This window comes from Pinus tabuliformis, chromosome 4_1, assembly GCF_031772625.1.
Source record: "Pinus tabuliformis cultivar Carrire ecotype Pingquan chromosome 4_1, CPIR1, whole genome shotgun sequence".
Lineage (NCBI taxonomy): Eukaryota > Viridiplantae > Streptophyta > Pinopsida > Pinales > Pinaceae > Pinus > Pinus tabuliformis.
In genome coordinates this window covers 550,311,260-550,455,438 of record NC_142303.1, presented here as the reverse complement: position 1 = coordinate 550,455,438, position 144,179 = coordinate 550,311,260, and positions in this window count along the sequence as shown.

Below are 144,179 nucleotides of genomic sequence, written 5' to 3'. Positions count from 1 at the left end.
CAATCACCATGTCATCCACCTTGTATGGATGGGAGTATGGCATCCAAATGATTTTCCTTATTTTCCTTTGTTAAATTTTCTAAGGGTCAGATAGGTGGATGCCCATATTTAACCCTATGTAGAATTACAATTGATGAAACCATGATCTACATCTATGTCCCTTTCTAACTTGCAGAGTGTTCAACTCCCAAATGTCCTGGATATTTGAATATCTAGGTGCGCTTCTCTAGTCTAGTTGTCTGAATCTTCTAGTTGTGTGCCAATTGTTTGCAGCCTGGAATTTTCCAAAGGATCACATGTACCTAATAAGTCCATATTCTTGAACAAGTTCAAATGAATTTCAAACCAAAAGTTTCTCGGTTATGACTTAACTTCAAAAGGCCTTTTCTCCTTGATCCTTAAGATATTTTCTAAGTGCCATATACCATTGGAAATATCTCTGAGAGGACTACACAATGAAACACTTAGTTTTATCATTTGAGATGTGGAACTAAAGAACAAATACCTTCAAATATTCAAAACTATAGCCTCCAAGCTTCCCCTAAACTTGACACAATTAAACAATAATGACTCAACTCTGACATCAATGACAACACTTGACAACTTTTGACATCAATAAAAATACTTTTCTCAGTATAGGAAGTAACTTGAACTTATAAAAAGGGTAAAAATGGATCATATGGTTTGAATTTTTTATACGGATCAAAAAACAGTTGATCAGTAGGAAGTATGACAAGTGACGACTTATATGAAGGTGGGGAAGAGAGTCACATCCAATCGATTTGTGAGGGTTTTGTATTCTTGTTTTCCTCACTCCTAGTTGCAATAATGACAGTTCCCTTCCAACTTGTAATAACAACAACATTGATGCATTAGTATTCATACCTAAGACTAACACCCTTGTGAACTAAATGTTGATAATAATTTTTTCTTATTGTGCGATCAAAATATCATTGGTATGTTACTGGTGTTGAACCTACGATGAGAAAGAGTCGTGTTAGAGATTATATTTCTTCAAGCTTTTCTCCACTAGTGAAATTCTACAAAAAATGACTTCTTCCAATCCTTGAACGATGCCAGAATTTTCTTAGTTTAATGTTTTCAACCATTAGCTTCAACAATTGGTAATCATAGTGACACACTTGTTAATTTGCACCATGAATTGATAATTTCTTGGTTTATGGTGTTGCTATATTCTCGCTTTTAGGAGGTTTTTTTCCTTTTTATTTATTTCCATATGATGGCCATGTATGATACAAATAATGTCTTCAGATGAACAATAGAAATTTGATTTGTTTTACTTTGTACAAAATTGACATAATATTTATTTATTTATTATTTTATTTTATTTTTATATCTAAACTCCAATTTTTTTAAATTATTATTATTATATATTGCAGTAGAAAAAGGGAAATATATGGTCATGGACCAAATATGGGTAATTTTTCTTTAATGGACTTCTGCACTTAAATTAACCAAAAATCCTGATGGTGGTCAAAGAACAAAAAAAAAAATAAACTCTAAGAATTTGAGTGAATGTGGCCAAAGGCTAGGAAAAAAAAGGTCTGAGAAGGAACTTGCCAATGGATTGGATCATAATTGGATTAGATATGGATTGTGATAGCCAAAGCTGGGTCACGAGTTAATTAACCAAAATATCTGGAATATAACAATATCTATTAGGATAAATAATTAATATATAAAATGTATGAGTGAATGATATGATTTGGTTACAAATGAGGGCCCCATATAAATATTAGATGTAATGCCCTTTCATGAATAGTCAAGTCATGTACCAACTAACATGCATGTCCTTTAATAGTTATTAATTATACTTATTAATTACTTTTACTTTTATTAATATTATTATATTTATGTTTATGTTTATAACAACACATTATCTATGAAGCACTTGAAATCGAAAAGAATCTAAATAGATTTAATCACAAAGATGGCTATAAACTAAGCTAAACTCTGAAGCCCCTCATACATCATTTGGAACTCCAACTAGGGGCATGCCTAATCTCCCATATTACCTTTGGGTTATCCTTACCTTTTGGGTGTATCACTCTCTCCATGTTTTCTATTTATCCCCCCCTTCCATATATTTTTCATCCTAATCTTTCTACCCTTTTCTCACCATTCATTGGTTATTCTAACACCCCCCTCCCGACCCCCCACACCCCCCCCCCCCCCACACACAACGATGTTTAGTTACCCAAAGTAGAGAAAATTTTAAAGTAATTAATTCATGGATGTTGTTGGTCCCATCCTTAATCTTGCTTTGTAACTTCAGAAAAGGTGTTTATGATAAGTAAATTAAACCTCTCAATCTAATAATTGGATGATCACCTTGAGTTTCACAACCATCCAAAATAAATGCACAACTTAGACCTATCAATGACTATCGGATGGTTTATGGCTTTGATTTGTGGAAGCTATTGTGTATATTCCAACTTTACAAGTCACATTGTAAAGGGATAATGTACTTATCCTTAAAAAGATCACCATTTCTTGAAAGTGACATTCTTGAAGAAATAAAAATATATAGAGGGTTATACTTTGATATTTCTTGGATTCTACGCAAACTTTGGAGACAATCTTCAACAATATTTCCACTCCAGCCATCACTATAGCCCACAAGCCTATCTAAATGTTTCCATACTCGTTTAGAGTAAAAGCAATGAATGAGAAATAAGTTGTTGTATCATCACTTTCTTTATAGAGAAGGCATTTACTAGGCCCATGTTCATTTAAAATCTGTACATTTTCCTAAGTAAGCATCTTATAATTAAATATAACCACATGAAAATCAAAATTTTTAGGGGGAACTTAAATTTTAGGGCCCTTCTTTGCACCACCAGATTGGCTCATCTTCTAGGGTTTCTTCACTCAATATCTTATGCCTAATCATTGGTGTATATGAGCCTCCAAAGAGATTTTTGACCAAAGAAGTTCATCCTCCTCCTCCTTTAGTTTGGCATGATTACCTCTAAGTTTATGTATTTAACCTTGACATGAGATAAAATATTCACCTTTGAGCCCTATCTATTCCATTGTCTTTCATTCTTGTCTCTAGATGGAGTTCAGATGAGGATCAACTACTTAGTTTAGGGTGTATAGGCCATTTTTCTTGAGTTGGTTAACGAGGAAAATTTGTAATATAAAATTTCCAACAGCCAACCCAGGGATCCTTACCTAGTCCTATTGTTTAACCATAACTTAACTTCTAAGCTAGCCATGTCATAACATCACCTAACTTCTAGATTAGCCATCTTCCAATAAGAGTAGAAGATTTGATAGTTTCCTTCCATATAATTAATATATATTTGAGAGACCTTGTCGAATATATTGTCTTATCCTCTACAAAGGCATATTCTATATATTTTCTTTTTACCACTTAATGCCATATATCTATTCCTAATAACAATGTCCATTCATTTTTTATCGAGAGTTAAAAAAAAGTAAAGAATTTTGTTCGGCCCCATCCTCCAATCTCCTTACGGAATTCTATCCTTTGCCATTTGATTAGTGGAATGCCTATTTTTTCCATGCGTCCTAATTGTAAAAACTTAGAATTTATCCTTCTTAACTAATCTAAAACCCCCATGGGTATGAAGGAAAATGACATCTAATACACTAGGATATCTTAGATCTTCCGCTTGAAATCCTTTTGTTATGCTTGATAGAAAGGTTTCTTTTCCCAAGGTATAATACTAAATCAATCACGAATAGTCTATCAATATTTTTATGAAAAATACCTTTTAGATAAACTGATATCAAACTCAAGTATAGTCTTTACATTTGCATTTTAATAATGACATGCTATTTAAAATAAAATATTCGACATAATGTTAGTGATTACTATTGTTTTACTATCAACATTTATTTTGATGAATATGACTTCACATAATACATATAAGCAAGATGTTAGGGTACTTTTTTGGGTGTATCCCATTTGAGGTTGTTATTCATAAGTAGGTTAAGGAGGTTCTAGAATGATATGGGTGGCAATGCATACAAATTTATAATCTAAGCAAAGGTTTTTTCTTTTCCAAATTTGTTGAAAAGGCCCATGTTGTGGAGATTCTTGGGCATGGTCCATGGATATGTCAAAATATATTGATGTTTTTCTTATTATAGTCAGAGGGTTTTTTACTAGCTAAGCTATCTAGCTATCCTACCTAGTGTGGGTGGAATTCCAAAGCCTCCCAATCATTGAATTGTATCCCTTCTTGGAATTGATCTCAACTCTGATATAAGTTTATCTCCATGAGATAGATTGTAGGTTCTTTAACCCAAGGGTCTAATGGGGGTTTGTGTCATGGTTACCATGTCAAAAGACTTTAAGGAGTTTATTTACAATAGGATAGGTGACATAGTGCATCACTAGGTTTGGAAATACACAAACCTCCCTAACCCCTTTTTTGTTACCGGAGCACATATCATAATATATTTGATTGGCCTTAATGCAAAAAGGTAACCCACATTTCTCATTTCCCATGAAACTTCCCCAAGGCCCAATTGGTACTTGTGAAAATTATAATAGAAGGTGGATGGGCTTAGAAAATTATATATTACAGAGCAATGGTATACATAGAATATTGCAGAAACACAAACATAGAAAACACATAAAACAAGAGAGACAAATATGTACATGGTTCACCCATTTTGGGCTACGTCTAGAGAGAAACAACCAGCCCTTCCTTTCATGATGATGATGATGATGATGGTTAACGTCCACTGAGACCAAACATTGGTCTATCGGACCTAAAGAAACAGATTATTTATTTTGATTTAAGATTTTATTCCTATGCTCAAAAATCTTGGAGAGAAGCCTCCCAAGCTCACTATAATTTTGACATTGTAAAATGCTAGGAACGTCAGTATTGTAACAAAGATTGTGAAACTGAGATCTAATGTGGTTGTACGCGGGGCACTCTAAGAGGAAGTGGTTTTCATCCTCGTTGTTCCTATTCTCACATATATGGTAGATCCTTTCCATCCATGGCGTTTTAGGAACTGCCCAATGACCTGTTTCACTATGGAGCTCATGAGAATTCGTTCTAATCTTTGCTATATTAATTTTCTTCTTTGAGCTAGTTAAAATAGAGAGATACTTTTGATCTTCTAGGGTGGGGTTGATGACCTTCTTATAATAACTTAATTTTATTTTAGCCGCTAAATCTTTTTCACGCCACATTTTTTCTTTGAACTTAGAAGTAACAATATCTTTAATGATATTTATGTTTCGAAATGCATCATTCTCGTTGATCTCCCAATAGTTTAACCAGGCCCTTGTATCTTTATGCCACCCCCGATTGAGCCTTAGGTGGTTTTGGCTGGAATTTAAAGCTAGCTTAGGAAGTCTATGATCGTCTATGTTATTGAGTTTGTGCTTGTACAACAGAAACCTAACCATAGCTAGGCTCTCAATAGGGGAAAGACCTGCTTCTATAAGGAGAATAGGATAGGGTGTATTACTTTTAATTTTCAGGTTATAAGTTATAAAATGCTTCTAGATTTGCTCAATCTTTCTCCATGATTCTCTGGAGATGCTGCAACCCCAAACCTCACAACCATATAAGATAACAAGAGTGACTAAAGTTTCAAAGAGGAACTTCTTTTTATCCCACATTACGAGGTTTGTTGTTTTACAATTATTTTCAAGACCGAAATAAGCTTTCCACCCCCCATTAATCCTTTTCTCAATGCTATGGTTCCAGTTGAACTTGTGATGAATATCAATTCTTAGATACTTGTAAGAATACACTTCCTCCAAGTTATTATTGTCATACATAAAATTAGCGTAAGTTTCCTTCTTATATTTGATAATCATAACTTTTGTTTAGTCAGTGTTAACAGTCATACCCATGGTAGAGCAGAAATCCTTAAGAAGCCTAAGTTGCTTATCAAGATCAGATGGGCACCTTGCTAAAAGAATGATATCGTCAGCATAGAGAAGAAGGATGACGACTATCCCAGCTAAGATCGTGCCATCACATCCTGCTTCCTCTAAATAGCCTTCAAGCTTATCGATGTAAATGCCAAATAGGATAGGGGAGAGGGGGCAACCTTGTTTAACTCTGATGTTACACTTAATATCTTTCAACCACCCCTCATTGCTCTTTATCTTGGCAATTACATTCTCGTATAACCTTATAGCAGCAGCTCTCAACTCGAGAGGAACCTTTAGCTCTTCTAATCTATTCCAAAGGTTGTACCTAGGAACCATATCGAAAGCCTTTCTAAAGTCCACAAAGCAACAAAATAAATTGGATTTATCATTACGACATTCCTTCACAATGATTCTAAGCGTAATGAGGTGGTCTATTGTTGAGTGATGCCTTCTGAAACCTACTTGGCCTTTAGCCCGCTTACCTTCATTTTCAAGCCATATGCTTAACTTCTTTTCCAAAATAATACCATATAACTTGGCTAAGAGAGGGTTGATCATAATTGTCTGATAATTAGAGGGGTTATTTGTATCCCCACTTTTAAAAATAGGGATAATGAGGCTCTCAGTCCAAGGTTTAGGGAACCCTTGCTTGACTGCTTGATTGAAAAGCTTGTGAATGTGGGGGATGAGGACAGGACCTCCAATTTTTAAGATTTCCACCTGGTAACCTTCAATGTCCTTAGCTTTCCCATTAGCGAGGCGATTAACCCCAAACTTAATGTCTTCTAAAGAGAAAACTTCTTTCGTTGTGAGCAGGGTTTCCAAATTATCCATGACATTTGGAGATTCATAAAGCTTTTTAAGATAGGAATTCCAATCGTGAAGAGCAATTTTATTATTATCTTTAGTCTTCCTAGTCAGAATCTGCCTCCAAAATTTCTTAGGAGCTACCTTAGAGAGGTGTAAGAGATTATCTTGTCTTTGACGAATGTACTGCCTCTTTTTCCTTTTAGTTAGGACTTTGTATATTTTTATCTTGTCCATTTTAAGAGATTCATCAACAGCTTCCTTAATTGCTCTCCTCGCACTTTTACAATCTTTGTCATACCATGGATTGGTTTTGTTATTTCTTTTATTATTTGAAACTTCAATTGAGAACTTGTTAATAGAATATGAGAGGGTTGTAGTAAAATTATGATAGAGGTCTTCTATGTTGTCTATACTAGATAAAGGAAGCAAATTAGTTTTTAATTCATTTAGAAAGAGATCATTTTTATTTCTATCAAATATTAAGTTCTTTTGGTTGTAAGTATTATTTTTTGTGGTAACTCTATGCATGACAAAATTGAGAGTTATAAGTAAAGGCCTATGATCAGAGTCAAGTTCGTGGTCATTTAAGATGTCAAAATTTATTATTTCGTTGTATAATGGGAGATCGGAAATAACGTAGTCTACCACACTGCTACCAAGTCCATGGATGCAGGTCATCTTGCTAGAATTGGACCACCTCTTTAGACTGCTGCAAATTATGAGATCCTGAGTACTACAGAGCTTGACTAGCTGCGACCCAAAAATTTTCCCCGAGGTCTTCAAAGCTCCTTTTGTACCTACTAGCCAGAGTAGGGTCTTCGTCTAACCAAAGAGGATTAGAGTTGGAATGATTTCTTAGAATAATAGCTTGGTTGTTTGAAGTTCGAGCATTAAAGTCACCTATTAAAAGGATATTACCGTCATTCCTTAGGCTAGTAATATCATTCTCTAAACCATTGAAAGGGCTAGTTTTATCTAGATTCTTCTTCTTATAGAAGTTAGAATTGATGGGGGGAAATAACATATTTCTATAGGACTTTATATTATTAATGTCTCTGATCTCTATCCAACTATATTGGTTGTGAGGGTCATTTTTATAAATCCTAGCATGGGGAGAGATGTTCTTCTTAATGTAAAAAGCTATTCCCCCAATGCCTCTACGGGAGGATCGCTTGTTCCAGGTAGACCATAGCGTAAAGCCATCTATGTTAGGGACCTTAGATTCTTCGTGCTCCCAAGTTTCAACAAGAAAAATAATATCAACATCATTTGAAATCCAACTTAGCTTGGGGCCCTTGTTCCATGAGAAGCCCCGACAGTTCCAAGAAAGGATCCGGAGCATTTTTAATTGCTATTGATTACTATCTTTTTGGTTTCTATCTCGAATAAAGGCTTTTCTATTTCTGATTATTGCCCATTTTCCTTCCTTTCTAACTTCTTTTACCTTTTGAACCTCCTTTCTTAATTCTACTTGATCTTCTAGAATGAGATCTTCCTTTATGAATATTCTCGTTCCTTTTAGACTTGAGGTTTTACTAAGTATGTCGTACTTATGATCAGTGGAGCTCACCTTTATGCGGATTAGTCTTTCTTTATTCTCGGTTAATTTCGCCAACCTTGTTTCTTCTGTGAGACACACTATTTCAATTTGTAATCTATTATGTAATTATGTCTGGGCTAAGGCTAAGTATCCTCATCTACTTCCTCTTTTAAACCAAAGATTATAAGGTTCAAGGCCCTTTTGTTACATTTGTGGTCTAATTCTATTATTTTTTTCATTTCATCTTTAATTGGTTTGATATCTAACTTATCTACCACATTATTTAGGGTGAGGCGGCTATTAACTTTTTCTTCTAGTTCTTTAATCATGTCTTTCATCTTAAGGCTCTCTAAAGTATCAGCATCTCCTTGCTGGGATGGTTGGTTAGTATCTTAGTTTTTTTTTCTATAACCTGCAATCTAGTCTCCATTGCCTCCATTTTATTCTCTAGTAGTTCTATTTTATTTTCTATTTGTTTTTGGATCGTGTCTTCAAGAGATGAAAATTTATTTTCCAGCATGGCTTCTAACTCTTTTTTTAGCTTGGCTTCTCTTTCTTCTCTACGTTTCTCTAAAGACTCTATATACTCATAAAGGCCTTGTAGAGTAACTATGTTAGGTCTGCCCTTGGTAATCTTTGGTAACTGTGGTGAAATATTCATACTTGAAATTATATGAGCAAATATGTATTAGAAAAAGAAAAAGATAAGGAATGTGTGCACCTAATAGCAACAAACCTGACTGCAGATCACCCGTGCCCACTGCAGCCCACAGACCGAAGAATATATGTGAAGAAGATATAGAGTATGTTTTTAACTCTTTCACCGAGCCTCAGAACTCTTTCACCGAAGAATATATGTGAAGAATATATAAAGTACGTGTTTAACTCTTTCACCGAGCCTCAGAACTCTTTCACCAAAGTATATATAGAGTACGTGTTTAACTCTTTCACCAAGCCTCAGAACTCTTTCACCGAAGAAAATATGCAAAGAATATATAGAGTATGTTTTTAACTCTTTCACCGAGCCTCAGAACTCTTTCACCGAAGAATATATAAAGTATGTGTTTAACTCTTTCACCGAGCCTCATATTATCTTGTAAAATGAATAGATACAACCTACAAAAGATCCGTTGTAATTTCATCTTCGCTCTGACACAATCTCCTCTCTCTTTCTCTCTCAGAATACACATATACACAGTAATAATACAATTCCATCATATATAGTGAGGGGTTTCCTTCTAGGGAAAAAACCTAAATTAAACATAACTTCTATTGTCAAATCGTCTGCCTAATGAACGGCTCAGATTGACTACGAAATTACAATATTTTACAAGGCAATTTTACATCTATATTTTAGATTCGGGGGGTGTTGCCCCTGAACCCCTGCCAATGGGGGGCTCATAAAATCATTGTCGCCCCCCCTGGACCCCCCTAACAATGATTAAATGGGCAATGTTGCCACCTCATTACGAATTGGGGTCCAATGCAACTTTGAATAAAGAAGATAATCATGCTCCACACCCAACAATCTCCCACTTGGAGATTGATTATAGTAACTATAGTGCTGCTTCATTTGTTGGACAATGCTTCCACTTTGGACCTGGCTATTTCTCATATTCAACATCATACTAGAAGACCAATTGAAACCAAATAGAATCTCAATTTCTCCCTAGTTACAACTTTTGTTAACCTAGCTATAGGATTCTTGCTAGTGTGTATCTTTTCCAACTTCAACTGTCCATCTTCCAACACTAACCGTATGAAATGGTACTTGAGTTGTATATTTTTAGTCTTGGAATGAAATGTTGAATTATTTGAAAGATGAAAGGCACTCTGGCTGTCACTATATAACCTGCCCATCTCCTTCTTCTTATGCAATTCATACATAAACCTTTGCAACCAAATCATTTCTTTACTAGCCTCTGTAGCAGAAACATACTCTTCTTCAGTCGTTAAGAGTGCAATAACACTTTGCATTTTTGAAACCCAACTGACAATTGTTCCACCTACGGTAAACACATACCCTGTGATGTTCCTCTTGTTATCTCTATCACCTACCATATCTGCATCAACAGATCCCTACAGAGAAATTTTTGAACCACCAAAGCATAATGCTTGATTTGTGGTACCTCTCAAATACCTAAGAATCCACTTCATTTCCATCCAACTTTCTTTTCCTAGATTGTTCATTTACCTACTTACAACTCCCACTGCATGTGCAATATCAGGCCTTGTGCAAATCATTGCATACTATAAACTTCCAATTGTTGATGCATATGGAACTTTAGACATATAATCCATCTCTTCCTGAGTCATGGGACACATCTCCTTACTTAGTTTGAAATGGATAGCCAAAGGTGTACTAACTGGTTTTGCATTCTACATATTAAATCTTTCCAAAACCTTTTGTATGTACTCACTCTGAAACAATGTTAATTTGTGAATTTTCCTATGTGTAGTTATTCTCATACTAGGGATTTTTTTTGCAACACCCAAATCCTTCATTGCAAATGATTTTTCCAATTTTCCTTTGAGCACATTTATTTCCTGCATGTTAGACCCTACAATAAGCATGTCATCTACACACGATAACAATATAATATAGTTTCCATCATTTTTCCTTTTGAGATAAACACAATGATCAAAGTGACATCTAGTATAACCTTGTTCAGACATAAACCTGTCAAATTTTAGGTACCACTGCCTTGGATCCTGTTTTAAGCCATACAAGCTCTTCTTCAACTGCACACTAGTTTCTCCTTCTCTTTGACCTCATATCCTTGTGGTTGTTGCATATATATCTCTTCCTCCAAATCCCCATGGAGAAATTCTATCTTTACATATAACTACTCAAGATGCAAATCTTCTACTGCTACTAGAATTAAAATAGTTCTGATTGAAGTCATTTTAACAACATGAGAAAATACTTCATCAAATTATATACCTTTCTTATGTGCAAACCCCTTCACCACAAGTCTAGCTTTATACCTTTTTCTACCTCCATCTTCTTCCTTCAACCTGTAAACTCATTTATTCTACAATGTTGTTTTACCTGCAAACAACCTGACTAAGTCCTAAGTCTGGTTATGTACCAAGGATTTCATCTCTTCTTTCATGGATAACTCCCACTTCTTCCCGGTTTCTACCTGCATTGCTTCTTCATAACATTTTGGCTCACCAGAATTAGTCAACAATACATAATATAATGAAGGAGAGTATCATTCATGGGGTCTACTTATCCTAGTATATCGTCTAATGCCACTTTCAGGTGTTGGAGGTGCTTGTTTCCGTTGTGGTTGTTGTTGTTGTTATGGTTGTTGATTATTATGATTTTTAGACACCTTTACTTTTTTTCTGATCTCATCAAGCACTCTATATTTTCTTGTTTCCTTCCTTGCATCTGATCCTTATACAAGACCTTTTCATTGAATATGACATCTCTACTCCTAATGATTTTGTGATTTTCATAATCATAAAAGCGATAACAAAAAACATTAACACCATATCCAATAAAGGCACATTTCTTTGATTTTGCCTCAAGCTTTGTTCTATTTTCTTTATTAATGTGGAAAAAGGCTTCACAATTGAAAGTCTTTAAAAATGAATACTTTACCTTTTTACATGTCCATGCCTCCTCTGGAATACCACCATCCAAGGAACTTGAAGGCCCTCTGTTTATTAGATAAACCACAGTATCTACAACATCTGCGCAAAATTGTAAAGGAAATCCTACATGCAATCTCATGCACCTTGCATGCTCCATGATTGTCTTGTTCATCCATTCTGACACACCATTTTCCTCTGGCGTTCCTGGATATGTCTTCTCTTTGCAAATTCCATGCTTTAAACATTACTTATCAAACTCTTTGCTACAATATTCACCTCCATGGTTTGATCTGAGACACTTCAACTTTTTTCCTGTCTCATTCTCAACCAAAGCTTTCCATTTCTTGAAAATATCAGATTCATCAGATTTATTTCGAATAAAATAAATCCAAGTTTTCCTGGTTACATCATCAATAAAAGTAACATAATAGCGAGAGTCATCGAGAGATGATGCCCGAGTAGGTCCCCATACATCTATATACAGAAGCTCTAATTTTGCGCTCTTCTTTTCTTTCCCAACTCTGAGAAATATGATTCTCTTCTATTTTCCATAAACACAGTTCTCACAGAAATCCAAATCAACATGCTTCAAACATGGCAACAAATTTTTTGAGTGGAGAATTTGCATCCCCTTCTCACTCATGTGTCTGAGCCTATGATGCCACAATGATGTATCTACTCCTGTGGAGGTTAAAGCATTAACATAATTATAAATACCATTGCATAAATACAATTTACCAACCTTTTCTCCTTTTTCTATTACCAAGGCTCCTTTAGTGACCTTCCAGGTTTTATATATAAAAGTAGTTACACAACCTTCACCTCCCAAATACCCTGTTGAAGTTAGATTTTTCTTTAGATCTAAAACATGCCTTACCTTCTTTAATAGCCATTGGTTTCCACTATGTTGTTTTATAAAAAATTTACCAATTCCAATAATTTTACAAGGTTTATCATCACCCAAACAAACCTATCCAAAATCTCCTTGAACATAATCATGGAAATATTTCCTATCAGGTGTGGCATAGAATGAGGCCCCTGAATCTACCACCCAAGAATCAATAATTTTTATAAAGAAAGAATCAAATCATCTTGCAACACATCACCAGTCACATTCGGTTCATGATTGTTTTCTTGTTGTGCATCTCCTTCTTTTCCCTTCCAAGTCTTACAGTCCTTTTTCAGGTGTCCTTTCTTCCCTCCCTTCCAGCACACTATCCTCGAGCTAGACCCTTTCCTTGACTAACTGTGATATCCTGGGTTCATTCCTCTTCCATTTTCTTCCCCTAGTCTCTGTAGTCAAACCATTACTTGATGTCTCACCAGAGCTTTTCCATCACATTTCCTCGCTATGGATGACACCGACAACATCATCAAACTTTAAAGTATTAGATACAGAGACAAAGTTTCTAATGGCCATAACTAAACCATTTCAACCTTCTAGAAATGAGGACAGAAATAACAGAGCCCTAAATTCATCATCAAAATTTACCCCTATAGAACTTAACTAACTGATAACCGTATTAAATTCATTTAAATGATCAATAATAGTTCCACCTTCTGACATATTCATATTAAATAAACGCTTCATAAGAAATACCTTGTTTGAGGCCGAGGGTTTTTCATATAGTTTGTCCAATGTCGTCATTAAACCCTTTGTTGTCATTTCCTTTGAAATATTAAAGGCTAACGAAGTCGCCAGGCACAACCGTATTGTTCCAAGTGCCTTTCTATTTTGAATTTCCTATTTTTTCATCTGTCATACTCATTGGCTTATTTGTTTTTCTTCTCAATGGTAGGTACAAATCTTTCTCATACAAATATTCTTCCATCTGCACCTTCCACAACTGGTATTTTTGGCCATTAAATTTCTTGATCCTAAACCTACCATCTTCTGCAATTTCTCCCACTCGAACTAGGAACCCTTCTTTCCAATGAGTTTATCAGCCAAATAGACCTTCGGCTCTGATACCATTTGTTCGAAAATTATATATTATAGAGAAATGGTACACATAAAATATTGCAGAAACACAAACACAAAAACACATAAAACAAGAGGGACATAGATATACGTGGTTCACCCAATTTCGGCTACCCCCACAGAGAAACAACCAATCCTTCCTTTTATATTATCCTACAAAATGAAGAGGTACAACCTACAACAGAGCCATTGTAATTTCCTCTTCGCTCTCACATTCTCTCTTTCTCGCTCAGAATACACATATACACAACCGCAATACAACTCCCTCATATATAGCAAGGGGTTTCCTTCTAGGGAAAAAAAAAAATCCTAAATTAAACATAACTTCTAGCATCAAATTGTCCGCCTAATGAACGACTCAGATTGACAATGAAATTACAATATTTTACAAGGCAATTTTACATCTATTTTTTAGCTTTGGGGGCGCTTCCCCCAAACCCCCGCCAAGGTGGGGAAGCTCATAAAATCGACACCCCCCTGGACCCCCTTGACGGTGATTATACAGGTGACGTTTCAACCTTGTTATGAACTGGGGTCAAACGAGGTGATAACTTTGAATAAAGAAGATAATCATGCTCCACGCCTAACATCTAGGTCATATGGTGTATAAATCAACTCTCCCTATAAACTCTAGTCTTTCTTAACTAGGAGATATTAACATAGCTCACTTCCTCCTCAAGCATTTCATTTCTGTGAGGGTAATACAGTGATAGCTAGATAAAAAAAAAACTTAGGTACTAACTATTTAAGGTTTGTTTCCATTGAAGAAACTTTTTACTAGTGTGACCTCTTTTGATGAACTCCCGGACCTTCGAGAAAATGACGAGGAGATGCATGATATTGGGAGTTCAAAATGAAAGTTATATTTTGGAATGTTTAAGGTTTGAATCACATTAGTAGGAAATACATTTCTCATAAAATATTTTCCTTGATTAGTGGGGTGTGAATTTTATTTTACAAGAAGCTAAAATTTTAGGATTTTTAATTTTTTTTTAGATGCCTCAATGTGTCTCTTATCAATGGAAAAAAGAATAGAGGAAATTGGATTGCTTAGGTTCATTATTCAAGGTTTCCCTTATGGTTCTATCAATCTATGTCACTACCATTTAGGCACTTGTATATGTGCTTAACACCAAAGTCAGTTTGGGGAACATTTAAGAGATTCCTCTCCTCGAGTTGGAGGTTGCTCAGTTAGTCAATGGATAGTTTTTAGAGGATTCTTTTTGAACTATCTGAGAAGACCAACAATCATGGAGCCATATCATGGATTGCTTACATATTTTATGTACTACTTTGTTAAGTATTGAAAGTTTCTTAGTTAGTTAGTGGATACTTTTAGAGGATTCTTTCTCGACTATTTTAGAAGACCAACAATCATGGAGCCATATCATCGATTGTGTACATATTTTGTATACTACTTTCGGGTTAAGTATTCCATCAATGAAGAATCAATGTTACAATTAGAACCAATGACTAATGTTAAAGTGGTTGGATTCCCAAGGTTGAACTTGAATTCAACCAAGTCAACATTTCAAGTTCCTTGGTATTCCCTTTGTGCTCAAAGAGAATAGATAGTTGAAATAAGGTAGATAAGTGGATTACTAAGCCCTTAGCATTAATGACTAAATTCCATATTTGTACAAAAATATTGGTAGCTACACATATATACTAGTACTCTTTCTTATTGAGTCTTGTTAAAGGTGGTGTATATATGGCTCAATAAATCCCTTCATAACTTTATGTGGGCTAAGTTTGATAAGCGCCCAGGTGTTGCAGATAGAGGGAATTTAAGAACAAAGAATAGAAAATATTTTCAGGTAAACATGGTATTCCATATAGGATGAACACCTTCAATAACCACTCACACAACCAAATCAAAGACCGAAACACCAATATTTTTATGTGGTTAAAGCCCTTTGAAAGGGAAACAATCCACGATCCAAACCAACACAACCACTTAAGCCAATTTTATTAATGCAAAATAAAATGTTTTACATAAGATAATTCTTACAATAGATCATTAGCCATGACCCTCCATGCCCTTTAAATAAAGGTCATGGAAAAAATGTGTGTGAAGCCACAAATCAATAGCCTTTAGTATCGAGGAGAATATGAGTCATTAGCTCACTCTATGTCTAAACAATATTGTGACTCTCATATTAAAATGCAACTGGTGCATACTAAAGAAACACACTAAGAAACAAATTTTTACCTAATAGAAACATTAGATCAAGTTGAACTTAACTAACTCCTAAGTGTATAAATATACTAACATCCCCCCTTAAGAACAACTTGCGATAGGATTGAAGGACTTACAAGGGGACACAATAGGAGAATGAAGGAGGCATTAGAGCATATCCCCCCTAATGAAAACTTCTTGAGCTCCCAACATATATCAAATTTCAAAAAACTTCTCTTTTGTAAGACTTTGTGAAAATGAATACAACTTGATCATTTGTAGGGAAAAGGTGCACTTCAATAATTTGATCTTGAATGTGTTTTCTAATGAAGTGCATGTGTATCTCAATGTGTTTGGTGCATTGATGTTGAACTGGATATTTGGTGAGATTGGTGGCACTCTAATTATTGCACTAGAGGGTTGTCAAATGTTGTTGATGGAATCCAAAATCTGAAAGGATCTATTGAAGCCACAAGACTTCATGACTTGCATTAACTATTGCTAAATACTCTCCTTCTTTTGAAGAAAAGGAAATAGCTTGCTACTTTTTACAAGCCCAAGTGACAAGTATGAAACCAAGACTAAAAACATAACTTGCAATAGAATTTTGATCATTTGGGTCACCATCCCAATCTGAAGCAATGACACCAAAAAAAAAAGGGGTCCCTCAGAATTGTCATGTATCCCAAACTAAATTGTACCCCAAATATATCGAAGTATCCTTTTTGCTACTTTCCAATGGCTTTCATGTGGTGTTTTCATATACCAGGCAACAAGGCCAACAAAAAAGGAAATATAAGAATGGGTATGAGTCAAATATAAGAGGCTAGAAACTAACTAGCGGTACAAAGTGGCATCAACTTCAGGTGTAGTGTAGGTGGCAGTAAGTTTGACTCCATATTAAAAGGAGGAATGGGTTGGTTTACAATATTTCAAGGGAAAATGGTGAAGAAAGTCACATGCATACTTATATTGGGAAAGAGATCAAATTCCTTCATTTGTTTGTAATAATTGGAGGCTAAGGAAATAATGCAAATATCCTAAGTCAATCATTTCAAACTTCTTCTTAAAGCTTGACTTAACATGGGTTAAAATTTTAGGGTCACTAGTAGTGAGGATAAGGTAATCAACATAAATAATAATGACTATGAGATGGCTTCCTACTTTCTTAGTGTAGACAATAGGGCTAGAATGACATCGAGAGAAACCAATGTCAAGAATAAAGTTATCCATTTTATCTTACCAAGCTCAAGGATCTTGTTTAAGACCATAGAGAGATTTCCTAGGGTGGAAAATAAGGCTAGATCCACTCTGAACATAGCTAAGAGGTTGTTCCATGTATATTTGTTCTTGTATATCTCCATGCATGAAGGAAAATTTAACATCCATCTAATGTACCTCTCGTCCATTTGAGGAAGCAAGGTCTACAACAAGGAAGATGGAATTCATTTTGGTGAAAAGGGAAAGGGTTTCATTATAGTCAATTCCTTAAGCTTGAGAGAAGCCTTTAACAACTAGCCAAGACTTATCTCTTTCAACACTTACATTTGATGCATACTTATTTTTGTATACTCATTTACATCTAACAAGTTTTATTCCTTTTGGAAGAGGCACAAGTTCCCAAGTATTGTTTTCCATCAAGGAAATATATTCATCATTCGTTGTTGTTTCCCAATCTAGATGGCCCAAAGCTTTCGCAAATGATCTTGGATCATGAGTCTTTAAAACTTGAGCCAAAAGAGAGGAGGCTTGTTGGATTTTTAAATTAGTATGACATTGATCTGTAGGATCACCGAAAAGGTCATCAACGACTTCACATGTTGAACATACCCATTTGGGAAGTTGTGGTGCTAGTGTAGGTTCATGCTCAATGGACTCATATGGAGGAACATGAGTAGGTGGAGGTGGATTTTCAGCCTTAGTATCATCATTTGACGAAGAAACTAGAATACGAAGAGAAGGTGGCACAAACCCCGAATATGGATTACAAGCTAAAGAGGGCACAATCATCAAATTAGGCTTGCAATCCAAGATAATTTCATCAAATTTAACATATTTTCTAATAATTATTTCATTGGAGTGAGGTTGAAGAAGTCTATAATGTTTTACATCTTCAATATATCCAACAAAAATACACTTCTCACTTTTAGGCTCTAAGTCTTTCCTCTTTTCATTAGGAATTTGAGCTCATACTACACTACCAAAGTTGTAGAAGTGACTTGCATCTAACTTAGTTTTAGTCCATGTTTCTTTAAGTTTTATATTTCTTAAATCCATCGTGGGAATGTGATTTACTATGTGATTTTCATAGTTGATTGCTTCCACCCAATAATGAAGACTTAATCCCTTTGATTGAATCATACAATTATTCATTTCTTTTAATGTACAGTTCTTTCTCTAAACAACACCATTTTGTTATGGTGTATATGGAATAGTATGTTGCATTTGACTGCCTTGTGAAGTGTTGTAAGTTGTGAATTTATTTTTGACATATTCACCTCCATTATCTGTTTTTATCATTTTTAGTTGATGTTCATATTGTTTTTCTACAAGGGCCTTGTAGGCCAAGAACAAGTCAAAAACTTCTCTCTGAATTTTAAGAAATAAGCTGAAGTGCATCTCAAGAAGTCATCAATGAAATTTAAGAAGTAATTAAACTTAGACAAGGAAGGAGAATAAAGTGGACCACATAAATGAATTTTACCAAGTTGTAAAGGGGTTGAAGCATGCCAAGAGGCGCATTTGTCAAAATTGCCCTGATTTCAAAACTATAAAGGCTCAGTATCAAGCATGGACATTGCCAACACCACGATTCATAGAGCCCTTATGGCTCCTCATTAGTTATTAAGGCATGTTGGGAGAAGGCATAAAAGTAAGAAATCTAAAGGAGAGGTGGTGCAAGGGCAGAGGCATCAAAGTGAAATAGGAGTAGAGTGAAGTGAGGTCCCAAGTGAAGCAGAGCTGGGGAGGGAAGTTGTCAGTAAGAAGCAGGAAGGAAAGTGATAGTGGATAATCATAGTGTAGGGTGAAGGTCACATAAAACGATATAACAAGGCATCAGGGAGGGGGAGGATACCTTTCAGCTAACAACCAAAGGAAAATCCAAAGCATCAATGAATTTAAACAAGGAAACATAGAGGCTCCTAGAGAGAGTGCTAAGCTATGCAAATCCTTTAGGATTAAAATTCCTTCCTCTAAAATAATCACAAAATATTTGTACATGGTGTTGGGATTAATATAACTAGTCAAGTCCATAGAAGTTATGGGCAAAGAGGTGATTCTTTCACTAAGGAGGTTGGTGACTGAAGCATCCCAGGTTGGAGGAAGCTAAGGCCAAGATTATGAATTGAACAACAAATTGCTACCAGTATTAGCAGGTCATGCAACTGAACTTTGAAAATTTGAACCACCAAGGATCGAGGGGGAGCCAAACTCCAACCAAGCAACTATGCGGGTGATAATTCCACTCAAAAAATGAAAAAGGGAGGAGGAAGGGGTGGCCAGGTCATGAGGACCTAGACCAACCCCCAACATAAAGGCAAAACCAATAGGCTATCAAAGAGGGAGAGAATCACAAAGGAAGATAACATTGTTAAGGGCACCATAAAACTAGAGAAAAGAGCCAAATACCATGTCGAAGTTAGGTTCCAAATGCCAATTAATTTTGGTAGAATGCAACATTAAGTGTTGGATGTATTTAGGGGTTGGACTTGGCAAAAATTAGGTTGGCAACATCATTGAGGAGACGGGTTGGTAGTAGCATCATCCCATCACCTTCACTCGAGCCTGTGGCCACCCATATTGGGATAAATTAGGTATCTTGTTAAGAATGACCTTTTTAGTTAATATTTTGTTGGACTCTAAATTCATTTCTTCACATATCAAAGAGGGGAAGGGATATCATGCTCTCCTAATTATCCTCCCAACTTGTTTGGGTTGTTACTAATTTGAATTGGACCACAATTTTGGAGTTTTATCGCATTTGCTTAATCTAGGAGGATGGATTATGGGAATTGACAATATATATACCTCAATCATTGAAGGAAAAAATAGTTGGATTAATGTTGGGTGATGTATGAAATTCCAAATTCCCCTTGGTTTGTAGTGATTTAAACATGGGGGAAAACAAATAGGATCATAAGGAGGGTGACACTTTGACAAAAATCACATGTGGAGAGAAAGAATCATGTGTATCTCTAAAAACTTGCTTTGGGTTGTATCACCCAAGAAAATATAGGTGGAAGGACTCCTCAAAGCTATTATTCACCTAAATAAAGTTCCATAGGGATCAAGAGAGAATCTTACATTACTTAGATAGAGTCATCCTTTCATGATTATTTTCTAAGAGTAACACATTCTATTTTGATTCTTTGAGAGCAATTATGTGTGAGTAGATGTCATGGCCACCTTTTCTGACCAGTAATAAATTTTTCTTTATTTTATTGGAGTGCATAGAAGATATAAATGTAAAAGAGTACAGTGCGGGAGTCAATTGCCTATAGGTGACTACTAACAAAATTTACATAATTGAGTGCAATAGTCAATTGTCTACAAAAGACTACCAAACATATATAGATAATTTTATTTATTAGATCAATTGGCCGAGTTCATCACAATTCAAAAGTAATTTTCTCAAAATACTTTAAAATCTTTCTCATTGGATATGGCCACCTATTGACTTGTTCCTTTATTTGATATAACATTTTATATTATTGGTTAGGGTTAATTTTCATTTTTATGTAACAAAATAATGACTTCATAACTATTTTTCTTGATATAAGTTTTCATTCAATTGAATTTTTTTGAAAAAAACTAAGAAAATAATAATTCTTTTGGATACCAAGACATAATAATGACTACCTAATCTCAAATCCGTAACGGTAAATATTTTCTTCGAAAGTGAGATGTGGTAATCACCATGTGAGGTGGATTATTAAGAAAAATGATTAACAAAAATACCCCACAAATAAAAAAATATGTTTGACCGTTAAGATTGACACTGTGCAAGTCAAGTGAGGACCTCTATAAGTTCATTTCTAGTTAGTATCTCTTGATTTTAACCACTTATTTAGCTTATTAACACTAGAGTTGAAGATGAATTTTGAAAATTTATATGTATGTTATGGATTTTAAATTTTGAAAAGGGTATGAATTTATGTAATTTTTTTGGGTGATTTTTTTAGTTTGAGAAGTTTTTTTACATTGTTTTATTGTTTTAGTGTTTTAACATGTAGAAGATATTTGATTGTCTATTTAGGTGCTTTCTCTATGGAGTAAATTATTTTATGATTTATTTCTGAAGGTTTATTTAAAAAAATACAATATTAATTAATTTAACTAATTATTATGGAATATTACAGAAATTTTCTAAGGATAAATAATAAAATTATTTAAGTGACTTAGATATATTTTCAATTGTTGATGTCAAGTGAGGCTTAAGATTTAATCCTAGTCATTGATAAATTAGGTTATTAGGGTTAGAAATTTTGGATTAATGGAATTACAATATAAGCCTAAGTGAGAGGTGAAGATACACAATTGTTGAGGAAGCATTTTACTAGAGAGTGAGAGGCTCGATTAGATTGAAGAGAAGTGTGGATAATTTTAGTAGGGAATTTTAAGAGAAATTTTAGGGAAGCCAAAGCTAGGAAAGAGAGAGGCCATATTTGAAGAGGAGGATATCTAGAGGTCGAATTTCTCAAGTGTTCAAGGGTCGTACGAGAGAAAAGAGAGGTCAAATTTTTATTGAGGGAGGCTAAATTTTCCAGAGGTCAAGTTTCTTCAGTGGTGCCAATTTCCTTGAGGCTATTTTTTCCTAGTGGAGAAAAATTCCAAGTTCCTAATAGTTGTATTATTGTGTATTCTCTATGGCTATAAACCCAAATTTTCCTGAGAAATGTAATATTAATGAAGATTGTGTTGGGCATAAATTTGTTGTTGTAGTGTGATTGATTTCTTCATTTGATTTACACCGCATTTTATTTTCTAAGTTAATATACCAATGTGTTTTATTTATCAATAATTAAAATATTTGAGGTACAATTTTCTGGTTTTTTAATAAATTGTTGAAGTAAATAAGATCTAGTATAAAACACTTTAATAATTTTTTTAATCATAACGAAAATATTTATCTTGATTGAAAATTTTGTAATTGAGTTTAGTTGTTGCAACAAGATACATCAAGGAAGTGCAAAATTTAGCTGGTAAGCTTAAGTCTAAAATATCTTCCAAAGTCCCTAAATCCACAAAATGCCAACCTATGTCTATATCAAAACTAGAATACCTAATTTTAAATACATTCTAAGATACCCCCAAAATTCTACATGTTTTAACAAACATACTACCTGTTTAGGGGAGGATAAACATTATTACTATGTGTTGTACATATCTCCAAGTATGGAACTAGTTCATTGAGGTTAGGAACAACAAGGATGATAGAAATGATAATGTTGCTAGAGAATGAAGGGTCAAAGTGACTTTCACCAATGGATATTTTCAATTCTTCCAACTACTCGTGCACACTAAAAAGTTCATCCTATGATTTTTGGATGAGACTTTGGTGATCAATGAGAATCACCATGGTTGTTGTGATGCTAGATACCAAATGATTGTGTTTAAGTTGGAGGAAAAGAAACTCCTATTGTATTTTGTGAACCTACTCCTACAATTGAGGCTAGAAGTATTCAATGTTTCTTTTCATTTGAAATGTTATGGGATCCCCTACTTATCAAATTTCTTTGAACCTGCAAATGCAAATTGATCACTAGAGGTTGCACATAATTTAATTTGTCTCCTTTCCCATTAAGAAATTCTTTTGAAAGGCTGAAAGAGTAAGTACTACCAACAGAGGAACATGAGAAAAACATTCCCATTGAAAACACATAATGTGACCAATAGGAAAATAGAATGGACCATAATCGAACCTAATGCCTTGGATTTGGCAAGAAATAATATTGTTTCATAGAACCTCAAAAATTGAGCCACCAACTTGTGAGGTTGTTGTGTTATGAGGTAGGACTTTGAGGTGGGGCCTGAAGGTTAAGAGAGATGATGGACATTTTGGGTTCAAGTGCCTATCAAGTTGTTTTGTTGTGAGGAAGAACTTCCAAATAATATTTAGGGCATTAGAAAGCACCATAGAAGACAAAAGAGAAAGGGATAATACCTCATGCATAAATATGGACAAGCACATCTCCCATCAAATAATCGAGGGCAACCCCCCATCTCCTTTAAGTCAAGCATAGAATAATTGGTATTTGGTAAATTATGTGGATTATTTCCTCCTTGGATGATGCATTTATGTTCTCTTTTGACATTGACTTGGATGGGATGGTAGATGCATATGTTCTATCTTGTCATCCTGACTTTCCTGGTGATCTTTAGAAAACAAGTTCTATACTCATTAAATCACAAAATTCTAGAATATAGTGATAAAAGAAGAGTGATGGGCGAAGAAATTAGATAATTTTGTCACCTTGCTATCATAGTTTTGACTATTTTTACCTTTTAGATGCCTCCATAATCATCTCGTTTTACATATATGTGTCACCATCCATATGTATATATTCTATTAGAGTCACAATGTTATAAGAAAGAACTTCAAAGGTGTTGTTTACAACATTCTGAAGTTTTATACGTGATATTTGTAGAAAGTAACAAAATCTGTAGCTTTTTTGTGGACCTGTAGCAAATTAATAGGTTGATGCATCTCTAGGGACCAAAATTATGGAACCAATATTTGGGACATGTGGCAAAAGGTAATAGGATGGTGACTCACCTATTAGGCGCATCAGAAAAGCAAACATGTCATTGCTATAACAAAATCAAAGTCCTAGTCAAAGCGGTGAACAATTACTGCACAAAGGCATATCATAAAAGAATTATGACACACCACCATGATAGATCGTTGATGAATCACCATTGCATAATCACAAGATCTAGCACTGAATAATAGCATTTCGATGGTTACGTGTGATCAGCCAGACTCATACACCTTCACGCATGAGCTCAGTTATATGCTCTGGGTCTAGGCAATAGAGATAAAACACTTAGCCATCATATTTGGTTCTGATTTATAACATGTAAACTTTAAATATTGTTACTTTACAAGATTTATAAATTGATACCACTCCATAGAGCGATAGACACAAATAGATTAAGTTTAGTTCCCTATATGAATTATTTCTCTATAATATCATTTGCAGGAAGTCGAGTTATATTTCATTGTGCGTATGCATTTATGTGTTCATTTAAAGTTAGGGAGGGCCCCCTTTGTAGGACGTGCTATGCTCTTTTAGGCGTTTTCATAATGTAGTATTATTTGTTTTTCACTTATGCTCTATGTCTTACAACATTGGAATATTCTATTTTCTTAGCATTTAACCAATGCTCTGTTTCATTATAGTCCTGCCAATCAAGTGCCTGGAAATAGATTTAAAAAAAAAAAAAAAAAATTAAACTATTTTAGTGATCACTTAGGTTTATTTTTATGGTGTGAATTTCAATTTCAAGAAAATGTGGATTTAATTGCTTTTCATGTGTCAATATGATGTAGGTTGATCATACACAACTTTTATTATTTGAATAGGGGTCAAACTATTATAAACTTCAAACTGTTATATTAAAAAATCTTCAAGAAAGTTTGTTGTGAAAAATTAGTTGAATTTCTACATGGAAAAGTGGGTCTATAAATGTTTCAAAACCATAATCATATTGAGTTAGATTAGATTTAATTGCTTTCATAGAATATAATTTCCTTTAAATGTCAATTTACTTTTGATAGAATTAGAAGCTATGTCTTTACATATGTTTTGCTTTACACTTCACAAGTTTACAAATTCAAATTGATAAGATAAAATGTTTCAGAATTCTAGTATAATTGAATTAATCGACAAAGAGAATCAACTCATTAAATTATGTCACTTCAATGAGTTTTTTAGCTTTCATCCTTTGTTCCCTCAAATCAAACTGAACTAATGTCTTTGTGAAGTTATAATTTTATGCCCACTATAGCCTCGATGTGAGAACTTTAATTGGTGGTATTTGAGTTGTTTGGAGACTCTTACTTGGTCATTGCTATGTTATCTCTATTTTGCTTCAATTAAATATTCAAACACAAGATCCATCTATATTGAGTTGTCAAAGCAGGTCAACTCCTTCACTAGGGCTAGTGGTTCACTAGGGACCGAGTTCAACAAAAATTTCCTCATCTCATGGAGGCTCTGCACGTAATGGGGACCATTTCTTCCTAAGGGGGTAGGACTGATCTAGGTTCAGGGGTACCCCTATGGGTGAGGTGAAGATATTCTTGTACCTCTCCAAGATCTTGTCCATCTGCTGCTTCTGTATGGAGGAGCCCTGTCTGAAGGCTGTGGATGTGGCCATAGTCTTCTTCTTGACCTAAGGGCGGATCATAAGGGAGATCATTTTCCCGGCCTCAAAAATGATCTTACTGCATTGCTTCGCAGAGACCAAAGAGATGGCAGTAGGCGGTGCTACCTTCGGTATCCTGTATAACTTATTGCCCAAAGAAATAATAATGCGAGGACTAGACTCATACATAACATGTTTCTTCCACAAGTATGGTTGTCCTAATAATACATCAAAAAATTCAAGAGGAGAAACATCACACAATACCTCATTTATGAAGGGCTTGATGCTACAGGAAAGGTGGCAATGTTGACTGATGCGGAGATCTTGTCCTTGGTGAAGCCACCCAATGGTGTACGACTGTCAATGTGGTGTGGTCAGTAGGCCCAATCGCTTCATGACCTCTGTTGAAATGAGGTTCTTTTGGTTTCTGCCATCGATAATGAACTGCAATGGAGAACCCTTCACCCACATATGTGAGTGGAAGAGCCGCTCCCCCTCCTCTGGATCTTTAAGCTCAATCTTCTATATCTTGGTGGTGGAAATGGCGGCACTCGGCACCACATTAATAATTTGCTTCACTTTGTCATTCCCCTTATTGGGTTTTGACTCAGAGTGAGAACATGCATCTAATTTGGAACCATTCAGCTCGACCACAAGTGATTGCTTGGCTCGACACTCACTTGTGTTGTGACTAGGGCTCTTATAGAACTCACCCCATTTCCTTATGTCCTTCTTTGTCTTCGTGGTGTTATTCTTTGCTTGCGGCTTCAATATGTTGTCCTGGGTTGCCCCGCCTTAGCTTTGTCCCTTGTTATGTGGTTTGGGGGTGCCTTTCCCTTGCTTCAAATTCACAAATCTAAAGTCTCTCTTCTTCTATTTAATTTTTTTCTCGATCTTGACAATGTATTGATAGACATTGCCAAGCTAGGAGATGTCCAGGAACTACATCTCATCTTGGATGTACTTGTGTAGATAATCACGGTACATGAGTACCAAATGCCGCTCAAAATCATTAATACCTAACTTAATGTGAAGGGTATGAAAAATATTTATGAACTCTGACACGTCTTGTTCCCTTCCCTATCGCAATGTGGTCCAATTTGTGTATCTATCTTCATATCTTTCAAAAGGGTAATATTGTTCCTTGATGGTGTATTAGAAAGAATTCCAAGTGGGTGCAACTGAAAACAGTGAGGGTTCCCTCTCGTCCTTCTATTCACAGTAGGTTTCCCACTAGTCCTTGACATGGGGGGCGACTTTGAGGAGTGCAAAATTAATCTTTTCCCAATTGGAAAAGTCATGAACCGATAAATATCCTTCCAACATATTTAACCATATATCTACGACGTTTACATCTATCCGACCTTCAAATATGGAAATGTCAAAGTTGAATTGTACCTTAAAGGGAGTGACGCCTCCAGAGTGGTTGTTGGATGATAATGCGTCGCTTATGGGTCACTGCTGAAGGATTTAGGAAAATTTATCCATCAGTGCGTTCCTCTGTCGCTCGAGGGATTCCTCGAGAAATATTTTGAAAGGATCTTCTATTCCCTCATCTTTCTTTTCTTCCCCCGTGGGAGGTCATCGGGATTTTCAAGGCTTTCCTTACAAAGGTTCAACCAATTCGAGCGCTAACTCCTTATACCCTAACCTCATTGGGGACATACAAAGAAAAATAGAGAAAGAGAAGACCACTCTGATACCACTGATCCGAAATTATGCAAATGCACAAAAGAATACATATATAAACATAAACACAAATATTCATCACAAATAAATCTTCATTTCATTAATATCAAAGAATTGTAAGATGCTTACAAGCATAATGGAAATAAACTAGCTCGAGCGATGGTAGCTTATCTCTGAGAAGAGATGTGGTGGCTACATGCCTCTAAATTGTGCTACCATGAGGTTCAAGGGCCTTTTTATTATTAAACAACAAAGGGAAACCCTAAACAACAAAAACCCTAACCCCATGAGATGGAATGCCAAGAGTTTGTGGGCCTCGTTGGGGTTAGTTGGGAAGCCAACTTCGCGGGGTCGTACCTTGGTAATATGATCTCCATTTGGCACATATGATACTTCATTTGAAAGATATCTCTACGTACTATAGGATTTTGCGGTAGGCCCATAATAGGCCTACTACAAACCTCAAAAAGTCACCATTTAGGGGGTCAAAACAACTCCAGAAGTTCACGACCCAAAAAAAATCTAAACATAGTAAATGCTGCTATAATCAAGGAAACTGACAAAACTGACTGGAGGTCTAGGTGGAATTGGCGGGTGGCCACCAAAATCTACCTAGATCAACTTTACATAAATTTTCCAGTTGTTGATTTACTATTGAATATTGATCTTGTTGATTGAGATGATTATTCTCTTGATTAGGTAAGAATTTTTTAGCTTGCGTGACTAAATGAAAAAAAAAATCACTTTATTCTCTCGAAATTATTTACTTAAAATAACACCAAATTAGTAACAAAGAGGGGTGAAAATGGATTTAAGGTTTAAAATAGACTCAAACTTAATTAATAAATTCCATATAAATGCAGTTGAAAGGACAGGTGAAAATATGATGAAATAACCTTGAATTAGCTCATGTTTAATGGTTAATTCTTGAATTATCCATTGAATCATGGCTTACTTGTTCACTGATTGGTACATACCACACCTATTTCCTTTTCCCATGGACTTAGCCACTTTCAATTCGTGAATTACAACAGAAGGCACCCTATAGATGAGGAGAAGTTAGAAAGAGTTTTGTTGAATGAAGGAAAATATTGTAGCCTAAATAATCACTCAAGGATAAAACGGGGATAACAAAAATTGTGGAAACATTGAAGTTGATTGCATGTGAACATAAAATCAAGTATTATTCCAAATTCATGGATTACAAATTTCAAATTTAATACCATTAGGATTGTTTGTGGAGCCTAGCTATTGTCTATTGACCTATTCTTCCAGTGCAAGGCAAGAAGAAGTGATTCATCCTTTAAGCAAGATAGAAACCTCATATCTTAATAGGAGTTCATGACAAAAGTGATTAAAATGGGCATGATATAAGCATATGGCAAATAGGTAGCCATAACTATGGGATTATGACTAGCTAACTGGTGAGAAGCATTGTAGATGCACATCATGTCGACATCCTTAGCCACAATTAGACAATGGTGGCTACATAGAGCGTATGCAATAGTGAATTCTCATTACAATGCAAATCTTGATTCATTAGAATATCAATGCATTGTGAGTGTCTTCCAAAATGCCTAGAGATAAATTTGTTTTTTTAAATAATTCTTTTTTTTAACAATTTGCCAAAAAAAAAATCATATAATGTCAAATCACATGTTATTTAACTAATAGAAAAATATATCTTTTATCTATATTTCTTTTCCAAATCAATTGAAGTAAAAACAATTGGAAAAAAACTTTAGATATATTTACCAATAAAAATAAATTAATAAGGTTTTGAAATTATAATTTGGGAGAAAGAAATATATAATTTTAATCATTGAATCCATTAAACTTGTAATTTCTGAAAAGGAAACATATTTTTTCTACTATTAAACTCATTCAAATTCAAATAGTACTTTTGGAATTTGATGATTATGGTTTATCAAACCTTAAAATAGGAGATTAATTGAGACTCTTTGAAATTTTATTTCTATGATAAAAAAGAAGGGAAAGAAACATTCCTAGATCACTATAATTTTGGTGATTTAGCAAGTCAAGAAGGTTGTTATTATGGCAAAAGATATGGAAATGACATTGGATGTGAATAAGATCTAGGTAATCCAAGAGAAAGTATCTTTGATCTTCTACGTTCTTAGTATCGCAGAGGTCACAAATTCTTTCATCCCAAGGTGTTTTGGGAATAGGCCAACGTCCGATTTCACTTCAAAGTTGATGAGAATTAGTTCTCCTTTTTTTCTTAGCATTGGTCAATGTAAAAAAGATAATTTTAGTTAACAAGAGTGGGGTTGATCACCTCATTATAATACTTTAGCTTCGTTTTCCCCTCTAGTTCATTATCATCCCACAACTTTTCTTTAAAATTGGAAGTAATAGTATTTTTCATCTTATCCTTGGTCTCTAAGATGATCTCCTCCTTAGTCTCTAATATGATCTCCTCCTTCATCTCCATACACAAGCTAAAATTACCTATGCTTATACTATCCCAACTTGAGATGAGAAATGTGTGTGGATCAATTGATAATACTTTGAAATTGTATTTTTGAAAAGATGTATGGATAACACTTTGGAATAATCTGAATGAGATCTAAAATAAGATATATATATATATATATATATATATAACCATTAACAACCTTAATATACCATTTATTTAACCAGTGATTTGTTAGGTTTCTTGAGAGATATTTTTAATAATATTTTTTCGTAAAGGTTGGGAGGTTTTTTTTTTTTTTTTAACAGACTGATCAGCTTAATTTTAATCACCGGTTGGTAGGCTTTTTTCAACAGACTGACTGGCTTAATTTTAGCACCGGTTGGGAGGCTTTTTGACAAGTTAGGATCAATTTTAATCACTAGAGTGTCTCGGTGGAGTTTTCGATTTACGTAGGCTCAAACTCCGTAGATTTGTCGAGAACGAGCTTAGACAGATTTATGTTAGAAAACAGAATTTACATGGAGAGGTAGAGGGTAGAAGCAGAGTAAAGGAGTTTCACGAAGAGTTCTGATGGGTCAAGGATTTTTGCGCAGCTATACAAGGATTTTGCGCAACTATACAGAGGCTTAATAAAACATAGAATTCACTCACGACAAAACAGAGTAAGCTTGGAGCAACACAATAAAACTTAGGATTAAATTCTAATTCATGAAAATACATTCATATGAGACTGCGGCTCATTCACCTAATAAAAATAAAGGTTTACAGTGATTTACACTTCACCAGGGGTTTCGAAGTAACACACAGTAAAACACATTTCACGCGCCCACCAAAATTTTCTCCACAATTTTCTCCTCCCTATCTCACAGACTCTCACTGCTACAAAATGACTTTTACATTCACATTTATCTCAACATACAATTTGACATTAATACATGACAGAGAAAAATAATTAATACGCAGTTGTTGTTGAGTGTGGACAGTAATCGCGCAGGTGTTTGTGGAGTGTGGGCAATAGTCGTGCAGTAAATTCTTGCCCATATTTACCAAACTACATTAAATGCCTTAAATTTTGTGATGTGTTGCAGAATGGTCCGTGTAGTACTTATATTCTGGCTTCAGTCCTTCCATCTTCAAACAAAGACGCAACCTGCAAAAAAAATACCTTTGACAAGTATCATTGTTGTTGGCGTGTTTAGCGCGATGGTTGGGATTAATATTTCCAACACTCCCCCTTAATCATAATTGCCACCATTAACAATTCCCAAATAGTTTATGAGATAAACAAAACTTTCACATGCCAATGGTTTTGTGAAAATATCAACAAATTGTTCTTGTGACTTGCAGTGCTGCAACAAACTTTCATCATTGTTAATCAACTCTCTGATAAAATAATATTTAGCATCAATATGCTTGGTCCTCTTGTGAAAGACAAAATTCTTTGACAATGCACTTGTTGAGGTGTTTTCGTAGAAAATAGTTTTCGTTCCCTCTTGGTCATGACAAAGATCCCTCAACATCCTTCTCATCTAAACTGATTGACATGTTGTTGTTGTTGTTGTGACATATTCAACTTCTGCTATTGACAGTGACACTATTGTTTGCTTCTTGGAGGCCCATGAAATGGCTCCGGAACCCAAATTAAAAACATATCCTGACATGCCCTTTCTATCATCGATACTTCCTGCCCAATCACTGTTAGTGTAACCAACCAACCTGAAATCATCTATTGCGGTGTACAAAACACCGTATTTTTTTGTCCCATTGACATACCTTAGTATTATTTTTGTTGCTTGGCAATGTGTTTCCTTGGGTTTCTCCATGGACCTTGACACCAAGCTTACTGCATACATTATATCCATCCTAGTGGCAATCAAATACATCAAGCTGCCTATCATGCTTCTATATAATGTCAGATTGACATTGCTGTTGCAATCTTCTTTGCTCAACTTCAACCCCATGACAGTTGGAGTTGGTGCAGACTTGTTGTTCTCCATTTTAAACCTCTTCAAAATGTCTGCCACATACTTTGCTTGAGAGATAAAAATGCCATTTTCTATTTGCTTCACTTCTATGCCCAAAAAATATCTTAATAGTCCCAAGTCAGACATTTCAAATTCACTCTTCATGACTTGTTTGAAATCAGTGATGAGGAAATCATCACTGCCTGTAAAAATCAAATCATCTACATATAAGACAACAATAAGAATCTTACCATCTCTCTCTTTGATGTAGAGAGTAGGCTCACCATCACATTTTTCGAAACCATTGTCCAACAAGTAGGCATCTATCCTACTATACCATGCACGCGATGCTTGCTTAAACCCATAAAGAGCTTTCATCAACCGATACATTTTGTCTTCTTGGCCTTCTACCTCATAACCAGGCAGTTGCGCAACATACACTTCCTCTTTTAGCACTCCATTCAAGAATGTTGATTTTACATCCATTTGATACACTTTCCATTTATGTTGCGCGACAATCACCACAACTGTGCACACTGTCTCCATCCTCGCGACTGGCGCGAACGTCTCCACGTAATCTCTTCCATGCTGCTGCTTGTATCCTTTGACGACTAGCCTTGCTTTGTGCCTTTCAATCTTTCCCTCAATGTTGCTTTTGGTCTTATAGACCCACTTCACTCCAATGACATGTTTTCCTTTCGGAAGGTTCACTAACTCCCATGTGTCATTCCTTTCTATTGCTTCTATTTCTTCCTCCATTGCCGCAACCCATTTTTCTTCTTTGACTACATCCTCAAAATGGATTGGGTCATCTACATGACAAAACAAGGCAAATAAGGAATTCAAACCAGTGCTACTATCAATTTCATCTTGCTCATAAATTTCATTTAAATTTATTAATTTTGGTCTTCTTGTGCTTGCTAAAGATGGGCTTAACATGTCACTTGGTGTTGCGCTTTGTAGCATGCTTGGAGAAGTGCTTGCTTGGCTGCGCGAAACTATCCTATTATTTATTGATGGTGTTTCTTTCTACCTACTTTGTTGCACTTGAATAGGATTAGAGGGAGTCATTGTTGAGGAATTACTTGCTGCAATTAATTCCTCTTTGTCCTCATCTGGTATACATTCTTTGACATTGATTGTCTTTTCTAAACTTCCATCCCACGCTTCCTCTTCTATAAACTGCACATCTCTGCTGATTATGACCTTCTTGGTGTCAAAAATAATACGAGTCAACTTTATTAAACAACTGAGCATCTTACAATTGTGGAACACCACCTGTAAGACTACCACTATAGTACACACTCTGTCCTTCATTCATTACAAGAGGAATATATATAACAAGCACACATTTAGGGAAGTTGAACTGAATCCTATAAAACAGGAACATAATCCTAATCTAGGGTTCGGTTTGAACTGTTTCTACATTAATCTCAACACTCCCCCTTAATGGAGAAATGGATTCACAGATATGCCTAACACTTCCCTAAACAACTCAAATTTGATTCTACCAAGAGGTTTGGTAAAAATATTAGCAACATTGTCACAACTATTACAATACTCAATATGGATTTCTTTTGACTAAACTTTCTCCCTGACAAAATGAAACTGTGTATCGATATGCTTTGTGTTCTTATGAAATACTGGATTATTTGCAAGTTTGATGGAGCTTTGGTTGTCGCATTTGATCACTATTGCAACCTTCTGTTCTTCTCCAACATCAAGGAGAAGTCTCCTCAACCAAAGTGCTTTACATGTCGCTGCACACATAGCTTGATATTCAGCTTCTGCAAAAGACAAGGATATTGTGTTCTGCTTTTTGCTACTCCATGTAATGACCTCGGATCCAATGTTGAATGCATAGCCTGTTATGGATTGTCTGTCATCTACATTTCCAGCCCAATCGAAGTCTGAAAAACCTGTCAATCTAACATCACACGAATCAGTATAAATAATACCAAAATCTAAGGTTCCCTGGAGATACCTTAAAACACCTTTAGCTGCAACCTAATGGCTCTCAAGGGGCTTTGACATAAATTGGCTCAATGCACTGACTGCATAAGCCAAATCAAGCCTAGTTGTAGTCAAGTAGATTAGACTCCCAACAAGTTGTCTATATAACGTCACATCTGCCTCCTTAGATCCATCATTATTCTGAAGTTTTAAATTCTATTGTAAAGGTACTGCTGCAGCTTTGCACTATTCCATTCTGAACTTTTCTAGTAAGCTCCTTACATACTTACTTTGTGGCAGAAATTTTTTCTAGAATCCCTCCAGACTTCCAAACCCAAATAATAGTTTAGCTCTCCAAGGTATTTCATCTCAAAAACTTGTGACATCTGCTCTTTGATTTCTTTAATGAGATCATCAGCATTCCATGTAATGATTAGATCATCTACATATAAAGAAATCAAAGCAATCCTCCCCTCTTTATCAAACACAATATAAAGATTAGGGTCATTTTTCTCCTTTTATGACCATGTTGCAGGGAAAATGAATAAATTTTGTCATACCATGACCTGGGTGCTTGTTTTAGTCCATATAATGCTTTCTTCAACCTGCAAACTAAATTTTCTTCCCCCTGTTTGAAAAACCCCTTGGGTTGCACTAAGTAGACTTCTTCTTTTAAGTCCCCATTTAAAAATGCAGATTTAACATCTAGCAGGTGAATCATCCAATGGTGTTTGGTAGCTAAAGAAATTATCATTCCGATTATGTTAAGTTTAGCTACAGGGGAAAATGTTTCATCATAATCTATGCCTTCTTGCTGCGAAAACCCTTTTGAAACCAGCCTAGCTTTATACTTATCTATGCTCCCATTTGGTTCAAATTTAGGCTTATATAGCCATTTTCATCCTATGGGTTGTTTACCTTTAGGTAGTTTAACTAAATCCCAAGTTTTGTTTCTGAGAATTGATTCATACTCCTCTTCCATAGCAACCCTCCATCCACTATATTTACTGGCCTCTTTATAACTAGATGGTTCAACAACATTCATCATACTAGTTATAAAAGCATTTTCTCTATATCTTGCTGGCAACTGAGCTTTCCTACCTGATTTGCCGAGTGATGGGGTAGCTACAAACCTTGTCTGATCATCATTTTCTGGACTTGGCTTAACAACTACATCATCTTCTTTCCCTTCCTAATACTACTGCTGCTGCTTATTGTTGTCACCTGATTCATCACTTCCTTCTTCCACCAACAAGGGCACATGCCAATCTTCATTAGCACTCTCATGGCTTCCATCATTAACCTGTTCATGAAACACTACATCTTTGCTCACAAAAACTTTATGAGTAGAGGGATTAAACAGTTTGTAAGCCTTAAATTCTGTACAATACCCAACAAAAATACATTTGATGGCCTTTGAGTCAAGTTTCTTTCTATCTTCCTTTGGGATATGGGTAAAGGCTTTACTGCCAAAAACTGTCAAATGCTTAACTGCAGGCTTATAACCAAATAAAGCTTCAAAAGGAGTTTTAAAGCCTAAACTTCTTCTTAGACTCTTATTCTTTAGATATGCTGCAGTATTAATCGCTTCAGCCCAAAAGCTGTTAGAAATATTCTTACCTTTCAACATACTACGAGTGCACTCCACAAAGGTTCTGTTTTTCCTCTCTACAACCCCATTTTGTTAAGGAGTGTGGGGTACTGTAAACTGCTGCTATATCTCATTATCTTTGTAGTATTTTATTATACAAGCTTTCTTGTACTCTCCCACTTGATTCGAGTGGAGAATCCTTATGCTTTTACCTGCCTGCTTTTCAACCATACTTCTGAACTCCTTGAAGTATTCAAAAGTGTTGCTCTTCTTCTCGAGGAAATACAGCCAAGTAAATCTAGTACAGTTATGAATAAATAGTAAAAATTAGTATGCATCACCTAACAATATTGTCTGCATAGGCCCACATAAATCTGTGTGTACCAACTCAAGTATATCTCTCTTCTTTCTATCAGGATTCACAGGAAATTCATCTATGTGCAACTTTCCCAGTGCACATGCATCACAATCAATATGAGTAAATTTTAAAACAGGAAGACCTTCGATCATACCTCTTTTCTATAAAAGCAATAGATCATTGAATTTAATATGGCAGTGTAGAAATTCTCCCTGTAGATTAATCTGATTATGCAATATAACTAAAGAAAAATACTTAATCTACTTCTACAATCAAACTTGCGGAATCTTAATCGATTTGAGCAAGATCAAAAAGAACACATATAACAGAGAAGAAGAATCAATACACATGAAACACAGAAGAATACTTTGGGGAAAGCCTCAGCTAAAAACCCCACTATCCGTATTATCATACAAGTGGAAATATCTCAAGATTACAAACAGCTTTAGCTCTCACAGCTATCCAGCTCTCAGTATAATCCCTCAGTCTGCTCATAGACAGAATAAACAACTCATATGTCTTCTCCTCTGCCCTCCAAGCCTCCTATTTCCTTGCGCAGTTTTCCTTGGGTGCTCCAGCTGTAACCTTGTGTGACATTGATCTCACACACTGCTCCAACACACTGTAAAACTGCGCAAATCTCAAGGAAATGAATTCCTTCTGCATGCAAGAGATTTTCTTATAGGAAAATTCCTGTAACTGATAATACATTGTCCCTGCCTTTAATCTCAACTGGGTCTTTGTCTGAACTAACATGCATGAGTTATTTATGAGAGAATATTCAGTTATCTGGAGTACACTAGTTTCATGCATGCATGCATTAACTGACTTAACTCATAATTAGTTCCTCAAACTATTTGGAACTAATTTAACCGAACTTAACTCAGTTAACTGAGCTAACTAATTACAACTCATCCTTATCTCCTTAATTTAAGGGATAATTGTTGCATGACTTCACAAAGACTTCTAGCTTGAATTTCTCCAACTAATTAACTCAAGATGAATTAATTAATTATTTTTCAAGCAGCTGGTGAGACTAAATTGTAATTTTAATTCAAGGACGTATTAAAATTGGAATATTCTTGTTGCCACATTTAAACACTCCCTCTCAACAAGAAAGGGATTATATGCCACCCCAATCCTGTCTCTATGGAACTCGAATTTACACTTTGACAATGCCTTAGTCAAAATTTCAGCATCTTGCTTCTCGGTCGAAATATATTGCAACAACGTGATCCTCCTCGCCACATAGTCTCTGAGATGATGATATCGAATGTCAATGTTCTGGGAGCTGTCATGAAATACTGGATTCTCAGAGAGTTTGATACAACTTTGATTATCACAATAGATCATAGTTGGATCCATCCTTTGATCAAACAAACCAACTAGAATTTTCCACATCCAAATGGCCTCACATGATGCCTGACTTGTAGCCATGTATTCAGCCTCTGCTGAGCTGAGTGCAACCGACCTCGGTTTCTTGCTGTACCAAGAAATTGCAGCTGACCCAAGGTTGAAAATTCCTCCTGATGTGCTCTTTCGATCTGATGGACTACCTGCCCAATCTGCATCTGTGAAGCCCTGTAGCTTCACTCCCTTTGTCCGTCTGTACCATAATCGATACTAAGATGTTCCTCTGAGGTATCTCAAAACATGCTTAGTTTCCTTCCAAAACATCTTGGTAGGCTGATCCATAGCTTGATTCAGCTGGTTCACCGCATAACACAAATCTGGTCGTGTGTTCACTAAGTACATCAGTGAACCCACAAGCTGCCGATACACAGTAGCTTCTACTACTTCTCTTGAAGTAGCATCCTCCTTCCTCCAGTTACCTGCTAGAGGAGTCTGCATGGGTTTGCACTTCTCCATGTGGAATCTCCTGAGTATCTCATTGGCATACTTGCCTTGAGACACAAACAACTCCCCATCCTTCTGCCACACTTCCATGCCAAGGAAGTAGTGCATGAGACCCATGTCTTTCATCTCGAATTCTCTTGCAAGGTCCTCCTTGCAAGACATGATCAACTGATCATCACCTGTCAATATGAGATCATCAACATAAAGAACAATGATCAACTTATACCTTTTATCATGATGTGGTACATGTTCGCATCCGCTTTACTCTTTGTGAAGCCCAACCCGGTGAAGTAGTTGCTGATCATGGTGTACCAAGCACGAGGTGCTTGCTTCAACCCATACAAAGCTCTCTTGAGTCGACACACATGTGACTCACAATCGAAGGTCTCAAAACCTTCTGGCTGCTCTATGTACACCTCTTCCTCAATCTTGCCATTGAGGAATGCAGTCTTCACATCCATCTGATGGATCTTCCAACCCATCTGTGCTGATAGTGCCAACATCGATCTGATAGATGAGTACCTTGCTACAGGAGCAAAAGTCTCATCATAGTCAATCCCCTCGACCTATGAGAAACCATGGGCAACAAATCTTGCCTTATGTTTCTCCACACTACCATCAGCAGCTTGCTTTACCTTGTAAAGCCAACGGGAACTCACAACTGACTTGTTCTCCGGTCTTGGAACCACATCCCAAACACTGTTCCGAACTATGGAGTCATACTCCTCCACCATAGCATCAACCCAAATCGGCTGTTGCACTGCTTCCTCAAAGGAAGATGGCTCGGTCTCAACACATTCCCCAACAAGGGCCATGTATCCAGTGTACCTATCAGGTGACCTCCTCTGTCTGCGTTGAGAAGATGGTTCTCCCACATTCTCTCTCGCATCCGACAACAATCTATCAACTTCTCTGTTGTGCTTTTGTCCCTCTCTATAAGACTTTGCTTGAGTGGATGTCTCCACTCCTGGAACCTCTGCACGCCACTGCTCCACATTAGTTTGAGGCTCCTCCTCCTTAGGAACCAAAAGTTCCTCCACAGCCTGTAGTTGGAGCTCACTCTCAAGGGAAACTTGCATGGCCTTCTGCTCATCAAACATGAGATCTATGCGAACCACTGTCCTCCGGCTGGTAGGCAAGTACACCCGATAGTTGTGAGTTGTATCAATGTACCCCACAAGTATTCCCAACTCAGTTGTCGGCTAAAGTTTCTTCCGGGCATCCTTGGTCACATGGCAATATACCGATGAGCCAAAGATCCTGAAGTGACCCACATCTGGTCTCTTCCCAGAGAAAGCTTTGTCTAGTGTTTTCATTCCAAGTATGTGTTGTGAGATTCTATTTTGTAAATAGACCACTATGTTGCATGCCTCGGCCCACAAATTAAGTGGTAGGCCTTGGTCATGCAACGTCGCCCGAGCTGCCCCCACAATCGTTCTGTTCTTCCTCTCGGCCACCCCATTTTGCTGTGGGTTATGAGGTTTCGTCAACTCCCCTTTAATTCCTTCTGCTACACAGAAGTCCTTAAACTCTTGAGAGACATACTCTCCACCATTGTCGCTTCTCAAGGCCTTGAATTCTTCCCTGAATCTTTCTCAACCAAAGCTTTGAACTCACAAAACTTTGAGAAGGTTTTGTCCTTCTTCTAAATGAAATAAATCTAGCATTTACGAGAAAAATCATCAACAAAAATCACATAATACCTTTGTTTCGCGGTGGATGTTGTCGAGAATGGTCCACACACATCAGTATGAACTCTCTTTAAGATTGCTTTAGCTCAACTGTCTTGATCATGAAAAGAAGACTTGGCGTACTTTCCCAAGGTACAACCTTTGCATGTGTCCACTTGCTCAAGTTTACCTTTGGGAAGTCCGATAGAGATCTGTTGCATTATCTTTAAGGCCCCATGATGCAAGTGGCCCAACCGCCTATGCCATAACTTGCCAATGTCTTGGCTTTGCACCAATTCTACTTTTGAACTCAATGCAGCACAGTCATCTACCTCTAGCTTATAGAGATTCTTCACTCGAATCCCAATCCTCTTGGTCTGACCCATGGCTATGTGTCTCAGGAACTCCTTTCCTTTACTAAAGACAACATCGTAGCCTTTTTCCTCCAACATCGCAACTGATACCAAGTTATTCTTCAATCCATGCACATACTTTACATCAGTCAGGGTGAGAGGAGCTCCATGCTCTCTCTGAAAAGCAACCATGCCTTCTCTTGAAACATAGTACTTTCCATCATCACCCATCTCTATGCACATATTGAGGTCTTTCTCCTCCAAGGCACTGAATAATATTTTATCGCCAGTCATGTGGAATGAGGCTCCACTATCTAGATACCAAACACAACCCACCATTGATGAAACCATGCATGCGATGAGGGTAAAATCCAATTCAAACTGAGAGGCTAATTCCTCACCTTCTGATCCTTTCGAGGATCCCTTCTTGGATTTCTTCAATGGGCAATTAGTTGCATAATGGCCCACCTCATGATAATTAAAGCATCTCACTTTAGATTTGTCAATCTTCTTCTGTCCATGAGAAGAATTCGATTTGGAATGGGATGTTGAAAATAGCAACAAGAAATGCTAAAAATAGAAATACTATAAATAACATTGCTATAGATAGTATTTCAGGTACCAGTGTTGAAAATAGCAACAAAGAATGCAAAAAATAAAAATGCTAAAAATAGCATTTCTATAGATAGCATTTCAGGATATATTCCAATTTTAATTTTTCCTTGCATTAAAATTGAGAATTAAAATTCAAATTTAGTCTCGCTAGTTGTTTGAAAAATAATTAATTAATTCATCTTGAGTTAATTAGTTGGTGAAATTAGAACATGAAGTCTTTGTGAAGACATGCAATAGTTATCCCTTTGATTGAGGAAGTTATCCCTTAATTATGTAGATAAGGAGGAGTTGTATTTGAGTTGTAATTAATTAGCTCAGTTAACTGAGTTAAGTCCAGTTAAATTAGATCCAAATAGTTGGAGGAACTAATTGTGAGTTCAGTCAGTTAATGCATGCATGCATGCAACTAGTGTTCTCCAGATAACTGAATATTCTCTCATAAATAACTCATGCATGTCAGTTTAGTCAGAGACACAGTTGAGATCAGAGGAAGGGACAATGTACTATCGGTTGGAGGAATTTTCCTATATAGGAAACTCATCCATGTAGAAGGAATTAACTCCTTCAGGATTGCGCAATTATTTCAGAGGTCAGAGCAGTGTGTGAGGGATTATTACACACGGGTGGCAACTTGGGGACCTAGGAGAAACTACGCAAGGAAAGAGGAGGCTTGGAGGACTGAAGGAATGCATATGTGTTGTCTATTCTGCCTATGAGCTGTAGTGAGGGATTGTACTGAGAGCTGGATAACTTGTGAGCTAAAGCTTTGTGTAATCCAGAGATATTTCCACTTGTATGACAATACATAGATCGGGGTTTTTAGTTGAGGCTTTCCCCAAAATATTCTTCTGTGTTCATGTGTGATTGATTTCTCATTCTCTGTTATATGTGTTCTATTTGATCTTGCTCAAAATCAATTAAGCTTCTGCAAGTTTGTTTGTAGAAGTAGATCAAGTATTTTGCTTTAGTATATTGCATTATCAGGTGATCTACAATGGGAATTTCTACATGGTATCAGGGCAAAGGTGATCAAAGCGAAGAACAATATACAAAGAAGGGAGAAGTTCGTAGTTTGAAGTTCCTAATTATAGAAATCGAATTCTTATCACATCTCAAATTTCACCAATGGCGTTCAACAGTTTGAGGCTCGAGTATGCCCTGGATGGCAGCTTGAATTATACAGCTTGGAAGGATCGCATGGAAGCGGTATTAGAGGACAACGGTTTGAAGGACTTCATTGATCAAGAAGTCCCCAAGCCAGTAGTAGCTACTGCCCAAGAATTGGCGGAATGGAAGAAATGTGTGGCTAGAGCAAGGAGGATTCTTCTAGAGTGAGTTCGAGACCATGTTGTCTCGAGTCTCCATGGGAAGGAGACACCATTTTCAATGTGAAAAATATTGAAGGATCTATATCAGAACAACAACAATAAGAGGAAGCTGGCGCTGAAAGACAAGCTTCGGAAAATCAAGTGTGAAAAGGGAAACAACATCTCTACATATCTGAACAAGCTCACCACCTGCAAGGATGAGCTTGGAAGTGTAGGAATCACGACAGCCAATGATGACATGGTGAGTCTTGTTGTCCTCGGTCTTCCTAAGAGCTAGCATAGCTATCAAGACTTGGTAAATGGAAGAGATAATCTGCCAGATTGGGAACGAGTGTGGTCGGATTTGATGCAGGAGGAGATTAGGAGAAGCACCAGAGATGGTTTTTCATCCAAGGAGGATGAAGAAAATAGCACCTTAGCGAGTAAGGCAAATAAAGGGAAGGAGAAGGATTCTCATCCCAAATCAAGTTCTTCCCATGGTGGGAAGAAGATTGACAAATCAAAAGTGCGATGCTTTCATTGTCATGAGGTGGGCCATTATGCAACAAATTGTCCATTGAATAAATCCAAGATGGGATCCAAGGAAGGATCTGAAGGTGAGGCATTGGCCTCTCAGTTCGAATTGGATTTTACCCTCATCGCATGCATAATTCATCAATGATGGGTTGTGGTTTGTTTCTTGACAAAGGAGCCTCATTCCACATGACCGAAGATAAGAGTTTGTTTAGTACCTTGGAGGAGAAAGACCTTCAGATACTCATAGCGATGGGTAATGATGAAAAGTATAGTGTTTCAGGTGTGGGTACAATTTCTTTTCAAAGGGAGCACGGAGCTCGCATTACCTTGACAGATGTGAAGTATGTGCCATGACTAAAGAAGAACTTGGTATCGATCGCGATGCTGGAAGACAAAGGCTATGATGTAGTCTTCAATAAGGGAAAGGTTTTCCTTAAACACATCACCACGAGACAGGTGAAACAGATTGGTTCACGAGTCAAGAACCTGTATGCTCTTGAGGTTCAAGATGCATGAAAAGCCTTGAAGAGTAAGGCAACTATTGGAGACTTGGTGGTTGAGAGGGAGAGTACATTACCTCTCAACATGCAACACCAGAAGAAGTCTCAGACAATTGTATAGGAGCTATAATTGGTGAAGTAGCTTTAGGAGGTTGTGGAGTAGCCACAACTGCAAAAGCCGAGAGGAGATCGAGTGGAGGCATTTACTCATGCAGAGACCTCCAGTAGGGGGAAATTTCGAGCCAAGTGGGCAGAGGGATCACATGCATGCATACCTCTAGGTAGGAGGTGGGGCGATGTGGAGTGATAGTCCCAAGAAGGCTAAAATAGGGGTAGGATCTTTGAGGTACCCAACCTCTTTGATTAGACCTTGCTACGGGAGCTCAGACAAGGAGTAGCAGGACTGGCTGAGTGGGTAGAGATAGATACAGATGGAGCGGAAGAGGGAGCTTCAACATCAGAGGGTGTTTCTAGCCCAACTAGGAGGTCAGTTGGGAGATCAGTTACTTACTTCTTGGTAACTGAGTTGGAGTGCAGCAATGGGCAACACGATGCAACATGATGAGAGGAGGTGGAGTGCGGATGCATGCTGGGAGATAGGACTAGCAACAACACGAATGTAGCAGGAGGAATCAATGTGATTGATGCAGTCAAAGATCAAAGTGACAGAGGCTAAAGCAGTCAGATGCTGAAGAGCATAGTGGTGCAGAGTTTCTCAGTCGACAGAGGCAATAGCAGTCAGAGACTTTGATGACATAGGCATCATTCTTATTCAGGTTGTATATTTTTTTGTTTCTGGAGTTGTTGGAGCAACAACACTTGAGAGAAGTGTTGCATGTAGAACATTCCAAAGGTTTAGGATCAGGTTCGAGTTGAATGCCTTTCTTGTTGAGAGGGAGTGTTGAAAATAGCAACAAGAATTTCTAAAAATAGAAATGCTATAAAGAGCATTGCTATAGATAGTATTTCAGGTACCAATGTTGAAAATAGAAACAAGGAATGCAAAAAATAAAAATGCTAAAAATAGCATTGCTATAGATAGCATTTAAGGATATATTCCAATTTTAATTTGTCCTTGAATTAAAATTGAGAATTAAAATTTGAATTTAGTCTCACTAGCTGTTTGAAAAATAATTAATTAATTCATCTTGAGTTACTTAGTTGGTGAAATTCAAACATGAAGTCTTTGTGAAGACATGTAACAGTTATCCCTTTGATTGAGAAATTTATCCCTTAATTAAGTAGATAAGGACGAGTTGTATTTGAGTTGTAATTAGTTAGCTCAGTTAACTTTGTTAAGTCCAGTTAAATTAGTTCCAAACAGTTGGAGGAACTAATTGTGAGTTTAGTCAGTTAATGCATGCATGCATGCAACTAGTGTTCTCCAGATAACTAAATATTCTCTCATAAATAACTCATGCATGTCAGTTCAGTTAGAGACCCAGTTGAGATTAGAGGAAGGGACAATGTACTACCAGTTGGAAGAATTTTCCTATATAGGAAACTCATCCATGCAGAAGGAATTAATTCTTTCAGGATTGCACAGTTATTTCAGAGGTCAGAGCAGTGTGTGAGGGATTATTACACACAGGTGGTAGCTTGAGGACCTAGGAGAAACTCCGCAAGGAAATAGGAGGCTTGGAGGACTGAAGGAAGGCATATGTGTTGTCTATTCTGTCTATGAGCAGTAGTGAGGGATTGTACTGAGAGCTGGATAGCTTGTGAGCTAAAGCTTTGAGTAATCTGGAGATATTTGCACTTGTATGACAATACAAAGATCGAGGTTTTTAGCTGAGGCTTTCCCCAGAGTATTCTTTTATGTTCATCTGTGATTGATTTCTCATTCTCTGTTATATGTGTTCTATTTGATCTTGCTCAAAATTGATTAAACTTCCACAAGTTTGTTTGTAGAAGTATATCAAGTATTTTGCTTTAGTATAGTGCATTAACAAGTGATTTACAGTGGGAATTTCTACATGGGAAGCCTTTCCTTTCCCTTTCCTTGCCTTACTTGCTAAGGCTAGATTTTCTTCATCATCATTCTTTGATGAAGAACCATCTTGAGTGCTCCTCCTGATCTCCTCCTGCATGAGATCTAACCACAGTCATTCCCAATCCGACAATTTCTCTCTTCCATTCACAGAGTCCTGGTAGCTATTCCAGCTCTTTGGAAGACCAAGGAGGCCAAGGATCACCATATCATCATCGACTATCGTTATTCTCACATTACCAAGCTCATCTCTGCAGGTGGTGAGCTTGTTCAGGTATGCGGAAAGAGTGTCATCCTTCTCCATCTTGATTTTCTGAAGCTTATCCTTGAGCACCAGCTTCCTCTGGTCGCTACTGTTCTGATATAGGTCCTTCAATGTCGTCCACATTGAAAATGGATTCTCCTTCCCATAGAGACTCAAGACAATACGGTCTCGAACTCCCTCCAGAAGAATCCTTCTCGCCTTTGCCACACACTTCTTCCATTCAGCGAATTCTTGTGCATTAGCTGCAGTTGGCTTGGGGATTTCTTGATCAATGAGATCCTTCAAACCATTGTCTTCTAATACCACTTCCATGCGATCCTTCCATGCTATGTAATTCGAGCTGCCATCCAGAGCATACTCGAGTCTCAAGCCATTGAACACCATTGGTGAACTTTGAGTTGTGATAAGAATTCGATTTTGCACTTGCAACCAAAAACTTCAAACTTTGAATTTCCCTTCTTAGTATACTATTCACAGCTCTGATCACCTTTGCTCCAATACGATGTAGAAATTCTCACTGTAGATTAACCTGATTATGAAATATAACTAAAGCAAAATACTTAATCTACTTCTACAATCAAACTTGCGGAAGCTTAATTGATTTGAGCAAGATCAAACAAAACACATATAACAGAGAAGAAGAATCAATACACATGAAACACATAAGAATACTTTGGGGAAAGCCTCAGCTAAAAACCCCGCTATATGTATTATCATACAAGTGGAAATATCTCAGGGTTACACACAGCTTTAGCTCTCACAACTATCCATCTCTCAATACAATCCCTCACTCTGCTCATAGACATAATAAACAACTCATATGCCTTCTCCTCTACCCTCCAAGCCTCCTATTTCCTTGCGCAGTTTTCCCTAGGTGCTCCAGCTGTAACCTTGTGTGACACTGATCTCACACACTACTCCAACACACTGTAAAACTATGCAAATCTCAAGGAAATGAATTCCTTTTGCATGCAAGAGATTTTCTTATAGGAAAATTCTTGCAACTGATAGTACACTGTCACTGCCTTTAATCTCAACTTGGTCTTTGTCTGAACTGACATGCATGAGTTATTTATGAGAGAATATTCAGTTATCTGGAGTACACTAGTTTCATGCATGCATGCATTAACTGACTGAACTCACAATTAGTTCCTCAAACTGTTTGGAACTAATTTAACTGGACTTAACTCAGTTAACTGAGCTAACTAATTACAACTCAATTACAACTCATCCTTATCTCCTTAATTTAAGGGATAATTGTTGCATGAATTCACAAAGACTTCTAGCTTGAATTTCTCCAACTAATTAACTCAAGATGAATTAATTAATTATATTTCAAGCAGTTGGTGAGACTAAATTCGAATTTTAATTCAAGGACAAATTAAAATTGGAATATTCATGTTGCCACATTTCAACAAGCCGAACCTCTGGTGCCATAAGTCCATTGTAGTCATAGCAGATGATGTCAATGCCTGATGTGGTGTGCTTTTGACATTTAGCTTGTGCAATCCTCCCACACGAATACTTGATGCAATAGGCTTCATACAATCCAATAGGTCTTTAATGAGACAATATGATTTATAAAACTCTACCTTGAGATTCTAATCAATTATAGTAGAGATAGAGATCAAATTCTTTTTGATCCCTGGTACATACATCACATTATGGATATGTCTAATATTTCCATCAGGCAAAACAATAAGAATATTACCATAACCTTTGATTTGGTACCCTCTATCATCGCCAAGATAGGTGTTTGCTCCACTGTTGGTTTCTTTGAAGTCTTCAAACCACTGTCTGTTCCCTGTCATGTGGATGGATGCACCTAAGTCAACAAACCAGGTATCTGCTTCATCCTCCTTAGCCGAAAGTGTAGAGTCAAATATGAACAGTCTGATCTTCTAACTCTGTTCCTCACCAGTAAAATTACTTGCATGTTGATTATGCCTCTTCCGACCTTGATCAAACTTCTTTTTCATGCAATATCTGGCTATATGGTCGGTTCTACCACAATAAAAACATTTGGTCACAAAGTCATTTCTATTGAAAGACGTACCTTGGGGTGAGGACATCTTCCTCTATGGGGTTGCGCTACTCTTCTGTGCTGCATTTGGCTTTCCTATGAAAGGCTTCTTCTTCATCATTAAGGCCAGATTTGAAATCTAAGGTTTATGAGTCAGTCGTCTTTCCTCCTCTTGCATGAGGATCCTTATCAATTCTTCAAACACAGGGGCTTTTTCTCTTGCATTCAAGCTAGTGATGAACATCCAAGACTCGCCAGTCATACCATTCATGGTAATCATGACCAGATCTGTATTTGACATAACTTCACCAATATCACCCGACTTGTTCTTGACCTCCTTGATCCACGAAATGAAGGCTACCACTGTCTCATTCTCCTCCATCTTGATGGAGAGAATATTGCTCTTCAAGGACATCAATCAATTGGTGTTCTTGACCTCATAGAGATCCTTGAGTGTCCTCCAGATCTCTGGTACAGTCTTGCAATCACGGATATGGGGAATAATGCAATCTTTGACTGATAATTTCAAGAGCATTCTCGCCTTACTCTCCTTCTTGTCCCAATCTTGGATTTTTGTTGTTGTTCCTCCTACAATGAGGTTTGGCTTCACCTCATCATTGTTCACAATCATCAATGCATTGTGTCCCTCAAGCAGGATTTGCAGCTTGAATTTCCAACCAAAGTAATTGGATCCATCCAGCGTGTTATTTTCATTGAGGTAAGTTTCTGCTAATTGGTTATTCATTTTGAATGAATAAAAAACTTCAACCCCAATAATTAAAAAACAACCTCAATCTTCTTAAAAATAAACTTTGCGTAACGCCTGATTCAAAATACAAACTGAGCCCAAATCCTCCAAAGATATGAAAGAATTACTTAAATTCCTTCCCTTAAAAAAAAAAATAATCGCCCCTCTATTAAATAATTAAAGAGCTCCTCCATATTCAAATAATAAAAAAACCCCTTTTTAATTAAAAGAAACTCAATTACATAAAAAAATGAATCTCCTTGCCTCACATACGGTAGATCAACCTTGTCCCTCAAATAATCACGTGGAGGAGAGGAGCAGCTTGGGCTTCAAACACGGCTACACCGAAGCACCTCGATTTGAATTCAACAATGGCCTCCTGAACCGCATCACTGAGAAAAAAAATGCTTGGCTCTGCCTCAAACTCTTTCTTCGCTGATCGACAACGGCTCAGCCTAACAATGTGAAAATAAAATCACGAGGGAGAAGTGGGATTTTTGATCTGGGAAGCTTTCATAATTGTGGTGCTGTCATGGTTACACAATCGATGGCAAATTATGTAAGGCCATTGTTGCCTCCTCCACGCCAATCCACGACCATGCCAAAACAGATCCACGCTAATGGCCTCCAATGATTTCAACACTCAAATCAAACGATGATGAGAAGAGTGCAGAGGCTCTATCGCAGATAGCAGAAAAGGATCCTCCACGCGACTTCCTCCACAATTGACAGTCCCGGCCTGCGATCCGGCAATGAATCCATGGCGATCCAGTAGCGACCAACAAATAATGTTTGCTATTAATGGAGGCTCACTACCCAACAATCTTCACGCAGGCAACAACTCCTTTGATCCACACCAATCCATGACAGTTTCAACAATGACTATGCTGACAACAGCTATCACGACCCTCGGGCTGTCTGCAACAAATCTCACGCAGATCAGCAGATCGACATGTAGATCTCGGCTGATATCTCGATGCCAACCTCTGGCAGATAGTTGCCTCCTCCACGCGGCCTCTCTCTAGCAAAAAACGCAGGCAACAGCGTCCGATCGTTGCACGCCTCCACGCGGCCTCAGATTGTTGCACACCTCCACGGTAGTCTCGGCCAGGCAGCAACACCTCCTCTGTCACAGGTAATAGCTATGCCTCCTCCTCTCACTCAGACAACAACACACCACAAAAAAACATGTAGCTTTTTCACCTCAAGGTTGGCATGATTTTCCAATGCACACTCGCTCTGTTTTGCCCAATAAAAAATGTGTGAGTTTAGATGTGAAATCAACGCGACTATCACTTTAAAAACCGCGCTGATCACCCTCCAAGCGCACCGGTTAAAATTCTACCTCCACTTAGGGTTACAGGTTTCCTCAGCCCTGTAGCTCTGATACCATGTCAAAAATAATACGAATCAACTTTATTAAACAACTGAGCAACTTGTAGGTGTGGAACACCACCTGTAAGACTGCCACTGCAGTACATGCTCTGTCCTTCATTCAATACAAGAGGAATATATATAACAAGCACACATTTAGGGAAGTTGAACTAAATCCTATAAAACAGGAACAAAATCCTAATCTAGGGTTCGGTTTGAACTGTTTCTACATTAATCTCAACACTTGGTTAATGGACTGTAGAGTTTGTATGCCTTGAATTCATCATTGTATCCAACAAATTTACATTTTTTCCCCTTGTTGTCCAACTTCTTCCTCAACTCATCCGAGACATGTGCATACGTCACACATCCAAAAGCTCTCATGCGAGTGACACTATGCTTTCTTCCACTCTATGCCTCTTCAGGAACTATGTTCTGGACGCTTTTGGTTAGACATCTATTCAAGATATATGTTGTACAAGCGACATCTTCAACCCAAAAATCATTTGGCAAATGCTTTGCCTTCATCATACTTCTTGCCATTTCCATAATGGTCCTATTCTTCCTTTCTGCCACACCATTTTGCTGAGGTGTATACTTGTGAATTCCATGCTCTCTGCAAAATTAAAGGAATTCATTTGAGATGTATTCGCCACCTCTGTTAGTCCTAAGGACTTTGATGTAGTGTCTGCTTTGCTTCTCAACAAGAGCTTTGTATTGGCAAAAGTGCTCAAACACTTCACTTTTTTGTTTAGAAAATAGACCGATGTCTTCCTTGTGTGGTCATTTATGAAGGTCAATAAATAGTGGCTGCCACCAATTGATGGTGTCTACATTGGTCCACATAAATCTGAGTGGAAAATCTCCAAAGGTGCCTTTGCCCTTATTGACTTTCCTGCTGGAAATGTCTCTCTATGTTGCTTGCCCAAGATACATCCTTCACATAGGTTGTTCGGTTTTTCTATGAGCGGTAGTCCCTTCACCATGCCTTTCCTATGCAACAAATTCAAACCTCCAAAGTTGAGATGTCCAAATCTCAAATGCCATAACCAATTTTCATCTTTGATCTCTGCTTGAACGTTTACTTGTATGAAAACTACACCTTTTCTTACATCCTCTTGTGAGTTCATTGATAGTTGTGCTTGTGCACCTCCTCTCCGCAAATATGATCTTATTTTTTGGGGAAACATTCTATTGTTTGTCATCTGAACCTTTGGAATCAACTGTTTGCTTGGAGGTCTATCCAAAATTGTGCACACATCATTTTTGAAAAAGGCACTGTAGCCCTTTTGTATGAGTTGTCCAATACTTATGAGGTTATGCTTCAGACCGTGGACAAAGTAAACATCTGAGATGTACTTATTCTCCCCCTTCTTTGTTAGGATATTAACTCTTCCTTTTCCCATGACAGAGACTTTGCTATCAGTCCCTAATGTCACTTCAAATTTGACGGTTTCATCTAGATTAGATAACATTTCTATGTTTCTTGACATGTGGTTGCTACACCCTGAATCTAGAGACCATATATCACTTTGTTTTTCTTGTGCTACATTACAAGCTAAAAACATGTTATTATGGTTCTCACTTTCTTTTGTGAAATTTACGCTTGGTTTGTTACTAATGTCATATTGCTTCTTTTTACATTCAGTTGCATAATGACCATACTTCCTACAGTAATGACATTGAACTTTAGATTTGTCATACCTCTAACCTTGTGCTTGATTTTGGCTTGGGCCTTGACTTGGACTTTGATTGCTACCTGTTCCATTTGAGCTTGAAGGGCTGCTTCTTCCACCTCTGTGTGGGCTTCTTCCTCTTCCTCTAGCATATGATCTTCCTCTGCCTCGACCTTGACCAAATGATACTTGTGTCTTGAAGGCATGCTCCAATGAGGAGCTTGTTGCTCTATTCAGTCTATGTTCATGAGAAGTCATTGGTGCATTAATCTCATCCACTAAAAACTGCGAGAGATCCTTTGTCTCTTCTATAGCCACAACAATGGAATCAAACCTTGCTGGCAAACTTCTCAAAACTTTCTCAACTTTCTTCTTTCCTCAAGTGTCTCACCATGAGACCTGGTTTGAGTAACCAACCTAATTACATGTGTAAGAAACGAGTCTACATTCTCAAACTCTTTTATACAAAGTGTTCCAAAGTCTCTTCTCAACGTTTGCAGCTTTATTGTTTTGACTTTTGCCATGCCTTGGTAGGTTGTTTGGAGGGTGTCCCATGCTTGCTTGGAATTCATTGCTGCTGCAACCCTTGGGAAAACACTTTCATGAACTGCTTGAAAATTGTAGAAGAAGACTTTTGCATCCTTCTTCATGTTGTCTCTTAACAAATCTCTTTTTGTTTGAGATAGGACATTGTATGCTGCTGCATCTGCTAGTTCTTGAAAACCATTCTCCACCAAATCCCAAATGTCTTGAGAAGAAAACATGGCCTTCATTGTAATAGCCCAATAATCATAATTTTTTTCATTAAACTGAGGTATTTGAGGATTACTCAAGCTTGTGTTTGATGTTGTCATTTCTGAGAGTAAGAAAAAAAACTTTCTACCTGCTGGTAAATATGCTAAAAACATCAAAACAATTTTAGGGTAGACGCAGAGCAAAGGAGTTTCGCCAAGAGTTCAGCTCCGTCAAGGATTGTCGCTTAGCTATACAAGGATTTTGGGCAGCTATACAAAGGCTTAATAAAACACAGAATTCAAGGATTGTCGCGTAGCTATACAAGGATTTTGGGCAACTATACAAAGGCTTAATAAAACACAAAATTCACTCACGGCAATTCGCAAAGAGTTCAACTCTGTCAAGGATTGTCGCGTAGCTATACAAGGATTTTGGGCAAGGATACAAAGGCTTAGTAAAACACAGAATTCACTCACGAAAAAACAGTGTAAGCATGGAGCAACACAGTAAAACTTAGGATTAAATTCTAATTCCTGAAAATACATTCATATGACACTGTCACTCATTCACCAAGTAAAAAACAAAGGTTTACAGTGATTTACATTTCACCAACGATTTCGGAGTAACACACTATAAGCTTGGAGCAACACAATAAAACTTAGGATTAAATTCTAATTCATGAAAATACATTCATATGACACTGCGGCTCATTGACCAAGTAAAAACAAAGGTTTACAGTGATTTACACTTCACCATGGGTTTCGGAGTAACACACATAAAATACATTTCGGGTGCCCACCACAATTTGCTCCACAGTTTTCTCCTCCCTACCTCACAAACTCTCACTGCTACAAAATGACTTTTACTTTCACATTTATCTCAACATACAATTTGACATTAATACATGATACAATGAAATAATTAATACGTAGTTGTTGTTGAGTGTGGACACTAAGGTGTTTGTGGAGCGTGGGCCAAACTTCATTAAATCCCTTAACCTCTGTGATGTGTTGTGGATGGTCCGCACTGTACTTCTATTTTAACTTCAGTCTTTCCATCTTCAAACAAAAACGCAACCTAAAAAAAATACCTCTAACAAATATGGCTATGGTTAGAATGTTTAACAAAATTAATATTTCCAACCATTTAACAAATTAAAACGACATTGAACTATACTGCCCCGAAAATTATTAAATTGATCCTATGCTCAGATGGATTGAACAGATTAAGGTCACACAGGTAGACTCCCATCTAAATGGAAATGCAATTGGGCTCTTTTTAGCCACACTATGTTATTGCCACCGCTTAGTAAAGAGAGTGACTTTTCCTGCCCAATTATGATTAAATGTAAATTTCGAATTCACGGACTCGGTTAGTGTTTTTTCCATCCGTGCGGACTTTGCCCAAAACGGGTTGCAGGTGCTTCTAACTATTTTTGGGTTTTTTTCAACTGAAATAACCTCGGGTAGCTTTCAAATCTATTTAGTTTAGGTTAGGAACTATGAGACTTGTGGACTAAATTTCGTTACCTAATTGTATTTAGTTTTGTCTGGAAACCACCACTCCAGCTAATCATTAGGCCATATTCATTATTACACTTGTGAGACCAAACCTCCTTACCTCATTTGATCGTATCTTTGGACTTCCAACTATTTTTTGTTATGAGGAGAAAAGTGCAACTGTAAAACAAAAATAACAATGAAGTTAAATTTCAAAATTTCTATTTTTAATTACGGTGAGAAAATTGCAACTGTAAAACAAAAATAATAATGAAGTATAAATTTTAAAAGAAGGTTAAATTTAGAAGATAGAACCAGATACATACAAACATATTTTGGGACAAAGAAAGATTAATTGATTGTTACTTTGTATTTATTTTTATTTCGAGATTTTAAGTATGAGTGGGATGATTGCAAATAAATTCCAAACACCAAAATCCTAAATAAAAGTTGGTGATAAGACTACTTTCATATTACTTTTATCTTTCTACACTATTACCTTTCCTACACTATCGGCTTACTAGTAATGCCTCAAAATTTCCTTAACACAGATAAAACTACTGCAACAAATAAATTGCTATTTTTCTTTCTTTTCTTTGACGCTGCATTGTTTCGGTGAGAGAAGACAGACGCACATGAGTTCAATGGAGGGTCGATCAGAAAGATTAGGTAAGCATGCTGAATTTTATCATGGAAGGTGTATGTTAATATTTTTTTTATCTGATTTGAATCCGAGTGTTACTCATTTTATTTGAATCCAAGTCTTCCTCTGTCTATTTGATTTAAATCAGTCTTGCTCCGTCTTTATTTTTTTTAACAGTAAGAAAAATACTAAGAACGGAACAGAATGAAAGAAAAATGCTTTGACTACAAATTTGTGTTTTGTTTTTCATTTCTTTTAATCCGAATCTTGCTCCGGCTAGATTCCTTTTATATATGAGTAAGAAAAATACCTAGAACGAAACAGGACAAAATTAAAAAAGGAAAATACAAGATTGGGATAGAATGAAATAGCCGCAATTAGGGTTTAATGACTTTTATTTCAGGGCATATTTAGGGTTTAATGACTTTTATTTCAGGGCACCTAGTTTGCGGTTTTATTTTTTCCTCTAATTTAAGGTTTAACAGTTGAGTGCAGATAACAGCACTGCTCTGTACAATTAAATTATAGCTATTTTGATCTTTACGCATAACATTTTGGATTTATTCTCTAGAAAATTGCATAGCTTAGCAGAGTTGAGAATAGCTCTGTACACATAGTTTATTTGGTCGTTGCCAACAAACATTTGGGATTGGTAAAGCTATGTTTTTTAAATTGCATTCGGTGGGTTGCATGCTGGCTTTGTTTTGAGATCATAGCTTATTTGTTGTTTTTCATTATTTTGGGATTTCTGTTTGGTAAAATGCAGGGATCAACATAGCAACGAAAAGCTGTTTATGGGTCATTTATTGATAATTATTTTATAACAGTTAAGGTTAAGTTACACTCGCAATGCATCCATTTAATTTTTTAATTGCATTAAGTGGCTTCCTTGTTGGCAGATTTGGATTTAACTTTTCAAAAAATGGCAGGTATAACCCAGTTGAGAAAAGCTCCTTAGATATCATTCATTCCTCAAAACAATTAAGTTAAAACTATATTCTTCTTGGGCACATTTATTTTTCTTTTAATTGCATTTCGTGGGTTGTTGGATCAGTGCTCGATGTAGTATAGAGAGCACAGAGCCTAGCTTATTGCTCTGGCTCGAATTTATTTTTGAAAAGGGAATAGTTTAACTATTTCACAATTTTTTGGAAATTTGCTGATTAAAATATTCATTAGATTGTTTATTTTTATGGTTTAAAATATATTTAAAAAAATAAATAAATTTAATATTCTCAAAAACCTTTGATCTAAATTACAGCATTCAAATTTATTATTTAAAAAAAAACAATTCAAATTTCAAACAAAATCAACTTAAAAATTTTAAAAATATATAAAAAAATTCCTCATAAACCATGCGTTTGGAAAGTTGCAGAGCTCTAGCAGAGAAAATCACTGTACATATAATTTATTATTTAATAAACGTTATGTAAAGCTAGGTTATTTATGTATCCATTGAATTTTTAATTGCATTTGGTGGGTTGCATTCGGGTTTAAGTTTGGTTGTGGGTTCGAAAATAAAATAATTGCAATGAAGTAAAGAACCGTCATACTCTCGTTGCAGCTACGTAGAGTGCATATAAGTTGTCCAAAGGAAAGGTAACCGAATGCTGTCTCTCTCTCATCTCGGAGGTGTTGGTTTCTGTTGTATATTTGTTGATTATTATTTCCATACAGATGTACATACAGTTTATATGTTAGAATTCAGTTGGTTTTTGGCTGATTGTTAAAAGCATATAATTTTTAGTTTTTTAGTCTTAAATTTTTTTTGACTGAGTCTAATTAGGATTATTTGGAAAATTATGAAAAATTTGGTATAATTTTAATAAATTTTGATAAATATTTTTGAAAATCTAATTTACAAATTTACAATTATTAAATTTCAAAATTTTAAATACTCAAATTTTTTTATAATATTAAATCTATTTCCACCGTAAAAACAAAACTCAAATATTCCTATTATCAATAATTATTTTTTTAAATATCAAATTCCAACTAATTTTTTGCAGCGCCATCACCATATTTGACTACTGCTCCTCTCTTTTTTTATACTGAGATGAAACTATGCTGATGCAATATCCTCCTTGTCCCATAGAAAAAGCGTAGTTAAATAGTGTTGAAATAGTCTTGTTCACCTTTTGCTTCAACTTCAAATTTGCAACAATTAATTTGGGTTCCCCTGTTACTGAAACTTGATTTTGAAAATCCCAATTTTGACTTATCTAGATTTTGGGAATAATTAATTCGGGTTTGACTGTCGCTGCAGCTTTATTTCGAAAATGCCAATTTTAACTTATCTAGATTGAGATTTGGCGATTCTAGCAGGAGAGTTCTCAAAAATAAAAAATAACATTCACAGAAGAGTTTTTTTTCTTTTTTAGAAGAAAAAGCTCAATAGTATTATATAAGATATATAATGACCAATAATTACATCATATCTGAGAAATTAGTTCGCCCAATCTGAAAACAATAAACTCCAGATCAGACTGATTCAGGTTATCCTCAATATGCCTATAGTCAGAATACATCATTTATACATTGTATGAAGATATTACCTGATGATAGTATGATGGCGGAGAATATGCCACATCATCAAATTTCAAGAAAATATAGGTTCGATTTTCCACTTGCAAGACAAAATAGTGGCATATACAAAATACAAAAGTATAGATGATAGGAAAGACATACCTGGGCTTTTGAATGAAAAATGTGCTATGTACTAGGGAGAGAGAATTCCTAAATAGGAAATCTCTATGCTTCAAAAATTACCTCCATATTCCAGATGCCTGGTTGTGTGAGAAGACCCTTCTTAGATAGAATATCTGCTTGGACATTTTGAGATCTGTAAATGTGACGAATAGAATGGTCCTCTATCTTCTTCCACATATCCTTCTATTCAACCAACCGTCAAGATGCTGTTTTTTGATCTGGTGCTTCTCAGAGACATGGTCAATAATGACTTTGGAATCTCCATAAATCTGAAGAGATTGAATATTTAGAAAAAAACTTATGGAAAGAAGGCCAGCCAGAGCCATAGCCTCTGCTTTTATATTGGAGCCCCTACCACCATTCCAGCAAATTTGATATTGCATATTATCTTCCAAGATGATGTGTACGCCACATCCGCAGATTTCATTTTGAGCTGCTCCGTCAAAATATGCTCTGGGATAAACCGTATGCATTGGATAAGGATCTGCGGGATTTGACTTGATATTCAGTGGAGGATTTGCATGGATATAGTCCATGGATAATATTATAATATCGAACACTGCCATGAATGGTTCCTTTCTGTCCTAAAAGATGATATGATTCCTCCACTTCCATATGAACCAGATGACAAGAATGATGACAGGCCTCCATGAATCTTTTTGATCGCTCCACCAAAGATAAGCCTCGATAATAGAAGAATGAGAAATATAGGGAAATCCAAAATGAGCAGCAAGACGATGCCAGAGTTGTTGAGATGAATGACATTGAAAAAACATATGAAAATTGTTTTCTATAGCAAATTTACATGCATAACAATATCCAGGACCATGCCAGCTTCTCTTCTGTAAATTATCCCATGTCAGGTTTTTATTATGGAATACCAACCATGAAAATAAGATGGATTTTTGAGGACAACCAGACTTCCAATAGATAACCGGAAAGATGAGATGGGATTGATCACATTTTATACTGATAAGATTTGTATATATCTCCTTAACACTTACAGGCTCCATAGCACATTTGCCTTTCCAAATGAGGACATCATCATCCAAAATACGGCAGAAACCACAGTTCCTCAAACAACCCCTTACCTGCTCCCACTGACGCGCCAATTCACCAGACATGCCCATACAAGTGGAATCCTTCCAAATAGGAATAGGGCCCTGCCATGCTTCAATAAGCTTATTCCAAGTGAAGAAACCCTTTCTATGAAAAAAGTGTATAAGATTCTGAGATATATCGATGTAATCTCCATCTCCCATGATTGGATCTATGCCTATAAAGATCTTGTTCCCAGATTGTAAGCTCCAGATCAGATTTTTTAAGAAAATAGATTCAACTTTACGGAAACTCATCCAGATTGCAGAACCATAACTAGCCCCAATCTTTCCCATTCTGAACCAGAATGAAATATCTTTGTTTGCCATGTATTTTTTCTTTATAGTCATGCTCCATGGCCCATCCCCAAAAATTCCCCTCCAAAGAGACTTGCAAATTAATGCCTTTCCGAAAGTCCTAAGGTCGAGAATACCCCATCCACCTAACTTCTTTGGAAAAGTGATATCAGATAATTTAGTTAAATGATATTTCCTTTCTTTCGATTGCCCTCCCCAAATAAAATTAGCAGTAAGCCTGTTCATCATTTGGATGATGCTCGCAGGGATGTAGAATAAATGAGCCCAGTACATTGCTAATTGAACCAGCACAGATTGAGTTAGCACAACTCTACCCGCCATGGATAGACATTTATATTCCCAACCAAAGATCCTTTTATAGTATCTGTCCAAAATCCAGAGCCAATCCGATTTTGAATATCCTTTGGCTTTTAATTGAAATCCAAGATATTTCATCCCATCTTTGATGGATCTCGCTTCAATCCCGTATAGAGATGTTAAAAATGCAATAAGTTCCATGTTAGCATCATTATGATAAAAGATGATTTAGATTCATTCATATGCAAACCTGTAGCTTTTTGAAACCAAATTAATATGTCATAGAGACATGTCCAAGTAAGTTTGCATAACATGCCAAAAATAAGGATGTCATCCACAAATAAATTGTGGGAAATAAAGTTGTTCTTGCAAATCTTCAGAGGCCAACATCTATCTTCCAAGACAGCTTCGTTGATGCGGAGACTTAGTGCATCCATGGCCAATATGAATAGTAATGGAGATAAGGAACATCCCTGGCGGAGTCCCCTAGCAGCTGAGAAATATGAGGATGGCAAACCATTTATAATGACAACATAATTTACATTATCCACGCATGCCATGATCCAGTTGATCATATTGGAGTTTAGACCAATTTTTGCAAGGAGACATCTCATGAATCCCCAGTCAAGGCAGTCATATGCCTTTCTAAGATCAATATTCAGAATAACAACATCACTTTTATTTCTCTGCATAGAAAATAAACCTTTCTGTGTATTTGCAACAACATCCAAAATATTTCTACCTTTAAGAAAACCATGCTGGTCCCTGGTTAAGAATCTAGATAGGGCGTTCTTAATTCTCCCAGCAATGATTTTTGAAATAATTTTAAAAGAAATCTTCCATAGTGATATAGGTCTGAATTCCTGGAAGGAGGATGCATCCGGATTTTTCAGGATGAGAGCAATAAGAGTAGAAGATATAAGCTGATGAATATTACTAGTTAATCTAGATTCCTCGACCATCCCCAGTAAGTCTGTTTTAATGAGGTCAAAGAAATGAATAAAAAATTCAATCGTCCACCCATCCGGGCCAGGACTCTTGTCTTTTTCAAAAGATTTCATGACCCCTAACAGTTCCTCTTCTGTAACTTGTTGGAATAGGGATTAATTTTGGATTGCATCAAACATTTGAGGGTACAGAGCAATCCCCCAATTAATGTCCTCAATCCTACCATCGTCGGTTCTTCTATATTGATTTTCAAAATATTTGACCGCCTGATCAGAGATATCTTGCTGCGAGTGTAGAAAGCCCCCCTTCCCATCATTTATCTTCCAGATAGTGTTTTTTTCATGCCTAGAATTAGCAAATCTGTGAAAAAATTTAGAGTTCCTATCTCCTTCTTTAAGCCAAATGGCCCGGCTTTTCAGCCTCCATGAGGCTTCTTCCAAATCCAGAATCTTCTGTTTTTTCCTCTCCAGATCTTTAATATAACATCGCAGATGAAATGGAAGCGAATGAGCAGCAAAATCTCCAGATAACCTGTCAAGCTCCTTTTGAATATTCTGAAGTTTTGTCCTGTGTTCCAGACTTTTCCTATATTGCCATTCCTTGACAATATTTCTGATAGAAGATAGTTTATCAAAGAAAGACATAGTGGAAGATGAATATTCAAGAGGAGGAAGAACTTTCTAGGATCTATTAATGAGCTCATTAAAATCAGGATCCTCTAACCAGGTTCTGTTAAATTTGAAGGGATATCCTTTCCTAATACCCTGATCCTTCCATCTAAGAGATATAGGCCTGTGATCCGATATAAAACAATTTTCAATGAAAGACTTTGGCATACCAAGATGGTCAATGATGCCCATATGCAATATAAAACGATCTAGTCTTTTAGCTATGTAAGCCCCCTCTATTCTACCATTATCCCAAGTTGGCTACATCCTGGATGGGAAAATATCAATAAGGTTTCGGCACATCATCTCATTTTTTATATGATCAGCAAGAGTATCTTTTCTCCTTCCATTTCCCCATACTTCTTCAGAATTTAGAGTAATATTCATGTCCCCAACGATCATCAAGGAATCTATGTCAAATAATTCAGATGACAATAATTTCTCCCAAAAGGGAAGCCTGTCTTTGCATGGCCCGTAAATATTCAATATATTAATAGGGTCGGCATATCCCCTAAAAAGAGCTGAGATGAGGATTCCAGCAAAACATGTAAAAGCCCTGGCTTTTATCCAGTCCGGGTCCCATAGAACCGCCAGACCCCCAGACAGACCATTTGCTTCAGAGGCAACAATGTGCCATGAAGGATACATTCTTCTGAAATAAGCTATAGAATCAGTGGAACAGTGCATCGTCTCCTGAATAAGAATAATTTTAGGATGGGCCGAATGAAAAAGGTTTTTAAGGGCCAGGAATTTATGGTCCGCCCCAAGACCCCTGATATTCATGGAAAGAATGCAAGTCATGATGGGTCTTGCTCGGGCATACTTGCTCTAAGAGGCCCTTTTTCAGAAATGTCAATGATAGGAACTTCAGTAAGAGAAAGCTCACGGATCGCATTGCCAGATGAGACCATCCTACCCCTGAAATGCCTGCTTCCTCTATTATTTTTCCTACGTACAGTGATATTCTTTGCAGAGTTTGGACTGATATGAGGAGAATTCGACTTCCCAGGTTTGTGAATCGTAAGCGGACGAAGTTCAAGAGATTTTTTACTTAGAAGGTAATCAAGGTCACTGCCCACTGAATTGATAGGGGAGGAAACAGGGGAGTTAATGGGGGTAGTTGATACGCATAGCTCTTTCCCTTTATCAGATTTATGATTAGGGGAAGGTGAGGAAAATGGAATATATGTAACATGGGGGGCCGAAGGAAGATCATGAAAAGGGTGGGGAGGGGGATTTGGGGGAAGAATTTCTCTATCAGAAAGAGGCTTCGGGGGGTGCATGCATAAATAGTTAAAAACCTTCTGACAAATAGGGGAAGTTGATCTTCTTGAATTCTCAGGAAGTTTGCTAGGGGGCATAGATTCCATATTAGAGGGGATTCCAATATTGTCATCCTTTAATAAGAGAGATGGATTATTGGTCATCTTTTCAGCGTGAGCATTATCGATGGGAAGACTCCCCGAAGCTGCAGGAGAACTACCACATGGGGAGGATAAATGAGACATCCCCGAGAAAGGAGATCTTATCTTTCTATCAAAGAGTGACGGTTTTGCTTTCACCTGATTCCTCCTACCATGAAAATTATGTCGATGACGATGAGGACAATTATTGATTAAATGACCAGTTCGGTGGCATGCCGAACATCTAAAGGGAACCCCCCAAAAATCAAGTCTCTGATTAATGCATAAGTTACCCCATGTTAATTCTATGTGATCAGGAAAACCGCCTCTGTATGCTCTTTCAATAAGAATCCATCCCACTCGTTTATCCTTCTCCCTGAGACATTTTGGGTCCACATAAACACATTTTCCAAAAAGAGTTTCCTTAGACCAAAGTTCAATAGGAAGCCCCGGGAGCTTGACCCATATCGGGTTGTTGGAGGGGGTGTTCTGCAAAAGATTAAAGCCAATATACCAATTGTGTAAAGCAAGGAAACTTTTTCCATGAACTCATGGATATTTGTTGATGATTTCTAGATCTTCCGCACTCATGAAATGAAAGTTGTACCAATCTTTCATGAGTTTTGCAATTTGAAGAACATAACCCAGTATGGGTTTCCATTGGAGACCCAGCCAGATTCGACTCTGACGATCATCCATGTCAGGAAAATGCCATCGACCAATCAAAGCTCTGTCTTGTAAACTAGCTATGCGGTCCGAAAGAAAGACACTGTCAAGGTTAATAGCGGAAGGTGGCGGGATAGTTTTAACAGGACGATGTTTGATTTTACGACTCATGGATGGGCTGCCACGTTTAAAATCCTATTGCACGGGAATCTGATGGCCGAGTTCCCGCTCATACTTCTTATCCAAAATATCGCCGACACCAGTCCCACATTTCGGCAAGTAGGGGTGGGATAAATCCTCAGCAAACGTGGACTGCCAATCAGAAGAATGAATGGCAGACCTGTGTCGAGTCTCGGCTTGAATAGTTGCACGAATCATTTCTAACGTGGCCGATGCATCCGATAAAGGGTCCATAAGACTAAAGAGGAAATTAGAATACGACCCCCCCCTTAAGTTCAGATAGAGTTTTTTTTTTTTTTCGAGGAGGAAGGGAATCCCCGCTGAAGAAACCACATGTTACATATATTACATTTCATGTTACATATATTACAACACACATCTGTACAACAAGCACATTACATCAAATACACTGCTGCGCAACGGGATCGAAACCTGGTGGGGAGCGTGACAACCGACCGCCCCCACCAACGTATCATGCACATCGCGTGCAAGTTCAAGTTCAGATAGAGTTGCGATAGAACCAATGCAGATATCCCGTAGATTTAATCATAAATAGAAACTGACAGATTCTGAACATTCTTTAGAGGAGAATAACTGCCAAGTATGGGAAAAGAAGGGTCGCGTAGGGGGAAGACTGACAGGCGAAGTCTCGAGAATTTAAAAATCACACTTTTTCTCTGGTTTTTCCGGGCCGGAAATCCGCGGCTTCTCGGCTGCCCTCTTTTACCGGGACCGGATTTTTTCAAAAAGTTAAGGTTCCCAGATTATTGGGTCCATCGGGGAATGTTTTTTGGACGGTCCTGTCAGACTCGTTGCCGCCGTTTTTTTGATTTCTCATCCTATTGTCATATCTACCCCCTGCTGGCGTCATTAACTTTGATTCACAGAAGAGTTACAGTAAATAGAAAAATAAAATTCAAGCAATACAGCGATGCTACTTTGTTCTAACGGTGAGTTCAAAAAAAAAAGGGAAAAAAAAGCATTGGGATATAATAAATATCTCTTTGTACATCTCTCTGCCTTGAAAGAGATTAAAACAGCAAAGAAATTTTGAACATGGAGCGATTATAAGAGCTATTTTATTGATATTATTTGCGATGGTATTTAACAAAATGAAACCAAGAGTTCAGACATCACAGCTGCTGGCTAATTGAAGTTATTTCTTTAGAACTGACAACATTTCAGATTTCTCAATTAAAATAAACAAAAGTTTTATATGTTGAGTCTTTGAAAACTGTTTTAAAAAGCTGTAATCTGAATCTTATATGATTGGCATAGATCGATCTTGATTCTAAATTATAAAATGACAATAGTTTTGAATAACAGAGTAATCCTTTTATTAAAATAGGAGGACAAAAACTTTAAAACATCCTGTTACGTTAGGTAACATTGAGTAAGATGTGATAGCAGTGATGACAACTGCATGCTATAAACATATTCCATTCCATATTCATATGTCTGCGAGCAGTCGTTTGAAGGTAGACACATCTATCATCTGAGCCATGCTATTCCCCTCATGTGGGCACATCTATTGGAGTGCTGGTGCCTTTGCCCACCGAAAATATTTTATCTCCACTGCTGTGTTTCCTCATGTTGTGAGCAACATATGTCCATTGCTCTTGTAAAACCCAACATATGTCCATTGCTCTGTAAAACCCATTAGCTTGAAGCTGAACCCAAGATCGAGGCTGAAGAAGAGGAAGCAGCCATCATGGAGTACTGTGAAGAGCCATTAGATCTGGAGATGGAGTACTGTGGAGAGCCATTAGAACTGGAGAAGGAATGTGATGAGAAAAAGGACTTGATGGAGTGGGCAAGGGAAGAGGCAATGGCTGCCTTCACTTGCCCTCTCTTGGGGATATGCTTGGACTCAGAAGGCATACTTATCTTTTGCCGGGAATTCGGTTGGGATGGCATGCTATGAATTCTCTCTCAATAAGTAAATCTACACAAACCGAAAGAAAAGATTGGTGACCAATGCTGGAGAATGCTGTGAATATATAACAAGTCTATATGAGGTTTAAGATTGCTGTGATTACGGCAGTCAATTGTCTACAGCTGACTACTAAACATATTTTACATAATTGAGTGCGGCAGTCAATTGTCTACAGGTGACAGCTAAAGGAATTTACATAATTTTATTTGTTAGGTCGACTGCCCAGGTTCCTCACAATTCAAAACCAATTTGCTCACGATACTTCATACCATTCTTATTTGATATCGCCACATATTGACTTGCTCCTCCATGTGATATTAACATTTTGTATTATTGCTTTGGGTCCAATTTCTCTTTATTTGCAGTCAAACCATTGAATTTTCATTTTTAGGTATCAAGATAATGACTTCTTGACTGATAGAAGTTTTCGTGCGATTGAAAAGTTGTGACCAAGGCATGATAATCACTATGTGATGTGCGATTGAAAAGGAGTAACAGCAACAATTTTCTTGAAGACCAAGGCATGATAATCACTATGTGATCTGGATTTTAAGATTGAGACTGTGAAAGTCAAATAAGATGTCTATAGTTTTTTTTTGGGTAGTTAGTCTCTTAACACTATATTAAATCCGGGAGACGAAGGCATGATAATCACTATATGAGGTGGATTATTACCAAAATGATCGACATAAAGGTCCCACAAATAAAAATTATATTTGACCTTTAAGATTGACACAGTGCAAGTCGAATGAGATGTCTATAGTTTTTTAGTTAGTGTCTATTGATTTTAACCTTTCATTTAATTTATAGTTAGTGTCTATTGATTTTAACCTTTCATTTAATTTATTAACACTATATTAACACTAAAGTGAATTTTAAAAAGTTAAATGTATTTTATGAATTTAAATAAAAACTTTATATATATATATATATATATATATATTTTAATTATATATTTTATCATTATATTAATTTAAATTTTAAGTAGAGTAATTTGAAAGTGGTTTAAGTTTTTTAAATTAGAATTTTAATTTTTTGTTGTATTTTGGATCTTAAACCAAATTAAGGTTTATTTTTTGTTTATATATTATAAATTTCCAACAGATGGGGATCAACCTACTAATGTTAAATCTGGTCGAGTAAGGGGAAGGGTCGATCATATCGAGTAAAGGATCTAAGTAGTTGAATAGAGATGAATGTATAGACTATCTCATTTGGATAAAAAAGAAAAGTATGTGAGAGATGTAAGGACAAGGAGGAGCAACTAGGCCAAGAAAATGCCTAGATAAAATGTGTAATCGGGCCAACAGAGTTAACCCTTAGTTATTGAAATCTTGTACAAAGTTTGGATTAATGAAATTGATGTATTTTATTTCCCTTGTTTTGTAAGTTCAATATCTTTGTGTTAATGTACCAATATATAGTGTTAAAACTATAAGTATATGTTGGAAAGTTCGCAAACACATTGAATCAATAGAATGGATATATGATCCATATTAATGAGGTCAATTGTTGATCCAGGTGGATTTTCAGATACAATGGCATGGAAACTCAGAAATCAAAGTGATCGAAATAAAATCAACTCAAAACCAGAATGTAGATCTCGTCTTCCTGATTCCAACGTCGCAAATAGTACTTCAATCCGACTCCGGATGATAAAGTTATTGCAAAAAGAAGGGCTCTTCAATCCTTAAGAAAAAGAGGAATTTCCTTTAAAAATGAGTCTTAAAGCCTTAAAGGCAAATCACAATCGGAGGTCGCATGAGGGTGGACTTAAGGTTTGGGTCGTGGAACTCCCGATCGCCGATCTCCGATCAAAACGAATCAGCGGCCATCGGCAATTAATCGGATCAGCGAAACCTCCAACAGACACCCGAGGTGATATATGTGCGGGATGCCGACGCAATCGGCCGACATCGGCGATTAGCGATTGGCTGTCGGTCTTTCCTGAGGACCAGGTCAGGGACATAGCGAAACACTGATCCACAACCTCAGCGTGGACCCGATACAGATTATAAGCCCGATTTAATAATATTTGAGGTTCGGGCATATGGTTTTTGGACAGATTTGCAGTGTTTTTCGAGGTTTTGAAGCCTTATCAAAGCAATGATAAACAAGCCATTTTCAGGAATGGTTGTGCCCGTCGATCCTTCCACTCTACCAACCTCTATTATTAACCAGGCATGCCCCATTTTAAAAGGGATCTTGTCCAAAAATCCATTTATAAAAGGGACCAATGGAAGAGCACGGGCAAAGGCATTTTTTATGGTTGCAACATGCTATTTCGTAGAGGCCGAGAGCATCTATTGATATGTTTTGAACAGTTATACACTCCAGCCCTCTTCTACAGCCGCGGGAAGCTTTGGCGCTGCATACCACTCCATCTCAGGCATTCATTTCATAGCCATCAGGCAGATTGGAGGTATAAGCCTCTTTATGGACAGATTGATAAATGTAATTCTGTTTATTCATGCCATTTAATAAGAAAGGCCTTCCCATTGTTGAGCTAGGCCCAGAAATGTAGTCCAAATTGGACGAACTTCGTTATCAAGCCTTGGTGTCTTCTTTTTGTGCCTTTTATGTGTTTTCTTCTTCTTTTTTCATATGTGCACATTTATGTGTTAAGCTGCAATTATATACGCAATTCTTTTCCATACATCTATAAGCGAAAACATCCTGGATCAAGTGGTATCAGAGCAGGGCTTTTTAGATGTGAATTCCATGTTTGTATGCTAACAAGATGTAGGCTTCAAAGAGACGAAGGGAATTTAGAATCTTTCGATCCAGAGGCAGGGCGTGCACTTCAAAGAAGAAACATGGCTGAAGAGGAAGCTCGTATTGAAGAGGAGCGCAATTTCAGAAAGACTTTCTATTCAATGGTAGAGAATATCAGTCAGCTGATTATAAGACTAGAAAAAGCTGAAGAGAGGAATCCAGAAGGACAAGGTTCAGCACATGGGAATGATGGAGAAGAACCCCCTCCTTCTCCTTATGGTGGTGAAGGTTCTTCTTCCCCACACCACCATAATCAGAGAAATCCAAAGGATGCATCGAAGAAACCTTCTTCTTTTTAAAATTAGATGTTAAATTTGATTTTCCTGTGTTTAATGGTGAAAGTAACGCAAAAAAGCTTAACAATTGGATCAGGCAGATTGAGGTTTATTGCAGGATTCAACAAATCGTAGAGGATGAGGTGAAAATCTAGCTGGCCTCTCTACGGTTGGGCAGCACAGCTCTCGTTTGGTGGGAGAGTAAATTGCAGAGCAGTAAAAATGTGGGTAAGCTCTTTTCCTCATGGTCTGCTTTTACTTCTAAACATAAAGCTTTGATGAATTGGAAATATTTAAGGCAAGGCAAAGGGCAAGATGTTTAGAGTTTTACAGAAGAATTTAGGAAGCAAGCACTAAATTTGGGTATTGCACTAGATACACCTAAAGTCGTAACTAAGTATATTGGCTCACTACATAGTTATATTCAGCATTCGTTATTGTTGTTTGAACCAACCACTATTAATGCAGCAAGTGTGAAAGAAATTCATATTGAAAACAGGGGCAAGAATGAAAGAGAGGACCAATCCAGAAAAGCACCATTCAAGCCTCCCAATGGCAAATCCAAAGAGAAATGGAAAGGGAAGGAGAAGAAAACAACAACAACCAAAGAGGGAGAGCGGCCTTATTGCAATCATTGCAAGAAAGAAGGCCACGATGATGATCATTGTTGGAAGAAACACCTAGAAAAACGCCCAAAGAAGTATGGAGGAAAAGGGAAGCAAAAAACAGTGGCAGCAGCACAACAAGACCTTGGATCAGATTTAGGAGATGAAGTGCTGGTCATAGCAGCGGGAACAAAACGTACCTTTACACCTCCTGTAGATTCTAAATCACAGGGAAGCACCAGTTCTATAGATGGGTCCATTTCAAATGATAGAAAAAGGATTGAATTATTTCATATCAGAGTAGTAATAAACCATACCAAAGTAGAAACTTTGTTTGATACGAGGTCCCAAGCAAATTTAATTGCAGAATCTCTGGTAAAGAAGCTAGGCTTAGAAACAAAACCGCACCCAAAGCCTTACCCGTTGGGATGGATACATGATAAAGCTAAATTGAATGTAACCCAGCAGTGCAAGGTAAAATTTGTGATTGCTTCTAAGCTGGTAGATGAAGTAGAGATGGATGTTATACCGCTGGACATTTGTGGCATGGTATTGGGGAGCCCCTACCTGTATGACAGAAAAGCTGTCTTTTTCCGCCATGAAAATAAATACCACATCACTAAGGATGGGATAGAGTACATAGTGCGGGCTCATCAAAACAAAATTAATGCCAGCCTCGTAAGCGCTGGGCAGATGAAATGGCTGGTGAACTCCAGCAAGGCATGCATGCTTATGGTCGTTAGGGAAAAGGAGGCCGAATTCGCAGATGCGTTCCAAGGCTGCGATGGTAAGCATAAACAAGAATTGATGGATTTAATTGCTGATTATAATGCATTGTTTCAGGAGCCGCAGGGACTACCTCCACAGAGGGAGATCCAACACGAGATCCACCTATTGCATGACGCCCCTCTGTCGAATATCGGCATGTACAGAATGTCAGCAATCGAAATGGAGGAGATCAAGCGTCAAGTGCAGGAATTGCTGGACCAAGGCGTGATCAGGCTGAGCTCCTCTCCATGCGGGTCACTGATTGTTCTAGTGCCAAAAAAGGACGGTAGCTAGAGGATGTGCGTGGACTACCGCACGCTCAACAAAATATCAGTAAAAAATCGCTATCCCCTCCCACGCATAGATGATTTATTGGATCAATTAAAAAGTGTTGTATATTTCACAAAATTGGATCTGCGCAGTGGCTATCACCAGGTCCGAATTATGGAGCAGGACGTGTGGAAAACCGCTTTCAAAACCAAGAAGGGGTTGTTCGAATGGATGGTAATGCCATTCGGGCTTTGCAATGCTCCAACCACCTTTATGCGGGTTATGAATCATATATTTCAGCCTTTCATTGATGAGTTTGTTCTTGTATATTTAGATGATATATTAGTTTTCAGCAAGAGTTGGTTTGAACATATGAGTCATGTAAAGAAAGTGCTTGATGTGCTAAAGAAAGAAAAACTCTTTGTAAAATTGTCAAAGTGTGAGTTCGGGAAAACCTCTTTAGGTTACCTAGGTCATATTGTTGGTCATGGTCAGTTAAAAATTGATCTCGCTAAAGTCAAAGCAATTTTAAATTGGCCTAAGCCTACTAGTGTAACTGAGGTCCGTAGATTTCTAGGTGCAGTCCAGTATTGGAGGAGATTTATTGCTAATTTCTCTATTATTGCAGCACCTTTCCACACATTGACAAGTGTGAAACAGGTCTTCCAATGGGGAGGAAGAAAACAGAAGTCCTTCGAAACATTGAAGGAGAAAATTAGCACTGCGCTAGTCTTAGCCTTACCCGATCTCCAACAGCCATTTGAGATCGAAACCGATGCCAGCGGTTATGCCATGGGAGCTATACTAATGCAGTAAAAGAAGCCAATTTGTTACCATTCTGAGAAGTTTTCTCAAGCTGTGATAAACTATCCCACCTATGACAAGGAGCTTTATGCCTTGGTGCAGAGTGTGAAAAAGTGGAAACACTACCTGATCGACAAGGAGACCATCATCCATACAGATCATCAACCCTTGCAATACCTTCAGTCATAAACCAAGTTGCAACAAACTCGTCATTTCAAGTGGATGGGCTTTCTTCAACAGTTTCATTTGGTAATAAAGTATAAGAAGGGCACTAGTAATAAAGTGGTTGATATGCTATCTCGCCCTCCTATTTTTGCTTTTGTTATTTTGCATAATGCTTCATTGTCTTTTGAAAGTTATGCTGAACAATATGCTAACAATGATGACTTTAAGGAGGTTTATGCAAAACTAACCCATGGTTCACAGGTGGACAACTATCACTTGGAGGGGAAATTGTTGTATCACCTTGGTAAATTGTGTATTCACACAGGAGAAAAAGTGCATGTAATCCGAGAGGTCCACTCCTCTCTTGTGTCTGGACACTTTGGTGTCGAGAAGACTTTAAGTCATGTACAAAGATTTTTATTTTGGCCTCATATGAAAAACATTGTGACTCGCTATATAAAGGGTTGTGTGATGTGTTTTGTTTCAAAGCCCTCTAATAGAAAACTTGGGCTCTACACACCACTCCCTATTCCGAGTTGTCCATGGGAAAGTGTGTCAATGGACTTTGTAGGAGGTCTACCTTTGTCTAGGAAGGGTCACGACTATTTGTATGTCGTCATTGACCGGTTTAGCAAAATGTGTATTCTTATGCCTTGTAAAAAGCAGATTACTGCAAAGCAAACTGCTTCTCTTTTCTTTCAGTATGTTTGGGTCCACTTTGGATTACCCACATCAATTGTTTTGGATCGAGACTCTCGCTTCCTTGGGGAGTTTTGGACCAGCTTGTGGAGGATGATGGATACCAAACTGAAAAGAAGCACGACATTTCACCCGCAAACCGATGGGCAGACAGAGGTTGTTAACCGTACCGTGGTACACCTATTACGAGGCTATTGTGGGAAACATCCCAAGTTGTGGGATGAACATCTCCCCTATATACAACATTCCTATAACTGAGTAGTGCATTCATCGACACAACGTTCACCATTCGAGACATGCTTTGGTTACCTACCAAAAGACCCTTTAGACATGGTCTTTGGAAGGGAGGATGGCTCCAGTGGACATAATGATAAAGACAAAGCTCGGCAGTTCGTTCAGCGAATCCAAATGATTCACCAAGCAGTGCAAGAATAGTTGGAAAAGGGTCAAGCCCGTTACAAGGCTCAGCATGATAAACACCGGGTCGAACATCAATTCCAAGTGGGCGACAAGGTGTGGTTCCACATCAGCAAAGACAGGATGAAGGGAGAAGGAAAGAAGTTGCGGCCAATCCGGTATGGACCATTCACCATATTGGAGAAGATTGGGAACAATGCCTTTTGTCTTGACTTGCCGGTATATATGCAGATGTACTCAGTAGTGAATGTGGAGAACCTGAAGCTGTATGAGCCACCTTTAATCATGGACATTGATGAGGTGGGCACAGTTCCTACCATCGATGATTTTGCACCTGAATATCTCGATGAGTTACTCGAAGACATCATCCTCGACAAAAGAACCAGGACTTCATGACGAGGAGATGTAGAATACCTTCAAGTTGGATTCAAGGGAATGCATCCCAGCAAGGCTAGATGGTTGGAGAAAGAGAAAGTGAGGGCATAGTACCGTCACTTGCCAATTGACTAATGAAAAGCTTTTGGCAGTCCAATGTGTGTGTGTGGATATCGGCGAATGGATAATGCGATCGGCGATTAATCGGATCGGTGAAACCTCCAACGGACACCCAGGGCAATATATGTGCGTGATGTCGACGCAATCGGCCGACATCAGTGATCGGCGATCGGTCTTTCCCGAGGACCAAGCCAGAGACACAGCAAAACGCTGATCCGTGACCTCAGCGCGGACCCGATACAGACTATAAGCCCGATTTAATAATATTTGAGGTCTGGGCATATGGTTTTTGGGCAGATTTGCAGTGTTTTTCGAGGTTTTGAAGCCTTATCAAAGCAACGATAAACAAGCCATTTTCAGGAACGGTTGTGCCTGTTGATCCTTCCACTCTATCAACCTCTCTTATTAACCAGGCAAGCCCCGTTTTAAAAGGGATCTTGTCAAAAAATCCATTTATAAAAGGGATCAATGGAAGAGCACGGGCAAAGGCGTTTTTTATGGTTGCAACACACTATTTCGCAGAGGCCGAGAGCATCTATTGATATGTTTTGAACGGTTATACACTCCAGCCCTCTTCTATAGCCACGGGAAGCTTTGGCACTGCATACCACTCCATCTCAGGCATTCATTTTCATAGCCATCAGGCAGATTGGAGGTATAAGCCTCTTTATGGACAGATTGATAAATGTAATTCTGTTTATTCATGCCATTTAATAAGAAAGGCCTTCCCATTGTTGAGTTGGGCCTGGAGATGTAGTCCAAATTGGACGAACTCTGTTATCAAGCCTTGTTGTCTTCTTTTTGTGCCTTTTATATGTTTTCTTCTTATTTTTTCATATGTGCACATTTATGTGTTAAGCTGCAATTCTATACGCAATTCTTTTTCATACATCTAACAGCGAAAACATCCTAGATCAATTGTAAACATTGTTGGTTTAAACAATTTCAAGATTCTTTTTTTCGAATCATAAGGGGAATATTGTGCAAGTATGTGGTAAGGAGAAGCTCTTGTGTAGAGTTTTGTAAATTAAAGAATAATTATGTGCGTGATCTAATGACTTGAGATATTCTGAGTTTTGTGAGAATGAAGAATGAAATATTATAGATAAGCAATTCCTAGTCTTGAGATTGGAGTCCTAGTCAACAATTTAATTCAAGGTTTATAGTCATTTGGATCTACCATATAGTTCCAAGACCAGTGTCGATCTACTTTTAATCACTTCAACTTTTCTAACAAAAGTCTGATTTTCATTTTGCAAAGAAGATCTGTCAATAAATGGAATTGTGTTAAGTATGTCAAATATTGTCATGCATCTGGGTTACGAGATGTTCGAGTTTCGAAAGCAAGTACAAGTTACATTTGGAGCGGATGTTTAATTCCCAGATTAGAACATTAGTGCATTAATATATTTGGACTCAAGAAACATATTTGGTCCGCAGAGGTATTCAAATTAATAAGTGGCAAAGTAATATCACATTTGGTGTGGACTCTACAAAGGATTGAAATACTCTCATATTCGTAAATCGATGAACTTAAGTTGTGTTTTATATTGTTGGATGAAGAAAGAAATGTCTCTAAGGAATTATGATAGTTATAATGGCACATGAAAGTTTGTGAATTGAACCTTGATTGCATCAATTGTGGTATCAAAGTTGGTTAAACATACTCATTTGAATGATAATAGATAATTGTTGGAGCAACCCTATAGCATAGATGGTGGCAACAATGGTGAAGGATTAGCATAGGAAATCAGAAGAGAGAATATGAGGCAAGGGGTTAGAACAAGAATGTTTTTGATTGGGAGAAATTGCTAGAGTTGAAAAAGATACCATTAGATTATCAATGTAAGAGATGATTTGTATTTTTGAAGTTTAATAGGTTGAAGACAGAGTGGTCGAGTCAAGAAAACAAAGGGACTTTTAATAGGAGTAATGCTCTTAGAAATTGTAGAATAAATTGTTGATCGTAGGTTGATTTTGGACAATTATAGATGATGTAGAGATAGGGAGAGATTAAAAGCCTTGAAACCTTGGGTTTTAATGAAGAAGCTAAGCACAAAGGGTCTTTCATGGAAGGGAATCAAGGCATAATGAAGCCTTGTAGATTGAAGAAAATTCCAGCTAAGGAGTAGAGCTAGGTAGAATTGTCAATGATAGTTGAAGCATATTTGAAGAGTCCGGTAGCAGTAAGAACCTTGCAGCAGTGGAAGCAGGAAATTCAATTTTTTTTGGAATCATAGATCTAGTGAGATCTCACAAGTAACATGGTCTTTACATTTTCACTTTAACTTGGACAAAGAAATTGTTGATTCAGGGTAGCAACAAGAGGAAGAAAGAAATGTGGTAAAGAATATTGCAATAGTAGAAGTTGTAACAACTTTCAGCTAAGGTTGGGTAGAAGTTGTAGAGGCAATAACATGAATTGGTGTTGTGGGTAGAATTGTCAAAAGAAAAGAGCAGAGGAAGCTAGAGAGGTTCTAAAAGACAGAATCAAAAGTACCAAAAGGATATGTTTAGGGGAAAAGCTTAGTGAGGTATCTTGTAGCAAGGTGAAACAAACTTGTTACTACAAAGGCTTGTTTGCAGCTCAGGGTTGGGCATGGAGAAGCTCATAAAAATGGAAGTGAAGATGACTATAAATAGTCATGTAAATGTTCTAGAAGAAGGAATCCACAATGTGATGAGAAGAGATTCCAAGAATGTTGACGAAAACAAGAAGAGTGATGAAGAAGTGGATAGAGAGATAGATGAGATGAAGGAACAAATTAGTGTTATGAGAAAGATGCTACAGAATAATATTGTTGAGGATCTGAGGCATGGATGTAAAATGAAGAAGAAAGTCAAATGGCCTATTGCGCATTTATTTGCAAAGAAATTAATGAACCAAATGATTTTTTCATCAAAATAGAGGAAATAATGAAAAATAAGAGGATGAGGCACGAGATGAGTACTTGGTTCAAGGAAGGACTCAAAGCAATTGAGTATGAGGAGGAAGAAGTTCACTATTATGAACCGAAACAAGGATAATTTCTTAGACAGGATGATAATAAAGATGTCGATGAGAGACTTAGTGAGAGTCTCATCGATTGTTTGAAAAAATCACTATAGGAGGCTAGAGAGCCTTATGGTTTTAAAACTGATAATTTGTGTGTGAGTGCAAGATTTACAAGTTTTTCAGATGAAGGACATCACTAAAAAATGTCATAAGGAAAGAGGAAGATAAAAGAATGTTTTCTAGATGTATTAAAGAAGGATAGCATAAGAAATTTTTCATATAAATGGAAGGGATAAAATTGCCTCACAAAGTAAGTCAAAAGGGAACCTATACACAATGAAAGGATGAAAATGTTTTGGGACAATACAAGGAACTTTTGTTATAATAAATAGGGTAAAATTGTCCAGTGAAGAAAATCAAGAGGAAAATAAAGAACAACATTTAGAAATGATGTTGATAATTTTTTATGAATAAGTAAAGTTGTTGGAAGAGTTCCCAAGGAAGCTTGAATATAAAGAAGGAATTACAATAATTTTTGAACAATATTCATGGATACTTAGTGAAGCAGAGGTATTTATAGCATCTACAGAGGAAGAGGAGTATTTCCAACTTAATTATATGTGTCTAGGTGCAAAGGGAGTTGAGACAAGGAAACAATGTCTCATGAGATTGAAATTTTATTTCATTCAAAGCACGAGGATGATGACATAAATAAACCCTTCCAACGTGTGGAATAAGGGGTTAAAAACAAAATGTAAACCTTGACAGGGAATTCAAGATGTTAGAAGAATGGCTCAATCATACAAGGATCAGATAGGACTACATAGAGATTGTAGATAGGAAGCATGAAGATAAAGAGGTGATCAAAGTATCTAATAGATTGAAAAGCTTTGAAATCAATTCTTTATGTGAATATGCAGAGGAGGGAGAAAAGAACATGACATTCATTTGAATCCAATCAAGTAGTATATGAATTCAATGAATGAGATAATGGGATAGTCATATGAGGAAGAACTTGAAAGGAGTCCAAGTAGAGAAAATCTTTGAGCACAAAGTGCATAACAAAGAATTGTCCTGGAAGATAGTAAGGAGGAAAGTATTAAGCGTAACCAACAAGCTGCGAAGATGGATAAAAAATTTAGAGGAAAACCAATACACATAAAGGGACAACAAGCTACACATTTGGAGTAAATAGTAGTGAAATCAAACATGTTGAATTTGTTGATGATAGTTTCTAAGAGTTTAATGTTTTTTGTAATAAGTTTATCTTGTGTGCAGATGCATATAAAAGAAAAAGTTTTGAAAATGAAATTCAATATTTAATGAAGCATCTATGGAGAAGGAATTCAAATGACTTAAATATATTTGAAGAGATATCTGACAATAAAGAATGGAAGTTGAATAGTGAAATGTCAATTGAGGCCATAAATTTTTTAAATTCTAAAGCATAGCTGCAAGTAAGTGATGTAGGGATTTTGTTGCAGCAAAGGGAAAGGTTGGACATTGAATTAGTAGATTTTTGTATTTTGGTGAAGAAGATGCCCAAGTAAAGGTAAAATGAAGTAAAGAAGGGAGTCATCAAATAGGTATGGTTGACTACTAAGGATTACATCAACAGAGCAAATGGAAGGAAACAAAACCAAGTTTGGAATCCTGGAAGATTGAGGACAATATCAAAACAACAATGCATTGATGCCTGTGGATAACAACAACATAAAATTTGGGATCCAAGAGGAAAATGAAACAAATTAAAGGCTCATGATCAGGAGATCATTAAAAATTTTCAAATTTGGGAGTCTGATGCAAAAGCATATTCTACCAAATCAACCTTGTTGATTAGATATTAGAGGGGTCTTGAGATTTCTGAAAGGAAATTATTTTCGTTGTAAATATTGTATTATTCAACAAGTGTCTAGATAATGTGTTGTTAAGTAATGTAATCAAGTCTATATCAATTTGTAAGGTTCAAAGAGATCTCATAGAGATCGTAGGAATAGTGTAAACATTAAAGAGAGATTGTAGGGTTAGTTAAGCAAATATTTTGGATCTGAGACCAACTTCAGGCTTATTCTTTGTTTATATGTTGTAAATTTTGAGTAGATGGGGATATTCCTACTAATGTTAAATCTAGCTGAGTAAGTAGAAGGGTTGATCATTGAAACATTTAATTGATTAAAGGATTTGAGTAGTTGAATAGAGATGAATGTATAGGATGTCTCATTTGGATAAAAAAGAGAAAAGTGTGTGAGACATGTAAGTAGGAGGAGTGGCTAGGGCCAAGAAAATGCCCAGATAAAATATGTAATTAGGCCAACAGAGGGTATGAGGTAATCCTTAGTTACAAAAAACATGTAGAGAGTTTGGATTAATGAAACTAATGTATTATATTTCCTTATTTTGTAAGTTCAATATCTTTGAGTTAATGTTCCAATATATAGCATTAAAATTGTATGCATATGTTGGAAAGTTCATGAACGGGTCGAATCAATAAAATGGATATGTAATCCATATTAGAGACATCCACCATAAATATTGCTAGTGTAAACAATTTCAGGATTTTTTTCTTCGAAACATAAGGGGAATACCATGCAAGTTTGTGGTGAATTAGAGAAGTTTTGAGGTCTAAAATGGGCCTCCTAAGGAATATTATAAAATAATAGTGAAAATAATAAAATAAGATTAGATCACATCATCAAATTTTAGAGGGAGAAAAGAAAAAACTACTTTTTCAACTCGTACTTTCAACTTATCTCCCTATGTTTTTACTCAAAGTCCAAGTGAGAGCACTCATTGGATGCATACTTTAATTCCTCATCCAATGAGTACCCATGTTGCATACTTTCGATGGACCCTACTACACAAAAAATGAGAAATACATGAAAAAATGTGATTCCTTGTACCCATGTTGCATACTTTTGATGGACCCTACTACATGAAAAATGAGAAACACATGAAAAAACGTAATTGCAATCACACTTTTTCATGTATTTCTCTTTTTCCATGTAGCAAAGTCCATTGAAAGTTTGCAAGATGGGTACTCCTTGGATGAGAAATTAAATTTTTCATTCAACGAGTGCTCCCGCTTGAAATTAGAGTAAAACCAAAAGGAGTAAGTTGAAAATATGAGTTGAAAAAGTTTTTTTTTTTTTTTTTTGATGTTTTTACTCAAAAAATGGTGAATCATCCCCCATGATTAACATCATCTTGTTGAATACTATTGGTTCTTATAAAGTTGATTTTGGTTGTACATTTTTGTTTTCAGTCCCATTTTAGACCTCAAAATTTCTTTATTAAGGAGAATATCTTGTGCAGAGTTGCAAAATAAAGAATAATTTTGTGTATGATCTAATGACTCGAGAGAACTTTTAGTTTTGTGAAAATGAATAATCTAATGTTATAGACAAGCACTTCCCGGGTTCAAGATTGTAGTCTGATTCAACAAGTTAATTCAATGTTTACAATCATCCGCATCTATTGTGTAGTTCAAATGTCAAGTTGAATCTGCTCTTTATCACTTCAACTTTTTGAAAAATGCCCACTTTTCAATGCACAAAGAAGATATGTTAATGGACGCAAACATGTTAATTCTGTTAAATATTTTTATTAATGAACGTCACGATATATCTGGGTTTTGAAACCGAGTACAAGTTACATTTGGAGTAGATATTAGATTCCCAGATCCAAACATTAGCATATTAATATATCTAGACTAAAGAAACATATCCGGTCCACGGAGGTATCCAAATCAATAAGCATATTTGAGTTGAGTCGAGGTCTCACTATTAATCTGATGAATCATTGGTTCATCACCATAAGGGAAACAAGATCCGAGACCCCGTCTTTCAATTGATTGAAAAGAATGATGACCAAATAAGTGTTGAAACATATGTTGGAACAAAATTCATATATGGTAAGCCTCCAAGTGTAATTATGTGGTAGTAAAATGTTGCAAGGTATCAAAATTTTGTATCTCAGAAGTTGATGTGTATTGTAATTAAAACATACATTTCGAGATCCAAAACATAATATTCAAAAGCATTGTTACGTGAAGCTAATGCCAAGGTTATAATGTACTTATTACACCAATAGGCATGGTTTATCTTAGAATTGGGGTGCATTAATTTTGATTTTTTTATTAAATGGTTGGAGGAGATTTGATCTTAAAGGAATATTCTTCATCTTATACACCATCTAACAGATGACATGAAAAGTTTTTGAATAGTTTTTCCATTTCAAAAACAAGAATTGTTTCCATAATATTTTATTTTTTACAAGTGACAACAATTTTATTAAACGTGGATTGTGCATTTTTATTTACTAGTCCTTGCGTTTGAGTAATCAACCATTTGAATTCATTTACTAGTCCATCCATTTCAATCCATTACTATTCCCTTTCAATCCATTTACCAAGGTATCTTTTACGTTGTGATAGATATGGTATAATATAATGATTATTACTAGATTTACTGAAGTTCCAAGGATCACAACCAAATCAAGCACAACTGATGCCACATCTACCTTTGCAGGGGCTTCCTTATTAGAGCATGGATATTGGCATCATTGTTTGTATTTTTCATTTTGTACAATTTTTTTGTTAGTTATATTGCTCAAGATATCACTTACTATTTTTATTGATATATATGTGCTATCCATGGAAGATAAACAAGAGAAACCACATTGTTTCCACCAATATGCCATGTCTATAAATGGGAAGTGGGTCATATATCATACGTGGGAGGGAAGTGATTTAACATTCTTAGTCATTGAGATCATTGAAAGACTTGACAATTTTTAGGGCCAACCTTTTGTGGCAATCTCGGTTCCCCATAACAAGGTAATATATCAAGGTAACATTTCTACGATCCAAGAGGGTTTTCATTAAATATTAATGACTTCTCATTGCGCCACTAAATTTTGTTGGAATTATTAACACTTTTCTCTATCTTTTCAAACTTGGACATTGATTCTAGACTTCTTCATCAATGTGTATACCATCAATTCTTGATGAAACCATTTAGATTTGATCCAAGAGTATCTAGACAAATCTTGATTGAATAAATTAGTGTAGGTGTGTAAGAAACCAACGTTCTTCTTGGTGGAATCCTATTCTGATTTTTTTTTGAAGTATTTGTGAAAACATGAACACATATTAGTTGATGAGAACAATAGATTTCTCAAGTTTTCTTTTGAAAATGCATGGAAAGTGGTGTAATTGGCTTTATATGGTTCCAAAGACTGAACTTCTTCAACATTACACATATAGATGATTCATTTTTAAATATTAAATTTAATGTAAAAAATGTTTCTTCGCAATTTAAATACAATGTTGACATGTTTATCTTATCATCAATCAACTATCATTTGAAAGATTTATAATAATTTCATTATAAGGATAACGAACAACTATTGGCATTACAAGAATAATTTCATGTTTCCCTTTTAAAGGAAGTATGTTGTACTATATTTTCATGGTTGCAAACAATAATGAGCTAGTGTTCATATAATTGCTTTCAAGTTTGTTACATTAATGAAACAATGTTCATATGATTTTTTTCATGGTTGTGTTGATGTAGAAGGGTGGTTTCAAGCCATTTTCATGTTTTTAACCAATCAACACAAATTTCATTAGCAAACCTGAGAGAAGAAATTGATTTGAAATTAAAAAGTACAAATCCATTATAAAATCCAAATCAAAAAATAAATAAATAAACCAATATTAAACTAAATATTTAAAGCACTGTAATAGTAAAATTTAAATATTAAATAAACATTAATATGCCCAGTAGAACAGAATACTGTGAATGAAACGAGGAGGAGAAGATAGGATGGTCTCTATGAGCTTTAAGGTTTCTTACAAAGCTATCAGCCCACATATCGACACAAATATGGAGTTTAGACGAAGGCTTGTGGGGGAATCGTGGTTGGGAAACACAAATCTCAATTCTCTCCTAGACATAGACAAAAGGATGCACAAGAAGTTGCTCACATTGGAAGGGTCATAGAGTCACAATATATCACTCTTGATCGTTGTGGTCAAGAGATGACTAAGAAGAGTGAATGCCACATAGACCTAACCTCGTTCAGTGCCCAAGAGCGAGCCATGGAGATTGATGTTGTGCCTTGTGAGTTGTGTAATGGGCCGTTAGAAATGGAAGAGGGGAACAAGCTCATTAGAGCCAAACCTTCTTTTTCTCTTTTCCTCAGTTTGTCTTTCTGGTGCAGGGGAGTCTCAACTACTAAATTATTTTGTCCTTCTTATCATCTCACACCATGGTCTTTAGCTCATATTCAATCCATTGAAAATCAGCTTCCTCCCATCCTCATTAGGGTTGGTGGGGGGCGAAGAGGATCCAATCCAACCCTAAAATGCCTTCGTATGCAGATCCATTTTGGCATGCCCAGATATACATATTCTTCCACCTTTTGGACCCTAGATCCGAGCATATGTAATTGACTAGAAGTTGGGCTTCTGCATAAAAGAGGAGAGGTCTTTCCATATTTTCATAAAATCCCTGAAGGGAAGGTCCATTATGATATGGGTAAATGACAAGGATTTAATGGAGAATGTCAAGCACAAGATGTATACTTAGGAGGGACTCCCAATAATTGAGAAAATGATCATATCAAAAGGGGAACTCCTTCAAAACAAAAAGACCCTCAAATAATACAATATCAATAATGGTTCCACTCCATCCCTGGTTTCGGGACTTTGTGAAGGAACAAGTCTTGGGCCTTTAGTCTCCTACAAAGAAGTTGTTAGAGCTAGTACAAAACACACTAAGGCCACAAATCATAATGGGTAATTGGCCATGCCTTACATAGTGGAAAAGATGGACAAACATCAAAAGATTGAGATCCAAAAATCACAGGTAAATAACATGTTCCCTTATTTCCATGAAGAGGAAGTTATATGTCAATTTAACAATTTTTGGCGTAATCCAGAAGACCTATACCTATGGATCTACACAAACTAGACTACAAAATGTGACATTTATTTATGCTTGGAGGGATTCTTCATTGTCCACCCTTCCTCAAAAACATATTAGCAGAATATTTTAAACGAAGGAATGTGGTTCTGGGGTAGAACTAGGTTATTCAACACCCCCTGGTTTCCATATTTCGACCCATCAACAATGGAATTAACAAAAGTGCCTATTTGGGTCTAGATGCCTAATATTCCACTCCCCTTTTGGCACCATCAAGTTCTTGAACACATTAGTAATGCTCTGGGATCTTTCATCAAAATAGACAGTGAGAGAATAACAAAGGGTCTTTTTTACATATGCTCCTGTTTGTGTAGAGATCGACCTAAGAAATGGGTTTCCAGATCATATATAGTTAATCAGTGGACACTTGCAGTGGAAACAGGGCTTAGATTATGAAAACACAACCTTTATATTTTGTGCATGTAACTAGACCAGACACCTACAAGATAATTGTCCTCTGGCCAAAAAACTAGCAAATAGGATGAAAGGGAAACAATGCAAAAAGAAAAGAATTGGCAATCCCAAAAGCCGCCTCTTTTTGATGATGAAGAATAAGTGGATCAAAGAGACCCCCCAAGAAAGGAAAATGAGGGAACGAATAAAACAACAATGTAGGAGGACCCCCCTCAACAACCAACAAATCTCAGCCATAACTCAGAGATGATAGCCACATCAACCCCTGTAGTAAAAGAAACAACAAAAATGCAAAATGAGGTCATCCCAGGAACCAAAAGATCATATGTATTCGAGAGTTTAGAATCAAATAAGGAGCTCACCCCTGCAACAAACTAAGGGGATTCGTCTCTAGCTATCATCCAACCTCCCATAAGGGCATGGAAGGAAGTAAAAATGAAAAAAGGGAAGAAAGGAAACATGGATGCTTTTTATAATTATTCTAGCCATTAGGCATTTTTGTTTGTTTTTATCTTTTTTGCACAATCATGAGGGCCTTGAGCCATTGGCGTGCCATATCCAAGTGATCCTTTATATCTGAATACATGCTAGACATGTATCTACAAAATATAGTTTTTTTTTCTTTTGATAATAAAATTACACATTTTCTTTGCAAAGAAAATACTAAACCATAATATTAAACCTAATAATAAATAATAATTCAAAATATTAAAATAAAGCATTATAACATTGCAATTCAATTATACAATTTAAAGCAACTTATTATCAAGTGTTTTGTTGATGGTGTTGGAAATCCATCAATCAAGGGGGTCTCCCTAGTATGAAGTCCCAATTAGACCTAAAACCATTTGGAGTAGGATCCTTAACAGGAAAATAAGGCATGTTGCCATTATTCTTAGGAACTTTCCTTGGTTACAATTATTAACATAAGAGATTACACAAACAAACTTTGAATCAAGCAAGTTAACATTGTGAGGCATAAGATCATAGTGTATATAAGGTACTTTGGCTGCAGGAGAAGAGAGAGTGATACTCTAGAAGAAAAGTAATAGTATTATCCTAGAAGAGACACACAAGAGCATGGAAGGAATCATTAGTTAAACTGCAAAGTAGTTCACAAGATAACAACGATCATAAAAGTAAGTAACAATGCATATTCAGCAAGATCCATGCCAAAGCCAACGAAATATTTTATTTCCATTAGTATGTGTTAACATAAACATACATTGCAAACAATGAAAGAATAGTCTCACAATCATTCAAAAAATATGCATGAAATTGCTCCGAGAGCTTCATATATTAAGTGAAAGTCTCAAGAGATATAATTACAATGTTGTCACACTAGCCTCAATAGTGGAACATTAAGCCACCACTTGCTCCTCCAAAAAAATATCTTCTCTCCTATTCTAAACTAGAGAAGGCAAGGTGGAAAGTCCAAAGTCCATTTGCTTGAGCTATGATGGTGTATTTATAACAAATGAGGTGACTCTCCACCTCCCATGTGACTCTTGGCCTCCCTCATGGCTCTTGAGTTCCTACTATGACTTTACAAATTCCTATGTGACCTATGAGATTCTACATGACTTTAGAACTTTTTAGGGACTTTTCACATTCCATGTGGGACCCTTGGGCTTCCACATATGTTACATTTTCTCATTTTTTGGAAATTACATAATTACATTCCATAAATGATGTGGCAAAACACATTGACACATGAACTTGTAATGACACTTTGAGAAGCCATGACTTAGTGACGATGACATAAGACTGTATTTGATCAATTCCAAGATCTTCTCCTTGTTGCTATGAATTTGAATTCTTTATAATGGATCTTTGTTTTCTTTGCATCTACACCCTCCAAAGGGTCTAGACGAGTGTCAGAACCTACCAAGTCAGCATGACATTAGAGAAATTTTGAGGTAAAAAATCAGCCTAAAAACAAAATGTACAAAAAAATCAAATTTATAAGAACCAAAAGTATTCAATATGATGATGTCAACCATGGGGGATGATTCGCTATTTTTGGAGTAGAAAGGTAGAAAAAAAAAAAAAAAAAAAAAAAAAAAAAAAACTACTTTTTCAACTCATATTTTCAACTTATCTCCTTACGATTTTACTCAAATTTTGAGTAGGAGCACTCATTAGATGCAAAATTTAATTTTTCATCCAAGGAGTATCCATGTTGCATACTTTCAATGGACCCTACTACACGAAAAATGTGAAATACAGAAAAAATATGATTGCAATAATGTTTTTCATGTATTTCACTCTTTTCATATAGTAGGGTCCATCGAAAGTATGCAACATGGGTACTCCTTGGATGAAAACTTAAATTCCACATCTAATGAGTGCTACCACTTGAAATTTGAGTAAAATTGTAGGGAGAAAGGTTGAAAATATGAGTTGAAAAAGTAAATTTTTCTTTTTTCCCTCCAAAAATTGATGAGGTAATCTAATCTTATTTTATTATTTCTACTATTATTTTATAGTATTCCTTAGGAGGCCCATTTTAGACCTCAAAATTTCTCTAATGTTTGCCATGTCTTTGCCTTGATCCAAGATTCCTTCATGTCCTTCATGATGGTTCTTTCTTCTACTCCTTTGCAAGTCCTCTCTTGTAGTCTTTCCTTGATGACCTCCCTTTAGGATCACCTTTCCAAGTTGGAATGGTAACACCTGCAGATGAAGTCCAATCATGACAAGCCAACGTCAGCCTGGAAACCGCCTATTATACCTTTTATTACTCGTGCAAGATGTCAATTGTGATGAGGCAACAAGCAAGTGTTTTGAGATCAGGGGGCTGAGAATTGCGCAGTTGAGGGCTATAGGGACCTAAGGATGGCCACATTAGCCTCTGGAGTTGCTCAATGCACAATTAGAGAAAAATTTTCAAGGTACTGTGTAGCGAGGAAGTACATGAGACAAGGTGATGGGCTTGATGACAAAAAATATGTAGTTCACTGTGCTTAGGAAAGAGGAGGCAAATATTGCATAGTTGAACATCATAGGGATTGATGGATAAGCCCACTATCCATTGAAACTACACAATTCACAATAGGAGGCAGGATAAGACAACGTATTGCGCAGTGGGGTTTTCAGTCCGCAAGAGGGACATGAATAACCACTGTAACTACACAATGAGTAGTGATTGAGGGACATGCCCAGTGAATTACGCAGTTGAGGCTTTAAGTGACCTAGAGTTGACCTACTGCTCACTAGAACCATGCAATGTGTAGTAGGAGGCCCACCAGATGAAGGGATTTGTGTAGTTGGGAAAGTTATGGAGACAAGGTTGCACATTGTAACTGCACAATGCTCAGTGGTTGAAGAGAAAGCTTTGAGAACTACATAATTTGGCATGGCAGTGACACAGAGATGACCCCACTTTCCATTTCAACTGCACAATGTGCAATCTAGGGCAAAGGGAATCATGAATTGCACAGTTGAAATGGCTAAGCAGTCAAAGTGATGGTCTAGACTCCAAGTTTGCTCAATGTATTGTTGATGGAGACTGTTCTCTAGGACTACACAATTTTTAGTTCCAAGAGGTAGAGGGTGCTTAATTATGACTTAGGACTATTTTTCCAGGAGGTAGAAAGGTTAGAAACTTGCAAAGATAATGAAAATTACCAAAATGACTAAGTGTGGGATCAATGAGACAAGAGAGAAAAAGACATGCAAACAAGTTCTGAGATAGTGATATCACACTCAGATAACCTCAGCATAAGCCAAAGAATGCATAGTACCCAAAAAAAAAATGCATACCTTGAAGCAACGACAACGAGGCACTTATTTCTAAGTGCAACAGTTGAAATGTAGCTTTGCGACACTTAGAATACAAGTTACTACAAAAGTGTCGACTGCAACCAAAAAGTTCGCTAAGGTGTGGGAAAGTGTCTAGCACATATTCTTGTGATATATATGATCATAGAATGAAGAAGAGTGTGCTAGAGATGCCTCTCGTAGTGTGCCAAAGTGCAACACACGCAGGAGTACAAACAGTTAAAAGTGATACTTACAATAGTAAGAAATGTGAAAATGACACTTGCAAAAGCTAAAGAAAGTTAATGCAACACATGCTAATGCAAAGAGAAAGAAAAATTGACACTTGTGAAAGGAAAATCAAGCAAAAAAGATAGTCGAGAAAGTGAAAATGACATTTGTGAAAGCAAAAGGTGCACAAAAGCAACAACTAAAAAGACTCACAGTAATGATGACACAATTGCCACTAAGAGTGAGAGAGACTATCAAATAATGTTGCGCACTAACTATCAACATGATTGCATAGTGCAACTGATCAGGATGTAAACAGGAACGTAACAAAATACAGAAATACCCATATACATAGAGATGCAGCGGAAATAATACTTCATTTCATTAATGTAAAATACTGAAATATGCTTACAAACAGAAATGGAAATAAACCAACTAGGGCGATGGTAGCTTATCTCTGAGAAGAGATGTGGTGGCTACATGCCTCTGAATTGTGTTACAATGAGACTCGAAGGCCTATTTATTGTTGAGAAACAATGGAAAACCCTAAACATCCAAAAACCTAACCCTAGGAGATGAAACGCCAAACTGTGGGCCCCGTTTCAGGTAAATTGGTACATCAACTTCTTGGGGTCATAACTTTGGCATACGATCTCCGTTTGACGTGCATAATAGCTCGTTAGAAATATCTATCCCAGATTTCCCAAAAAATGTCGTTTAGGGCCTCAAAATAGCTCCGGAAGTTCAGGAACCGAAAAATTGCTAAAAATAGTAAATTGTGCTACAATTAAGGAAACTGAAAAACTAAAAGAGACAGTTGTGGGGGTCCAAGTGGGATAGGTGGGTGGCCACCAACATCCACCTGGATTATTCCTCCCTCCTTAGGAGGTAATGGTCCCCATTGCATTGAGTTCCAACATTTGTTGAACTTGGTCCTTGGTGAGTTGTTTTGCAATCTCTGATGTGTCTAGTAATGGTGGGAAGCATGGTATAGGGCGGTCCACATTGGATACCCAATGCAAGCGAAGGAATGGGGGAATGTTTTGCTCCAAAGAATTGTTTCCCATAGCCTTGGTAATGGTGTAAGGACCATGTCAGAGTGGTCAGAGCTTCTGATGGGTTCTTGTAAGGTGTTCTTTCTGCAGTTGCAACGAAACTTTGTTGCCCACTTGAAACTTGTGTGGTACCCCTGTGGGTGAGGAGAAGTTGTTTCTGTTTGCTTTCATGACCGTATCCATCTGCTACTGCTGCTGTGTGGAGGAACCCTTCACGGGGGTCATGGATGTGGCGATGATCTTCCCCTTACTTTGGGAGCGAACCAGACAGAAAATGAATTTCCTAGTCTGGGAGATGAGCTTGCTGCCTTTCTTAGCAGTGATCAAAGAGGCGACATTAGGTGGGGCTACCTCCGGTATCCTGTATAATGAATTACCCAAAGAAATAATGACAGCGCGAGGCCTTGACTCATACACAGCATGTCGCCTCCACAAGTATGGTTGGCCTAATAATACATCACAAACATCTAGAGGTGCAACATCACACAATACCTCGTCTGTGAAGGGTTTGATGTTGTAGGGAAGGTGGCACTACTGGCGAACTCGGAGATCTCGTCCTTGGTGAAGTCACCCGATATTGTATGGTTGCGGGTGTGGTGTAGTCGGTAGGCCCAGCTGCTTCAGGACCTCTGTTGAAATGAGGTTCTTTTAGCTCCCACTGTCAACAATGAATTGCAGCGGCGAACCCTTCACCCACATCTGTGAGTGGAAAAGACACTCCCCCTCCTCTAGATTTTCGGGCTCATGCTTCTGGATCTTGGCGATGGCAACAATGGCGTTGGGCTTCGCATCAATGATCTGCTTCCCTTTTCCATTCCCCTTGTCGGGTTCTGACTCAGGGTCGGAACATGCATCTGATTCTGAAGCTTTCAACTCGGCCACCAGTGACTGCTTGGTCCGATACTCATTTGTGTTATGAGTAGGGCTCTTATGGAACTCACACCACTTTCATGTGTCCTTATTTGACTTCGTGGGATTGTTCTTTTCCTGCAACTTCGATGGTTTGTCTTGGGTCACCTCGCCTTGGTTTTGCCCTTTGTTCTTTGGATTCGCAGATCCAAAATCTCGCTTCTTTTGTTTAAACTTTTGCTCAATCTTGATAGCATATCGATATGCCATGTCGAGTGAGGATATGTTTAGGAACTCCATCTCGTCTTGGATGTACCTATGCAGGCAACCGCGGTATTTGAGTACCAAATGTAGCTTAGAATCCTTGATACCCAACTGTGTGCAAAAGGTATGAAAGATGTTTGTGAACTTCGGCACATCTTGGTCCCTTCCCTGTCGCAGCGTGGTCCACTTTATGTATTTGTCCTCATAGCTTTTGACAGGGTAGTACTGCTCCTTGATGGCATCCCAGAAGGAATTCCATGTGGGTGCGACTGAAAATAGTGAGCCCGTACTTTCATCCTTTTGCTCATAGCAGGTTTCCCACCAGTCCTTGACATGCGGGGCTGCTTTGAGAAGAGTGAAAATAATCTTTTCCCGACTGGAAAAATCATGAACAGAAAAATACCCATCTAGCAGATTTAACCATTTATCTACGACATCTGTCTATCTGACCCTCGAAGATGGGGATTTCAAAATTAACTTGTACGTTAAAGGGTGTGGCATTTATAGGGTAGTTGTTGGAAGCTTATGCATCGCCTCTAAGTAGCCGCTAAAGGATCTGGGCGAAGTTTTCCATCATCGCATTCCTTTGTCGCTCGAGGGATTCTTTGAGCAAGATTTTGCTAGGATCTCCTGCCCCCTCGTCTTTCTTTTCATCTGCCATAGGAGGCCATAAGTATTTGTGGGGCTAGTCTTGCGAGGGTTCGACTAGTTCAAGCCCTAACTCCTTATATCCCGACCTCATTGGGGACATGCAAAGAAAAACAGAGAAAAAGTAGACCGCTCTGATACCACTGATCCGTATTTAAATAGGAACGCAATAAAATACAAAAATACCCATATACAAAAAGATGCAGGGGAAATAATACTTCATTTCATTAATGTAAAATATTGAAATATGCTTACAAACAAAAATGGAAATAAACCAGCTAGGGAGATGGTAGCTTATCTATGAGAAGAGATGTGGCAGCTACATGCTTCTGAACTGTGTTACAATGAGGCTTGTAGGCCTATTTATTGTTGAGAAACAAAGGAAAAACCTAAACATCCAAAAACCTAACCCTAGGAGATGAAATGCCAAACTGTGGGCCCCGTTTCAGGTAAATTGGTACATCAACTTCCTAGGGTCGTAACTTTGGCATACGATCTCTATTTGACGCGCACAATAGCTCGTTAGAAAGATCTATCCGAGGAATATAACTTTGGGAAGAGAAACATCGGTCCATGGACCCATGTTGCTCCTAGATTTCCCAAAAAACATCGTTTAGGGCCAAAAAACGGCTATGGAAGTTCAAGACCCGAAAAACTGCTAAAAATAGTAAATTGTGCTACAAATAAAGAAACTGAAAAACTGAAAGAGACAGTTGTGGGGGTCCAAGTGGGATAGGTGGGTGGCCACCAACATCCACCTGGATCAATAATTGTCTCAAGCACTATTGGTAGGGGTTGTGAATGGTCTAAGAGTAGCACAATGTCTATTAATAAGGATTGCGCAATCACTATTACTAGTGACTATGCATGCTCTATTTCTAGAGGCTGCACAATGCTTGTTTACAGAGGTAAAAATTGACTATTGAGCTTGCAAGAAATAGGTGCTCTTGTTAATGCATCGAATGCTAAGCATGTGTAATCATGTGACTTCAACACTTAGAAAATCACCAATCGACCATGAAGCGATTAAAAACAATCCAGGAATGAAAGATCATAGGATCACAAAGAGGCTCCAAAATTCAAGTATAAGAAAAGTTTTGGAGGTTGTTATGATTGCAGTGACACACTAGCAGAACTCCAACTTCTTTACTTAGGTCTACCTTTGAGCACAGGGTCTAGTCTTTCAGAAAGTATTGATTCAACGTGATCCAAATCTTTGGAGGAATGAGACCAAGGAAAGTGACAAAATAGTAAGGACAAAAAATTTCCCAACAAGTCGCCCATCCCAGTATTACTCTAGCCCTGAGCATGCTTAACTGCAAAGTTATCATCCAATCTGATACATTAATGTTGGCATGATCCAAGTTGTTTAAGAAATGAAATTTCATGAGTGAAAAAAGAATATGTCATAACGCTTGAGATAAACATTGCATAAAAGCATTATAAAAATAATTGAGAATAGGGCAGAATGCATAAAATAAATATTGAAATTATAAAGATAACTTAGAATATGGCACATTGTAGAGAGGTATTTCATAAAAGTAATAAAAACAAACTCAAGTATTTATTGAATTGATAAAATCCCATGAGACAACATTATGAGAAAATCATGCTTTGTTCCCAGTGAAGTCCCGTATTAATAATTTTTACGGGTGTCTTTCCACCGATAGTTATCCCCTTTTACATTTCAAAATACCATGGTTTACAAAATCCATGGATGAATACCATGGGTGAGTATCATAATTACGATGGTAAAATTGAAATCATCGTGTGAGTATATTCTTACTTTAATATTACGATTTATTTTATTTATATTCATGCATTATCCATGGTTTTAACAAAAATTATAGAAAATAAATATTAATTGCGGTAATTATTTTCCACCTATATCAATCCCGCCCTTAAGAAGAAATGGTCCCCATTACATAAATTTCCCTCCAGGGAAGCCTTTATTGAATAGGGGAGCATAACTATGGGTTTGTGGATGACCCAAAATTAGGTGTTTTTGAAGACAAGGGTTTTTCATGGTTGACCCATAACTATGGGTTTGTGGATGACCCTTAACCATAATGAATGAAGATCTCAAGATAGAGATACCATGTAATGCTTGTGGGCCAACTGTAATGCTGACAGTGTGCGGCCTAGCAAATGGACTTCAATCATAAGGGTTTTGTGTGGTTGACCCATAACTATGATGAATGAAGATCTGAGGATAGAGATACCATGTAATTCGTATGAGACAACGGTGATGTTGACAATGTGCGGCCTAGAAAATGGACTTCCATGGCAAAGGTTTTCTGTGATTGACCCATAACCATGCTAAGATAATTTGCTTGTCCGTGCACCTGGTAGAGATCTGGTGGCTATTTGAGGATAGAGATACCATGTAATTCGTATGAGACAACTGTGATGTTGACAGTGTGAGGCCTTGAAAATGGACTTCGGTGGCAAAGGTTTTCTGTGATTGACCCATAACCATGCTAAGATAATTTTCTTGTCCATGCACCTGGTAGAGATCTGGTGGCTTATCTTTGTAAATTCTCACCATCCAATGAGATGTAAAGGATTCCATCATATCACTCCTTTATCATGTAAGTGTTTCCTTGAGCAATAGTTTGACAGTCAATTTTCTTTTTATTTTCCATGTGACGTTGTTTGGGTCGACTCCTTTATCATGTAAGTGTTTCCTCGAGCAATAGTTTGACAGTCAATTTTCTTTTTTTCTTCCATGTGAGGTTGTTTGGGTCGATGAGTATTGTCTTGCAAAGGTTGCAATAGTTAAAGTTTTAGCTCCTTATAACCTAACCTTGTTGGGGACATGCGTAAAAAAATAGACAAGAGCAACCCCACTGAACAAGGAAAGTGAAAAAATAGTAAGAACTAAAAAATTCCTAGCAAGTCACCCATCCCAGTACTACTCTGGCATGAGCATGCTTAACTGCAAAGTCTTCACATGCAATCTGATAATTAATGTTGGCATGATCCAATTTGTTTAAGAAATGCAACTTCATGAGTGAAAAAGGAATATGTCATAATGTGTGAGATAAATATTGCAAAAAGACATTATAATAATACTTAAGAATAGGGCACAGTGCGTAAAAGAAATATTTGCAAGAGAGGTATTTCACGAAAGTAATAAAAACAAAATCAAATATTTATTGAATTTATAATATCCCATGGGACTACATTATGAGAAAAAGCATCTTTGCTTCAGTGAATTCTCATATTTATAATTTTAACGGGTGTCTTTCCACCTGAGTTATAACCTTTTACATTTCAAAATACCACGATTTACAAAATCCATTGGTGAATACCATAGGAAAATATAATAAATCACGACGACATGAGTAAATATAATAAATTATGATACCATGGCTAAATACCATGGTTTACAAAATCCATGGGTGAATACCATGTGTGAGTATCATAATTGCGATGGTAAAATTGAAATCATCCTACAATTATATTCTCACTTTAATATTATGATTTTTTTTATTATCATGCATTATCCATGGTTTTAACAACCAATTATATAAATTAATTATTGAATGCAGTAATTATTTTCCACCTAGATCATATCGTGTGGATAACTTCAGTTTCACCATTTAATCTGATTATAAATATAGTATCTTCTATCCCCTTTCTCAAGTAGACACATTTACAATGCTTAACATATCACAATTGTTTTGATCTAGGAGAAGGGTAATATATAGTTGCAAGTTTAAAAGATCAGAGTCTTAGTTTCATCTTTGGTGTTTCTACACTACCAATAGGCCTGTTTAGTACCCCAACAGAGTCACTACAAGAAAAAAAGTATTGATTCATTGCCAACAACCTTGTTTTGTACCCTGACAAAGTAACTTGCTTCACCTCCTTGCACAGGAAGCCTTTCTCTTCTTTCACCCTTATTTTATTTTCAATATGCTCATTGGCATTTTATCAATGTTTATATCTCCATGGTGGAAGATGGATCTCATCTTGCTATGAGCAAGATAGGTTGTTCCTTCATAGACCATTGTATATACCTCTAAAATTGATGCACTTGTCTTTATTTTCCCCCTTTCCCTTCTCTACTTGATTGGATCAACAAGCGAAACACCATTCAATTACCATATTGAGTCAAGGAATTAAGATCCTAAAATAGATGCGGGAATCATGATTATTATTAAAGCTTTCTGTTCGAATGGATCATATTTTCCATTTAGACATAATTGACCTCGTAATATTAGACCCAAGCAAAGAAGAGGGACCAAAAGTTAACCTAGTGTTGATGTGTGTCACAAATCCCTTTCAAAGCTTTGCCACATTGCCTTTTGAACCAAACAAGAGTAGTTTTCATGCACAGTATTATTAAACAAAACACGAAAGAAAAGACATGACACAACAAGGAAATGGAAATCAATAGAATAAAACAAATGTAAGACTTCAAAGAAAAGCAACATGCAAGATGGGAAGTAAGAGAACCAAACAAATGCACAAACTAGATGCATGGAAAAATTGAAGGTCAATGCAATGCGAAAGAAAACTAAAATGCAACTAGACCTACTCCTAATCTAATCGGCTAGAAGGTTAGGGTTAAGTGTAGTGAAATTTCCAATGTAGCCACTAAAGCTGCTCCTAACCCGCAAATAGAAAGATACGAGAAATTAAAAAGAATATAAAGCATTGTGAAAAAGTGACAATATGATGGTATCATTTTTCACAAGAGATAGAAGGTCCTTGCTAAAAGTAGAAATATGTGTCATAAGAACTAACTTTAACCACTCTGTCTCCTTACCCTTTCGATCAGAACAACAATAATACAAAGCTCGAAAGCTTCTTATGAATGTACCTTCATTTGTATTCTCATCCTTAGCAAACATCATGAAAGATTGAAACCTATTATTAGTGAAAGAGCTTGCTAAATAAGATGTTTTCAGTAATCATAGATTCAATCATGGAATTCAAAAAAACCTTTTGAGAGATTTTAAATTCTTGGGAGAATGAACTTTGAAGAAGCATGTTCAAATCATGGGGAGAATGTTGCAAAGAAAACATAACCTAGTCTCATTCAAAAACTTTGTCAATACAGTGGGGACCTGACATAACCATCAACAAAGGTTGAAGTGCCTCCGCTGCTTGACAAGTATCTGAATAGTAAAATGATAATCATAAAGATCAATGGGTTCAACAAGATCAATCGATGTAAAATAAATATCATCATATATACTAGTGGGAAATTGATTATTAGAATAACAGTTGTTAGACCCAATGTTATGATCAGATTGGTGGCTTGACATACAAGATTCTTGATTCTCAATCAACTCCCTTTGTATCTAATTCCATAACAGACCAGTAATACAAAAGCTTGGGAAATTAAGAACAATTGTTGGCCTCATAAATCTGGGAAAACAATTAAATAACACGTTGACAAAAGGTTAAAAGGATATGTTAAATCAAGTCTAGTATCCATACCAACATGGGCGTTTTGCTCCACTAAATGATTCAAGAATTGAATGATACATCAAAAGGATTGATTGGGCCAAAACAAAAATTATCAGCTTCATAACATTCACAATAAAGATTAGGAGATGATTGTTCAGAAAAGCACTTAACATATATGAATTCTTTGTCCAATGATGATCTTTATCTTGATAGTTAGAATGATAGGCTTCATAGCTCTGTACATTTGAGAAAGATACGCATTCCAATCTTGGGTTAGATGCAAGGGATTTGCATAAAGAAGAATTAGCTAAACAAGAATTTTTAGCTTTATCTTGAGGATAATAAGATTAACTTAAAATTGTTGGAAATATTTCAGGAATGATCTTAGATCCAATGAAACAGTAATGAGAAAAGGATTATGTGAGATAATTCTAATTTGACCTAGTTCATAGACCTCATTAGTGTTGCAAGATCTTGACATAACCATCAACTGAAGTTGAAGTGACTCGACTTCCTGAAAATTCCCTGAACTTTCAAATGTTGAATTATTGAATTATGAAATTATGCATTAGGGGAATTTCGAGGTCTAAAATGGGCCTCCTAAGAAAGATTTGTAATGTTGAAGGTCCAAGCTCATGCCTTTAAACCAGTACTCTCCATGATCAGGTATCCTTGTGGCAAGAGAAATGGCAGCTACTGAAAATGTAAACTCAACCCCTGCTATGATGGCCCTTTCCCCTTTCAGATGGGTGGCAATCCAATCAGTTAATTGTTCATGGAAACCCACTTCACATACCCTTTTACAAAACCCTAGACAATTGACATCTTCAAAACACTGCTTGATGAATGGTAATGAGTTGATTTCATTGTAGTTGGTAGGCTCATATCTGAGGATTTTGCCTCCTTTATGGTGTTTTCTCCTTTTTGATGGTGAAGAATCTCCCTCCATTATGATAGAAACCCTAGATAACAGGAAAATGGAAAAACAGTGAGGAATGAGTGAAATGATGAAATGAGGGGTTTGGGGAAAGGAAATGATGGTAGGGGAATTTTGGGAGATGAATAGGGGCTGCAAGAAACTTATGAATTTTAAATGGAGTGAAATGAGGGAAATAAATGATTAGGAGAAATTGAAAAACAGTGTTGCTAGGAAATTTGCCCAAACTGATAGGTATGAGCTAGGGTTTATGTAAGGGTGAGGTAATCTGAGGGTTGATAAGTTATTTAGTGAATCAAAGGGTGTTTTAAACATGTACAGAGGTATGAGGTGAAAAATTTACATGTTTTCAATGTCATAACTAACCAAATCCATCAGTTACACTAGTGCTTGCAGCATGAAAATTTCACCTAAACCCTAGATGAAGAAAACTTGCATTAGCATTTATCTTGCCAAAGAAAAAAATGAGCAAAAGGATGATACTTACTTGTGAATAAGCTTAGAATAGCAAGAAGTAGGAATGCAAGCTCAAATTCAAAATTTGGGTGAGTTTGGTTGATTTTTGGGCTACTATGTCACAAGCGCAACATAGTTCATGGAAGCGCAATGTAGTGTCCAGAAGCGCAGCGCCACCTTCAGAAGTGCAACGCGGTATCTAGAAGCACAACGCCAAGAGTTTGTCCAAATTTGCCTAGGAAACCTGTATTTTTTCACTAATGGAGAGGAGAGCTCGATGAACAAAGGAGGATGGGCGGTAAATGAAACAAGTTGGGACTTTTTGAGCTTTTATAGGCAAAATATGATTCTCTTTTGAATAAAAATGGGTCCCACATACGTTTTCAAAACATGATTTTCACTTTTTAAACTTGGCCACTTTGGAGAGTTGAAACCTGAGCTTCCATTTATCTTTTTGAACAGTGAGACTTCCTCTTTTGGAACCTTGAGATTGCAACCATGACGAACTCATGAAAATTCATAAAAACTTATGCAAGGAGCTGCTTATCACAACTCATCTAATGCTAGATTTATGCATGGAATGAGGATGGACCTTGGAACCCTAATGACCTAATGAAGATATCAGACTGAGTGAAATGATGATGATGATCACTGATATGATGAAAACATTATTTTTATTATGATTCCCTCATCTGAGTGAAGTAGGCAATTTTCATGTGAGATCTTTCAAAAGAATGGAGACATTCCTAGACAAACTAGCGAGTGACCAAATTTTACTTTGGAAATCTTGTGACATGATAAACTTTGACCTTGAGACCCCTAATAGACTTGGTAAAAGCATATTTGATCACTGGTGACAGGCAGAAAAGACTGACACTAACAGGAGGCAATGAGGCCATACTGTTGACTAACTCTGCACAATGAAACACTTAACACCCAAAATCAATATCTACCCCTTGAAACGACAATAAAACTACACTTACCTCTAAGTGCGACACTTAGGATACACTTTGCGACACAAGTGACGATGAAAACAGACAGTGCACACAACTTTGGGAATGAGTCTAATACATGTATATATGATAGATAAGACACATTAGTACCAAATTTTGCTCTTAGAAATGCGCTATAACTCTCCTTCACAAAGTGTGACACTTCCCTTACCAAAATACGATACTTGGGTTTTCTTCACAAAGGAACTTGGAAACTTAGAGAACATGCATGGAATGGCTTGTATTACTAGAAATGAAAACTCACATGATTAAAGGAGCTTCCAAAGTTTGAATATAGGCCAAAATTTGGAGGGTGTCATACTAACAACGACACTTGGTGACACATTGGTATAGCTCTAGCTTCTCTGTTCTTGTAGATCTTTATGCACATGGTCTAGTCTTTCAAAAAGAATTGATTCATCATGTGGATTACTTTGGCTCCCTTACTTAACCATTGTATGGATGTAGTCCCCTCTACTCCTTTTCTTGGTTAAACACCTTTACAAATCTTGTCATACCACAATTATATTGATCTAGGAGAAGGGTGATATGTAGCAGCGAATTTGAAATAATCAGAGTTTCAATTTCATCTTCGATGTTGCTCCATTGCTAGTAGGCCCTTTCAGTACCCCGACGAAGTTACTTCCTTAACCTCTCTACGTAGTAATCCTTTCTCCCCTTTCACCCTTTATTTTATTTCAATATGCTCATTGACTTTTTATCAATGTTTTTGTCGCCAAGGAGAAATAGGGATCCCGACTTATTAAGAGCAAGAGTGGTTGTTTGTTTAGAGACTGTTGCGTACCTCTGCAATTGATGCACTCTCTATTAGTTTTCCCCTTTCGTTTATGTACTTTTTTGGATCAACATGACAAACACCATTTAATTATGACACTAATTCAAGAAAGAAGGTTGTAGAAAAGATGCGGGTATCATTGTTTTTCCCAAATATTTCCATCCGAATGGATTGTATTTCCATCAAGACATCATTGAACTTAAGATATTAAACTAAGACAAATAAGAAGGAATAAAAGTTAACCAAGTGTTGTTGTGTGTGACAATTGCCTTTTAAACATTTTCCACACCTGTTCGAACCAAGAAAAACATTTTCACACAAGGTTTTATTCATAGGACAACAAAACAAAAGACGATGAAAAGGACATAACACACACATAACATGACAGGAACAAACAAACAAAAGGACAAGGAAGGAAATATGAAGACAAGGTAGGGACACATCCTTAGGTTGCTATTGAAAATATTGTTTGAGATCTCGACCATTGACAGGAAGAGAGTCCATAACCACATGATACTGACCTCATATATTGTCGTGACTACTCTTCCCAATTGATCCCTCGTAAGACCAAGAAACTCATCATGCCATCATAATTTATAAGAATTCATTCTTCCACAAGAATGATCCCTAACGACCTTGTCAAATAGTGACACAGATACATGCATACATGCATATATAATCATTAGCATAAAACAATCATCATCCTGTCAGACAACGACATACATACACACATACATGTATTGATATATAAACATAAGCATAATCATGATCATAAGATAATTACCAGATAACATAGGGTCAAGGTTAAGAGAACTTCCCTTTTTCGCGCATAACATGCACAACATTGAGAATAATCGTTCCCAACATAGCCAAGGCATTTGACACCTCAGATCCTTTTACTTTACCTTTTCTAGTTATCTTTCGTATGTCCATACTGCCACTGTCCATTTACTACAGTGGACCCAACTTGTCCAATCAACTATCTTAGTCTTAACTTTAGATGTGTTTAGTCATGCACAAAGTTTCATCTAAGTCTTACATTACTTGTTTGGTACCACACAACTCTCCCTGAGCTCCATTAATTTTCCTCTTTCCTAACCTATTCCCACGACTCAAAACACAAAAGGAAAGTCAAGAAACAAACAAGAAGAAGATCATGAAAATAAAAGTAATAAGACACCATAACAAAGTGGTATAATGTAATTCTCCATTTATTATATAAAGAGGTGTGGGACAATGTAATTCTCCAAAATGAAACATCTTTATCTAATAAATGGATGCAAGAGTATATTATGCCATAATAAATATGGGATATAATGTATTACTCTTTTACATAAGATTGTGGACAACTTCCAACATAATACAAAGACATTATGACCTTCCAAGGAATATAATATATTCCAACACTCCCCCTTAATAATCGCTGGGAGAAGGGCCCATCCTAGGACTAAGGAAGGAAGGTGTCATTACTACTCCCCCTTGATGACAAATTCCCTCATCCCAAGCAAAGAATGAAGATGCACATACTTCGCTTATGTCAAGGATTTGGTGAAGTTATTGGCTGCCTGCTACTCAGTAGGACAATACTCCAGAGAAAGAATACCATTAGCGACAAGACCTCGAATATAATGAGCATCAAGGTCGAGATGCTTCATCTTGGAGTGATATACAGGATTATAAGCAAGCTTAATTGCACCCTGATTGTCACATTTCAACATAGTGGACGATTTCAGAACCAAACCAAGATCGGTAAGAACATGTCGTAACCAAACAACTTCTTTAGCTGCTTCTTTGGTTGCTCTATACTCTGCTTCACATGAAGATAAAGAAAGAGTCTTCACCTTCTTGTTGGACCAAGAGATCGAACTTGAACCAAGTTGAAATATGTAACCAGCAGTTGACCGTCAATCATAACTGTCACTTGCCCAATCATATTTTTTATAACCAGAGAGTAAAACTGTAGCACTGCTTGACTAAAATACACCATAATGTAATGTCCCTTGTAAATATCGCAAAATTCTCTTGGTTTCCTTCTAATTACTTTCACGAGGTTACTGCATGAATTGAGAAACCAGACTGATCACAAAAGAGAGATCTGATCTACTGTGAGTTAAATATATAAAACTACTAACGACATGACGAAAAAAGAATAACATCAACCAGTGGAGTGGTACATTCAATAGTTAACTTACACTGGATTGAAATGGTGTAGGAGCGGAATTACAATCACTCATATGGAAACAAGCCAATAAATCTATTGCATACTTAGGGTGAGAGAGAAAAATACCATCGACCATATGTCGGATCTGAAGACCCAAGAAATAGTGCAATGTACCGAGATCTGTCATCTCAAACTGCTTCTAAAGAGCAATTTTCATATCTTGAATTAATACAAGCTGGCTACCAGTGATAATTAGATCATCCACATATAAAACAATAATGAGGGCATTATCACCAAAGTTATTAAGATACATATTTGGATCATATATACAATGCTTAAAACCATTATTCAAGAAATGTGCATCAATTTTATCATACCAAGACCTAGGTGCTTGTTTGAGACCATATAAAGATTTGTGTAATTTGCATACTAAACTTGAACATTCAGCATAAATAAAACTAGGAGGTTGTTGCATATAAATTTCTTTAGTAAGATCACCATTTAAAAAGGCACTTTTAACATCCATTTGATGAATTTCCCACTTATAAGATGCAACAAGTGATAAAATGGTTCTTATTGTGTTCATTTTAGCAACAAGAGCAAAAGTTTCATTATAATCAATACCTTCAAGTTGATTAAAACCTTTTGCAACTAATCTAGCTTTATGTTTTTCGATTTGTCCTTCTGCAGTGAACTTAGTTTTATAAACCCATTTACAGCCAACTAAATTCTTTCCTAAAGGAAGAGGAACAAGAGACCAAGTCTTGTTTCTCAAAAGAGATTCATATTCAACAGACATAGCTTGTTCCCAATGAGGCTTACCCTTAGCTTGAGCATAAGTAGTAGGATCATCTGTGGCCAAAACTTTGGTCATAAGAGAAAATTTAGATCTAGTTTGACGAGTGTCCAAAGAATTTCCGACCTCACTAACTATAGATTCAAGAGTTTTCCGAACACAAATAGGAAGAGTAGAAGGAACATAAGTCACTTCAGGAGCTTCATGAGTTTCAGGTGGAATACTTGAGGGAGAGGAAGAATCAAGATCAATAAGAGGCACAAAACTGGAAGAAGGAGTAACATGAATATGAGTAACAGGTGGTATTGGTAAATTCAGGGTAACATGAGATTCTATACTTAGGTGGGGAAGAGACTTTATGAAATTGAACATAACTTCTGATTATGACACTTTGATTAGAAGGATCAAACAACTTGTAAGCCTTGGAATTCTCATCATAACCAATGAAGATACACTTGTGAGATTTGGGTTCTAATTTTTTCCATTTTTCATCAAGAATATGAGCCCAACATTCACAACCAAACACCTTAAAATTACTAATATCCAGTTTACATCCATTCCATTTTTCCTTAGGGGTAACATGCTTAACAACTTTAGTAGGAACTCTATTTAAAATCAAATTAGTACAACAAATGGCTTCAACCCAAAATTTATTATGCTTTCATTTAGAATAAAGCATACATCTAGCCATTTCAACGACAGTTATGATTTTCCTTTCAACAACACCATTTTGTTGAGGTGTGTAAGGAACCGTCTTTTGATGTTGAATACCATGCTTAGATAAATATGCATCAAATTCTTGCTTAACAAAGACCCCCCATTATCAGATCGCAAGGTTTTAATACTCTTACCAAATGCATTTTCAACCATGGATTTAAATTCTTGAAATTTTACAAATGTTTCACTTTTTTTTTTCAAAAAATAAACCCAAGATTTTCTACTAAAGTCATCAATAAAGGTAAAAAAATAAACTGCATGAAATATTGAAGGAACTTCAAGAGGACCACAAGTATTACTATGAATTAATTGCAAAGGTGCTTTAGCATGACAGGCTTTACCTTTATCAAACATTTCTCAAATCTCTACGATGTTTACCAAGAACATATCCTTCACAAACACTAGTAGTAGAAGAAATATTAGGCAAACCATGAACGATTTTAGTTAGCATTTGCATTTTACCATAATTCAATCGAGCCAATCTGTTATGCCATAATTAACTTAGTTCATCAGCATGAGCAACATAGGAATAAAAGGGTTATCTCTTAGTTGAATTAAAACTAGAAAATTTATATAAACCAGTGGTGTGATCAATAGGACTAGAAGAGACTACTTTGTAATTTCGGTTGATATATTTAAGAACATATTTATCAGGCCAAGTTTCAAATTTAAAACCTTTCTGACATGCACGATAAATAGAACGTAAGTTGATGGGCATGTTTTGAACATGAAAAACATCTTCCAATTGACCATTAGCAACATTAATATTACCAAAACCAATTATGGAAAGTTGTTTACCATCACCAATAGAAACTTTCTGAAATGAGTGCTTATTAGTGTCATAAGATGTAAATGAAGAAACATTACCAGTCATATGTTTAGAAGCACCATAATCCATTATCCACTCCACATTAGAAGAATAATTACTAGACGAAACAATAGATGCATGTAAAGCTACTTGAGATTCATTAGAATTTTTCTTGTTAGCTTTAGCAATTAAGCGTTTCGCTTTAAAGCAATTCTTTCCAGGATGGTTATTTTTACCACAATGCTTACAAGGATCATACACTTTCTTCCTCTTACTAGTTTCATGATGTTCATGAGAAGCATGACCATTATTATTAGTATGATTAGAAGTGTGTGAATAAGAACCTTTAGCATTATTAAAACTTTTCTTAGGATTCTTATTACGTGCCATAAGAGCTTTATTACATGAGACTTGTTTTGAAACAATCAACCTTTCTTGCTCATTTATCAACCCTTTATAAAAATCATCAAAATTAGGTTTCATGTTACTTTGAGACAATTCAAGAGCCCTATTCCTAGTTTCGATGAACACGTCAAAACAAGATGGCAATTTTTGTTCTACAAGAATGATAAGAGTAGTTTCTGTCTTCTTGTAATCTTTACCACAATTATTTAACTTTTCATTTAAGGTTTTCAATTCAATAAGATATAATTCTACTCTATCAAAATTAGTAGGATCTAGCTCATGAATCTTCTTTTCAAGGTAATAAGCAAAAACATCATTAGATTTATCAAATAAAGAAGCAAGAATTATCCATACTTCAACTGGGTTGTCTTCTGCTTCAATTTATTGCATTTGGGTTTATATTTCTTGTCAAAATTTCTATCATTATGAATTCAGAAGTGACTTATGTTTCTGAACTTGTTGGTTCTAACTATCTTGCAGGGAAAAGGAAAATGATTGATGTTATCAGGAGTAAGAATCTATGGAGGTTGGTTAATGGTGAACACAAGAAACCTACAGATGCTCAAGCCTTGATGGGATTCAACCTCCTAGGTAACTTTAAGGAAGTGAAATCAATGAAATTATAACACATAGACATCCAACACTAGTCCCAGGACCCACAAGAACCAAATAAGCATTTTAGATAGCTTTCCCCTAGGTCCTACTGAAGTTTTGACCAACATAGGCCAGAGTAACGCTCTCGAGACACAACCTAGGTGAGTTATAATGATGTCCATCCCTTAGCAAAATTTGTTAGTCTCTAGGCTAACGCTATGTTTGGTCAGCATTTTGGGATTTGAGCCACCTTTTCAGGCCCATAATGCATAGCACTTCCCAAAATTGGATGATAACTTAAAACTGGTAAAAGTACAGGCAAACAATAATGCCAAAGCAATGAATTGAACAAGAACATATCCAGAACCCTACTAGCCATGCCAGGCATTTCGCCAAACATATCATTAACATGTAATCTATAGGTGTAAACAACATAGTTAAGTGTAGGGATCTCATACTTATATGAGAATTGTTATGAACCATTGTTTCCTCATGTCATTCACCGCCTTATCATTTATTAGGACATAGATACATTATCCATTCATAAACAAGTAAAAACATGTTGAGAGCCATACATAGCTGTTGCCACAACAAATGCATATAACCAACATAATAGGAACAAAAATATCATAAACATATCAACCATCAAAATCCATATATACATTAGTACATTTCCACATGAAAATCAAGGGAATGAATTTCTCATTAATAAATGCAATGAACCAACTAGAGATGGGACTACCACATTCCAGCCGACCATAGATTAGTTGAGCCAAGTCTCTCTTCAACCAATCGCCCCTGTGCCATATTCCAAGCATGCATGTGGGACTCATAGAACACATCAGAAAAACACCAAGAAATATGGATGCCACCAAAGTTCTCTGCCTACATCGTGAGGAATTTGAGTGCCTCCTGGTCTCTCAGGCTTTACCGTGCATCCACAGTCTGATTTAGGGATCACTAGGCCCTACACCGAGACATACTCTCCAGGCTTTACCATGCATTCCATCCTGGAACCATTAGGCCCAACGAAGAGAAAATCCACCTCTTGGATTTTCTGTATATCGCGCCATTCACTGGCAAGGATTCCTAGGCCCAACGAGGCACACAATTTGGCTTTACCACAATCCACAGTCCGGTTCAGGGGTTACTAGGCCAGTGGCTTCATGATCCTCAGTTCGATTGAGGGACCACTACACCATGTGTTTGCAATTCGGAGATCTGCCCCACTCAGCTTCGAATCCAATCTGGCCATCCCACATAAACCAAATGAGAGAATCCATCTCATCAAAGCTAACAAGAAATGGCAAGGCTAGGATGAAAATACTATCACACTTGGCAAAACCCATGCCATGGTAGAAAAGAAACACATGCAATCCTATGCATGCAAAATCTAGCAAGGAAAATACACATGCAAGTTGATACCTGTAATGAAGCCTGTTGTAGTTGCTTGATCCTGCCTTTCCATGCTTGATCTTTGCTTCCTCTTGCTTTCTTTGCCTTTATTGCACCAATGCCAAAATGCTCCAAGAAACTCTAAGTGTCCAAGATTGAGAGAAAGAGAGAATAATGAGAGAGCTCCAAAACTCAATTGACAAAAGGTTACACTAACTAAGCTTGCCAACTGATCCTCATAAGCCTTTTTATCAATGAGGCCTCCATTTTCTTCATTTTCCATCAATTTCCTCTTCACATGCAACATGTGACCTTTCACCTCCATTTTCTCCTAATTTCCATTATTTTCATAAATAAATGTGCCAAAATGCCATTTTTCCTTTCCAAAGCCTTAACCATTTCCTTTGCCAATTTCCTTAGCCATAAACAACCAAATGAACACCCCCTAGGATGTCTTGTCCAACATTCAGCTTGGAATAAGTGTTCCATAAACAACGGTCTTATATATTTTACATGGAATTTTTACCAGGGCTGTTACGAAAGGCCACAAGAGTAAGTACTACCAACAAAGGAACATGAGAAAATCATTCACATAAAACACACATAACGTGACCAATAGGAAAATAGAATGGACCAGATTTGAACCTGATGCCTTGGATGTTGGCAAGAAGGAATATTGTTTCATAGAAGCTCAACAATTGAGGCACAAACTTCTGAGGTTGTTGTGTAATGAGGTAGGAATTTAAGGCGGGGCTTGAAGGTTAAGAGAGATGATGGACATTTCGAGTTCAAGTGCCTATCAAGTTGTTTTGTTGTGAGGTAGAACTTCCAGATAAGATTTAGAGAATTAGAAAGCACCATCGAAGACAAGAGAAAGTGATAATCCCTCACACATAAATATGGACAAGCACATCTCCCGTCAAACAATCCAGGGAAACCCCCCATCTCCTTCAAGTCGCTCTTAGAATAATTGGTATTTGGTAAATTGTGTGGATTATTTCCTCCTTGGATTATGCATTTATGTTATATTTTGACATTGACTTGGATGGGATTGTCAATGCATATGCTCTATCTTGTCATCATGACTTTCTTGGTGATCTTTGCAATCAAGAAAACAATTTTTATACTCATTAAATTACAAACTTATAGAATATAGTGATGAAAGAAGAGTAATGGCCCAAGAAATTAGATCCTTTTGTAACCTTACTATCATAGTTTTGACCATTTTTACCTTTCAGATGCCTCCATAATCATCTTGTTTTACATATCTTTGTCACCATCCAGATGTATATATGCTATTAGAGTCACAAGATTATAAGAAATAAATTCAAAGTTAATGTTTATAACATTTTAAAGTTTTATATATGATATTTGTAGAAAGTAACAAAATATGTAGCTTTTCTGTGGACCTGTAGAAAATTAATAGGTTGATGCATCTCTAGGGACAACTTAATGGAACCAATATTTAGGACATGTGGCAACAAGTACTAGGATGATTACTCACCTATTAGGCACGTTAGAAAAACAAACATGTCATTGCTATAACAAAATCAAAGTCCTAGTCAAAGCGGTGAACATTTTACTGCACACAGGCATATCATTAAAGAATTGTGACATGCCACCATGACATATCGATGATGAGTCACCACTTCATCTTCACAAGATCTAGCACTGAAGAATAACATTTTGATGGCTACGTGTGATCAACTAGACTCATACACCTTCACGCCTGAGCCAAGTTATATGCTCTTGGTCTAGACGATAGTGATAAAACACTTAGTCATCATATTTTGTTCTGATTAGTAACCTGTAAAATTTGAATATTGTTACTTTACAAGATTCATAGATTGATATCCCTCAACAGAGCGATAGACACAAATAGGTTAAGTTTAGTTCCCTATATGAATTATTTCTTTATAATATCATTTGCAGGAAGTTGAGTTCTATTTCATTGTGTGTATGTATTTATGGGTTCATTTAAAGTCAGGGTTCTGAGGTTTCTCAAGCTCGCACAAACACCGGGAGGGCCCATGTGTAGGACGTGTTATGCTCTTTTACACGTTTTCATAATGTAGTATTATTTTTTTTTACTTATGCTCTATTTTTTAGAGCATTGGAATACTCTATTTACTTAGCATTTAACTAGTGCTATGTTTCATTATAGTTTTCCAATCAAGTTTCTAGAAATATACTTCAAAAACAATTCAAATTTAAAACTAGTCTAGGGATCATTTAGGTTTATTTTTGTTGTGTGAATTTCAATTTCAACCAAATGTGGGTTTAATTACTTTTCATGTGTCAATATGATGTAGGCTGATCATACAAAAATTCGGATTGAATAGGGTCAAACCATTATAAACTTCAATCTGTTATATTAAAAAATATTTAAGAAAGTTTGTTGTGAAAAATTAGTTGAATTTTTACATAGCAAAGAGGGTCTACAAATGTTTCAAAATCATGATCATATTGAGTTAGATTAGATTTAATTGCTTTCATAGAATATAATTTCCTTTAAATATCGATTTACCTTTGATAGAATTAGAAGCTATGTCTCTACATATATTTTTCTTTACGCTTCATAAGTTTACAAATTAGATTTAATTGCTTTCATAGAATATAATTTCCTTTAAATATCAATTTACCTTTGATAGAATTAGAAGCTATGTCCCTACATATATTTTGCTTTATGCTTCATAAGTTTACAAATTCAAATTAATAAGATAAAATGTTTCAGAATTAACCGACAAAGAGAATCAACTTAGTGAATTATTTCATTTCAATGAGTTTTTTAGATTTCATCCTTTGTGCCCCGAAATAAATCTCACCTAACGTCTTGGCGAAGTTATAATTTTATGCCCACTATAGCCCCGATGTGAGAACTTCATTGGGTGGTATTTTGGTTGTTTGGAGACTCTTGGTCATTGCTACATGATCTCTATCTCGATTCAATTAAATATTCAATATTTGGTTTAGAATTTGGAGAGTTTGTTGCAATGAATTTTGTCTTTTATAAGGTAGTGGTGGGTACCATTATTGATTTTAGTGCTATGTATTTACCTCATGAGCATATGAGAAACACTTATAGGTTGATTATCATAGTCTATATGATTAAACTCAAGAGTTGGTTGCCCAAATTATGCAATGTATGGAAAAATAAAGATGATAATTGGGAGAAAGAATATGTAAATAACCAACAAGATACAAATAAACACTTGACAAAAATAAGGGATTCACTTGGAAAAACAAGTCAAATTATCTTTTAGGAGATTGGAGAGGAGAGTAGAAAGGAGGAAATTGTAGAAGACGAGGATATGATAAAAACATCTATCGGAGTAAGTCAAGCAATTAAACTAAAGCAAAGACTTGGCTTTGAAGAAATCATAAGTGTACAATCTCTAGTAACATTGATTGGTTCATCCTAGCTCAATAATATAGTAGTCAAGGATGAGGAAATTGTAGTTTTAGACATTAGACAAATTGGAAGAATAGGCCCTTGCATCCTATCATTAATAACTGGAAGTAGGCATGCCCATCCTAGACATGGTAACAAGAATTCCTAAACTCTCTTAATTTTTTACCATTTTTTTTTTTCTCATTTGGTTAGTTTAGTTTGCAAGGTTGTACACAATCCATGTTTATACTACTAGAACTTCATGAACAAAAATACACGATATGTTCTAGGAATTTCTCTAAGTCGTTTGAAAACTTTTAAAAGGAACTTCACATAAATTTTTCACTTATGACTTACTATTGAATGTTGATCTTGTCGATCGAGATAATTATTCTCTTGATTAGGTAAGAAATCTTTACTTTGGGTGACTAAATGAAATACTTTTGCACTTTATTCTCCAGAAATTAGTTACTTAAAATAACACCAAATTAGTAACAAAGAGGGGTGAAAATGGATCTAAGGTTTAAAAGAGACTCAAACTTAATTAACAAATTCCATATATGTGCATTAGAAAGGACATGTGAAAATGTGATGAAATAACTTTGAATTAGCTCATGTTTGATGGTTAATTCTCGAATTATCCATTGAATCGTTGCTTACTTGTTAACTGTCTGGTACATACCACAACTACACACCTATTTCCTTTTCTGATGGGACCCATCCCACACTCCAACGTATAACTTGACACAAGTTTGTCCAGCGCTATTGATGAACTCGGATTTGGTTGATAATTTGGCTTTTGATTATTGTTATGATCAGTGGATTTTTTATGATGGTAGTTGCAATTATTTAATAAGGATTTTAAATGTGAAACTGACCTGTCCTCCTGGCTCGGTCCTCGTTTCCCGCTTGGTCATTACGCAAAACCCTTTGGCATTTTGGTCATTTCGACATTTTGTTTTGCTGTGAGAGATCTGCGAGGGTTTCTATGGTGATGCTCTGTTCTGGTTCTGTCTGCAAATGAATGTGGTTCCACGGACTCACCAGTGCTGTTGTCCACTGTATTCCTTGCTGTATGGTCCTATTTTGTGCTCTAGAGGTTGGTATCTTGTTTTTCTTGGCACAACTGGTTATTTATTTTGCTTGAACCTGGAATCGATTCTTGGTTGGTTCTGTCAAATTTCCAACCGTCCTTTCTTGCTATGGGTTCTTTGCAATGGTTCTGCTGCTAATTTTTTTATGTTATTGTTCCCATGTGCTCAGGTTACAGGCACAATGGCTCGCTTGGCATGTCTTTCAGGTAATTCGTCTTTCCTTGATTTATTTCTGCCTTCTCCTGGTTTAAAAGCTAACAATGTCCGCTCCTCTTGTCTCAGGTCATTCTTGTGTTCTGTGGCTCTGTAGCACGAGGTTTCTTGTTCAATCGCACTTCCAGGTAAGATTATGTTCTTTCCTTGCTTGTATTGTATCTCTGCTTGTTTCACTGTTATGCGTGGTGTGCTTGACACTGGCTTGTTCTGGTTGCACAGGTCAAGAGTTCAACCTCGGGCGTGGATGGATTCAACTCTTTGGTTTGCAAACCCTTGGGTGCCCTTCTGGTAGGCTCTGTCACCATAGACTTGTTGGACTGTAGCTAGGGTTTGTAGTTTTCTAGTGGCTGCGCCTCGGCATTCGTTTTCCGTCTCTTGTTTGAGTCGTTACACGACTTGGGCACATCTCTGTTTACAATTCTAGTTTGTAAGCTGTGTTGGTTGAACTTCCTGGTTAGGCTCGAGGGTTTCACGATGATAAACCCTTGACTAGGGTCTGCCCTGTCTCGCGGTCGCTGTTTCCTCTATTTACTTTGGCAATGTAACACTGGACTCCTATATAATAACAATTATATATTTTCTTTGTCTCTATTTCGTTTAGAAAGGAAAGAAGTGGTGTATAACTGTTCGTAATGAATTACCTCTGTTTGGTTTGTTCAATCGATACTCGGACTCTGTTTTCTTCGTTCAATTGTTTCGCTGTGTGGACATTCTCCTAGTAGTGAGCTTGTTTACTCGTTTGTTCATTCTGGTCTTGGAACTTGCATGCAATTTACAATGCTCTGTTTCTTAAGAGGGGAAAAACATAAAAAATGCATGCCTGCACTTTGTTTGTCATTTCTAAATCATTTAAACAATAGAGAAAATATAGTTGCACAGTATGTAGACGATAGTACAGATGGATGAATGTTAAATTTGTGCTCTGTCTCTTTTTATTGCTTGTATTCGAAAATGCTAAACCTTGTCAATGATTTTCAATGTTACATTTATATGCTCTGTCTACAGTTAATTGAACTACGTAGTTGCCTTTTCAATTGTAGACCTTATAGTTACATAACTATTTAAGTATTCGGTTCTGCCTATATGGCAAGATTTTACATTAGACACATTTGTCTTTTTCTTTTAAAATGACAAGACAATTATTAATCTACTGTTTATTAAACACAAACAAATAAATGACCCTAACCGACCAAACTACCCTTGACTAATACTGATATTAAAATAAACAAAGTCCTACCTCCTACTTTGACAAACTGAACTTATAAAACAAACAATATGTTAATTCAACTCTCCACCCTGGCAGAGACCAACACCCGGTCATGGTGCCTTAGCTGGATGCTCCTGCATCAAGCTCCCAGGGCAAAAAGAAATCATGACTCTGGTCCATGAGCTTCTCGACTGAAGAACCTATCTACTCAATCTGCTTGGCATCAAGCCACGAACTGTCCTCAATAGGACGGTTCTTCCACTTGACTAGGTATTGCAAATACTCCTTCCACCGAGTTCGTTTGGCCACCTGAGTGTCGAGGATGCTCTCGATCTCGGGAGGCTGAACATAAGGCATCTGTCTCATCCAAGTTTCTCCTCCATCCTGGGTATTCTGTGTAGGCCGTGTGGTTCTGTCTTCTTCTTCTGGGTCAGCAGTGTAAGGAAACAGGTCTGCTACATTAAAGATGGGTGAAATGCCTATCCCTAGTGGCAACTGTATCTCATAGGCATTCGCTGAAAATTTCCGGAGGACTTTGCAGGGGCCTATCTTCTTATACTTCAACTTATTGTATGCACCTCTGGGGAAGCGTTCCTTGCGCAAATGCACAAGGACTTCATCTCCTACATTGAACTGTACTTCCCTTCTCTTCAAATCTGCTTGCTGTTTATACTTTTGGCTGCTGTCCTGCAATTTAATTTTCACCTGCTCATGCAAATCTCTCATTGCATTAGCGAAATCTTCTCCATCTGCGCTTCGCCTTTCTTGCAGTCCGAGATCTCGCAACTCATGCACTCCGCGAGGATGCATGCCGTACAGGATCTGAAATGGACTGTAACCTGTGCTGCGATTAGGCGAGTCGTTATAAGCGAACTCTGCCTGGGCAAGCACTCGATCCCACATCCACGAATTCTCACCAATCAAGCTTCGTAGCAGGTTTCCCAGACTCTTGTTTACCACCTCTGTTTGTCCGTCAGTTTGCGGGTGATAAGCAGAGCTGTAACTCAGCTGTGTATCCATATTCTTCCATAGGGTACGCCAAAAGTGCCCTGTAAACTTCACATCCCTGTCCGAAAGAATAGACTTAGGCAACCCATGTAGCCTGACAATCTCTGTGAAGAACAAGTGGGCCACGTGAGTGGCATCACTGGTTTTTCTGCAAGGGATAAAATGCGCCATCTTTGAGAATCTGTCCACTACTACCATCACCGAGTCATAACCTCGCTGTGTCCTAGGTAGACCCAAGACAAAGTCCAAGCTGACTGAGTCCCATGGTCTGCTTGGAACAGGCAATGGTGTATACAATCCCGTGTTTTGACTGTGACCCTTTGCCAACTGGCACACTTTACATCTGGTCACAAATTGCTGTACATCCCTTCGCATCTTTGGCCAAAATTAGAAATGACTGAGCTGCTCAAGTGTCTTGTCTATGCCGAAATGTCTGGCTAGACCTCCACCGTGTTTCTCTCATCGAACAGTCAGGGATGCATAGTTGTCCTCCTCTAAACAACAGTTTCTCTTGCAAGTTGTAGTCCAACCATGGACTGTTATCTCTCACCAAGGGATTCTGACATGCCTCATAGGCCTCCTTAAAATCTGTGTCAGTCTGGTATAAATCTTTTAAGTGCTCAAAACCCAGCACTTGTACAGTACTCTCCTGCAAAAGTAAAGCTCTCCTACTCAATGCATCTGCCACCTTGTTGGCCTGCCCGCTGATGTGTTTCAACACAAAGGTGAAACTCTGCAAATATTCCACCCACTTGGCATGTTTGTGATTCAGCTTGTGTTGTTGCATCACATACTGTAGTGCAGAATTATCCGAAAACAACACAAATTCGTTTCCCAGCAAATAGTGTCTCCAGTGCTTCAGTGCTTGGATGACAGCATAAAACTCCTTGTCGTAGGACAAATATTTCTGCCTGCTTTCATTTAACTTCTCGCTGAAAAATGCAACAGGTTTATCCTCCTGGCTGAGTACAGCTCCAATAGCCGTACCGCTAGCATCACAGCGAACCTGAAAGAGCTTTTTAAAATCTGGCAATCTCAGGATCGGTCTCTCTGTGATCTTCTTCTTTAGTAGCTGAAAACTCCTTTCCGCTGCATCAGTCCATCGAAAAGGCTAACTGGCCTTTTTAATAGTGTCCAACATAGGTGCACAAATTTTGCTAAAATTTCTTATGAATTTCCGGTAAAAACTCGCTAGCCCATGAAAACTACGTACCTCAAATAAACTTTTCGGGGATGGCCAATTGACTATCGCCGCAATCTTTTCCGGATCCATCTTCAACTCATTTTCTGCAATTACAAAGCCCAAATAAGTCAACTCTTTTTGCAGAAAAGTACACTTTTTCAGATTTATCAACAATTTATTTTGTTGTAATTTTTCCAGCACTTTTTGAACATGTCGAAGGTGCTCCTCCCTTGTTTTATTGAAAATTAGTATGTCGTCCAGGTAAACTATCACAAATTTTCCAATATATTCTTTCAGCATTTCATTCATTAACTGCATAAATGTACTGGGTGCATTGCTCAGTCCGAATGGCATAACCAGCCATTCATACAGTCCCTCATTCATCTTAAAGGCTGTCTTCCACTCGTCCCCCTCTCGAATTTGGATTTGGTGATACCCACTCTTCAAGTCTATCTTAGAAAAATATGCTGCCCCGCTTAGGCAATCCATCATGTCGTCCATCCGTGGCAGTGGAAACCTGTACCGGATGGTAATTTTGTTGATGGCCCTCGAGTCTGTGCACATCCGCCACTCTCCTCCTTTCTTGGGAGCGAGAACCGTTGGAACTGCGCAAGGGCTCAAACTCTCCCTTATCAATCCTTTGTCTAGCAGTTCCTGCACCTGCTTCCTAATCTCTTCATTGTCCTTGGGGCTCATCCGATATGCTGCCTTATTCGGCAAACTTGCTTTGGGTATGAAGTCAATATGGTGACTTATGCTTCTTTTGGGGGGCAGTTTATCTGGCAAGTCATCCACCACTATCTCTATAAATTCCTGCAATAGCCGCTGAATTTCTGGGGGTAAATCTGATACCTTTGTATGCAACAATACCGTTTTCGCTATTCTCACAACTGCATAACTCACCTCACTATCCTCAACTTGTTTCAGAAACTGTTTTCCGCTGACCAACAATGCTCTTGGCTCACTTGTCCCTACTGTCCCTTCCTCCTTGATGGGCACAAGTGTGTGCTTGATTCCATCCTTGACAAACTTATAGCAGTTCGTCAATCCATCATGTACCACCTTTCTGTTGTACTGCCATGGCCTGCCTAGCAGTATGTGACATACATCCATCGGCATGATGTCACAAATGACCTTATCCTTATATCTGCCTATTTGAAACTCCACCTCGCATTGTTCATCCACCAGCAACTGATGGCCTTTTTGCAGCCATGAAACTTTGTAAGGGGTGGGATGTTTCAATTGCTTCAATTCCAACTTTTCCACCATCTCTGTGGCCACTAAGTTATCTGTACTACCGCTATCAATAATTAGCTTGCAACACTTACCGTGTGACTTACAAACTGTTCGAAACAAAGCCTTCCACTGCGTTTGTTCGGTGGCTTCCTTGGCTGGTTTTAACAACACCTTGTTCAACACCAGGGCTTCCCCTGTTTCTGGAGCATTCTCTGCTTCTTGGGGAGGTGCCTCTGCTTCCTCTGGTTGTGCAACATATGCACCCCTCTGTCCAGCTTGGTCTGCCTCAGGACACTCAAATGATTTGTGTCCCCACTTATGACACCTATAACATTGATAACCAACTCCTCTACCTCAGTCATTTCCCTTGCCTCGCTGATATGGCCTACCACCTCTCGCATTATCACCGTTGTCTGCTGATCCGGAAGCTTTGGAATTGCTGCCTTCCTCATTACTACTTGCAGTCCATCCTCTACCACATGACTGGCCTCTTCCTCTGCTGGTTCCTCGTCCTCTCCTGGCATTCTGCCTTCTAGTAATTTTCTCTTCAGCTTTCATAGCACTCTGATACGCTTCTTCAATGTTCTTTGGAGACAGAATACTAATTTCATCTAAAATTTCTAGCCTTAAACCATTTACATACCTGGTTGTCTTTTCTGTGGTATCCTCTGTATAACCGGCCCTTAGGTTCACTCGATAAAACTCTTCTGTGTACTCCCTTACTGTCATTCCTTTCTGTTTCAGATTCTGCACTTGTCTGTGTAGTGCAATCTGATAGTCTTTCGGCAGAAATCTGCCCTTCAACTTGGCCACCATCCTTGACCAAGTTTTGATCAGCAACTTGTTCAATCTCCTTCTCTCTGTTTGGACACTGTCCCACCACAGGGCTGCGTGTCCCTTCAACTTCGTCACAGCGAACTTAACTCTGCGGTCTTCACTGACCTCCTCACACTCGAAATACTTATCTAGCTCGTTGATCCAGTCTAATAGAACCTCTATGGACAGGCTACCGTCATAATTTGGGAGTTCTGGTTTGGGTTTACTGCTTGCCACTAAGACCGATCTCAACAGTCTCATTTCTGGGCCCTCTCCATCCAATCCATCTGTTGTCGCTTCAGCTTCCTCTTCACTATCATCGCCTACCTCTGGATCTCTTCTTCTCCTTGCCTCAACTGCCTCCAAACGGGCAGTAAGAATCCTGATCTCCTCTCTCAGTCCTTCCTCTGCTATCCTTCGAACACCTCTGCCACGACCTCACCTTCCTACCTCCATTTCTCTAACTGACCTTAAAAAAAATTCTGCTTTGATACCACTATGATGGGACCCAACCCACACTCCAACGTATAACTTGACACAAGTTTCGGCGCTATTGATGAACTCGGACTTGGTTGCTAATTTGGATTTTGATTACTGTTATGATCAGTGGATATTTATGATGGTAGTTGCAATTATTTAATAAGGATTTTAAATGTGAAACTGACCTGTCCTCCTGCCTCGGTCCTCGTTTCCCGCTTGGTCATTACGCAAAACCCTTTGGCATTTTGGTCATTTCGACATTTTGTTTTGCTGTGAGAGCTCCGCAAGGGTTTCTATGGTGATGCCTTGCTCTGGTTCTGTCTGCGAATGAATGTGGTTCCATGGACTTGCCTGTGCTGTTGTCCACTGTATTCCTTGTTGTATGGTACTATTTTGCGCTCTGGAGGTTGGTATGTTCGTTTTGCTTGGCACAACTGGTTATTTCTTTTGCTTGAACTTGGAATCGATCCTGGTTGGTTCTGTCAAATTTCCAACCGTCCTTTCCTGTGGTGGGTTCTTTGCAATGGCTCTGCTACTAAATTTTTTTTTATGTTATTGTTCTCGTGTGCTTAGGTTACAGGCACAATGGCTCGATTGGCTTGTCTTTCAGGTAATTCGTCTTTCCTTGATTTATTTCTGCCTTCTCCTGGTTTAAAAGCTAACAAGGTCCGCTCCTCTTGTCTCAGGTCATTCTTGTGTTCTGTGGCTTTGTAGCACGAGGTTTCTTGTTCAATCGCACTTCCAGGTAAGATTATGTTCTTTACTTGCTTGTATTGTATCTCTGCTCGTTTCACTTTTATGCGTGGTGTGCTTGACACTGGCTTGTTCTGGTTGCACAGGTCAAGAGTTCGACCTCGAGCGTGGATGGCTTCAATGCTTTGGTTTGCAAACCCTTGGGTGCCCTTCTGGTAGGCTCTATCACCACAGACTTGTTGGAATGTAGCTAGGGTTTGTAGTTTTCTAGTGGCCGCGCCTCGGCATTCGTTTGCTGTCTCTTGTTTGAGTCGTTACATGACCTGGGCACATCTCTGTTTACAATTCCAGTTTGTAAATTGTGTTGGTTGAACTTCCTGGTTAGGCTCGAGGGTTTCACGATGATAAACCCTTGACTAGGGTCTGCCCTGTCTCGCGGTCGCTGTTTCCTCTATTTACTTTGGCAATGTAAGCTGGACTCTTATATAATAACAATTATATGTTTTCTTTGTCTCTGTTTCGTTTAGAAAGGAAAGAAATGGTGTATAATAGTTCGTAATGAATTACCTCTGTTTGGTTTGTTCAATCGATACTCGGACTCTGTTTTCTTCGTTTAATTGTTTCACTGTGTGGACATTCTCCTGGCCGCAAGCTTGTTTACTCATTTGTTCGTTCTGGTCTTGGAACTTGCATGCGATTTACAGTGCTTTGTTTCTTAAGAGAGGAAAAACATAAAAATGCATGCCTGCACTTTGTTTGTCATTTCTAAATCGTTTAAACAATAGAGAAAATATAGTTGCACAGTATGTAGACGATAGTACAGATGGATGAATGTTAAATTTGTGCTCTGTCTCTTTTTATTGCTTGTATTCGAAAATGCTGAACCTTGTCAATGATTTTCAATGTTACATTTATATGCTTTGTCTACAGTTAATTGAACTATGTAGTTGCCTTTTCAGTTGTATACCTTATAGTTACATAACTATTTAAGTATTCAGTTCTGCCTATATGGCAAGATTTTACATTAGACACATTTGTCTTTTTCTTTTAAAATGATAGGACAATTATTAATCTACTGGCTATTAAAGACAAACAAATAAATGACCCTAACCGACCAAACTACCCTTGACTAATACTGAGATTAAAATAAAAACAAAGTCCTACCTTCTACTTTGACAAACTGAACTTATTAAACAAACAATATGTTAATTCAACTCTCCACCCTGACAGAGACCAACACCCTGTCATTGTGCCTTCGCTGGATGCTCCTGCATCATTTTCCGATGGACTTAGCCACTTTCAATTCATGAATTATGGGAGAAGGAACCCTTTAGATGAGGAGAAGCTAGACAAATTTTTGTTGAATGAAGGAAAATATTATAGCCTAAATAATCACTCAAGGATAAAATGAGGATAACAAAAATTGTGGAAACATTGAATTTCATTGCGTGTGAACATAAAATCAAGTATTATTCCAAATTCATGGATTACAAAGTATTTCAGATTTAAAACCATTGGGATTGATTGTAGGACCTAATTATTGTCTATTGACCTATTCTTCCAGTGCAAGGTAAGAAGAAGAAATTCGTCCTTTAAGCAAGATAGAAACCTCAAAGCTTAATGGACATTCATGACAAAAGTGATTAAAATGGGCATGATAGAAGCATATGGAAAATAGGATAGCCATAACTAAGTGGTGAGAAACATTGTAGATGCCCAACATGCTGACATCCCTAACCACAGTTAGACAATGGTGACTACATATAGCATCTGCAATAATGAATGCTCATTGCAATGCAGATCCTAATTCATTACAATATCAATGCATTCTAAGTGTCTTCCAAAATGCCTACCTATAAATTTGTTTTTTTTTAATAATTTATTTTTTTAACAATTTCTCAAAAACAAATTTCATATAATGTCAAATCACATGTTATTTAACCAATAGAAAAATAGATCTTTTACCTAAGTTCTCTTCAAAATAATTTGAAGTAAAAAAATATTGACAAAACCTTTAGATGTATTTACCAATAAAAATTAATTAATAAGGTTTTGAAATTATAATTTGGGAAAAAAAAATATACAATTTTAATCATTGAATCCATTAAACTTGTAATTTATGGAAAGGAAACATAATTTTTTTACTATTTAACTTATTCAAATTAAAATATTACTTTTGGAATATGATGAGGATGATGATTAATGTTCGCGAAATTAATTGAGACTCTTTAAAATTTTATTTCTATGATAAAAAATAAGGGAAAGAAACGTTCCTAGATCACTATAATTTTGGTGATTTAGCATGTCAAGAAGGTTGGTATTATGACAAGTGTTATGGAAATGAGATTGGATGTGAATAAGATCTAGGTAATCCAAGGGAGTATTTTTCATCTTCTATGTTCTTAGTATCACAAAGTTCACAAATTCTTCATCCTAATGTGTTTTGGGAATAGACCAACAATTTTGGTGATTTAGCATGTCAAGAAGGTTGGTATTATGACAAGTGTTATGGAAATGAGATTGGATGTGAATAAGATATAGGTAATCCAAGAGAATATTTTTCATTTTCTACAATCTTAGTATCACAAAGTTCACAAATTCTTTCATCCCAAGGTGTTTTGGGAATAGACCAAGACAGGGTTTCACTTGCAAAGCTATGAGAATTAATTCTTTTTTTTTAACATTAGTGAATACAAAAAGATAATTTTAATTAGCAAGAGTAAGGTTGATCTTACTTTGCATCTATCTCTGCTTTTACGCTTGATCACCTATTTATTGTCTACTTTGCACCTATCTCTGTTTTTGGATTTTTGAGTGCTCTTTTTCTTTATTTTCTTTGACGCTTGCATTGTTGAGACGAGAGAAGACGGTCGGACATGAGTTCTATGGAGGTTCGATGAGAAAGAATAGGTTAGCATGCTGAATTTTATCGTGGAAGTTGTATGCTAATTTTTTTAATCCGGGTCTTACTTATTTGATTTGAATCCAAGTCTTACTCTGTCTATTTGATTTGAATGAGTCTTGCTCCGTCTTTATTTTTTCTAACAGTAAGAAAAATACCAAGAACGGAACAGAATGAAATAAAAATTCTTTGACTATAAATTTGTGTTTTGTTTTTCATTTCATTTAATCCGAGTCTTGCTCCAGAAAATTCCTTTTATTTATGAGTAAGAAAAATACCTAGAACGAAACAGAACAAAATAATAAAAGGAAAATACAAGATTGGGATTGAATGAAATAGCCGCAATTAGGGTTTAATGACTTTTATTTCAGGGCATATGTAGGGTTTAGTGACTTTTGTTTCATGGCACCTAGTTTGCGGTTTTATTTTTCCCTTTAATTTAAGGTTTAACAGTTGAGTGCAGATAACAGCACTGCTCTGTACAATTAAATTAGAGCTTTATCCTCTAGAAAATTGCATAGCTTAGCAGAGTAGAGAATAACTCTGTGGACATAGTTTAAAAATTTGTATTAAAGAGGCCATTCTTCAACACAATATGATAGATGTATCTCCACAATCCATGGGGCCCACATGGGATAACGGAAGAATTGGTGCATCCTATCTGGCTAAAAGATTGGACAGGTTTTTGATCTCTGACAATCTGTTGGTTCGTATGGGTAGGTCATTATCCCATATTATTAACAACTTCATATCTAATCATAGACCAATATCCTTACAATGGGGTAAAAGAGGCTATAAGAAAGGTCTTCCATATAAATTCAACAGAGTTTGGCTGGAGGACGAGGAATTCAATGACCTTGTCAAATTTTTTTGGTCTGCTAACTGTTCGAAGGATCTTATTTCTCCTTCCCAACACCTCCTGGACAATCTGCGGGAATTAAAGGTGAAGGTCAAGGCATGGCAGAGAAAAAAGCTAAAAGCTAATAGAGTTGCTTTGAAAGAGCTTCAAGCGAATTTGGATGTATTAGCTGGAAAACTAAAAGGAGGAAATATCCCATTTTCGGTCCATAATAGCATACATGAATTGGAAAAGAAAAGGCACAAATTACTTGCAATTGAGGAAGCCACTTGGAGGTTGAAGAGTAGGGCGTTATGGTTGAAAGAGGGTGACAGGAACACAAAGTTTTTCATAGATTTGCGAATAATAGGAGGGAAATCAACTCTATATGGGAAATCCAGTCTGATAGCGGAATCAAGCTTCACTCACAAGAGGAAATTTCAAAGGAAGCTGTGTCACATTTTGGAAATTTCTACAAAAGGGATGGTAATGTTAATAACGAGGACATCTTATGGGGAATTTCTCCTTACCCTACTATGTTTGAGGATGAACAAAACAATACCTTTTTCCAGCTTGTATCTGAGAATGAACTTTTTGAAGTTATGAAATCCTTCAAAAGAGATAAAAGTCCTGGCCCTAATGGCTGGACTATTGAATTTTATATCCACTTCTTTGATATTATCAAGAAAGACATCCTGGCAATGGTGGAAGAATCGCGGATGAGGGGGTCTTTCCATCCCCATATCATGTCTACTTATATTGCCCTTATTCCCAAAAAGATGAAGGCCACTGCTTTCTCAGATTTTAGACTAATTTCCCTTTGTAATGCAATCTATAAAACTCCTCTAAAATAATTGCTAATAGAATCCGAGGCATACTGTCAAATTACATTACTTTACAACAGCATGGCTTTCTCAAGAATAGGAATATTATTGAGGCAGTAGCCAATACACAAGAGTGTTTACATTCCTTACATTCCAAAAAGTTGGATGTGGCCATCCTGCAACTGGATTTAAAGAAAGCATATGATAGCCTAGATTGGGGGTTTCTAAGATGCATTCTTTGTAAGATAGGTCTAAAAAATGAATGCATTGGATGGATCATGGCCTATGTGGAGAATGTCAATTTTGCTGTCCTTATAAATGGTCTACCTACAAATTTTTTCACAGCTGCTAGGGGTCTTCGACATGGATGTTCCTTGTCTCCACTTCTTTCTATCCTTGCAATGGATTCACTAAGTCTACATATCAATGGTGCGGTCAAAGAAAATAAATTCAGACCAATTAGGATATGTCGTAGATCCTTTATTTCCCACAACTTATTTGTTGATGATATCATGATTTTTGGTATGATATGTAGACTTTCTTGGCAATGCATTCATGGCATTCTTAGAAATTTTCAAAAAGCTTCAGGTATCTTTATCAATGAAGGAGAATCTTCCTTTTTGTCTGATGTTGAAGATAGAGAATCATTGGACTATCTGTTTGCTTTGTTTAATATTGGAATTAAGCCTATAAAGGATGGCTTCAAATACTTGGGTTTTCATCTCAGACCTACAGGATACAAAAATGCTGACTGGATGTGGTTATCGGATCGTTTTTATAAAAGAATTGAAGGTTGGGAGTTCAAGTGCCTCTCCATAGCAGGCAGAGCAGTTCTGGCCCAATCTGCCCTGGCCCAGATTACTGTTTATTGGGCCCACTTATTCTATTTTCCCTCTCGTATCATTGCTATTCTGAATAGGCTTATGGCAAATTTTATATGGGGAGGAGGAAAGCACAAAAGCAAATTTCATCTGGCCAGTGTTTCGAAAATTTCCCTTCCTAAGGTTTTGGGAGGATGGGGCATCATGAATATTAGGAACTTTGGTAAGGCCCTTTTATGTAAATCCATTTGGAGGAGCATTAATGGGGACAGTTTTTGGAGCGCCACCATCAGAAAGAAGTACATGAAGAATAAAGACCTAATATTCTGGTATAGAGAAGGCACTATCAGAAAACCACAGGGATCGGCAATTTGGAAAAGCTTTCGTAGAATAGAATCCTTCTTCCTTAAGAATTTGTTCTGGAATGTCCAAAATGGAAAAGATGTGTTTATAGGTTATGATCATATCATTGGACTGGGAGAGGATTTTTTCATTCCACATTCTATCATTATGGCTCTGCATAGATCCGGGATTTTTTCCTGGAGTCAACTAATCGAAGATTGGCAGGGGGGCATTCCTATATGGAAGAATTTTCAGTCTCTGGGCCTTAGTGAAGATTATGCACAACAATGCGCCAGTATTATGATAGCTATGAGGGTCTCTGGCTTATGCAAAATTGAAGGGAGGGATCATCTTACATGGAGAGGTATAAAGAGATGGGATGTATTAAAAGTCAAAGATATCTATTTAGTTCTGGCAAGGTCTATCCCGCTCCCTTTTCAGCACATCTTTCCCATGACATTGTGGAACACTGGGGTGCCAAACAAAATCATTCATTTCTCATGGCTCGTATTTTACAACAAGATCCTTACCTGGGATAATCTACAGAAAAGGAACTGGTCAGGTCCTAGTATATGCCTATTATGCAAAAATGGGGAAGATAGCAGCAATCATATTTTTCTTACTTGTAGATACACTTATCAATTATGGAGGGATCTTGCAGATTTCTTTGGTATTTGTCTCGTGGATCACTCAGATGTCCAAGTGGCTTTAAGCTGGTGGAGCTCGCAGAAAGTTTCTTACAGATCAATTCCCATTTTGCTTTTATGGACAGTTTGGAAGAGAAGGAACAGTGCTATATTCCGAGATGGGAAAGATATAGAATTGCCTTTGTTTGTACAAATCACTACAATGTTCTATTCCATTCCCAAAAAGTTGTCTTTAGGGAAATCTAGCATTCCAAGGAACCATACAATGACGTTGATGGGTTTTCCAAGGGCTTTTTTTGACGGAGCTGCACAAAGAGGCACGTGTGCATGTGGTGTTTTTATATCGATGTCCGAAGATCTTCATTTCTCTATCTATTGGAATGGTGGTAGTGGTACAAACAATAAGGCCGAGGCAATGGCTTTGGTGGGCCTTCTTCAGTTCAGCTCTTTCCTGAATATACAAACGCTGCAGATATATGGGGATTCCAAAAACACAATAGGACTAGCCTCAGGGAAGCTAATAAACAAGAATCCCATACTTACTGGATGGATTAATAGGATAAAAATGTTATGGAACAGCAATCCGGTTTACACAATCAGCCATGTGGACAGGTCTATGAATTGTCATGTGGACATCTTGTCAAAGAGGGGACTTGCAATAGAACCTGGCTCATGGAAAAATGGAGGTTCAAATACAAGACTCAATGTATCTGATAGAAGATTTCTCCCTTCTGGGTATCTAGTTTTCCAACTGGTTTTTGCTTTCCTTTGAATTATCGCCTTCTTTCTTTCACATAAAAGGTATGTTGTTTATCCCCTGACCCTTATGTGTGATGGGACCGGTATATATATATATGTTTATAGCTCCTCGCTATCTGTCTATCTTTCTGTTTTTTATCTTGTTCCAAAAAATTTTGTTCATATGCTTCCATGATGGCCCTGACCGGCTTTTATCTTCAGCAAAACATTTCAGCAAAACATTCCAGTTGCATATATATGTTATTGCTCTTTACAGAACCTCTCTTATGTAAATATGTTTCCTATGAATATAAATCAACCCTTTTTCTCGTACTGGAAAAAAACCCTGTGGACATAGTTTATTTGGTCGTTGCCAACAAATATTTGGGATTGGTAAAGCCATATTTTTTTCAATTGCATTCGGTGGGTTGCATGCTGGCTTTGGTTTGAGATCATAGCTTATTTGGTGTTTCTCATTATTTTGGGATTTATTTTTTGTAAATTGCAGGGATCAACATAGCAACGAAAAGCTGTGTACAGGTCACTGATTAATAATTATTTCATAACAATTACGGTAAGTTACACTTGCAATGCATCCATTGAATTTTTAATTGTACTAAGTGGCTTCCTTGTTGGCAGATTTGGATTTAATTTTTCAAAAAAATGGCATGTATAACACAGTTAAGAAAAGCTTCTTGGATATCATTCATTCCTCGAAACAATTAAGTTAAAACTATATTCTTTTTGGGCCCATTGATTTTTCTTTTAATTGCATTTCGTGGGTTTTTGGATCAGTGCTCGATATAGTATAAAGAGCATAGAGTCTAGCTTATTGCTCTGGCTGGAATTTATTTTTGAAAAGGGAATAGTTTAACTATTTCACAATTTTTTTTGGAAATTTGGTGATGAAAATATTGATGGGATTGAGTATTTTTATTTTTTAATATATATATAGATAGATAGATTAATATTTTTAAAAAATTATGAAGTATTTAAATTATGTAAATTATAAAATTTAAATTTATTATTTTAAAAAATCTTTATCAAATTTCAAACGCAAATAATTAAAAAAAATATCATAAATTTTTTATAGACCATGCTTTTGGAAAGTTGCAGAGTTTTAACATAGCAGAGAAAAAATCACTGTATTCATTGAATTTTTAATTGCATTTGGTGTGTTGCATTCAGTTTTAAGTTTGTCTTTGGGTTCAAAAATAAAATAATTGCAATTAAGTAAAGCCTGGTTATACTCTCGTTGCAAGTATTAGAGTGCATATAAGTTGTTTAAAAAAATAAAATTATTTTAAGATCAAAGAGGTTAGAGATAACCTATGGGATAGATTGCTTCCTCATCTGATTGATGTATTCGGGCCCTTTCCTATGAAGCCTCACAATAAACGCTCCCATCTTCTAGATAAACCCTTCGCCAAATAGATTATCCCAAGAGAACTAGATGCCAAAATATCTGCATAACTTTTCCTGTTGTTTTTGAAGGTATCGCATTCTAAGATGAAGTGAATCCTGTCTCTCTAGCCTGGGAGATGTTGGTGTCTCTCTCTCATTTCGGAGATGTTGGTTTCTGTTGTATATTGATTGATTATTATCTCCATACAGATGTACATAGAGTTTATAGGTTAGAATTCAGTTGGTTTTTGGCTGATTGTTAAAAGCTGATTATTATCTCCTTACAGATGTACATAGGGTTTATAGGTTATTTCTTTAGAACTGACAGCATTTCAGATTTCTCAATTAAAATAAACAAAAAGTTTTATATGTTGAGTCTTTGAAAACTGTTTTAAAAAGCTGTAATTTGAATCTTATATGATTGGCATAGATCGATCTTGATTCTAAATTATAAAATGACGATAGTTTTGAATAACAGAGTAATCCTTTTTATTAAAATAGGACAAAAACTTTAAAACATCCTGTTACAGTAGATAACATTGAGTAAGATGTGATAGCAGTGATGACAACTGCATGCTATAAACATATTCCATTCCATATTCATATGATGACAACTGCATGCTATAAACATATTCCATTCCATATTCATATGTCTGCGAACAGTCCTGTGAAGGTAGACACATCTATCATCTGAGCCATGCTATTCCTCTCATGTGGGCACTTCTATTGGAGTGCTGGTGCCTTTGCCCACCGAAAATATTTTATCTTCAATGCTGTGTTTCCTCATGTTATGAGCAACATATGTCCATTGCTCTGTAATGGGTATGTCCATTGCTCAGTAAAACCCATTAGCTTGAAGCTGAACCCAAGATCGAGGCTGAAGAAGAGGAAGCAGCCATCATGGAGTACTGTGAAGAGCCATTAGATCTGGAGAAGGAATGTGATGAGAAAAAGGACTTGATGGAGTGGGCAAGGGAAGAGGCAATGGCTGCCTTCACTTGCCCTCTCTTGGGGATATGCTTGGACTCAGAAGGCATACTTATCTTTTGCCTGGAATTGGGTTGGGATGGCATGCTATGAATTCTCTCTCGATAAGTAAATCTACAGAAACCGAAAGAAAAGATTGGTGATTAATGCTGGAGAATGCTGTGAATATATAACAAGTCGATACGAGGTTTAAGATTGCTGTGATTCCGGCAGTCAATTGTCTACAGCGGACTACTAAACATATTTTACATAATTAAGTGCGGCAGTCAATTGTCTACAGGTGACTGCTAAAGGAATTTACATAATTTTATTTGTTAGGTCGTCTGCCCAGGTTCCTCACGATTCAAAAGCAATTTGCTCACGATACTTTATACAATTCTTATTTAATGGGGCCACATATCGACTTGCTCCTCCATGTGATATAACATTTATATTGTTGCTTTGGGTCCAAGCTCTCTTTATTTGCAGTCAAACCATTGAATTTTCATCTTTATGTAACGAGATAATGACTTCTTGACTGATAGATTGAAAAGTTGTGAGAAAAGTCCAGAACAGCAATAATTTTCTTGGAGACCAAGGCATGATAATCACTATGTCATGTGGATTGTTACGAAAATGATCGACATAAAGGTCCCACAGATAAAAAAATTATGTTTGACTTTTAACATTGAGACTGTGCAAGTCAAATAAGATGTCTATAGTTTTTTTTTTCTAGTTAGTCTCTATTGATTTTAACCTTTTATTTAATTTATTAACACTATATTAAATCTGGGAGACCAAGGCATGATAATCACTATATGAGGTGGATTGTTACCAAAATGATCGACATAAAGGTCCCACAAATAAAAAATTATGTTTGACCTTTATTAACATTATATTATAAAAATTATGTTTGACTTTTAAGATTGAGACTGTCCAAGTCAAATAAGATGTCTATAGTTTTTAGTTAGTCTCTATTGATTTTAACCTTTCATTTAATATATTAACACTATATTAAATCTGGGAAACCAAGGCATGATAATCACTAAATGAGGTGGATTGTTACGAAAATGATCGACATAAAGGTCCCACAAATAAAAATTCTGTTTGACCTTTAAAATTGAGACTGTGCAAGTCGAATCAGATGTCTTTAGTTTTTTAGTTATTCTCTATTGATTTTAACCTTTCATTTAATTTATTAACACTAAATTGCATTTTAAAATGTTAAATGTATTTTATGAATTTAAAATAAAAATTTGACATATATATATATATATATATATATAATTAATTTTGAAAAGTGATATAAATTTTTAATTATATGTTTTATCATTATGTTAATTTTAATTTAAATGTTAAGTAGAGTAATTTAAATGTTGTTTAATATTAAGTTTTTTTAAACGTAGATTTTTTTTGTATTCTTAAAAAGTTAGAGGTTGGTGATTTATTATGGTGCAGGATCATATTATCTCAAATTAATTTTTGATTAGATTTTAGAGGAGTCTTGACTCTCAAATAAAAATGATTTTTGTTGTAAATATTTTAATTTTCTAGAAGAGTTTAGATAATGATTTGTTAAGCAATGTATTTAGATTTGTGTTCGTTTGTAAGATTCAGAGAGATCTCATAGAGATCTTAGAAATATTGTAAACCTCAAGCTGATATTTTGGATCTTAGACCAAATTAAGGTTTATTCTTTGTTTATATATTATAAAATTCTAACATGGGGATCAACCTACTAATGTTAAATCTGGTCGAGTAAGGGGAAGGGTTGATCATATCGAGTAAAGGATCTAAGTAGTTGAATAGAGATGAATGTATATGCTATCTCATTTGGATAAAAAGGAAAAGTGTGTGAGAGATGTAAGTACAAGGAGGAGCAACTAGGGCCAAGAAAATGCCTAGATAAAATGTGTAATTGGGCCAATAGAGTTAACCCTTAGTTACTGAAATCTTGTACAAAGTTTGGATTAATGAAATTGATGTATTTTATTTCCCTTGTTTTGTAAGTTCAATGTCTCTGTGGTAATGTACCAATATATAGTGTTAAAACTATATGTATATGTTGGAAAGTTCGTGAACATGTTGAATCAATAGAATGGATATATGATCCATATTAATGAGGTCAATTGTAAAGATTGTTGGTTTAAACAATTTCAAGATTCTTTTTTTCAAATCATAAGGGGAATATTGTGCAAGTTTGTGGTGAGGAGAAGCTCTTGTGTAGAGTTTTGTAAATTAAAGAATAATTATGTGTTCGATTTAATGACTTGAGATATTCTTAGTTTTGTGAGAATGAAGAATGAAATATTATAGATAAGCAGTTCCTAGTCTTGAGATTGGAGTCCTAGTCAACAATTTAATTCAAGGTTTATAGCCATTTGGATCTACCATGTAGTTCCAAGACCAGTTTCGATCTACTTTTAATCACTTCAACTTTTCTAACAAAAGCCTGATTTTCATTTTGCAAAGAAGATCTGTCAATAAATGGAATTGTGTTAAGTATGTTAAAGATTGTCATGCATCTGGGTTACGAGATATTCGAGTTTCGCAAGCAAGTACAAGTTACATTTGGAGCGGATGTTTAATTCCCAGATTAGAACATTAGCGCATTAATATATTTGGACTCAAGAAACATATTTGGTCCACAGAGGTATTCAAATTAATATGTGGCAAAGTAATATCACATTTGGTGTGGACTCTACAAAGGATTGAAATACTCTCATATTAGTAAATCGATGAACTTAAGTTGTGTTTTATATTGTTGGATGAAGAAAGAAATGTCTCTGAGGAATTATGATAGTTCTAATGGCACATGAAAGTTTGTGAATTTAACCTTGATTGCATCAATTGTGGTATCAAAGTTGGTTAAACCTACTCGTTTGAATGTTAATAGAGAATTGTTGGAGAAACCCTATAACATAGATGGTGGCAACAATGGTGAAGGATTAGCATAGGAAATCAGAAGAGAGAATATGAGGCAAGGGGTTAGAACAAGAATGTTTTTGATTGGGAGAAATTGCTAGAGTTGAAAAAGATACCATTAGATTATCAATGTAAGAGATGATTGGTATTTTTGAAGTTTAATAGGTTGAAGACAGAGTGGTCGAGTCACGAAAACAAAGGGACTTTTAATAGGAGTAATTCTTTTAGAAATTGTAGAATAAATTGTTGATCGTAGATTGATTTTGGACAATTATAGATGATATAGAGATAGGGAGAGATTAAAAGCCTTCAAAACTGGAGTTTTGAATGAAGAAGCTAAGTATAAAGGGTCTTTCATGGAAGGGAATCAAGGCATAATGAAGCCTTATAGATTGAAGAAAATTCCAGCTAAGGAGTAGAGCTAGGAAGAATTGTCAATGATAGTTGAAGCATATTTGAGGAGTCTGGTAGTAGTAAGAACCTTGCAACAGTGGAAGCAGGAAATTCAATTTTTTTTGGAATCATAGATCTAGCGAGATCTCACAAGTAACATGGTCTTTACATTTTCACTTTAACTTGGACAAAGAAATTGTTGATTCAGGGTAGCAGCAAGAGGAAGAAAGAATTGTGGCAAAGAATATTGCAATAGTAGAAGTTGTAACAACTTTCAGCTAGGGTTGGGTAGAAGTTGTAGAGGCAATTCCATAAATTGGTGTTGTGGGTAGAATTGTCAAAGTAATGCAAAAGCCATAAAGAGCAGAGGAAGCTAGAGAGGTTCTAGAAGAGAGAATCAAAAGTACCAAAAGGCTATGTTTAGGGGAAAAGCTTAGTGAGGTATCTTGTAGCAATGTGAAACAAACTTGTTACTACAAAGGCTTGTTTGTAGCTCACGGTTGGGCATGGAAAAGCTCACAAAAATGGAAGTGAAGATGACTATAAATAGTCATGTAAATGTTCTAGAAAAGGGAAGCAACAATGAGATGAGAAGAGATGCCAAGAATGTTGATGAAAACAAGAAGAGTGATGAATAAGTGGATAGAGAGATAGATGCGATGAAGGAACAAATTAGTGTTATGAGAAAGATGCTACAGAATAATATTGTTGAGGATCTGAGGCATGGATGTAAAATGAAGAAGAAAGTCAGATGGCCTATTGCGCATTTGTTTGCAAAGAAATTAATGGACAAAATGTTTTTTTCATCAAAATAGAGGAAAGAATGAAAAAGAAGAGGATGAGGCACGAGATGAGTACTTGGTTCAAGGAAGGACTCAAAGCAATTGATTATGAGGAGGAAGAAGTTAACTATTATGAACAGAAACAAGGATAATTTCTTCGACAAGATGATAATAAAGATGTTGATGAGAGAGTTAATGAGAGTCTCATCAATTGTTTGAAAAAATCGCTACAGGAGGCTAGAGAGCCTTATGGTTTTAAAATTGATAATTTCTGTGTGAGTGCAAGATTTACAAGTTTTGCAAGTGAAGGACATCACTAAAAAATGTCATTAGGAAAGAGGAAGATAAAAGAATGTTTTCTAGATGTATTAAAGAAGGATAGCATAAGAAATTTGTCATATAAATGGAAGGGATAAAATTGCCTCATAAAGTAAGTCAAAAGGGAACCTATACATAGTGAAAGGATGCAAATGTTTTGGGACAATACAAGGAACTTTTGTTATAGTAAATAGGGTAAAATTGTCCAGTGAAGAAAATCAAGAGGAAAAAAAGAACAACATTTAGATACGATGTTGATAATTTTTTATGAAGAAGTAAAGTTGTTGGAAGAGTTCCTAAGGAAGCTTGAATATAAAGAAGGAATTACAATAAATTTTGAACAATATTCAGGGATACTTAGTGAAGTAGAGGTATTTATAGTGTCTAGAGAGGAAGAGGAGTATTTCCAAGTTAACAATATGTGTCTAGGTGCAAAGGGAGTTGAGACAAGGAAAACATGTCTCATGAGATTGAAATTTTATTTCATTCAAAGCATAAGGATGATGACATGAATAAACCCTTCTCACATGTGGAATAAGGGGTGAAAAACAAAATGTAAACCTTGACAGAGAATTGAAGATGTCAGAAGAATGGCTCAATCATACAAGGATCAGAGAGGACTACGTAGAGATTGTAGATAGGAAGCATGAAGATAAAGAGGTGCTCAAAGTACCTAATAGATCGAAAATCTTTGAAATCAATTCTTTATGTGAATATGCAGAGGAGGGAAAAAAAGAACATGACATTCGTTTGAATCCAATCAAGTAGTATATGAATTTAATGAATGAGATAATGGGATAGTCATATGAGGAAGAACATGAAAGGAGTCCAAGTAGAGAAAACATTTGAGCACAAAGTGCATAACAAAGAATTGTCCTGGAAGATAGTAAGGAGGAGGAAAGTATTAAGCATAACCAACAAGCTGCGAAGATGGATAAAAAATTCAGAGGAAAACCAATACCCATAAAGGGACAACAAGCTACACATTTGGAGTAAATAGTAGTGAAATCAAACATGTTGAATTTGTTGATGATAGTTTCTAAGAGTTTAATGTTTTCTGTAATAAGTTTATCTTGTGTGCAGATGCATATAAAAGAAAAGTTTTGAAAATGAAATTCAATATTTCATGAAGCATCTATGGAGAAGGAATTCAATTGACTTAAATATATTTGAAGAGATATCTGATAATAAAGAATGGAAGTTGAACTGTGAAATGTCAATTGAGGCCATAAATTTTTTAAATTCTAAACCTAGCTACAAGTAAGTGATGTAAGGATTTTGTTGCAGCAAAGGGAAAGGTTGGACATTGAATTAGTAGAGTTTTGTATGCTGGTGAAGAATATGCCTAAGTAAAGGTAAAATGAAGTAAAGAAGGGAGTCATCAAACAAGTATGGTTGACTACTAAGGATTACACCAATAGAGCAAATGGAAGGAAACAAAACCAAGTTTGGAATCCTGGAAGATTGAGGACAATATCAAAACAACAATGCAGTGATACATGTGGATAACAACGACATAAAATTTGGGATCTAGGAGGCAAATGAAACAAATTAAAGGCTCATGATCAGGAGATCATTAAAAATTTTCAAGTTTGGGAGTCTGATGCAAAAGCATATTCTACCAAATCAACCTTGTTGATTAGATTTTAGAGGGGTCTTGAGATTTCTGAAAGGAAATTATTTTCGTTGTAAATAATTATTCAACAAGAGTCTAGATAATGTGTTGTTAAGTAATGTAATCAAGTCTATATCAGTTTGTAAGTTTTAAAGATATCTCATAGAGATCTTAGGAATAGTGTAAACATTAAAGAGAGATTGTAGGGTTAGTTAAGCAAATATTTTGGATCTGAGACCAACTTTAGGTTTATTCTTTGCTTATATATTGCAAATTTTGAGTAGATGGGGATATTCCTACTAATGTTAAATCTAGCTGAGTAAGTAGAAGGGTTGATCATTGAAATATTTAATTGATTAAAGGATTTGAGTAGTTGAATAGAAATGAATGTATAGGATGTCTCATTTGGATAAAAAAGAGAAAAGTGTGCAAGAGATGTAAGCAAGAGGAGTGGCTAGGGCCAAGAAAATGCCCATATAAAATGTCTAATTAGGCCAATAGAGGGTATGAGGTAATCCTTAGTTACAAAAAACATGTAGAGAGTTTGGATTAATGAAACTAATGTATTATATTTCCCTATTTTGTAAGTTCAATATCTTTGAGTTAATGTACCAATATATAGCGTTAAAATTGTATGTATATGTTGGAAAGTTCATGAATGGGTCGAATCAATAAAATGGATATGTGATCCATATTAGAGACATCCACCATAAATATTGCTAGTGTAAACAATTTTAGGATTTTTTTCTTCGAAACATAAGGGGAATACTATGCAAGTTTGTGGTGCATTAGAGAAATTTTGAGGTCTAAAATGGGCCTCCTAAGAAATATTATAAAATAATAGTGAAAATAATAAAATAAGATTAGATCACATCATCAAATTTTAGAGGGAGAAAAGAAAAAACTACTTTTTCAACTTGTATTTTCAACTTATCTCCCTATGTTTTTACTCAAATTCCAAGCGAGAACACTCGTTGGATGCATATTTTAATTCCTCATCCAAGGAGTACCCATGTTGCATACTTTTGATGGATCCTATTACACGAAAAATGAGAAACACATGAAAAAATGTGATTTGTTGTACCCATGTTGCATACTTTTGATGGACCCTGCTACACGAAAAATGAGAAACACATGAAAAAACGTGATTGCAATCACACTTTTTGATGTATTTCTCTTTTTTCGTTGTAGAAGGGTCCATTGAAAGTTTGCAACGTGGATACTCCTTGGATGAGGAATTAAATTTTTCATCCAACGAGTGCTCCCGCTTGAAATTAGAGTAAAACCATAAAGAGTAAGTTGAAAATATGTATTGAAAAAGTAGTTTTTTTTTACGTCATCTTCTTGAATACTATTGGTTCTTATAAAGTTGATTTTGGTTGTACACTTTTGTTTTCAGTCCCATTTTAGACTTCAAAATTTCTCTATTAAAGAGAAGATCTTGTACAGAGTAGCAAAATAATAAAGAATCATTTTATGTATGATCTAATGACTCGAGAGAACTTTTAGTTTTGTGAAAATGAATAATCTAATGTTATAAACAAGCACTTCCCAGGTTCAATATTGGAGTCCGATTCAACAAGTTAATTCAGTGTTTACAGTCATCTGCATCTATTGTGTAGTTCAAATATCAAGTTATATCTGCGCTTTATCACTTCAACTTTTTTGAAAAATTCCCAATTTTCAATGCACAAAGAAGATATGTTAATGGACGCAAACATGTTAATTCTGTTAAAGATTTTTATCAATGAACGTCGCAAGATATCTGGTTTTTGAAACTGAGTACAAGTTACATTTGGAGTAGATATTAGATTCCCAGATCCAAACATTAGCACATTAATATATCTGGACTGAAGAAACATATCCGGTCCACGGAGGTATCCAAATCAATAAGCATATTCGAGTTGAGTCATGGTCTCACTATTAATCTGATGAATCATTGGTTCATCACCATAAGGGAATGAAGATCCGAGACCCCGTCTTTCAATTGATGGAAAAGAATGATGACCAAATCAGTGTTGAAATATATGTTGGCACAAAATTCATATATGGTAAGCCTCCAAGTGTAATTATGTGGTAGTAAAATGGTGCAAGGTATCAAAATTTTGTATCACAGAAGTTGATGTGTATTGTAATTAAAAAATATATTTCGAGATCCAAAACATAATATTCAAAAGCATTGTCATGTGAAGCTAATGCCAAGGTTATAATGTACTTATTTCGCCCATAGGCATGGTTTATATTAGAATTGGGGTGCATGAATTTTGATTTTTTATTAAATGGTTGGAGGAGATTTTCATCTTATACACCATCTAACAGATGACATGAAAAGTTTTTTCGTTTCAAAACCAAGAATTATTTCCATAATATTTTATTTTTTTACAAGTGGCAACAATTTTATTAAATGTGGATTATGCATTTTTATTTACCAATCTCTTCTTTTGAGCAGTCAACCATTTGAATTCATTTACCAGTCCATCCATTTCAATGCATTACTAGTCCCTTTCAATCCATTTACCAAGGTATCTTTTAGGTTGTGATAGATATGGTATAATATAATGGTTATTACTAGATTTACTGAAGTGCCAAGGATCACAACCAAATCAAGCACAACTCACGCCACATCTACCTTTGCACGGGCTTCTTTATTAGAGCATGGATATAGGTATCATTGTTTTTATTTTTGATTTTGTACAATTTTTTTGTTAGTAATATTGCTCAAGACATCGCTTATTGTTTTTATTGATAGATATGTGCTATGCGTGGAAGATAAACAAGAGAAACCACATTGTTTCCACCAATATACCATGTCTATAAATGGGAAGTGGGTCATATATCATACGTGGGAGGGAAGTGATTTAACATTCTTAGTCATTGAGATCATTGAAAGACGTGACAATTGTTAGGGCCAACCTTTTGTGGCAATCTTGGTTCCCCATAACAAGGTAATAAATCAAGGTAACATTTCTAAGATCGAAGAGGGTTTTAATTAAGTATTAATGACTTCTCATTGCGCCACTAAATTTTGTTGGAATTATTAACACTTTTCTCTATCTTTTCAAACTTGGACATTGATTCTAGACTTCTTCATCAATGTGTATACAATCAATGCTTGACGAAATCATTTAGATTTGATCCAAGAGTATCTAGACAAATCTTGATTGAATAAATTAGTGTAGGTGTGTAAGAAACCAACGTTCTTCTTGGTGGAATCCTATTCTGTTTTTTTTTTGAAGTATTTGTGAAAGCATGAACACATATTGGTTGATGAGAACAATAGATTACTCAAGTTTTCTTTTGAAAATGCATGGAAAGTGGTGTAATTGGCTTTATATGGTTCCACAGACTGAACTTCTTCAACATTACACATATAGATGATTCATTTTTAAATATTAAATTTAACGTAAAAAATGTTTCTTCGCAATTTAACTACGATGTTGACATGTTTATCTTATCATCAATCAACTATCATTTGAAAGATTTATAATAATTTCATTATAAGGATAACGAACAACTATTGGCATTACAAGCATAATTTCATGTTTCCCTTTTAAAGGAAGTATGTTGTACTATATTTTCATGGTTGCAAACAATAATGAGCTAGTGTTCATATAATTGTTTTCATGTTTGTTACATTAATGAAACAATGTTCATATGATCTTTTTCATGGTTGTGTTGATGTAGAAGGGTGGTTTCAAGCCATTTTCATCTTTTTAACCAATCAACACAAATTTCATTAGCAAACCTGAGAGAAGAAATTGATTTGAAATTAAAAAGTACAAATCCATTATAAAATCCAAATCAAAAAATAAATTAAAAAAACCAATATTAAACTAAATATTGAAAACACTGTAATAGTAAAAATCAAATATTAAATAAACATTAATATGCCTAGTAGAACGAAATACTGTGAATGAAACGAGGAGGAGAAGAGAGGATGGTCGCTATGAGCTTTAAGGTTTCCTACAAAGCCATCAGCCCACATACCGACACAAATATGGAGTTTAGACGAAGTCTTGTGGGGGAATCGTGGTTAGGAAACACAAATCTCAATTCTCTCCTAGACACAGACAAAAGGATGCACAAGAAGTTGCTCACATTGGAAGGGTCGTAGAGTCACAATATATTACTCTCGATCGTTGTGGCCAAGAGATGACTAAGAAGAGCCGATGCCACACAGACCTGACCTCGTTCAGTGCCTAAGACTGAGCCATGGAGATTGATGTTGTGCCTTGTGAGTTGTGTAATGGGCCATTAGAAATGGAAGAGGGAAACAAGCTCATTAGAGCCAAACCTTCTTTTTCTCTTTTCCTCAGTTTGTCTTTTTGGTGCAGGGGAGTCTCAACTACTAAATTATTTTGTCCCTCTTATCGTCTCACACCATGGTCTTTAGTTCATATTCAATCCATCGAAAATCGGCTTCCTCCCATCCTCATTAGGGTTAGTGGGGGGCGAAGAGGATCCAATCCAACCCTAAAAAGCCTTCGTATGCAGATCCATTTTTGCATGCCCAGATATACATATTCTTCCACCTTTTGGACCCTAGTTCCGAGCATATCTAATTGACTAGAAGTTGGGCTTTTGCATAAAAGAGGAGAGGTCTTTCCATATTTTCATAAAATCCATGAAGGGAAGGTCCATTATGATATGGGTAAATGACAAGGATTTAATGGAGAATGTCAAGCACAAGATATAGATTTAGGAGGGACTCCCAATAATTGAGAAAATGATCATATCAAAATGGAAACTCCTTCAAAACAAGAAGACCCTCAAATAATACAATATCAATAATGGTTCCACTCCATCCCTGGTTTCGGGACTTTGTGAAGGAATAGGTCTTTAGCCTTTAGTCTCCTACAAAGAAGCTGTCAGAGCTAGTACAAAACACACTAAGGCCACAAATCATAATGGGCGATTGGCCATGCCTTACATAGTGGAAAAGATGGACAAACATCAGAAGATTGAGATCCAAAACTCACAGGTAAATAACATGTTCCCTTATTTCCATGAAGAGGAAGTTATATGTCAATTTAACAATTTTTGGCCTAATCCAAAAGACCTACACCTATGGATCTACACAAACTAGACTACAAAATGTGACATTTATTTATGCTCGGAGGGATTCTTCATTGTCCACCCTTCCTCAAAAACATATTAGCAGAATATTTTAAACGAAGGAATGTGGTTCTGGGGTAGAACTGGGTTATTCAACACCGCCTGGTTTCCATATTTAGACCCATCAACAATGGAAGTAACAAAAGTGCCTATTTGGGTCTAGATGCCTAATATTCCACTCCCCTTTTGGCACCATCAAGTTCTTGAACACATTAGTAATGCTCTGGGATCTTTCATCAAAATAGACAGTGAGAGAATAATAAAGGGTTTTTTTTACATATGCTAGTGTTTGTGTAGAGATCAACCTAAGAAATGGGTTTCCAGATCATATATAGTTAATCAATGGACACTTGCAGTGGACACAGAGCTTAGATTATGAAAATACAACCTTTATATGTTGTGCATGTAACCAGACCAGACACCTACAAGATAATTGTCCTCTGGCCAAAAAACTAGCAAATAGGATGAAAGGGAAACAATGCAAAAAAAAAGAATTAGCAATCCCAGAAGCCGCCTCTTTTTGATGATGAAGAATAAGTGGATCAAGGGGACCCCCCAAGAAAGGAAAATGAGGGAACGAATAAAACAACAATGTAGGAGGACCCCCCTCCACAACCAACAAATCTCAGCCATAACTCAGAGATGATAGCCACATGAACCCCTGTAGTAAAAGAAACAACAAAAATGCAAAACGAGGTCATCCCAGGAACCAAAAGATCATATGTATTCGACAGTTTAGAATCAAATAAGGAGCTCACCCTTGCAACAAACTAAGGGGATTCGTCTCTAGCTATCATCCAACCTCCCACAAGGGCATGGAAGGAAGTAAAAAAGAAAAAAGGGAAGAAAGGAAACACGGATGCTTTTTATAATTATTCTAGCCATTAGGCATTCTTGTTTGTTTTTATCTTTTTTCGCACAGTCATGAGGGCCTTGAGCCATTGGCGTGCCATATCCAAGTGATCATTTATATCTGAATACATGCTAGACATGTATCTACAAAATATAGTTTTATTTTCTTTTGATAATAAAATTACACATTTTCTCGGCAAAGAAAATACTAAACCATAATATTAAAAAAAGCATAATATTAAACCTAATAATAAATAATAATTCAAAATATTAAAATAAAGCATTATAACATTGCAATTCAATTATACAATTTAAAGCAACTTATTATCAAGTGTTTTGTTGATGGTGTTGGAAATCCATCAATCAAGGGGGTCTCCCCAGTATGAAGTCCCAATTAGACCTAAAACCATTTGGAGTAGGATCCTTAACGGGAAAATAAGGCATGTTGCCATTATTCTTAGGAATTTTCCTTGGTTACAATTATTAACATAAGAGATTACACAAACAAAATTTGAATCAAGCAAGTAAGTTAACATTGTGAGGCATACAATCATAGTGTGTATAAGGTACTTTGACTGCAGGAGAAGAGAGAGTGATACTCTAGAAGAAAAGTAATAGTATTATCCTAGAAGAAACACACAAGAGCATGAAAGGAATCATAAGTTAACCTGCAAAGTAGTTCACAAGATAACAACGATCATAAAAGTAAGTAACAATGCATATTCAACAAGATCCATGCCAAAGCCAACGAAATATTTTATTTCCATTAGTATGTGTTAACATAAACATACATTGCAAACAAGGAAAGAATAGTCTCACAATCATTAAAAAAATATGCATGAAATTGCTCCGAGAGCTTCATATATTAAGTGAAAGTCTCAAGATATATAATTACAATGTTGTCACACTAGACTCAATAATGGAACATTAAGCCACCAGTTGCTCCTCCAAAGAAATATCTTCTCTCCTATTCTAAAGTAGAGAAGCCAAGGTGGAAAGTCCAAAGTCCATTTGCTTGAGCTATGATGGTGTATTTATAACAAATGAGGTGACTCTCCACCTCCCATGTGACTCTTGGCCTCCCTCATGGCTCTTGAGTTCCTACTATGACTTTACAAATTCCTATGTGACCTATGAGATTCTACATGACTTTAGAACTTTTTAGGGACTTTTCACATTTCATGTGGGACCCTTGGGCTTCCACATATGTTACATTTTCTCATTTTTTGGAAATTACATAATTACATTCCATAAATGATGTGGCAAAACACATTGACACATGAACTTGTAATGACACTTTGAGAGGCCATGACTTAGTGATGATGACATAAGACTTTATTTCATCAATTCCAAGATCTTCTCCTTGTTGCTATGAATTTGAATTCTTTATAATGGGTCTTTGTTTTCTTTGCATCTACACCCTCCAAAGGGTCTAGACGAGTGTCAGAACCTTCCAAGTCAGCATGACATTAGAGAAATTTTGAGGTAAAAAATCAGCCTAAAAAACAAAATGTACAACAAAAATCAAATTTATAAGAACCAAAAGTATTCAATATGATGATGTCAACCATGGGGGATGATTCACCATTTTTGGAGTAGAAAGGTAAAAAGATAAAAAAAAAGCTACTTTTTCAACTCATATTTTCAACTTACCTCCTTACGATTTTACTCAAATTTTGAGTAGGAGCACTTATTAGATGCAAAATTTAATTTTGCATCCAAGGAGTACCCAAGTTGCATACTTTCAATGGACCCTACTACACGAAAAATGTGAAATACAGAAAAAAATATGATTGCAATAATGTTTTTCATGTATTTCACTCTTTTCATATAGTAGGGTCCATCGAAAGTATGCAACATGGGTACTCTTTGGATAAAAACTTAAATTCCACATCCAATGAGTACTACCGCTTGAAATTTGAGTAAAATTGTAGGGAGAAAAGTTGAAAAGATGAGTTGAAAAAGTAAATTTTTCTTTTTTCCCTCCAAAACTTGATGAGGTAATCTAATCTTATTTTATTATTTCCACTATTATTTTATAATATTCCTTAGGAGGCCCATTTTAGACCTCAAAATTTTTCTAATGTTTGCCATGTCTTTGCCTTGATCCAAGATTCCTTCATGTCCTTCATGATGGTTCTTTCTTCTACTCCTTTGTAAGTCCTCTCTTGTAGTCTTTCCTTGATGACCTCCCTTTAGGATCACCTTTCCAAGTTGGAATGGTAACACCTGTAGATGAAGTCCAATCATGACAAGCAAACGTCAGCCTGGAAATCGCCTATTCTACCTTTTCTTACTCGTGCAAGATGTCGATTGTGTTGAGGCAACAAGCAAGTGTTTTGAGATCAGGGGGCTGAGAATTGCGCAATTGAGGGCTATAGGGACCTAAGGATGGCCACATTAGCCTCTGGAGTTGCTCAATGCATAATTAGGGAAAAATTTTCAAGATACTGTGTAGCGGGGAAGTACATGAGACAAGGTGATGGGCTTGATGACAAAAAATATGTAGTTCACTGTGCTTAGGAAAGAGGAGGCAAATATTACACAGTTGAACATCATAGGGATTGATGGATAAGCCCACTATCCATTGGAACTACACAATTCACAATAGGAGGCGGGATAAGACAACGTATTGCGCAGTGGGGTTTTCAGTCAGCAAGAGGGACATGAATAACCACTGTAACTACACAATGAGTAGTGATTGAGGGACATGCCCAGTGAATTACGCAGTTGAGGCTTTAAGTGACCTAGAGTTGACCTACTGCTCACTGGAACCATGCAATGTGTAGTAGGAGGTCCACCAGATGAAGGGATTTGTGTAGTTGGGAAAGTTATGGAGACAAGGTTGCACATTGTAACTGCACAATGCTTAGTGGTTGAAGAGAAAGCTTTGAGAACTACATAATTAGGCATGGTAGTGACACAGAGATGATCCCACTTTCCATTTCAACTACGTAATGTGCAATCTAGGGCAAAGGGAATCATGAATTGCATAGTTGAAATGGCTAAGCAGTCAAAGTGATGGTCTAGACTCCAAGGTTGCTCAATGTATTATTGATGGACACTGTTCTCTAGGACTACACAATTTTTAGTTCCAAGAGGTAGAGGGTGCTTCACTATGACTTAGGACTATTTTTCCAGGAGGTAGAAAAGTTAGAAACTTGCAAAGATAATGAAAATTACCAAAATGACTAAGTGTGGGATCAATGAGATGAGAGAAAAAGACATGCAAACAAGTCCTGAGATAGTGATATCACACTCAGATAACCTCAGCAAAAGCCAAAGAATGCATAGTACCCAAAAAAAACATGCATACCTTGAAGCAACGACAAAGAGGCACTTATTTCTAAGTGCGATAGTTGAAATGTAGCTTTGCAACACTTAGAATACAAGTTACTACAAAAGTGTCGACTGCAACCAAAACGTTCGCTAAGGTGTGGGAAAGTGTCTAGCGCATATTCTTGTGATATATATGATCATATAATGAAGAAGAGTGTGCTAGAGATGCCTCTAGTAGTGTGCCAAAGTGCAACACATGCAGGAGTACAAACAGTTAAAAGTGATACTTACAATAGTAAGAAATGTGAAAATGACACTTGCAAAAGCTAAAGAAAGTTAATGAAACACATGTTAAAGCAAAGAGAAAGAAAAATTGACACTTGTGAAAGGAAAATCAAACAAAAAAGATAATTATTGTAGCTTATCTAATCAAATTAAAATATAATTATTTCTCAAAGTTCATAGTTCACTTTAAAAAAATAAATAGAATCAAAATTTACTATTTAGAAATTAGAATGTGATATGCTTGGTCTTGATTCTTGAATATTCAATGTTCATTGTTCATGTACAACTTACAAGCACATAAGAAAATAACTAAAGTCTAATCCTATTGATTTCCTCTGCCCCTCTTGCGAGAAAATGCCACAGCTTTTCCTTTCCCTCTAGATGTAGATGCTGGTGCTGGTGGAGTTGGCAGTGGAGTTTGCTATGCTCTAGAAGCTGAAGAACTAGAAGTAGGAGCTATAGGAGGTAGACCACGTCCTCTACTGGTGGCAGGGGTAGCCCGGGCAGGTGGTGTGACCTGGAAACATTACAATCTCCCAACCTTGAAATCCTGAAAAACTGATAAGTGTGCTGCATTTTGAATGAAATCTAAAATTCTACTTTCTCCATATGAAATGCAATGAGGCCGCAACCACTCTCAAACATCCTGAGTCATTTCATGGTAATGTTAAAAATTTAAGTAAAAGGATGAAAATGAAGATTAAGGAGAATGTCACTTTTACTTTAAGAATTTAACATTACCATGAATAACATATCAATACTAGGGCATAGACTTGATCATTAAGCTGCCCCACTCAAAAATTATTTGTTTCTTTAAAAAAAAATTGCAGCTTATGCAGGCAACGTTTTCTATCAATGGAATATGCGTTTTCGAGATGTAGGACACGACGAAAACCGGCGAATACGTTTTACATTTTATAGGACATGATGAAAAACGTTTTCGACACATTTTAGGGCCGTTTTCGTGTTCGACACGTAAAATACGGGACACGGGACCTTGGAGGACGTGTCTTGTGACTTAGCTCCTTACCCTACTATGTTTGAGGATGAACAAAACAATACCTTTTTCCAGCCTGTATCTGAGAATGAACTTTTTGAAGTTATGAAATTCTTCAAAAGAGATAAAAGTCCTGGCCCTGATGGCTAGACTATTGAATTTTATATCCACTTCTTTGATATTCTCAAGAAAGACATCCTGGCAATGGTGGAAGAATCGCGGATGAGGGGGTCTTTCCATCCCCATATCACGTCTACTTATATTTCCCTTATTCCCAAAAAGATGAAAGCCACTGCTTTCTCAGATTTTAGACTGATTTCCCTTTGTAATGCAATCTATAAAATCTCCTCTAAAATAATTGCTAATAGAATCCGAGGCATACTGTCAAATTACATTACTTTAGAACAGCATGGCTCTCTCAAGAATAGGAATATTATTGAGGCAGTAGCCAATACACAAGAGTGTTTACATTCCTTACATTCCAAAAAGTTGGATGCGGCCATCCTGCAACTGGATTTGAAGAAAGCATATGATAGCCTAGATTGGGGGTTTCTAAGATGCATTCTTTGTAAGATAGGTCTAAAAAATGAATGCATTGGATGGATCATGGCTTGTGTGGAGAATGTCAATTTTGCTGTCCTTATAAATGGTCTACCTACAAATTTTTTTGCAGCTACTAGGGGTCTTCGACAGGGATGTTCCTTGTCAACACTTCTTTTTATCCTTGCAATGGATTCACTAAGTCTACATATCAATGGTGCGGTCAAAGAAAATAAATTCAGACCAATTAGGATACGTCGTGGATCCTTTATTTCCCACAGTGTATTTGTTGATGATATCATGATTTTTGGTATGATATGTACACTTTCTTGGCAATGCATTCATGGCATTCTTAGAAATTTTCAAAAAGCTTCAGGTATCTTTATCAATGAAGGAAAATCTTCCTTTTTTCTGAGGTTGAAGATAGAGAATCATTGGACTATCTGTCTGCTCTGTTTAATATTGGAATTAAGCCTATAAAGGATGGCTTCAAATACCTGGGTTTTCATCTCAGACCTGCAGGATACAAAAATGCTGACTGGATGTGGTTATCGGATCGTTTTTATAAAAGAATTGAAGGTTGGGAGTTCAAGTGCCTCTGCATAGCAGGCAGAGCAGTTCTGGCCCAATCTTTCCTGGCCCAGATTACTGTTTATTGGGCCCACTTATTCTATTTTCCCTCTGGTATCATTGCTATTCTGAATAGGCTTATGGCAAATTTTATATGGGGAGGGGAAAGCACAAAAGCAAATTTCATCTGACCAGTCTTTCGAAAATTTCCCTTCCTAAGGTTTTGGGAGGATGGGGCATCATGAATATTAGGAACTTTAGTAAGGCCCTTTTATGTAAATCCATTTGGAGGAGCATTAACGGGGACAGTTTTTGGAGCGCCACCATAAGAAAGAAGTACATGAAGAATAAAGACCTAATATTCTGGTATAGAGAAGGCACTATTGGAAAAGCACAGGGATCGACAATCTGGAAAAGCTTTCGTAGAATAGAATCCTTCTTCCTTAAGAATTTATTCTGGAATGTCCAAAATGGAAAAGATGTGTTTATAGGTTATGATCATGTCATTGGACTGGGGGAGGATTTTTTCATTCCACATTCTATCATTATGGCTCTACATAGATCCGGGATTTTTTCCTGGAGTCAACTAATCGAAGATTGGCAGGGAGGAATTCCTATATGGAAGAATTTTTAGTCTCTGGGCCTTAGTGAAGATTATGCACAGCAATGGGCCAGTATTATGATAGCTATGAGGGGCTCTGGCTTATGCAAAATTGAAGGGAGGGATCATCTTACATGGAGAGGTATAAAGAGATGGGATGTATTAAAAGTCAAAGATATCTATTTAGTTCTAGCAAGGTATATCCCGCTCCCTTTTCAGCACATCTTTCCCATGACATTGTGGAATACTGGGGTGCCAAACAAAATCATTCATTTCTCATGGCTCGTATTTCACAACAAATCCTTACCTGGGATAATCTACAAAAAAGGAACTGGTCAGGTCCTAGTATATGCCTATTATGCAAAAATGGGGAAGATAGCAGCAATCATATTTTTCTTAATAGTAGATACACTTATCAATTATGGAGGGATCTTGCAGATTTCTTTGGTATTTGTCTGGTGGATCACTCAGATGTCCAAGTGGCTGTAAGCTGGTGGAGCTCGCAGAAAGTTTCTCACAGATCAATTCCCCTTTTGCTTTTATGGACAGTTTGGAAGAGAAGGAACAATGCTATATTCTGAGATGGGAAAGATATAAAATTGCCTTTGTTTGTACAGATCACTACAATGTTCTATTCCATTCCCAAAAAGTTGTCTTTAGGGAAATCTAGCATTCCAAGGAACCATACAATGACGTTGATGGGTTTTCCAAGGGCTTTTTTTGATGGAGCTGCACAAAGAGGCACGTGTGCACGTGGTGTTTTTATATCGATGTCTGAAGATCTTCATTTCTCTATCTATTAGAATGGTGGTAGTGGTACAAACAATAAGGCCGAGGCAATGGCTTTGGTGGGCCTTCTTCAGTTCAGCTCTTTCCTGAATATACAAACGCTGCAGATATATGGGGATTCCAAAAACACAATAGGACTGGCCTTAGGGAAACTAATAAACAAGAATCCCATACTTACTAGATGGATTAATAGGATAAAAATGTTATGGAACAACAATCCGGTTTACACAATCAGCGATGTGGACAGGTCTATGAATTCTCATGCGGACAGCTTGTCAAAGAGGGGCCTTGCAATAGAACCTCGTTCATGGAAAATGGAGGTTCAAATACAAGACTCAATGTATCTGATAGAAGATTTCTTCCTTTCGGGTACCTAGTTTTCCAACTGGTTTTTGCTTTCCTTTGAATTATCGCCTTCTTTCTTTCACATAAAAGGTACGTTGTTTATCCCCTGACCCTTATGCGTGATGGGACCGGTATATATATATGTTTATAGCTCCTCGCTATCTGTCTATCTTTCTGTTCTTTATCTTGTTCCAGAGAATTTTGTTCCTATGCTTCCATGATGGCTCTGACCGGCTTTTATCTTCAGCAAAACATTCCAGTTACATATATATGTTATTGCTCTTTACAGAACCTCTCTTATATAAATATCTTTCATAGGAATATAAATCAAGCTTTTTTTTCCGTACTGAAAAAAAACTATGTGGACATAGTTTATTTGGTCGTTGCCAACAAATATTTGGAATTGGTAATGCCATGTTTTTTTAAATTGCATTCGGTGGGTTGCATGCTGAGCTTATTTGGTGTTTCTCATTATTTTGGGATTTATTTTTTGTAAATTGCAGGGATCAACATAGCAACGAAAAGCTGTGTACAGGTCACTGATTAATAATTATTTCATAACAATTACGGTAAGTTACACTTGCAATGCATCCATTGAATTTTTAATGGAACT